Consider the following 113,062-nt stretch of genomic DNA (forward strand, 5'->3'; position numbering starts at 1 on the left):
TTAGTGGTACCAAAAATCTTAAAGAGTAAAAAATATAGGTTTTGATTTTCTGAATATTTCAGATTTTCGTTTTTTTGGAAGATAAAAATTGGTTAAGATATGACTGTTCAAAATTTGCTTACCCTGGGTAGAGAATTTTTCATTTATTAAAAATTAATAAATGAAAATAGTTTTTATCCTTGGGGGATCGGTACTCACAGGAGGGACCGCAGACGTTCGGATACAATTAGCGTCTCTTTGCAAAAACAATGACGACTTTGCTAAGTAACAAGACATTTACTCAAACCACCCACACCCGCTACACTCGGTACATGATTGGAAAAATCCACTGTATCATGCCAATGGCCATTAGTTGTCGAGGCATTAAGCCAAATAAAAAAAATTGCACACACTCGTGATTAGTGACTTGTTCAAGCCCTTTCTACTACAGCCCTTTTATAAATAAGCACCTTATACCGATAAAACTTACAGAACATATAATACATAAGTAAAGTAGCTTGTGAAGGGGTAAGGATCATTTTCATTTGGGATGCTAATTAGGGGGTTATTTTCACCAGCTTTTTTCACCCAAAAATGGGATCAACTTTATTCTGAGCGTACCTTGCTTATTTTTTATGATAGAATTTAAAAAAACAAGAATATTGCTTTTTTAAAACATTTAAACAAGTTATGATAAGTTTTCCATGAAAAGTGCTTCATTTTTTGATTATTTCACGTTGAATTGTTCGATTTGGAATTTGACGAATAAGAACCTACTTTTCATTAGCTACAACTCTGCTTCTACTGGGTCTACAGACTGCACACATACACCATTTTTTCAATTTTTTAAAAGCTATATTTTTGCTAACAATATTTTTTCGATAAAATACTTACTTTTTGAGTTATTTGCGAAAAACCGTCTAAAAACGTGATATTTTTTTTGTTGAAAAATGAAGATATTCACTTGCAAATAACTCCAAATTTATTGACTTAATGAAAAAACTCTACTGAACAAAAGTTGCTTAGAATTAGTCCGTTTATCCACTTCCGGACGTATTTTGACGGTATATTTTTTCACACCCGAGAAGGGGTTGACTGTACCATGGGGTGGACTCAACCGCAGAGCAAAAACACACATTGGCACAACATCACTTTTTTATTTGACATGTTAAAGCTATGATTATACCAAATATTATGTCAATCCAAGCTCTTGTTTCAAATCCAAAGGTTCTTTCAAATCCGGAGGTTTTGCAATATGTTACCGTGAGTGAATGGATATAAGGCCCCTTCGGTGGGTAGAAATTGAAAAAAAAAACGTACCATACCAAATTAATTACTAGCTTTTATCAAAATTTGCTTGCAAAATTGATTACCAAATTGAGAGAATGATTAGAACATGGAATATAAAAATGCCTTTGAAGATAACTGCTTAATTTGTCTTGAAGTCGGTTGTATTTTTCTGATATTTGACAAAAGACAAAGCAAAAAACTGAGTTTGATTGGAAATTATAAATTAACCATTTCCTTTTTGTTGTCTCAGTTAGCCCTATTTGATTTTTTTAACATTTTAAATTTTTTTTAAACAACTGCTTAAATAATTAAATATTAATTAATGCATTTGTGTGGGATGCGGGCCCCATCAAGTGCCCGGGCCCTAGGCGGCCACCTAGTCCGCCTAATGGTTAATCCGGCACTGCCCTGGTGCGTAATTTGCAACTTCTTATTGGTTAGGGTTTGATTGATTGAGTGTTTTGGATCTGATGTTGGTAGAATGGGAGGTAACTTCTTTTTTTTTGAAAGAGGGAACCCAAGTTTGAGGAGATCTAGCAAGTCAGTTCCATTAGGGCAGCCATCAAGTTACGTTTTGTCTGGCAGAGAGAAAAGTTGCCAGTGCCTCAGGGCTGCGATATGCGGCTACCGGCAAAAGTTAGCAAGGCAGTTCCAGCTAAGTTTTGCAAGTGTATTGCAGAAGTTTTTTGTGATTAGTTGGTGTTGGTCCCATCATGGTCTAAGCAAGTCGTGGACCACCGCGTTTTCGCCGTTTTAAGCGAACGCGATATCCTTGTACCACTGTTGGTACTATCGATCTTTACAAGCAAGTAGAAGTTAAGAAGTTTTCTTTTTGTGTCTTCAACACCCCACTTAAAGCACGGAGTTGCTTTCATTTTAGTATTTTTGATCTAGTTTAATGAACTAGATAACAAGATTTTTTTTAATATTTTTGTTCGAGTACCTAAGTGCTAATTGATTTAGACAATGCTGAATTTTTCTATATAAATTTTCTTATGAACTATGGTTTCATCAAATATGTACTGTTGCTGTATCAATCATTTATAAAGTGACTTTAAAGTGAAGTGAAATCGCGCCTTGGACTTAACCACCAAGAACAACCAGGACAATGATTGTAACACAAGGTATATTTTTTTTATGTAGAACTTTTCTTTCATTTATTTGTTTAGTAATCTCGATCTCAATTTGTAACACCGTGAGATCACCGATTCGTAAATTCATTTTTTGTTTTAATAAATAATGTTTTATTTGCTAATTACCATCTTATTTTTTCTCTTTTTCCTTCTCTCTTGAATCGTAAGAATAACAAAGAATTTGCTGAGTATAGTATAGAGTAGACAAGGTAAGTCATACCATATTTGCTGTAAATTTAAAGTATTTTATATATTTTTTATTTGACTATGTTTTTTTGTTTTATTTTGATTTAATATTATCTTTCTTTGCTTTATTTCTATTTTTTGTATAATTTTTGGTTCCCTTTAGGTAACCAGTGACGCCCAATATTTTATTTTATTTTTTTATTTGACATCCCCATTTCGATTTTTCTATTTTTGAAGTTATACTTCTTTACCGGCGATAGAGGGTGAATTTTTATATATGTTAAAAACTATCAGCCCGGCGCATGCGCATTATAACTTTGTTCTGATTGGATGTTCAAATGACATGTCAAAAATTATCCGATATGGCAGCTGTAGGACAGCTGTGGTTTGGAGGTAAAGGTAAAGGTAAACAAATGTATAATATATTAGTTTTATTGTTGTGTGGACAGAAACAAAAAAGTTTATAATATTGTAGTGACTTTTAAATAGTTTTTAAAAGCAACAGGTACGTAATAATTGTTAATGTATCATGGGTATAAACCTACCTATTTGATCTGCCAAAATACATAGTATGTAATACTTTTATTTATATAATTTGATTATTATCAAAATTTCTATCAATATTCACCTAATATATTGTTTTCTTACTCTATGTTTTGTTGTATTTTTTCAATTCTAAATCATTTCAATTCAAAATTAAAATAATTTGATCAATTTTCAAAATATCAAAATATCACAAGTTTAATCTGTTTAGTTATAGGTCTGGATCCCGCGTATGAAAAAAAAGTTGATTAATAGCAAGCTGAAAATTTGTTATTAGCTTAAGGGTGTCTAGTCGGACAAACAGTAATATATGGGAACACTGGAACTGGGGAAGTTTTAACTGTGGAACAGGTTAAAAATTTGGAACGGTCAGACCACGAAAACGGCACATGTATTTTGTCCGACAGAACAGACTTAAACTCTCCGAACAGAGATTAAACTCTCATGCAAAAATCAGACTGCTATTTATCACCAAATTGGCGTTTTAATGAGTGGAACATGTAGAATATGTCAATTGACAGGAATTATGACAGGTGATAAATAGCAGTCTGATTTTTGCATGAGAGTTTAATCTCTGTTCGGAGAGTTTATGTCTGTTCTGTCGGACAAAATAAATGTGCCATTTTCGTGTTCTGGCCGTTCCAAATTTTTAACCTGTTCCACAATTAAAACTGCCCCTGTTACAGTGTTCCCATATATCAAAGTTTATCCGACTAGACACCCTTAAGCTATTAACAAATTTTCAGCTTGCTATTAATCAACTTTTTTTCCATACGCGGGATCCAGACCTATTAGTCGATCTTCGTAAATAATGACACATAGTGTCCATGGCTAAGCGTTAAAGGCGAATGAATTCCAATACCAACCGCGCTTATCAGCGCTGGTTCGAGTCCCAATAGAAGCTTTCTTTTTTGTTTTTTTTTAATACATTTTATTATTGTAAGTATATTTATTATATAATTGTATTTTCAGAAAATACGTATTTAGTTAAAAAAATTTTCGACAATTAATGTTCAGGCATCATTTGTGGCTTGTTTGATGTGTTTGTGTGTGTTTTATTCTTTTATTATTTTAATTTTTGGCACTGTTCTAATAAAAATGTTTGAGAAGTAGTAAGTATAAATTAGTTTAATATTTAAACAAAATATAAATAAAAAGTATATTAATTTCGTTTAAATCATATAATAGAAGTATAACTTCTTACGTGCGTACAAAGTACACACACATTCTTTTTTTTTTCTAAGCTAATAAGAGTATACTATTAACATCTATTAAAGATCCATCCCCACATCTCTTCCGATTCTGAGCGACCGTGGCCATGTCCTTCATTGTGTAACATTCCCTTATATGACATCAACATCTTTTCAAAATTCTATTCCCTTTTCATGTTTCAATACTTAGAAAATGGCTTTCTAGAATAATATTTTTAGTAAGTGTATAAAAATTTCGGACATCTTGGATTTTTAAAGCACCCTATGTAACGCACAGCCGGCACAGCTAAATGTGGCTGAATTTTTTATGTTTGTGCATCACAGTGTTGCCATGCTGTTTTCTATATATTTCTTTCATAATTTCAATCAATGTTAAATGTACCTACAAGAATAATAGAATAATAACATTTACTTCTCCGTCAATATACTAGGTATAATGACAAATGAGGTGTCAAATTAAAGCTTATAATCCAAGGATAGTATTAGAGGTAAGAAATTAGACCTAGGTTGTCTGTCCGTCTGTCTGTCTGACCGCGAATATAACTCCTCCGTTACTATACCAGGTAGAATGACAAATGAGGTGTCAAATGAAAGCTTATAATCCAAGGATGGTACTGAAGGTGAGAAATTTGACATAGGTTGTCTGTCCGCCTGTCCGTCCGACCGCGAATATAACTCATCCGTCACTATAGCAGGTAGAATGACAAATGAGGTGTCAAATGAAAGCTTATAATACAAGGATCGTACTAAAGGTGAGAAATTAGACCTAGGTTGTCTGTCCGTCTGTCTGTCTGTCCGCGAATATAACTCTTCCGTCACTATACCAGGTCGGACGGACAGGCGGACAGACAACCTATGTCAAAGTTCTCATCTTTAGTACCATCCTTGGATTATAAGCTTTCATTTGACACCTCATTTGTCATTCTACCTGGTACAGTGACGAAGGAATCATATACGCCGTCGGACAGACAGACGGACAGACAGCTTAGGTTAAATTTCTCACCTTTAGTACCATCCTTCGATTATAAGCTTTCATTTTACACCTCATTTGTCATTCTATCTGGTATAATGACGGAGGAGTTGAGTTTGCAAACAGACAGACAAGACGGACGGACGGACAGACGGACGTGGACACTTCAATGTTTTCACATTTTTTCAAAATTGGTGAAAACAACAACATAATAAACTTTACTTAATTGGTGTTTCAAAACTACTTACTTTAAACACATTAGGTACACAATATTACAAGGTTTCTAGCAAGTTAAACATCACAATGATTTAAAATAATCAAGTAAAAACCTATATATACATAACATATTAGAACATACCTAAAATACACAAAAATGATACATTTCACACACAAATAGAATATCACAAAAAATTGTAACGTGATAGTATGAAAAAATAGAGGATACGGCAACGGTGTTACATGTGACGGTCGGACCGGGTCGGATTCAAAGCCAATATCTACACAGACATATTAGGGTGCTTTAATATCCAAGATGTCCAAAATTTCAAAGTGGTTTTTCTCAAAACCCACTTTTGTCGTATGTGCCCTTCTCACGTAGTCCGCCTCAATTTAGGCACTTGGCAACCTCAAACATCATAATTTACATGTTAGTTTTCAAGCCTCCAAAATGCTTATTTTCGCATTTTTCAAATTTTAAATCTCTTATAACTCAAAAACTATCAACTTTTGAGAAAAATGTCAGAAAATTTTTCATACGGGAGCTGTGTCACAACATCGAATAAAAAAAGAATTTGGAAAATACGTTTTATTATGAAATAATGTGCAATTTGGTGACAGACCTTATCAAATGCTTGCTGAATATTTACAAATACTTACTACAAACAAAAAAATGTATAAACCATATATTTAATTATTGTATTATTACAATTTTATAGATTATAATTTGTTTTAAAACTTATTTGGGAAATACATTTTAAAAGGTCTTTAATGAAGTTTCTATCTTTAAATTTAAATATAACAATATATGTGTTTATTTATTTGAGTTTGTTTATAGTCGAAATTGTTTATTCGTTTGAAAGGTCTCTCGCAAACCATTGAATATAGAATGTAACAATTCAAATATCCGCGGCGGTTCTACCTGTTGCGTGCATCCGAAATGTCTAATGTTCCATGACTCTGGCGTATAAATCAGACTGAGTTTGACCGATGTCATGGTCAAACCATCAAACCAAAAGAAGTTAGTAATCATGGACTTACAACGCTCGCCGTTGCTAGTGATGGCTTGGTCATCGTCGTTCCTAGAGAAATCCTCCTCCCCTATTTTTTCTCCTTCGTAAGGTTGTAGTGACGTCATGTAATTTGTTTGACTATTTCTGTCCAATTATCTCTATCCTGTACGTGTTGTTTTGCTTCGGAGAATAAGTAACCAGTCATGTACTTTATTTGATCCTACCATCGTACTGGAGATCGTCCTCTGGATCTTTTGCCCGCTACCTTGCCTTCAACTATCATTCGTTCCATACCTTCTTTTCTTCTAGCTATATCTCCAAAATATCTCAGTATATTTTGGTTGATAGTTGTGGTGAGTCTAGTTTTTATGTTACGTTTTGCTATAATTGAATTATTTGTGCGAAGTGCAGTGCGCAACATTTTACGGTAGACCCACATTTCAAATGCCATTATACGCTGCGAATCGGCTTTTTTGATCGTCCAAGTTTCTGAAGCGTAGGTGGCGATAGGAAATATCAATGCTCGAACAAGGCGTAATTTTGTGTTTTTTGTAACGTCCGCTTTTTTCCATATTTTTGTGAGTTTGGCTGTTGCCGATCTGGCCATTGTGATGCGTCGACGGATTTCGTCTTCGCATCCTCCATTGTTAGTAATAACGGAGCCTAAGTAATTAAAATGTTGAACACTTCGTAACCTGCCATGTTTGTTATCTCTGCTTGGTTGTTTCTGATTCTGTTGATGATCATTCCATTGGTTTTCTGTATATTTATTTTCAAACTCAATAATTTTAAGCTCAATATGGACATAGTGGTGTTAACAGAAACCAAGAAAAAACGTACAGGGTCAGAAAACTTAGGACATTACGACCATTTCTATAGCGGCATATCAAAAGAAAAAAGAGCACAACAAGGAGTCTCAATAATTATTCGTAAAAGCTTAAGAAGATTTATCACCACTTGGGAAGCCATAGATGAAAGACTAATTAAAATAAACCTGAATATACATGGTCATAAACTAACAATAATAGGTGTATATGCAGTTAACGACGATGCACTGGTTAACAAGAAAGAAGAATTCTACGAGAAACTAAACCGAGAAATAACATCGATGGGATATACGAGGGAATTAATCTTGCTTGGAGATTTTAATGGCAGGGTCGGAAACAAACAACACTGTAAAATAGTTGGTCCTTACGGAGAAAACATAACAAATGACAATGGGACCAGACTCATCACAATATGCGAACAGAACCAGCTCCGTATTACAAATGGATTCTATCAACATCGAGAAGTACATAAATACACCTGGGGACAGAGAACAAGGAATCTAAAATCTATAATAGATTACTTGATTGTACGCCAAAGATCAAATCTTAAAATCTACGACGTAAGAGCTTATAGAGGTGCAGTTTGTGGAAGCGATCACCATTTCTTAAAAGCAAAAATAATGTTTTTAAGAAGATGCCAGAAGGAACAACCAGTAGTTCGCTCAGAGATGGCAGAAGATGTAAGATATAATCGTATAAGCCTCTAACAAGACAGTGTAAAAATATTGTATCAAAACAGACTGAACGAGAAGCTTGAAAACATAAATTTCAATAACATCGAAGACCACTACAATTACATTAAAGAAAGTATTCACTCTACAGCAAAAGAAGCCCTTGGATATTACGAAAAGAAAAACAAAAATACTCCATACTGGTGGGATGAAGAAATAGACACAGCGATAAAACAAAAGAAACAAAAGTATGAACACTATTTAAGTGCAAAATCAGATACCAATTGGTCTAATTACAAAAACCATCAAGCAAAGGTAAGACAAATGATAAGACAGAAAAAAAAATGAATCCTGGGATCAAAACTGTCAAAAAATAAATACGTATATAGGAGGAACCAGAAGTACAGAAAGCTGGAAACTTATTAAATCTCTTAGGACCAACGACAAGAAAAAAGATTTAATCTCACCAATTTCGTTAGAAATATGGGACATGTACTTCAGTAAACTGTTACAAGAAGATCGAAGGGAATTCAAAATAAAAGAAAATAACCAAAACATACGCGTCGAAGCATCTCCTATAAGAATCACGAAAAAGGAAGTAAAGGATATCTGTACTTCACTAAAAAAGAAAAAAGCACCCGGACCTGGCAATATACCCTCAGAACTAATAAAATATGGAACTGAAAAACTATATGAACACCTGACAATACTCTTTCAAAACTGCATAAACAAAGTAGAGGTTCCAGCTGAATTTAAAACCTCTACCATTTCAACTTTACATAAAAAAGGAAACAAACAAAACTGCGACAATTACCGTGGAATAGCAGTTACTAGTACCATTAGTAAAATCTATGGGAAAATGATCAAAAATAGAATAGAAAGAGAATACACTGATATGGAGGCAGAAGAACAGGCGGGTTTTAGAGCTGGTAGATCGACCATAGACCACCTTTTTTGTATCACTCAACTTATAGAAAAAAAGGTTGCTGTAGATCAAGAAGTCCACTTTTTGTTTGTTGATCTAAAAAAGGCCTACGATAGCATCCCCCAAAACAAGTTATGGAACATTTTAAGAAAAACGAACATCAACTCAAATCTCATAACAGCAGTGGAAAAACTATATGATAACGCCAACGCCAAAGTTAAAATAGGAACGAATGTTTCCAAAGGTTTTGTAGTAGACAAAGGACTGAAGCAGGGATGCTGCCTATCGCCGACACTTTTCAAAATATATCTGGAACAAGCATTAAAACTTTGGAAGCGGAAGTGCAGCGGCATGGGTATACAATTAAATAATAACAACCTGTACACTCTATGTTTTGCTGGTGATCAAATTGTGATTGCCAACGAATATGACGATCTGGAATACATGACTCGGAAATTAATCGAAGAGTACAAAAAATGGGGATTAAAAGTTAACATAGAGAAAACAATGTACATGAACATCGGTGGCAACGAACAGAATCTAGTTTTAAACGACGAACAACACATTAAGTACAACAATAAATATTCTTATTTAGGAGTAGAAATCACGGACGACGGCAAATCAGATCAGGCTATAAAAAAACGAAACACTCAAGGTAGAAGGGCCATATCTCAACTAAATAGTATTATTTGGGATCAACATATATCCAAAAAAAATAAACATCGAATATACAACACTATTATAAAGAGCATAGTAATGTATGGAAGTGACGTGTGGCAGTTAAAGACAACTACTGAAAGAACACTACAAGCCACGGAGATGGACTACTGGAGACGTGCCGCAGGAAAATCAAAACTCCAAAGAATTAATAACGAACGTATACGAGAGATTATGGGAGTCACACATACGATTGTCGAAGATATAAGAGTACAACAACTAAAGTGGTATGGACATGTGCAGAGAATGCCAGAACACCGTCTGCCAAAACATATTCTAGATTGGTCACCACATGGAAAGAGAAAAAGAGGCCGACCCAGAAAGAGCTGGAGAGAAGGAATAGACAGAGAGATCCGAGAGAGGTTTAGACGAAGACCTTTGGGAAGATAGAGATGCGTGGAGATTGGGCATCGGAAGACGTCGGAGGACGTTTTAAACCGATTATATATATATATATATATATATATATATATTCAAACTATATTCCGTACTCACCGTGCCATACCTATTCATAATTTGTTCCAGTTCTTCTGATGAAGACACCAATATAACAGTGTCATCAGTAGAGTCCGGATTTCTAAGCATAATGCTTATGTTAAATAATACAAGCAGGACTATTTTCTTTTTAAATATGAACAAAATAAGCAAAAATAAGTCATTTTGACAGCCCTTGTTTATGCTTATTTGGTGTTTTTTTTATATACTATTATCATTTTTTGCATTTGCGAACAGCAGAAATTTAATTTTGATCTATGTAGTGCAATTGTGGACTCTTATCTCTCATTAAATAAATTGTAAAATAAAAGTTTTAAATCATTTTTGGAAAGTACCTACTATCGAAGGTAGTACTCTGCGATAATATGAAAGTACTCTGCGAAAAAATATGTTATTAATTGCATTTACAATAAAACCACAAAAAAAAAACACTAATGGGAAACAATTACACCTGGTTTGCTGTGGACGAGACTACGTATATTTGTGGAAGATACCTCGCTAATTTAATCATAGGTGTACTTCACGAAGAAATCTTGACGAAGGGTTATTTAGTGTGCTCAAAAGAACTAGAAGCAACAAATAACAATACAGTTCCAAGATTCGTAAATGACGCTTTAACAAATTTTTATCTTCCCGAGGCTGTGCCCACCAACAAAATAGTATTAATGCTTTTCGACGCTGCACCATATAATATGATCAAAACAGCATCAAATATTAAAGTGTTTTATCCAAATCTAATTCATTGTACGTGTCTAGCACACGGCCTGAATCGCGTTGCTGAGACTATACGGCTGAATTTTCCACTTGTTAATGAGTTGATAAAAAATGGAAAAAAAATTCATTAAAGCTCCTTTAAGGGTGCAACTTTTTAAAGACAGATTCCCTAACACTCCATTACCATCGGAACCAGTGTTAACTCGATGGGGGTAGACGGTTAGATGTAGCTTTATACTACGCCGAATATTTCGAATATTTTAAAAGCTTCGTACTTAAAGAGACTGCTAGCAAATCGATAAAATATTATCAGGATGTTTTAGGTGAAACATAATTACAAAACAATCTTGCTTTTATGAAAAGCAACTTTTGTTCTGTGAGTGAAACAATAAAATATTTGGAGAAACAGCAAATGTCATTAGTTGAGTCGATCCAAAAATAAAGAGTTTTGAAAAAAAGATGGAAGGTATCCCTGGAAAAATTGGTCAGATAATATTAACAAAATTCAAAGATGTATTACCAAAAAACGAAGAATTTCAAAAGATGAAGTAAATATTTTCAGTTTTAAATTGAGAACATGTTGAAGATACAAATAATATGAATTCGGCAGTAGTGGCAAAGTATAAGTATTCAACGATAACCAGTGTGGACGTTGAAAGAAGCTTTTAGATATACAAAAATGTTTTGAGTGATAGGTGCCGAAACTTTACGATGGAACATTTAAATGAGTAATTAGTTATTTCATGCTTTAAACAAAAATGATATATTTTCCTTCATCTAAAGCGTGTCGATAAAAATTAGGTTAAAGCATTTTTGTTTCAGTTATCTATTTTTTTTTTGTTTATTCTATTTTATTATTAAATTTATAATAGGTCTTTACTAGTTCTTAAGCTAAGCCTAAAGATAATTATATATATTTTCTTAAAAAAAAACGCTTTGTCAAAATTTATATGCTTATTTTCATGCTTTTTTTGTATAATTAAATGCTTTTTTTCGTAAAATTATTATGCTTTTTAAGCCCTTTTTTGCGTTTCTTTATGCTTTTAAATCCGAACTCTAGTCATCAGCATAACGTAGATTTTTGATTTTTCTTCCTCCTATAGCTGCTCCACCTTGCTGTTCCAAAAAAACTTGACGCACAATGTGTTCACCATACAGGGTCTCCCAGACTAATTTATCCACCCTATATCTCTTAAACGAAAAGAGATTTTCGAATGGGACAAAAACTGATCTATTCCATTTCTAATACACTTTAATATGACGTAAAAAAATCATCCCCTAAATATTCATCCCTTGCTTACAACTCTTAACCCTGGAATCTCACACTTGGGTGTGAGATACCCATCGCGACACTTAACTGCATGTAGCTTGCGCAGCTGCATTTCAATGGTAATGCTGCTTTATGTAAATTCAGTCTCTAGTCTGCCAAGGACGGGTGTGTAGTTGCGGTCTCATTTGAGCAATATTTCCAATCACGAGAATTTATTGAATACAGGCTAGGGTATGTAGCACCCTTGTGTGAGGTTTGCGATCAAGTGTGCGTTCAAGTTAATGACCTAACAACACAACATCCCACAAATTTAGTAAAGAAAACTAGGTGTTATTTCTGCAAAGGCAAAGATGGAAAAGCAAAGCGTGCATGCTCGGCTTGCTATAAAGCATAATGCATGGAGTATAGAGCCACACTGTCTTATGAATGTAGTTACTAAAATGAGTGAAACTGAAATACCTGGCTAAGAATGAATATGAGTTCTATAATCAAAAGGTGTTATATTTTAGTTAGAAAGACCATTTTGTTGTTAAATTAAATTAAAATATTTTGAATTATGTTTCCGGTTTTTTAGAAAATGTTTTTTAATTATTTTTAGGTATTTTTAATATTTTGTTCTTTTGTATTACTACAATTAATAGAGAGAAAATAAAATTATTGATTTAATTATTCGTATGTATTCAATAGTGATTAGAGAGTCTCTGGAAATCATAAAATATTTACTTTTTTTTTTATTTCTTTACAAAAACTCATTGGGTATCTGACACCCATGTGTGCGGTTTATGTAAAAAAAATAGGTGTGATCTTCCAGGGTTAACATTAAATTTTTTAATAGCACATTGTACAATTTTTTATAATTTTTATGTGGTCTTCCATCGCGCATCGTCTAGTCAATAGATTTTTTTAAAAATAAAATGGGTTCGTAAGTAATCAACGAAATACCAGTTTATTTTTTATTTTTGTTAAATTAATTAAGAAAGCCATCGGCCATCGGTACATAATTCGCAAATATTTTACGGCTATCCCTACTTTTTCTGTCTTTACAAGGCAAATTACGTGTAATAAAATTCACACTGGTATGGATATGTAAACATTACTAGAATGTCATTCTACTTGACAATGTCATCATTAACTTTAAAGAGATGGCTTTTGAATGTTCTTGGATAACTGTTATTTGTATAATTGCAAATTATTAATTCAGTTAATAATTGTGATAATTTTTTTACTATGTATTCAGTGATTGTAATAATTTATATGTACAAACAAAAACTAATACTCAATCGAGAAAAGAGGAACAGTGTTAAAGTGATTTTTTAATAATATATTGTTACTATGGAACGCTTACAATTGAAGACACAATCGCATGAAGGGTCTAGACATTTGCAAGTTATTGAAAAAAATGAAGTTAAAGTTTTTATACTAGAAATTTTTTACTATAAGATCTAAATAGACTAAATTTATAGGATAGGTAGCCCTAAAACTAATATATATTTATTAACACTATTAAAAAAAACTTAAAAAAAAATATTTATTATATATTTTTTATATATAAAAAGTGTACATAGATCCTTTATGCACTTACATTTTAAAATTTACTGTGTACATAGATCCTTTATACTCTAGTAACTTAGAAAATATTAATTTTAAAACGTGTTTGGCTTGCTTGAAAGATTTTTAGGTTCGAACATTTTACTTTTAATATAAAAAACATGTTTTGAAAAATTTGTCACATAGACCCTTCATGCACTTGTGTCTTCAATTTTGAACATCTTCAACAACAAAATATTTGGACCACAGAATATATCCTGATGTATTCTCTACTTGGATCTTCCATAAATAATAAACAATAAATAACTTTTTATTAAGTTCACGTCTTAAATCAATTATGTATTTATCAAAAATCACATAAATACACTATCAATATTATTTAATCAACAACTCAAAATATTCTCGATGCCATGTCAAATATTTAAAACTGCCACTGCCTTGTCATCATATTCTATTTGACTCAGTGTGTTGTATGACAAAGATAGCGAATGTTCGATTTGGAAAATATCACCACGGACATGGTGTCCATTTTTTTCGAATCCTGAAAAAACTAATAAATATTTTAAAAAAATTGAAACTCAGAATGAAAGACTAAATTATTATCGAGAGCCGAAAGTCCCTTAGAATATATAAAAAATTTCTTTTGAATGAGATATTTGAAATTAAAATCACACTACATTTTCTCTTAGTTTTTCACCCCTGTAACTTATTAAAACAAACATAGAGTTCTCAGGGACTTTCGGCCCTCGGTACGAACGTAATCTTTCATTCTGCGTTTAAATTTTTCAAAAATACTTATTAGTTTTCTCAGGATTCGGAAAAAATGAATCCCCATTTAAATACCATTGCAGCCGAAAATACGTACCCATCCTCTTAAAGCTTAAAGGAACAATAAAAATAAATAATATAATAGAAATTACATGAAAAAAATAAATCAAAATACAAATTGACTTGAAACGATACAATAAACTACCCCAGACAATTGAAATAATACTGAATAATAATACATACTTCAATCATCCATGATAGCTATCGTTCACCCTAGCCTAGTCTCCCAAGTTGTGTGTTCGTCTTGTCCTAATCAAAAATATGAACTATGAAGATCTGGATTGGAAGCAAACAAAACAATATTTGAACTAATCATATTTATTGTTCAATAAAGATATAATAAAATATGACTTATTAAATGCAATAACAAATATATTCAAATTCATGCCAAAAACTAACAATTCTTGGATTATACTTATGGCTTTTGGTATTGGTTCGATGGTAACTCCTTGATGTCGAATGGTACAGCTGTCGACTTGATGTAGACCTGGGCAGATGTTGTGGCCTTAAGTACGTGCAGTTCTAGATTGATGATGGTCTAGCTGCGGCCACTATGGATGGTGGATAGCTACTGGATGCATCCTATTGTCGGCCTTGTAGTGGCATCATCGGTGATGTAGACGGCTTGAGGCTCCCGAAGGGAGAAGAGTTGATTTTATATCCAAAAACTAGAAGACAAAATGTGTATCAGTGACAATCAAGAAGTTGAAACCAAAATGTACCTTTGCCAAATAGTATTCAAAAACTAGCAGATGGCAAGGGTAAATTAAATGGAATTATTAATTGAATATTACTAGTTAAAATTACTTGATCACTACGTGCATATTAATAGGTGAAATGAAATATTTAAAATTAAAATATCAGGACATGTGGAGAGTTGAGGTTAGGTTAGATAAGAAAAAATAATTATAAAAAAACTATGAATGTAACGGACAATAATGAATACCAGAAAATACATTATTGAATTCTTACCCCAAGAGAATATGTTGGTCTGATGAATAAATGTTTTAATTTCAAGCTCCATTAGCTTCTATAGTCCTATTCTACCATCTTCTCTGTGACTGAAATATGGGGGTTATCACTGTCATCGAAACGACATTTGAAATGACAACCGAAATTGAAACGAAATTTAAAGTAACGAACATGGAACACAAGATTAGATGAGATGCTAGAATGTAAAGAGATTTGCTTATAATAGGAAAGGGAATAACGAAAGAGGGCGCCAAACAGGTTTTTAACGGGAAAACAAGTTAAAACGAATATAGAAGATACTTATTAATGAAATATTAAAGAAAATACAATAGACTAATTATTTAATTAAACATAAAATAGCGAAGATGTGACGTTTGTAACGTTACAAACTAATTAATATTATTTACATTAGATGTTCGAATTGTAGTCCACCTGATGCAACACACATTTCAAATATCAAGACGTAAAATAACCGAAAAAGTTTTTCAAATATAGGGCATTCCAAGACTTTGACGTTTATGGCACTGCTGGGAGACAAATATCATATTTATGTATATTTGTACCACATTGTGTTTCTTACGTTTTTTTACATTTAATAGTTTTTTAGTTGTATTTTCGGAAGCTTTGTGTTGTTGATTTTGTGTAGTTTTTACTTGAAGAACAACTTTATTTAGTTTTAAGCAGTGAATAAATAAACATAAGTGAATATTTTACAAAGTTGTTGGTAGACAATACAGATGTTGCTAATAGTAGGTACAAGCCAAAGATTGGCAAAATAAATAGTATAGATTCATTTTCTCTCAAGGAGTCTGAGTTAACTAGGTCCATGTCACCAGCCCCCCTTTTTCGATTTGAGGGTCAAAAAAAAGCTCATTCGTTTGTATTGCGTTAGTACTGGATTGTATCACCCTTCATTCGTTTGTACTGCCCCCACCCTTTTATATCTGCCTGGAGGGGCTGGTGACATGCCATCCCCCCCTTTTTCGATTTGAGGGTCAAAAAAAATCTCATTCGTTTGTATTGCGTTAGTACTGGATTGTATCACCCTTCATTCGTTTGTACTGCCCCCACCCTTTTAACTCTGCCTGGAGGGGCTGGTGACATGCCATCCCCCCCTTTTTCGATCTGGGGGTCCGGGATGGGTATGTTCGTTTGTACTGCGTTAGTATCGTATTGTATCGCCCTTATTTTGTTTGTACTGCCCCCACCCGTCTAGATTGGCCTGGGGGGCCAGTGACATGCTACCCTCTACTCTGCACTTTTTGCCTTCTGAATGTCGAAAATAGGCTATTTTGTTTGTACTGCGTTAATACTGGATTGTATCACCCTTCATTCGTTTGTACTGCCTCCACCCTTTTAAATCTGCCTGGAGGGGCTGGTGACATGCCATCCCCCCTTTTTCGATAGGGGGTCCGGGATGGGTATGTTCGTTTGTACTACGTTAGTATCGGATTGTATCGCCCTTATTTTGTTTGTACCGTCCCCACCCGTCTAGATTGGCCTGGGGGGTCAGTGACATGCTACCCCTCTACTATGCATTCTTTTCCATCTGAATGTCAAAAATAGGCTATTTCGTTTGTATTGCGTTAGTGCTGGATTGTACCGCCCTTATTTTGTTTGTACTACCCCTACCCTTCTACATTTAAAACAGAGAAGGATTAGTGCTAGGAGTAAGGACACAAAATCAGCCAAACCTTGCACATAGTAACACCGCGGATGTAAAATTTGGTAAATTCGTCAAAAATGAAACGAATTAAATTTTGAAACTGAAAAACAGGCTTGCAAGCCACTCTCCACTCTCCATGGGGAATGGAAATTTACCCCCTCAGATGGATCTCGGAGTAGTAGCGATTTGAAAAATGGTACATGTATTTGTTGGAGATATTTTGAACACCATTTTCAATCAGAAATCAGAGCAGCGACCTTGTCTTTTCCTACTAGGAAGAAATTTATCCATCCCCTCAATAAATTTTACAGTTTCAGACGCTATCGATATGAAAATCAAAGATCTTATGCGGCGCATTCCGAAATGCACTCTTCGTTGTACAATTTCAACCTCTCTGGATAACTGATTAACTGAAACATACATACGGCAGAATTCATTGGAATAGAAAATTATTAAAAGTATTTGGAACATTAAATGAAAAATTCCCACAATCAATATCTTTCTTACCATCTAATGTCAGAGACCAGATAACAATAATTGCCGCTGCTATGTTATGGTAATTTGTTTTCTAAAAAGGTTTGTATTGTTCGTTTATGACTGCAATAAGATTTAGAATTTCCGTATTTCATTTGTAAAATAAATATAGTGTCAAAAACTTGCTTATACATTTGACGCACTGTCCGTCAACGTGTTAATTGACTCTACAGATTCAGTGCCAAAACGAGACATTTTTATAGAAAAATATTTGCAAGTATATTAAATGCCAAACTGACCTATTAAATAAACAATGACATTGCAATTTTCGATTTCTACTATGGAATTATCGCTGTATTGACCGGGGCGGATCTGTTTTGAGGTGGATGTGAGTGGTGGCATTCCGATTTTTGCAGATAAAATTAGGTGACAACTTCAGTAATTATAATTGACTTATGCCCCTTCTCAAATATGTTTGGAACATTATTAAAAAAATTTAAATACTTAAAAATTTCGAAAAACATCGATTTTTTTCAACTTTCATTGCTTGTAACTTAAAAACGATTCATTTTGGAACAAAGTCATAGGGAAATAATATAAAGATAATTGAATTTTGTATGATATACGACACGACTGGTATAAAATATCTTAAATGATTATGCTTTCTGCAAAATAGCAATAAATACAAAATAAGATTGCAAAATAAGCCTCTTTTTATTCAATGGTTTTCAACAACTTTGGTTGCACTTAGAACCTTCGTATTTTACTTAGAAAATTCTTACAGCATACTCAATCCGTCCACCAAATTTCATTAAAATCGACATAATAGATTTTGCATAACAATTTTGCAATCTAAATTTTTTTGGAAAAAGTTCAAATTTTTTAAAAATTTCTGAACAAAAAGTAGACCTGTTAGAAGTTTGCTAATTTTTTTTACATATCGAGAGGTACTTTACCAATCCAATACACTTTACAAAATTAAAATCGGATTATTTAAGAGGCCTCAGTACTGTTTTAAGGATATAAACAATTTTTTTGCTTATAAACAAATATAGTGAGGACGTTTGAATTGGAATAAATTCATTTTCTCGAGAATGGGCAACTCTGGAGATAAATCCCTAAACAGGTCGATTTTTATATTTAAATTATAATTTTTGGGATATCTATCATACTACTAACGTCATCCATCTGGGTGTGATGACGTAATCGATGATTTTTTTAAACGAAAATGTGGGTCGTGTGCTAGCTTATTTGAAAGATTACTCGATTCTCTATTTATTACATAATTATTTATACAGGGTGCCCAATTTTTTTTTTAATTAATTGAGACAAACAGAAGAAAGTATTTAATTTAGTTAATTCGAGATACATTTTACTGTTGTCCTAAAACAGAAAAAAATGTTCATTTGATAAATAACAGAAAAATGAATTTATTCGTATTTATTCCCTCAAACGTCCTCACTGTATTTGTTTATAAGCCAAAAAATTGTGTATAACTTTAAAACATTGCTGAGGCCGATTAAATAAACCAACTTAGTTCTGTAAAGTGCATTAGATAGGTAGGGCGTATCTTGATATGCAAAAAAATTAGCAAACTTCTAAATAATGGTCTACTTTTTGTTCAGAAATTTTATAAAAAATTTTAACTTTTTTGAAAAAATTTAGATTGCAAAATTATTATGCAAAATCTATTAAGTGTATTTTATTGTCGTATATCATAAAAAATTCAATTATCTTTATTTTATTTCCCTACGACTTTGTTCCAAAATGAATCGTTTTAAAAACGATTGAAAAGTTGAAAAAAATCGATGTCTTTCGAAATTTTTAAATATTTGAATGTTTTTATTAATGTTCCGGACATATTTGAGAAAAAGCATAAGCCAATTATAATTACTGAAGTTGTCACCTAATTTTATCTGCAAAAATCGGAATGCCACCTCTCAATCCACTTCAAAACAGATCCGCCCTTGTCTATACAGCGATAATTCCATAGTAAAAAAATCGAAAATTGCACTGTCATTGTTTATTTAATAGGTCAGTTTGGCATTTTCATATATTTGCAAATATTTTTCTATAAAAATGTCTCGTTTTGGCACTGAATCTGTAGAGTCAATTAACACGTTGACGGACAGTGCGTCAAATGTATAAGCAAGTTTTTGACACTATATTTATTTTGCAAATGGAATACGGAAATTCTGAATCTCATTGCAGTCATAAATGAACAATACAAACCATTCTAGAAAACAAATTACCATAACATAGCAACGGCAATTATTGTTATCTGATCTCTCGCATTAGATGGTAGGAAAGACATTGATTGTGGGAATTTTTCATTTAATGTTCCAAATACTTTTAATAATTTTCGATTCCAATGAATTCTGCCGTATGTATGTTTCAGTTAATCAGTTATCCAGAGAGGTTGAAATTGTACAACGAAGAGTGCATTTCGGAATGCGCCTCATGAGATCTTTGATTTTCATATCGATAGCGTGTAAAACTGTAAAATTTATTGAGGGGATGGATAAATTTCTTCCTAGTAGGAAAAGGCAAGGTCACTCCTCTGATTTCTGATCGAAAATTGTGTTATCTCCAACAAATACATGTACCATTTTTCAAATCGGTAGCGTATAACTACTCCGAGATCCATCTGAGGGTGTAACTTTCCATTCCCCATGGAGAGTGGCTTGCAAGCCTGTTTTTCAGTTTCAAAATGTAATTCGTTACATTTTTGACGAATTTACCAAATTTTACACCCGCGGTGTTACTATAATAGTTTTGGCTAATTTTGTGTCCTTACTCCTAGCATTAATCCTCCCCTGTTTTAAATGTAGAAGGGTAGCATGTCATTGGCCCCCAGGCCAATCTAGATGGGTAGGGGCGGTACAAACAAAATAAGGGCGATACAATCCGATACTAACGCAGTACAAACGAACATACCCATCCCGGACCACCATATCGAAAAGGGGGGGATGGCATGTCACCAGCCCCTCCAGGCAGATTTAAAAGGGTGGAGGCAGTACAAACGAATGAAGAGTGATACAATCCAGTACTAACACAGTACAAACGAAATAGCCTACTTTCGACGCCAGATGGCAAAAAGTGCAGATTAGAGGGGTAGCATGTCACTGACCCCCCCAGGCCAATCAAGACGGGTGGGGGCGGTCAAACAAAATAAGGGCGATACGATCCGATACTAACGTATTAAAAACGAACATACCCATCCCGGACCCCCATGTCGAAAAAGGGGGGATGGCATGTCACCAGCCCCTCCAGGCAGAATTAAAAGGGTGGAGGCAGTACAAAAGGATGATAGGTGATACAATCCAGTACTAACGCAGTACAAACGAAATAGCCTATTTTCGACATTCAGAAGGCAAAAAGTGCAGAGTAGAGGGTAGCATGTCACTGCCCCCCCCCCCAGGCCAATCTAGACGGGTGGGGGCAGTACAAACAAAATAAGGACGATATAATCCGATACTAACGCAGTACAAACGAACATACCCATCCCGGACCTTCAGATCGAAAAAGGGGGGGATGGCATGTCACCAGCCCCTCCAGGCAGATTTAAAAGGGTGGGGGCAGTACAAACGAATGAAGGGTGATACAATCCAGTACTAACGCAATACAAACGAATGATCTTTTTTTTGACCCTCAAATCGAAAAAGGGGGGGATGGCATGTCACCAGCCCCTCCAGGCAGATTTAAAAGGGTGGGGGCAGTACAAACGAATGAAGGGTGATACAATCCAGTACTAACGCAATACAAACGAATGAGCTTTTTTTTGACCCTCAAATCGAAAAAGGGGGGATGGCATGTCACCAGCCCCTCCAGGCAGATTTAAAAGGGTGGGGGCAGTACAAACGAATGAAGGGTGATACAATCCAGTACTAACGCAATACAAACGAATGAGCTTTTTTTTGACCCTCAAATCGAAAAAGGGGGGGCTGGTGACATGGACCTGAGTTAACTTACAGTGGAGACAATTTTCCAAGCGTAAGTAACATGTAATATCATTTTATCAGGTTATATTCATTATAGGAAAGCACTGATAATGATTGGTCAACCAATCGAAAACTAGTTCTGTGATGTAGCCCTTTTTAGGGATTTTAAACATATACCTTTTATAAAGGACTTTATTCGTTTTTTTTTGTATTATATGGTATACAGCCAACTACAGGAAAACCTTTTTCCTTGTGGATCTTTAATAATACATTAACAATAATTTTTCTATTCTCATACTATAATATATCAATTATGATGTCACTACCTGTATTATAATGAACTTCATTATGATAGAGATTTTCATTAAGATACAGATTTTTAACGAATAGAATCGCGATATGAAATTCGCGATAAAGGTGGTACACGCGCAGTGATTAATGGCGAGTCAAATACATACGCTTTAACAGTTCTCAATATGTAAACAAACTGTCAGACTGACAAACTACTTAATTTGTTTGCGTTACAAAATTAATACATTTGAATATATTTTTCTTGTGAATGATCATAGAAAAAATCGTATATACAACTTGCATTTATTTATCATTATGACTCTCGTACTCTATACGAAACTCGCCGCTATGCGGCTCGGTTCGTACCCCTTATACTCGCTTCATAACGACCCCATCATTAAATGCTCGTTACATAATATACTACAGTAGAAAAAATGAAAGAATACCCATGAACGAACATATAAAACACGCTGTATTTTCCTGTCACCGTGTCACACAAAAAATTGGCTAGCGCAAGTACATGTAATAATTATTGTTACATGTACTTGAACTAGACAATTTTCTTTGTGACACGATGACAGGAAAATACAGCGTGTTTTATATGTTCGTTCATGGGTATTCTTTCATTTTTCCGACTGTATTTAAAACCAGTCTCATTTTAACTGGCTTTATTAAAAATCGTCTTTTTTTTCTACGAATATTTAACATACCGTATATAAATTTCGCACCAAATAACATTCCAAATACTATAATTGTTTTATTTTTATTTAATAATACAGTAACAAGTATTTTAAAATCAATCCTCTTTTAACAGACTCCAATAAAAACGTATCTTTTTCAGTGTACGAGTATTTAATATTCCGTATATGAATTTGGGACCGAATAACATTCCGTATATGCGTTTGGAACCTCGCCGCCTATTGGTTAAAATATTACCGCGTGCTGCAACGAACCAATAGAAAACTCCTAGGTTCCAAATACATATACGGAATTTTTCGATGCTGACGGTAACCGATAAAATTAAACTTTATCACAGTTACTTCGCATTCCACATTTCCATACACAACAGACATGAGGCATATTATCTTTCTAAATTAATTCTTCCAGTGAAAATGTTAAATTAATCCTTGTACAAAACAAAATTACAAATAAACGTAACTAAAATGATCTAGAGCACATTAAGAACTAACAGAATAACATTTTTGTTTGCCTCCCTGTAATATTGATTTAATTTTGACAACATGTTGGAATGCCCTATAGGCCATTTCAAGACTTTGAGGTTTATGTCACCGCCGGGAGGCAATTAATAAGTGTATTCACGTTTGTCTCACTGCAGTTTGCTCATAGTGAAATTTGGGACATCTTGGATATTAATGCACCCTAATATGTCTGTGTAGATTTTGGCATTGGATCCGACCATCACATGTAACACCGTTGCCGTATCCTCTATTTTTTCATACTATTACATTACAATTTTTTGTGATATTATATAGCAGTATTACCTACCTGCTGTCACGACCTCCCTATTCGGCTGTTCGTAGCAACTGAGTACTGAGTGAAAGTGGAAATCAAGATTCGTTAAACGATTCATGTGGACGTTCGTGTGACGTCCACACTGTTGATGCTAAATTACACGTAATCTTACATTATGTCCACTTTACATCAACAATAAATTGAACAAGAAATTGACAAAGTTATTCAAGGCCAAATTTGACGAGTACAAAATGTATGGTTTGTAAAAGAAAATGAAGGAATTTGATGAAATAGAACAATTGGATATGTTTTATTTTGTCAAATTTCTTTCTTTTCTTTTTATTCACGGCAAAATTGGATGTAGAATTGTTTTTTTATAAGTCAAATTTGACCTTGAATAACTTGTTGTCAATTTCTTATTCAATTATTGTTGATGTAAAGTGGACTTTACACGTTACACGTGTCTGGACCCGGCTTAAGGATGCAACTAAACTAGAGATGCACCAGGTCAAACTACACTGCGCGTCAATCTCGAATTTTCCAAACCTGTTTGTTGTCCGATTTAAGTGACCTTTTTAATATGTTAGCCTTATTCTTTAACAATACATATTGGTCTGATAATATTGTTGCTAAACAGGTAAATTTTTATTGTATACCGGGTGGACCAATCAAACTGTGTTTTTTTTCTTTAAGTTCGCAACACCCTGTGGAACATTCTAGCATATATAAAATACTGAATTTAAAACCCAACTATAGCCTCAGGTTTTCTTAACATTCTGTATTTTGATTAAATTGCTTATGTTGGATAGTAAAAATGTCAGGTACTTTAACAACTAGCCATGTTCTTCATCAGTACAGGGTATTTCTAAAGAAGTGCGATAAACTTTAAGGGGTAATTTTGCATAAAAAATAATGACCGTTTACTTTATAAATATATGTCCGTCAATGCTTCGTTTCCGAGATACGGGATGTTGAATTTTTTCTTACAAACTGACGATTTATTTATTGCTCTAAAACCGTTTGAGATATGCAAATGGAAGTTGGTGGGTTTTACGAGATAGTTATTACGCATTTTTTGGCATGCAATTCAGAATTTTATATTCATCATAGGCGTGCATATGGGTAATTACCGTAAAAGGTAATTTTCCAACACGAATAATTCAAAAAGAATTAAGTTTAAAAAAAATTATAGAGCAGTTTTTGCTCAGAATTAGGTTCTCTAGCCACTTCCGTATTTATTTTGACCAAACAATTTTTCTCCCCCGAGAAGGGGTGTGCACCACACCCAAGATAAAAGCGGCATAGGTTATAGAGTAGACTTCGTTTCTTGAGATGATAAACTGATGCATTAGGACGGAATTCGGAGCCAAATACCCTCATTGACTGCACTATAAATAGAATTAAATAAGATTAAATAAAATTAAATAAAATTAGATAAAATTAAATAAAATATTAAATAAAATTAAATAAAAGTAAATAAAATTAAATAAAATTAGATAAATATAAATCGAATTAACCCTTCAACGGCGGATTTTTTTTTCCTAGAAATATGCTGTGCCAGGTTATAATTCCTAATTATTATGATTAAGTTAGGCTCTTTCAATAACTTTTTAACATTTTTTTTTTATTTTTTTGCGATATAAGTGCCGTTACCATATGGTAACACTAGCCGCTAGTGATGTACAAAATAACAGACATTCAAATATCTGTTGCAAACTGTCAAAAATGTTTATTTAGTGTGAAAAATATAGTTACAGTCTATACATATATCAACATTACATTTACAACACATTGTTCGGATGCTTGAGGAGCAACCTTCACCGGCACAACGTTTTCTTTTTTTATCCCTAGTTGGAACTAATAAATGGTCAACCTGGTCATATCTAATATCATCAGACACCCGGTTTAGAGTAACGCTGTTTTTAGATGTAGATGGCCTTCCTGATCCTTTTGAAACTGTTTTGTATTTCTCAAGATAATGCAAAACGATTTGTCTTCTGTAATTTAGCTGACTTATTGGTGGTTTGCTTCTGCATTTTCGCCTAACAGACCATGCATTTACTACACTTGTGTCCAGCAACCAAGTAAAAATGGGTCACCACCACTTTTTCCTTCTGAAGGATATACGATATCTTGAAATATTTTCATCCATCAGGTCGGTTCCTCCCATAAAGCGGTTGTATTCGGTTATAAGCGTTGGACGCGATACCTTTATAATTTTTTTTTTCCTTCTGAGAGAATCTTTTTACTAAACAAGTGGGATTTACTCCATGACAGGTAGAGGCTACGCTAACAACATTATTATCCAGCCACTTCACAACAATGATTCCATCTTCTTTATCAATAGCTGATACGTAATCACCCCTTATCTGAGAATTAGATTTAGATAACATATTTTTCGCGGGTAAAGGACAGCTTTTCGGGATACGGTTGTCACGGATTGTTCCCGTTCCATCAAAGCCGCGTTGTTTCAGGTAATGTAAAATATTGAAACCAGTAAAAAGGTTATCAAAATAAAATCGAAATGGAAGTTTGGACATATTAGGGGAAAAGTCGTCAATCATGTTGATAAGAGGTGCTGCACATTTCCCGAATCCATTTTCATAGAAAGTATTTCCCCTAGGATTGTTCCCTTGGTATACATCGAAATTTACAAGATATCCCGACACAGCATTCAAAAATCATACCTTGTAGCCGAATCGGATTGGTTTTCCTCGTATGAATTGTTTGCTGGGATGTCTTCCAAAATATTTTACCATGGATTCATCAAGATTTAGGTGTTGTTCAGGAACAAAATTTTTAATAAAATTTGCTCGTAGTTTATCCATGAGAGGTCGTAATTTCCACATTTTGTCATTATTATTAGGTTTCGTGTTATCAGCACAGTGTAGATATTTTAGAATCTGCCTAAACCGATCTCTTCGCATGGCATCTGACACAATGGATACGTTCAAGTCCTTTTCTGTACTCCAGTACATGTCTTTTCCAGGCAATTCATGATAACCACTTAGAATCATGATGGCGATGGCGCATTTCATTTCCCCAGAAGTGATTTTAGGATCTGAATGATTTAAAAAGATAGCATATTTTATAGACTGCTCAACAAGTAAGTCAACAGTTTCTTGATCAATAAACTGCTCAAAAATCAGGCTCGAGAAAAGCTTTTTTATTTGGAATTATATCGCCCTTCTTTATCCAAGTGATTTTTTCCTGTCCTGGTCTGGTATTCGGACCTTCATTATCTTGAACAGGCTCGTCTGGCTCTTCATTTATAGCTTGGTTCACTCTTAGTTCTGCTCCAGCTAATAATTGTTGACCACTAAGATTATCGACTAAACCCCCCTCCTCTTCGTCGTCTGAATCTTCATCGGTCAAAACGTTTGCCTCTGGAGGTTCTATAAATATATCTTGAACATCTAAGTCATCTTCATACACCATTTGCAGAGCTTCTTGTAAGGTAAAACCTCTCCTGGAAAAAAATCACGCAATCTTTTAATTGACTCCCATAAACAGATAGCGTTACCATATGGTAACAGGCGAAAAAAACGAACCTAACTAATTATTTGAAAATTAATTATTATTGGCCAGCACACATTATTATTGGCCATCCTATAAAGTACACTTTTACCTATAATTTGTACGTATTATAAACAAATAAAAGTAAACGGAGCAGTTTGAAAGTTACTTACTGTAATCGAAGGTCGCCATAATCCATGATTTGCAAACAAAGTCGTTTTTAACGATCGCTCGATACGCACAACAAGCCGCTGCGAACGTTGAATTAGTACTAACGAGTAGCGATAGCGATACGTATGTAGTAAGGATCCCCTTTCGCCGAGTTCAAATTTCTAACTTCAAAAATATATGGCGGCGCTTGATGTACAACCTTGTAAGCGTTACCATATGGTAACGCTAGCTGTTGAAGGGTTAAAAAAAATGAAATAAAAATTAATTAAATTAAATAAAAAAGGAAATAAAATGAAATAAAACTAAAAAAAAATAAAATAAAATAAATCGAATCGGATCGGATTGAATCGAATATAATCGAATACTTATATAAGTAGTATTCACTTATGTCGGCACTCAGCAAGTGCCACGCTCTTTTTGTTTTGTTCTTTCAGGATCCTGCCAAATATCAAGAAACGCATTATAATTCATAAAATTTATTAATGATTAATATACAAAATATACTAATAGATTTATAATATGTATATATTACATACTTCTATTCAATTGGTAAATTTAAATGGTATAATATGTCAGATATAAGGTATAAGCACCAACACGGGTCCATCACCAGAGCAGATGAAAAAGCAACTAATTTGTTATCGTACTGAATATTATATTATATGTATTATATTATCGTCGTCCTGAAAAATAAACATTCCAATTAATCCTAAATTTAATTACTACAAGTCGAAGAAGCTTTATTAAGAATATTATAGTGAAGTTGAAAGATCACAGGTCAACAAAAAAAATTTTGAGTCTGTTATTTAGTAAACATTTTCTATTTGTATACATCGAATGTATCGAATACATTAGACAATGGGCAGGTCGAACAGTCGAGGAATTTCATCATCAGCATGATGATCGAGAAACTTTTCATCAGCTTGTTAATATGACGATAGCCAACGCTTGAAAACAAGCACGGCACACAAAGAAGAAGATACATCGAAAAGTAAGTATACGGTAGTCCGATAAGTAGACTCGGACAAACATAAGTTTGGGATTGCGATTTGGGATTTCTGCCAGTGGCGGACGGAAACAGGCAGATTTGAAATAAATTTTTATAAGTAAAGCATAATAGTACCTAAATTATATTTAATTAAAGCGAATAATGAATTTGTTTCTTTTTATTTTCATAGTTTGTAATAATTATGAAGCCTATAATCAGTTGCATTTGATAAAATAATGAGCAAAATATTAGGAGTACTTTAATATATGACAAATTCCTCAATACTTACAGTTATGTAATAACATTATCAGGCAGGAAGGAAGGATTACAAGCAAGTGTTTATTTTTACTAATTCTAATATATTTATTTTCTAAACAATAATTCTAAACAAAGTTTTAATTACGATTCTTCGGATGATTCTAAGATATCTATTCTGGAATTTGAATCACTGTCCTCATCCTCAGAAAAGATTTCTTCTGATGAACCAGTATTAATAAAAATTTTTAGGTTTTCCAGCGTAGCGTCTAACAAATGCTCTTTTTCTATTAGGGTGTCTTCATATTTGTTTACGTGTTTACATGTTACCCCATTCTTGTATTAACACTTCTGAAATTTTTTTTTTCGTTATATTTTCAACATCATTTATGTTGATTGTTGTATTATGACTGGCCACCCTACCTTTTACCAAAGCCCATATTTTTTCTATAGGGTTTAACTCCGGATGATAGGGAGGCAAGCAAAGTACTTTGTGTCCGTGCTGTTCAAGCTCATGATCTAATGCATAAACAGGTAGAAAATGTGGTTTATGGACTTGTATAATTTTGTACAATTCTGGCTTGGTTAAGTTTACTGGAAAAGGGATGCTTTTTCTGTAACCACTTTACCATAATATCCTTACGGCTGGCAGATGTCACATTTTTTTCCATTGTTACGTTATGGTAGGATGCATTGTCAACTACCAGAACCGAGTTTTTGGGTAAGTTGGGTAAGAGCTGACTTCTGACCCACTTCATAAAATTAAGGTGGTTCATATCGCCATGATAGTCACCACTCTTGGATCCTGAAAGCAAAAATATGAAATTATTGTACAAATTTTTTTAGATGATTTCTCGGCGAATTACAATAATAATTTTATATTATTATCTTTACTTAATGTTCCGTTATCAAAAGCTTTTTGCCGAACGACCTTTGCCTTGTTATTAGTTTCATAGACAGCCTTTTGTGAAATTTTTTTAACAGTAGAATTTGGTTTAGTGTGAAACTTAATTATAAAAGTAATTATGGCTTACATCATTGTTACTGTTATTAAAATTAACTTTTTAATTAAAAACATGTACCTGATTTAGAAATTAACAGAGCGTTAGGTACAAATCCAGTCTCTCCTCCAGCATGAACAATAATCAGGCTTTTGCCCTTAGAAATTGGTTTCTTGAACGTTTTTCCACTTTGATCTCCCCAGTAATATGGTGGAGTACGGCTGCTATGTATACAGGGTGTTTGGTAAAGAATGGGCCATAGCTTAACCTCAGGTTCCTGAGGTTAAAATAGGCCGATTTAAGCTAACTTACCTTAGTACAAAGTTTATAATAACCGAGATACAGGGTGTCAAAATTAAACTTTTTTTTTTTATTTATTATTGAGTATTTCCTGACAGGTATGAAATAACAACATGAAATTTGGTACGTTGGGGTTTTTTGGGTCGAGAAAACTAAATTCCCTACCAAAAATTATGTATTGCCCAGAGGGCGCCACATACGCCTTTCAGCACTCATTTATTACGTTCAATTTTTTTTATCCCTCACTCTGTATAATTCTGACATTAAAATTTTTATTCTCCTGTTAGTTTTACTTAAAATAGGTATACTTCTTTCATCTCCCTAAACTCAACCGTTTTCGAGATAAACGCATTTTAAATCTGCGATACACCATCATTTTTAGCATAATATCATTGTAGTTACACCCGAAAAATAACTTAAAACCATAAAATTATCCAAAAATGTATCGCAAATTTCTTCAAATGGAATTTGCGATGCAATGACACAAATTTGAGAACTGGCAAAATTATTATGGTTTTAAGTTATTTTTCGGGTGGAACTACAATGATATTATGCTAAAAATGATGGTGTATCGCAGATTTAAAATGCGTTTATCTCGAAAACGGTTGAGTTTAGGGAGATGAAAGAAGTATACCTTTTTTAAGTAAAACTAATAGGAGAATAAAAATTTTAATGTCAAAATTATACAGAATGAGGGATAAAAAAAATTGAACGTAATAAATGAGTGCTGAAAGGCGTATGTGACGCCCTCTGGGAAATCCATCATTTTTGGTAGGGAATTTAGTTTTCTCGACCCAAAAAACCCCACATACCAAATTTCATGTTGTTATCTCATACCTGTCAGGAAATATTCAATAATAAATAAAAAAAAAAGTTTAAATTTGACACCCTGTATCTCGGTTATTATAAACTTTGTACTAAGGTAAGTTAGCTTAAATCGGCCTATTTTAACCTCAAGAACCTGGGGTTAAGCTATGGCCCATTCTTTACCAAACACCCTGTATAAGTTTCATCAGTATAAATTATGTTTCTACCCTCAGATCGAAATTTAATCAGCTGCTTTAAATACTCTGTTCGTTTTAAACAAATGTCATAACTTTCCATTAGGACACTCCTATTGTATTCGGTTTTTCTCCCCCTGTAATTTGTTCGAGATAATTTGTTAACTTTAACAATACTTACGTCGATTTACTTAAAGGTATTAACAGGTTTTCGGTTGTTTTGAAATGTGCTGCCTCTTGTTCCATAAATGTAGTAACATTATAAATGATTGCCTTTGCTTGGCTATTCAATCCCAGCCCTTTGATTCCTATCTTTTTATGAGGCATATTGTTAAATAACTAATCACTAAACTTACCACACTAGAGATACACTAAATGTCTTAATAATACACTAATTACTACTATTAATATACCAAACACTAAGCTAAAAACTATTAATAAAATATCCAACACGATCAAATCGTTAAACACTCTCTGCGATATGTAATGCACTTCTAACTACGACACTGGCGACCAGCAAACTGGCCGTTTCCATGGTAACGCTAGTAAACAAGAACCACTGCGCATCATCGAGTTATGAATCATATTCCCAAACTTATGTTTGTCCGAGTCTACTTAGCCTCTCCACCCGAGGGCGCCACTATTGCAAGAGAAATCTACTATCGTGTAATACTACATTCCTGTAGACGGCGTATGTCAAAATCTCAGCCAAATCGCACTATGTAGTAGTTTTGTTTTGACTGCGTGTATAAGACAGAGACATGTAAAGAGGATAGACTTGGCTAGGGATATGCCACTCAATGCATCGAAGTGTAAAAAACGCCGACATGGGATTAAGCGGTCTAGCCATCTTTGTCGGTCACATGCGCAGGGTCGCTTGATTAAAAGAGATAGATAGACCACCGATCGACTGTTTCCATGCTGTTTCCGTTTTTTTGGTGAGTATGCCGAGTCTAGGCTTAATATGTCAATGGTATAAGAGGGTGTGTCTGGGGATTTTAGAAAAATGAGAAAAGAGCAATATTGACCAGTAATTCAATTCTTGTTTTTAGAAGGGAAATACGGCAGCAAAATCAAAAAGCACGTGGTTGCTGTGTATAGTGACTCTTCTTCTTCGATGGCGATCGACAAAAATTGGTTAACGAGTTTCAACGTGGTCGCACGTCGGCATTTGATAAGTCACTCCTAGGTGCCCCGAAAATGGCTACCACGGAGGATAACGTGAAAGAAATCCACGATCTCGTTCTGGCAGACCGCCAACTGAAGGCGCGCGAGGTAGCAAACACAGTTGGCATCTCAAAAAATTGCGTGGGTCATATCTTGCATAACATTTTAGGCATAAGAAAGTTGTCGTCGTGATGAGTGCCGCATTTGCTCAATACGGACAATAAGCGCAACGATGAGACCACTTCAGAGCAGTGTCTGAGGCTGCTTAAGCGTAATTCAAAGAAGTTTCTACGTTGTTTCATAACCGTCGACGAAACATGGTTCCACTGGTACACATCAAAGACCAACGAACAGTCGATAAAGTGGACGTCACCCCACGAACGTGCTCTGAAAAGGGAGAAGATTGGGTGCGTTCGGACGACCACAGCGGCTGGACAGCTGAGCCAGCGGTAACGTTTAGACGACACAGCTGGAAGTCAGCTGCTGAGAGATTTACTAAGCTTTTACTATCCGCGCTGAATACAACCACTTAGCCGATTTCTGCTGGCAGTCAGCCGCTGTGGTCGTCCCAACGCAACCATTGTCTCATCGACCAGAGAGGTGATAACCACGATTTTCTGGGATTCACAAGGTGTGATCTATATCATCTATATCATCTATATCATCTATATCATCTATATCAAGGGCAAAACGGTCACAGGGCTTACTGTGTCACATTATTGGGCCGATTCGACATCGAATTTAAAAAACAGCTCCAATTGGGGAAGCAAAAAGTACTCTTCCACCATGACAACCCACCAGCTTACACCTCCGCCGTCGTTATGGCCAAATTGGTTGAATTGAGCTACAAACTGCTGTCCTATCCACTGTATTCTCTAGATTTGCCACTGTACGACTTCTTTTTCTTTCCAAACTTGAAAAAGTCACTTGGCGGGCGTAAATTTATGTCGAAGAAGGAGTTCATCACCGCCACGGAAGCCTACTTTGCAGACCTAGAGAAGACGTATTTTTCAGACGGGTTAAAGAAGGTGGGGCATCGCTGGGTAAAGTGTATCGAACTTAAAAGAGATTAAGTTCAGAAATAAATTACAACTTTTCCAAAATTTTCATTAACAATGACCTCTTCATTATCACCTTCCATTGTTAACTATACAAATTTTATTTTTGTTTCTTTTATTAGTATATAACATTAAACGTTTTCGTTTTTCATAATTTATTTGTTTCATGTTTCACGTTTCATGTTTTATGTTTCACGTTTCTTTGACGTGCGGCCTCCCTTAGGCAAGCCGCACATCACATCATGAAACGTAAAACATGAAACGTAAAACACGTTTCATGAAAATTAAACACAGGTAAACAAATCTTGAAGTCCGCCTACCAATTAAACGAGTGTGATTCATGCTCATAACACATTTTTATTTTCGGAAAGTTTCATAAATGGCCGGACGTCTATTTGTTTAGCAGTGTTTTATTTCCATGAAACGTGATTTACGTAAATCACATATTATAAAGTTTGATATACTCATTTATTGTTAATATAATTACGAAAAAAGGTCGGAATTGCAAAAAAAATTATTTTCGCAATAACTATAGTAAAAATTAATGTACACGTTTGAAATTTTTGTCAAATGAGGGTTCTTTGGTGCTTAATATGTGATAAAAAGTTTAAAGCGATTCATTCAGATGTTTAAATTTTATTCGAATTGTTTATCTCAGAGAGCATTTTTTTGCAATAACATAAGTCAGAAAATAATTACGTTAGAACCATTCCACAGGTGTCAAATGGAAGAGCATGAGCTATATTTTCAACTTGGTTTAAAGAAAACGAATAAAAAATGCATTTATTAGTAATAAATAATTATGCAAAATGTTCTGAAGCTATTTCCTTGTGGCATTTTTACAATCAACTATTTTTAATGGGAATAAGCCACAATTTTACCAAAAAAATGATTTTATTAACGTTTTTCGTTAAAAAATGATTTTATTAACGAAACGTTAATAAAATCATTTTTTTGGTAAAATTGTGGCTTATTCCCATTAAAAATAGTTAATTATGCAAAAGTATCGTAAATTTTTCCTTATAAACTTTTTGAATAACTTTTTCCAAAAAAATTAACTTTTTTACCCTGTTTTAAGTGCACAACTACCAAGTAATGTTATTTATATCATAATTGATAAAAAATTGTAATAAATATTATATAATTTCTTATATAACAAAATAAAAAGTTTATAAGGCAATATTTACGATACTTTGCATAATTATTTATTACTAATAAATGCATTTTTTATTCGCTTTTTTAAACTAAGTTGAAAATATAGCTCATGCTCTTTCATTTGACACCTACTGTGGAATGGAAAAACCTCTAACGTCATTTTTTTCTGACTTATGTTATTGCAAAAAAAATGCTCTCTGGGATAAACAATTTGAATAAAATTTAAACAATTGAATGAATCGCTTTGAAATTTTTATTACATATTAAGCACCAAAGAACCCTTATGTGACAAAAATTTCAAAGCTGTACACTATTTTTACAATAGATATTGCGAAATTAATTTTTTTTGCAATTCCGACCTATTTTCGCAATTATATTAACAATAAAAAATGAGTATATCAAACTTTTGTAATACGTCATTTTAAAGCTTTTTCCATAATCTCAAAGATATTTGTACATGAAAAAACCATAAGTTTCACTGCTTTCCATTGATTTGAAAAAAGGGAAAAATACCATTTTTTGACTTTGACACTTAATTGTTTATAAATAAAAATGGCCGCCAGATCCTACGCAGGAAATAGTTACAATTTGCTCTTATAGGTATAACCTGTCGAAAAACGCTTCAGTACCCTGGCTGCGGGAGTGTCATGGAAAAAACCTTATTACCCTGGACTATTACCCATGTACAAGTGTTATTTACAAATTTGTATAATTTACCCCCATATTTTCACCGAAACCACCTAAAAAAAGGAAAATAGTAAAGAAAATATGCAAAAATTGAATCTGGGCCAGCACTGTGGCTTTAGGGTGCAAAGAAAGTAAAATATGTATAGGTCATCATGTGTTGCAGACAGTGTGTTATTTTATTTGTTATAAGTACGTTATCAATAAAATGAATAGGTGACGAAAAAAAAACAAAAACTTTAGCGCGCCAAAGCATTTCTGAGGTTTACGGCGCATTGTGCCGTAACGGTTGCTTATTATACGAAAAAATGCGTACGACCTTATTTGTAAAGTAATTAGTGGTCTTTAATTCTGTATAATCTTTGTTTCAAAAAAATATATAGGTAATGAGAAAATCGTAACAAAATGCCCGCCAAACTTATTTTCAGGGATAGGGGTAGTTTCCGCAGGGATGTTGCAATAACCATAATATATATTTATAAAAAACCCTACTGATAAAGTAGGATTTCTCCCTACCCCCTTTAAAGGGATGAACATGGGTGTTCCGGGGCGAAATCTTTTAAGAAAAAGCACCCCTTGATATAGCAGAAAAAAAATAAAACCGGACCTATAGTAAATAATGGAAAGTGATGACGACCGAGGTCGTTGCTGTTGTGGCAACTCTTTTATTACTGTGCAAAAATCATAACTATAGTTAACCATAGTACATAATATTTGATTGCAAACGAATTAAATAATCATCTTTCTAAATTTCAATCATTTTATAGAATAAGAATTTAAACATTTACATTGTTTTATTGTGCGTCATATTAAAAAAAACGATATTTTCTTGTTATTGTCTATTCGAGTACCACTCGGTCACAGTATCCCAGGTTATAATTGTACAACTCTTCGTTCTGCTCCACCTTACCTATTCAAAACAATGAAACTGAAATCGAAAAATAGAACACGTCCTATTTCATGAAACACGTTTCAAGAAGATAAACATGTTTCACGGGCATGAATCACACTCGTTTCATAGATGGGCGGGCGTCTATTTGTTTAGCAGTGTTTTATTTCCATGAAACGTGTTTCACGTTTTATGTTTCATGTTTCACGTTTCATGCGCTTGGTGTGCGCATTCTGAAGATAAAAATGTTTCACACGCATGAATCACACTCGTTTCATTGGTATGCGGTCTTCTATTTGTTTAGCATTGTTTTATTTTCATGAGACGTGTTTCACGTTTCATGTTTTATGTTTTACATTTCATTGTTCTTTGGTGTACGGCTTCCCTTAGACATTAATGAAAGAGTTGCCCCGACAGGAATGACCTCGACATCACTTTCCATTGTCAACTATACACATTTTATTTTTGTTATTAGATACTCTTAGGCCCGGTACTTTATGTCTCGATTAACAGCCGGTTAGTTAACCGGGGTTTAATCGGGACCTCTTTAGGGTCTCCTGCGTTGTAATAAATGCAATTACAAGTATTATTATAATTATAAATAAGTATAATAATAATTACAATTGCATTTATTGTAACGCAAGAGACCCTAAAGAGGTCCCGATTAAACCTCGGTTAACTAACCGGCTGTTAATCGAGACATAAAGTACCGGGCCTTAGTATATCACATGAAAGGGCTACTTTTTTCACAATTTATTTGTTTCATGTTTTAAGTTTCATATTTCATGTTTCTGGTTTCATGTTTCAAGTTTCATGTTCCTTTGATGTGCCTCAGAAAGACGAAGACGAATTATTGATACCAGTATTGCTGGATACGGTATTAAACTGAGAGTCAGTAACATATTAATTTTGGTTCTTTGGAAACGTTCAAGATCACATAGTACTTACCTTATAGAAGAACTTTAGTCAACAGCCGTAAAATGTACCACTGTTTCTTGCATGAATGCATTTTTTGTAAAACGGCACGAAAATACTCTTTCTTCATCGAAGTTTGTATCATTAGTAGATATGCCGTAATACTTTTCATACCAGTACATGGTGTTTGTTTCTTCCAAAAGCACATTTAGTGGAACCTTAAAGAAAATAAAAAGGCAAGTTGTAAATATACAAATCGAAAAATTCGTGACACGTTTTACGTTATACAGTGTTAATTGGTCATATTTTGAAGTTTTAATTAAATAAAAAGGACGAAAACAAAACATTTGTCGACGAATCATGTCTATTCGTCAACCAAATAATAGATGATAAAACTCGCCATATTCTCTTCTTTTTTAAATATTTCGTGCACCCAAAGCCGATGTTTCCGTCGTAATTTTGCATTTTCGTCTGTTTCAATCTCAGCACAAATTGCACTTACTATTTTATAACCTCTTCTCCGACGAGCTCTCCATGGCAAATGATTATTTTTCCAAAGCCGTGCCGTGCTGGGCTGTGCTGAGCCGAGCGTTCATAATGGGTTTCCGGCTCAGGAGCTTGATCTTAACAAAGTATATCATGTGGGGTCTATTATAAATATTACAGGGTGAAATTTGGAAATTATACAATGTGAAAACTACTTATGAACTAAAACTGTTTGAGTCTTTCTTTGAGAAAATTATAAAAACGCTGGTACACGGCAACTTACAAATTTCAATGTACGCTTTTTAAATATAAATTTAAATGTACAGGGTGATTCACGCAAGTCTGGTATAGCCCATCACCTTTATTTTGAATTGAACACTATGTATGTTTCTCTATTTTTAAAAGCTTCTTAATAACTTGCTCTTAACAAACTATACCTATTATGAATAATACAAAATGATGAAATACGGGTGTAACAAAAAGGAAGGTCATAAACTAAATCACATAATTCTAGGACCAAAAATAGTTCAATTGAATCTAATTTACCTTAGTACAAAGGAGCACATAAAAAAAGTTACGGCCATTTGGATTAACAAAACGAAAATCGATTTTTTCCAATACATAATATATCGAAAACTATTAGAGATTTTTTATTGAAAATGAACATGTGGCATTATTACGGCAGGAAAATCTTAAAAAAAGAACAATAAAATTTGTGCACCTCATAAAAATTTTATTGGGGTTTTGTTCCCTTAAGCCAAGCGTCCACAGACCCGCATCGTACGCAACGGATTTTAGTTTGCCTTACAATGATTGCCGATAATGCGATCCGTACGATGCGGATCAGTGGACGCGGCTACATAAGTTTCTGTACAAAGCAAACTAAAATCCGTTGCGTACGATGCGTCCGATGCGTACGATGCGGGTCTATGTACGCTTGCCTTTAGAACCCCCAAATTTTTGTGTGCGTTCCTATTAAATTATTATTGTGGTACCATTATTGGCCTGGATCCCGCGTACCAAAAAAAAGTTTAGCAAACTGAAAATTTGTTAATAGCTTAACGGTGTCTAGTCGGACAAACTTTGATGTATGGGTACACTGGAACAGAGGAAGCTTTAATTGTGGAACGTGATTTTAATTGTGGAACGTGTCATCCTGACAAGTTTATGATTGTGAAAACTAGCAGGTTGTTTTTAGATTTTTGAATAGCAAACTTTATATAATATATGAAAAATGTTTGTCCGACAAATATGTTGGGCATTTTAATAAGTCCGACACGTAGAACATGTCAAACGACAGGAATTATGTTGGTGGTAAGGTAAATAGCAGTCTGATTTTTGCATGAAAGTTTAATGAAGGAGTAATAATCAATTGGAAGTTCTTTCCGACAAAATACATGGGACGTTTTCATAGTCTGATGTTCTAAACCTATAACTTGTTTCACAATTAAAACTTCCCCTGTGTAACACATCAAAGGTTTGTCTGACTAGACACCATTAAGCTATTAACAAATTTTCAGCTTGCTATTAATAAACTTTTTTTTGGTAAACGGGATCCAGGCCTATTAGTTAAACACAACTTTTTGCCTGTCAGTACTTTTTCTTTAAGCCCGTTTTTTGCAGATATTTTGAACAATTTGAACTTCCACCACATATTTATTTTATAAATGGCTAAGTAAAATTATAGACTAGAATATTATCTACATAATATTATTATTACCAGGTCTCTATACTCTTACTTAAGGAGGTAGACGCAAAATCTTGGTACAATGCTATTTTCCGAGGGCTGGAAGTCCATGAAAACTTTTATGATGTTTATTTTAATAAGTTACAGGGGTAAAAAAAAGGGAAAATATAGTGTGATTTTTAATTTCAAATATTTCATTCAAACGAAACTTTTTATTTATTCTAATGGTAGGGGAGCCCAAACTGGGATTTTTGTAGTTACTCGGGCGCGTTAGATTATCACATGGGGAGTACCCTGTAAATGTACCTCTACCATATATTGGCCCTTATTACAGGGGAGTTCGTTAAGGGAGTTCCGAAAAAAATCTATCCTTAAAAAAACTTGAAATCGTTAGATTAAGATAAGGTAAGTTAAGTACATGCAAAATATTGTATATTTCAAAAATCTGACTATTTGAGCGGGGCATAAGGAAATGGGTGAGTCACAAAGCTTCATAAAAAAAAAGCGAAAATTTCGCGAAATAAACGTCAGATCAAAATCCTAAAAAATACGTGTTCAATATTTTTCACTAATCTATCGAATGAAACCAAATACGACCCCACCCGGAGAAGGGGTCCATAATTATTATTGCAGAATTGGATTCTTCACGTAAAAATAAGCAACTTTTATTCGAGACATTTTTTAGAATTATGGATAGATGGCGCTATAATAAATCGGAAAAAACGATTGTTGGAAATGGAAAATTTTATTATAAAATGGAAAGTTCCCCACTTTACGGAAAACTTAACTTAACTTTTTTTGGTTTTAGGACCTACTCTTACACAACCCAATAGGTCCCCATAACGCTCGAGTAACTGCAAATTTAGCATAATTTCCTCCCCTACTATAAGGCTTTCAGCCCTCGGTAATTATGTAATCTTTCATTCTGCGTTTAAATCTTTTAAATTTAATTTATTGGTTTTCTCAGGATCCGAAAAAATGAATGCATCTAAATATCATTGGACCAAGATTTTGCGCCTATCCCCTTAACGATTTACAAAATATGTTGTGGATTTTAGAAATGTTCAAAATATCTTGACAAAAACTGGCTTACCGAAAAAATACTAAGAAGCAAAAAAGTTTTAAAAACATTGTGTTTAACTAATGGTACCACAATAATAATTTAATTGGAACGTACAAAAAAATTTGGGGATCTAATGGAACAAAACCTCCATAAAATTTTATGGGGTGCACAAATTTTACTGTTATTTTTTTAAGATGTTACTGTCATAAGAAAGTCTGGATAATTCGATGTAAATATCAGGATCGAATTGTTTTCTAATGCCGTTTTGTCTGATTCTTCTCGATAGACAATGGTAAATAAATGGTTGAAGTGTGAAGTAAGAACATGGTTTAATTGACAGCTACTGATAATTACACTATAGTTGTTAATTAGGTAACTTTCTATAATAGACTGCCCTTAATGACAGCTGCTGATAATTACACTCTAGTAACGTAACTTCAAACAACGACTTACGCACTTGTTAACGAGGTAACTATTCTAAATAGACTGCGACTCAAAATATTCCCTTTGACTAAGTTATAATTTAATCAAAATATACAAAACATCAATAACTTGCGTAGTAACAAGAACAATGAACTTGCAAACTACAGTTTAATCAAGCTATTCCAAGACTTAGGAAGGTTAAATGGAAATACCACGATTTGGCAATTTATTTAGGTTACAGAAAGTTCACTGGACTGTAATAATTAAAATATTACACGATATGTCTCCCAATGTTTCAAGTATACCAAAATTATTCCCGCCCAAAGGGTGGTAGTCTTCAGGTTCTTTCCAATGTTAAGTAGCTAAGGGAGAATGAGACATCTTTAATCGGCGAACACCAAGTTAATTCTGTCTTTTAATTAAGTATATAATTTTCAACAATCAAACTATGTTCTTGCAATCATCCACATGTTGCTTATTCAGCACCCATGGCTCAATATTTAGAACTCCTAATATTTAAATAAATATATATAATATAAATATAAATAGATATAATAATATAAATATATAATATATTTAATATAAATATACAGCGTGTCTGCGTAACTTGGAACCATATGGTAAACTTTTTTATTATAAATTTTACGAAAAAAAGTTATTCTTGATAAAGTGCTCTGCATAATCTTAAACCTAAGATACAATCATCAGATATCAAATTTTATCAACAGTGTACGAGGTATGTCAAAAAATATTAATTTCGCTCAAGAATAAAGTGCCTTTATAGTTGACAACGGGAAAACGGAAAGGCGATCGGACCAGATGGGATTTACGTAGAAACACTAAAGCTTTTAGGTATCGAGGGCATTAAGATACTTACGAAATTGTTCAACTTAATCTATGAAAGCGGCCAAAAAAACACAGAGCCACAAAATGCAGCGACTATCGCACCATCAGCCTAATGAGTCATGTATTGAAAACGTTTCTTAGAATCATTCATCAAAGAACATATAGAAAAATTGAGGAAAGAATCTCAAGTACTCAATTCGGTTTTCGCTGTGGCCTTGGAACGCGTGATACACTATTCGCAACCCAAGTTTTAATTCAAAGACGCAGAGATGTAAATCATGACGTTTTCATGTGCGCGATTGATTTTGAAAAGGCCTTTGATAAAGTTCGCCATGAAAAAATGCTACATATTCTCAAAACTACCGGTCTGGACGGTAGGGACATTAGAATAATCGCAAATTTGTATTGGGGCCAGGCTGCATGTATTAGGGTTGCGAATCAGTGCTCTGAAGAAGTAAAAATCAAACGCGGAGTTCGACAAGGCTGTATATTGTCACCAATGTTGTTTAATCTTTACGCTGAAACAATCTTAAATGAAGTCTTGGAAAACGCAAAAGAGGGAATACTCATTAATGGTATGCTTATGAACAATATCAGATACGCAGATGACACCTTGTTGCTGACTGGATCAATTGAACATCTTCAAGCGTTATTGAATCGAATGGTGGCATTCTGCGCGATATATGGACTCAAACTCAACGCAAGAAAAACAAAGTTTATGGTTATTAGTAAACAGGCAGCCGTAAATAATAATAACTATAACGTAACAATCGGTAATGACTCAATTGAACGAGTAAGTAATCTTGTATATCTGGGTACTCATATTAATGAAAGCTGGAACCCTAGTACAGAAATAAAAAGTAGAATTGCCAAAGCAAGAACAAGTTTTATGAAATTTAAGAAAATCCTGTGCAGTCATGATCTAAATTTGGAACTTCGCATAAGAATGGTCAGATGCTATATATTCCCAGTACTACTTTACGGGGTTGAAGCATGGACACTGACAGAATCGCTTTTAAAAAACCTAGAAGCATTTGAAATGTGGGTCTACCGCCGTATTCTGAAGATCAGTTGGGTAGAAAGAGTCACAAACGAAAGGGTTTTGCAACGTTTGAATAAAAGTTACGAAGTAGTGAACACGGTTAAAAGGCGCAAATTGGAATACTTTGGTCATATAATGCGTCACCCAGAAAAATATGACATACTTCACCTTGTCATGCAAGGTAAAATAATGGGAAAAAGAAGTGTGGGCCACCGTACAACTTCTTGGCTTAAAAACCTACGCCAATGGTTTGGGAAAACTAGCACTGAACTATTGCGTGCGGCTGTAAATAAGACAATGATTGTTAATATGCTGCGCAACATGAGAGCCAACGATCGACAAGCGGTCTCGGCACCTTAAGAAGAAGATAGTTGACAATATCGACAATTGTTATTAAGAACAGTTGTTTGGAATTAAAAATTATGTTATAATATGCAATTACATTCTTCTCGTTGAAAAAATAAATTTTGAGAATGTTTCTCAAATTACGGACACTCAACATCATTTTATTTATGATAACTCCGTTATTATTAATTTTACGAAAAAAAAGTTATTCTTTATAAAAAGTTCTGCATAGTCTAGCGACCAAGACACAATTATAAAATATTAAATTTTATCAATTTTATACGAGGTATGTCAAAAATATAAATTTTGCCCAAGAATAAAAATACCGTTATAGTTCAAAACATTTTAAGTAGATGGATGTAATTGAATATTGAAACATAGTTTTTAATCCCGAATAACTTTTTATAATAACAATTTTCAATATTGTGAAAAATAAAGGTACTTTACTCCACAGCATAATTCATATTTTTTTATATACCTTGTATAAAATTGCTAAAATTTAATATCAATTGCATCTTGATTGTTGGACTATGCAGAACTTTTTATAGAGAATAACTTTTTTTCGTAAAATTAATAATAACGGAGTTATCATAAATAAAATTGATGTTCATTATCCTTAATTTGAGAAAAATTTTCAAAATTTATTTTTTTAATTACAAGAATGTAATTCCATATTATACCATAATTTTAAATTCAGAACAACTTTTCTTAATAAGAATATTCCATATTGTCAAATATAAAGGCACTTTACTCTTGAGCGCAATTCATATTTTTTGACATACCTTGTATAATATTGATAAAATTGAATATCTGATGATTGCGTCTTAGGTTTAAGACAATGCAGAGCACTTTATCAGGAATAACTTTTTTTCGTAAAATTGATATTAAAAAAGTTTTCCATATGGTTCCAAATTACACTGTATATAATATAAATATATGCCAAGACATCATAATAATTTAAAATTAAAAATCGACCAATTTCGAAATTTGTCCTTAAAGTCGTTGGTGTACGAAATAACGAATTTATTGCTTTAATTTGCACCATACTGTTGTATAGGCAAAGGCAATACACTTTACATAACCACAGTTCGCACTTTATCCACATTTATTATTACATGTCAATAGATACATTTTAAGTTAGCATGGTATGCTCACCAAAGCCAGGTTTTTGAAATGCCATGGAAATGGAAATTGCTGTAATGTGTATTCAATACTTAATAGTACATATTTAATAAAATTACTGAAGTTAGTATACAACAAAGTCTTTATTAATAAATAATACAATATAATTACATACATATTACTGTATTTATATATTCAGTTAAACACAAAACTGATACAATACAATATATTGATACATAGTTTAAAAATTGATTTGTATTTAGCTAATTTAAAAAATACCATTACTTAAATTTCGATAAATTATTAATTTCAAGATTTTATGTATTTAACGTCTCGACGGAAATTATATACAGGGTGTTTGGTAAAGAATGGGACATAGCTTAACCGTAGATTACTGAGCTTAAAATAGGTCGATTTAAGCTAACTTACCTTAGTACGAAAGTTGATAATAACCGAAATACAGGGTGTCAAAGTTAAACTTTTATTTTATGTATTCTTGAATATTTCCTGACAGGCATAGGGTAACAACACGAAATTAGGTAAGCGGGCCTACCGGGCTTTGGACGAGAACTCTAAATTCGCCATTAAAAATGATTTATTACCCAGAGGGCGCCACATCCGTATTTCAGCGCTCATTTAATTAGTTCAATTTTTTTTATTACCCACTCTATATTGGGACCGTGCAAGTTGCGCAAAGCGACACCTATTTCTACGCTCTGCACTTTTATTCACAGTTTTAATTGTATTGACCAATTACGTTAGTCCTGGTTGCTGGATAATTGTCAAGGCCATAGCCCAAAAAAATAATAAGGAGAAAAAATAAGATTCAGGTTATGTGATGAAAACGTAAACAATTGTATGTAGTAAATAAAATGAGTTATTAAAATGCAGTACTGCAAGCAAAATACAATTAATTAAATTTACCTTTATATAATAATTGCATATCATATGAATATTTTGGAGCAACATATAATTTTTCTCCTTCAATGACAGTAGATATGAAATGTACGTCAATTTGACAATTTCAATTGACAATATGAATTATTTAAGAAAGTTGCAATAGTTCTCCGCTATTCGCGCACGATCGTTTCACGTCTCCCTTCCAAGTACTTGCACACCGCGAATACTTTTTGAATCAAAACTTTTATTCTCTTAATATTTTTACTTAAAAAAGATATACTACATTTATATCGCTAAACTTAAATGTTTTCGAGATTTTAAACGCATTTTAAGTCTGCGATACAACATAATTTTTTGCATAATACCATTGTAGTTACACCCGAAAAATAACTTAAAACCATTATAATTGTGGCAGTTCTCATATTTATGTCATTGCATCGCAAATTCCATTTGAAGAAATTTGCAACACATTTTTGTAAATTTTTATGGTTTTAAGTTATTTTTTGGGTATAACTACAATGATATTATGCAAAAAATTATGTTGCCTCGCAGATTTAAAATGCGTTTATCTCGAAAACAGTTGAGTTTAGCGAGATGAATGTAGTATATCTTTTTTAAGTAAAAATATTAAGAGAATAAAAGTTTTGATTCAAAAAGTATATAGAGTGGGTAATAAAAAAAATTGAACATATTAAATGAGCGATGAAAGGCGTATATGGCCCAAAAAACACCCATTTACCAAATTCCGTATTATTATCCCATGCCCGTTAGGAAATATTCAAGAATAAACAAAATAAAAGTTTAATTTTGACACCCTGTATTTCGGTTATTATCAACTTTCGTACTAAAGTAAGTTAGCTTACATCGACCTATTTTAACCTCAGGAATCTAAGGTTAAGCTATGGCCCATTCTTTACCAAACACCCTGTATAATTTCAGAATTTCACCATGTACTACCTATTAGACTATTAGGATATTATTATTATTATTCATAATAGGCGCTAAATAATATTATTGTTTATTAAGATCAGCTTATTAAGGAGATTTTAAAACCAAATATATATAGAGTGTTTCATCATTAAAAATGAAGATAATGAACTATCCAAATTTGCGTGAATCACTCTGCGCATTAAAATTTATGTTTATATACCTACATTTGAATTTAAAAGTTGACGTGTCCCATCGTTTTATTTAGTTCTCTAAAATAAGAACACAAACAATCCTATTCCATCAGTGGTTTCCATACTTTAAAATTTCAAAATTTCACCCTGTAATATTCATAATAGACCCTAAATTATACAGTTCTTGGAAATGAGGTTGTTAAAGAACTTTTAAAAAGATAAAAATATACAGGGTATTCCATTAAAAATAACGCTTCTGGACTATTCTACCCTTACGTGAATCACCCTGTACATTGAAATTTATGTTTAAAAAGCGCAAATTTACATATACATAAAAACCAAGGGGTTTTTTAAAACAACGACAGAAATAATTTTATTCCATAAGTGAGTTCCACCCTCTATATACGTAGGTGGCTAATGCCTTAAATTATTTAATATCCGACTGGTATATTATTTAACAAATAATGACATGATTTCGAAGTCAGTTAAGTAGTATAATATAATGCCCAAGGACGTTATTTTGAAAAATAACGCCCTAGGACATTAAATTTAAATAACTAGTTAAATATTGTCAAGTTGACAAATATCAACCTAAGTAAAACTACGGTTACCACAATTACGTTAACGACTATTGCTGGTAAATGTACCTACTTATTTGAAAACTAATTAATTCAAAATTCATTCAATTTTTTTGCATATAAAGTATAATTTAGTCAGACATTAAACGTTTAAGGTACCACGGGTATTATAGATAATAATGCTTTCGGTAAACGTATACCTCTCGGGCCAAAGGCCCTCGATATATACACCATTAACCTCAAGAGCTATAATACCCTTTGTACCTTAATAACTATCATGTCATACCTGTTTAATATTGCGTATTTATAACTTAGTTACGAACCACGTAATGGTATACTTTAGGGCCGCACGGGCATAAAGAAATTATTGCCATGCTCATAGAAAGCAACAAAAATCAAACATTTACGCATTCAGTATTATTTTCTGCCATCCATTGTTGAAATTTAGCGTATTCCTTGTCGTACGTTTCTTTGGATTTTTTTCGGTAACAGATTCTCAGTCGCTTTTTTGTCTTTTTTAACCCTAGAAGCTCACACTTGGGTGTGAGATACCCACCGCGACACTTAACTGCATGTAGCTTGCGCAGCTGCATTTCAATGGTAAAGGCCCATTTATACATATCAGGGCCGTGTCCGTTCCGTGTTAAGACAGGGCCCGGTCTAAAAAAACAATACGTACTCTCATGAGCATGTTTATACATTGGCGTTTCCCGGACGGAGCCCGTTCGGGCCCGGTCTGAAATTAATCCCAGCCGATATTTTTGCTGTCGGCACTGGCGATGCACGAAAATGACACGGATCGCAGGGACTTGTATAAACACGATTTTATTGTTTTGTGAACGCGACTGCTGGAAAACAGACAAGCAATAGATATTGTGAGGTGAGATCTTCTATCCAAGCCGAAATATTTTCAACTATCTTTTACACAGATATATGTAATAACATTTTCCTCTCTTATTCAGCCCGGTACGCACACTGCCACAACCCGGTTGTATGTGAATATCGCAATAAAAATACCCGGACTCGGCACTGACCCGGAACAGACACGGCCCGGGTATGTATAAATGGGCCTATGCTGCTTTATGTAAATTCAGCCTCCAGTCTGCCAAGGACAGGTGTGTAGTTGCGGTCTCATTTGAGCAATATTTCCAATCACGAGAATTTATTGAATACAGACTAGGGTATGTAGCACCCATGTGTGAGGTTTGCGTTCAAGTGTCCGTTTAACTTAATGACCTAACAACACAACATCCCACAAATTTAGTAAAAGAAACTAGGTGTTATTTCTGCAAAGGCAAAGATGGAAAAGCAAAGCGTGCATGCTCGGCTTGCTATAAAGCATAATGCATGGAGCTTAGAGCCACACTGTCTTATAAATGTAGTTACTAAAATGAGTGAAACTGAAATACCTGGCTAAGAATGAATATGAGTTCTATAATCAAAAGGTGTTATATTTTAGTTAGAAAGACCATTTTGTTGTTAAATTAAATTAAAATATTTTGAATTATGTTTCCCGTTTTTTAGAAAATGTTTTTTAACTATTTTTAGGTATTTTTAATATTTTTTTCTTTTGTGTTACTACAATTAAGAGAGAGAAAATAAAATTATTGATTTAATTATTCTTATGTATTCAATAGTGATTAGAGAGTCTCTGGAAATCATAAAATATTTACTTTTTTTTTATTTCTTCACAAAAAATCATTGGGTATCTGACACCCATGTGTTCGGTTTATTTAAAAAAAAAATAGGTGTGATCTTCCACGGTTAAATATTTCTTCAGAAATATCGAATTTCTCTTGCATTCTGCCTTTTTTTTGACGATGTCACATATAAAAACTTTGTTTACGATAATAAAAAATTGCTAACCAACATCACTTTCCTAGCAACGGTACTAAATACCTGCTGCGATACAATATTGCTTCTAATTAATATAAAATAAAATTAAAACTTTAATTGATGCAATGAACCGGTATGACATAAAGTTTTGTATGCACCACGTGCATTATTAGATGTTTATACCCTCGGGTGACATAGCTTGTCACTTTTAGGGTATAAACGTCTATTTAATGCCCTTGATACATAAATAACTATTAATTAATCTTGTTTCGGTTCGCAACGAAATTATTAATTATTTATTATTTTAGTTCTACTCCTTTTCTGAGAATTGGGAACTAATCTTTGTTGGAATTTTACCGCGCTGGACAGGCGGGCAGTGAGATGCAATTTGATAGATCTCCCTCGTCCTTCTTAGCTCCGGCAATTCGTTGTCTTGCAATTTTTAGAAGCCACGAATGGTGTAACCAAAGGATTAGTTCTAATAAAGTTTTATTTTCAATATTGTTAATATTGAAAGTAAAACTTTCGTTCGTTTTAATTTACTTACTTCAACACTGCCAGTATCGATCCTAAACAGCTTCACATCGACATCAGGCGCTGTTGGACGACAATGTATGTTGGAGTTTTTTGCCCGCTTTTGTATGTAAATGACGTCAGTGTTGTTTTTGCGATAGTCGAGTCCGACGTCAAGATTATCGTTATCTGAGAGAAAAAATGCAGGCAAATAAGTTTTCTTCGGTATTTTGAATTTTATGAGTTATTGCTAAAAGTATGGTAATCTCTAAAGATCCAATAAGGTGCAAGCTGGAAGTGGACAGTAAAATAATCCAGCAAGAAAGAAGTATCAGCTACTTGGGAGTACTCAGGGCCGCCGAGAGGGATGAGCGGGCCGCGGCAAGAAGCTACGAACGGGTTCCCGACAAAAAGTGAAGAGCGAAAAAAGTTGTTCAACTTTTATAGAAATAAAATTATCAATAGTAAAAATATAAGAAACATTTCAAATATAAATTTTATTAAATTTTGATTTTATTTATAATAGTGAAAATATTTATAATACAGGTGCTTTTCGAGTTTTCTGATTGGAAAAGATGTCTATAACTTTCGAAAAATCGCATGATTTTACCAAATCATTCTCAATGCACAAAGTTGATAGGTGAGTTAACCAATCCTGTTTCATTGTAGATATCACAGCATTCTTTATGCGGGAAAGAAAACTAAAGGATCTTTTCGCTTCTGCGATTGTCACCGGCAATGTGCAAAATATTCTTAACGCAATAACAACATTAGGAAATAATGAATCTAATTTAAGATGTTTAATTTTATTAAGTAAATCTATTGGATAAACTGCAGGGAAAGATTCAAGGAAGGCGCAGCATAGGTAGAAGAAAAATGTCCTGGCAGAGAAATCTCAGAAAATGGTTTGAATCCAGCTCAACTAAACTCTTTCGGGCTGTAGTGTCAAAAGTTAGAATAGCAATGATGATTGCCAACCTTCGTCGCGATGATGGCACGTAAAGAAGAAGATCGGAAAAAGTTGAGATTTACCAATATTATCCTTGTATATGGCTCTCAAATGAAAAATTTCATCTATCAATTCTTTACTGATGTCTTCTTTATAAAACTCGCGCAATATATCAATTTTTTCTTAATATTCTCGTCATCGTCATCTCGGAATGTCCGAATGTCCACAAAATGTTAAATATAGTCGATTCGCTAATCTGAGACACAACTGTCTACACTACAATCACAATAAAGATGTACTATATAGAAATAAACAAACCAAGATACGTTGAATGTTCGAGGAGCACTCCCAAATCATGATTTGGAAGTGCTCCTCGTGCTTGTTTATTTCTAGTGCGTCTTTATTGTGATTGTAATGTAGACAGTTGTGTCTCAGATTAGCAAATCGACTATAGCGAATGAATTTCATTTGCCGCATTAAATATTCTGGTTAAATTGCTTATTATTTGACAATATTAAATAGTTCACAGCGAAATATTGCGTCGGGCTCAAAATTATTAGTCGCATCACTACTAGGCCCAGGCAAGCATCAAAAAATCTCACAGGTTGCTTGCGCCGTGCGCCGTTTTTCTTTATTTGATGTAAATTCTGGATTTATTCCATAATTGCTGGTAACTAATTTAGATTCTTCAACAATGAAAGACCTGATCCCTCTAGATTCTGACCCTTTATATTCTTCAATCAATTTCTGATTTTTTGTAAATCTTCTAGAAGCCCTGAAATATTTTTAATCTCCATATCCATTATCCATAGTTACCTGACTGCACTGCAGCATTTGACTTCTGTGATTTATTGCTGTTAACATTTTACACCAAATTAACTAAAGGTCATGTTAAATATAGCCAAGTAAAAATCAAACGTATTATGGACATAAAGTGAAGAGCAAAAAAAAAACAGGAAAAATTACGTCTTTGATCAGGTCGACGCCGGGCCCCTTACATCGCCGGGCCCCGGTAAAATGTACCGGCTGTACCGCCCTCTCGGCGGCCATGGGAGTACTAATGCGCAGTTATTGAGATACAGAAGCGGAAGTTGCCCAACAAATAAACAAAGCCAACAGAATAGCAGGATGTCTTAAACACACTATCTGGCGCAACACACATCTACGGACAGAAACAAAGGCCAAGATTTATAGTACAGTAGTTAGGCCAATTATGACTTACACTGCGGAAAGAAGACCTGACACCACAAGGACAAAAATACTGATGGAAACGTATAAAATGAAAATAGTCCGAGATATCACAGAAAAATCATTAAGGGACAAACAACGTAGCACAGACCTCAGGCAAAGCTGTAATATAGAGAACATAAAATGACAGGACACTGAAAAGAAAAAAATAAAGGTATAGCCATATAAGCACAATGGGAGAAGGAAGACTGGTAAAGATAGCAAGAGACAGATCACCAAATGGCCGAAGGAGTATAGGAAGGCCAAGGAGGAGGTGGAGTGGCAACCTGGATATCTAATGGGGAGGTATCCGAAGATGGAACAGGCGCGAGCCTATTAAGGAAGCAGGAAGAAGAAAAAGAAAAGTTATTGCTATTTGACAATTATTGAAGACTCGAGTGGCTATAGATATAGAAGGTAACTAACATTGGAAAATAGATTTTTATTCACGGTTAAAAGGGGCAACTGACAATCTAACATACATATAGCACAACTTCAAAGCAAAAACATAATAGTCGGAGGGATAGAAGCGGATTTTGTGCGTGATAAGTAATATGGAAAAACTATACGTGGATATGTTGAATTAGTTGTGTACATGACTTTCACCAATGGCCGGAAACCAGAGTGGGGGCCGAGGGTAGTTATACGGGGTCAAAGTCGCGGTTTTTATAATTTTTTTTGTGACGCTCATGATCGAGATAGTGCACCAAAATTTGGGAATAAGTAGGTCATGACGTAACTAAGTAAAATCTCTAGAAGCGGAACGCTGCGTGGCCGACAAAGGGGTGGGGGTAGGGGTGAATATAAAAAATATAAAGGGTTTTTTGCGACGTTCGTGATTGAGATAGTGGACCAAAATTTGGGAATAAGTAGACCATGACATTACTAAGTAAAATCCCCAGAGTCGGAAACCAGAGTGGGGGACGAGGGTAGTTATAAGGGTCAAAGTCGCCGTTTTTATTATTTTTTTTTTGTGACGTTCGTGATCGAGATAGTGCACCAAAATTTGGGAATAAGTAGGTCATGACGTAACTAAGTAAAATCTCCAGGGGTGGCACGCTGCGTATCCGACAAAGGGGTGGGGCATGGGTGAATACAAAAAATATAAGGGGTTTTTGCGACGTTCAGGATAGAGACCGATGGAAGGAGTTGGGAGAGGCCTATGTCCAAACGTGGACGATAGAAGGCTAAAGAAAAAAAAAAGAAGATGTAACTAAGCAAAATCTCCAGGGGCGAAACGCTGGGTGGTGGACAAAGGGGTGGGGGCTAGGGTGAATATAAAACTTATAAGGGTTTTTTGTGACGTTTGTGATCGAGATAGTGCACCAAAATTTGGGAATAAGTAGATCATGACATAATTAAGTAAAATCCTCAGAGCCGGTAACCCGAGGTGGGGGACGAGGGTAGTTATAAGGGGTCAAAGTTTCCGTTTTTATTATTTTTTTTGTGACGCTCATGATCGAGATAGTGCACCAAAATTTGGAAATAGGTCATGAGGTAACTAAGTACAATCTCCAGGGGTGGAACGCTGCGTGGCCGATAAAGGCGTGGGGGTAGGTGTGAATATAAAAAATATAAGGGGTTTTTTGAGACGTGCTAGATTGATATAGTGCACCAAAATTTGGGAATAAGTAGACCATGACTTAGCTAAGTAAAATCCCCAGAGCCGGAAACCAGAATTTGGGATGAGGGTTGTTTTAAGGGGTCAAAATCGCAGTGTGTATTATTTTTTTTGTGGCCCGGCGCAACATTTGTCCCCCACGCAGCGTTCCGCCCCTGGAGATTTTACTTAGTAATGTCATGATCTACTTATTCCCAAATTTTGGTGCACTCTCTCGATCACGAACGGCAAAAAATCCCCCATATATTTTTATACTCACCCCTGCCTATCACCCCTTTGTACCCCAAGCAGCGTTCCGCCCCTGGAGATTTTACTTAGTTACCTCATGACCTACTTACTCCCAAATTTTGGTACACTATCTCCATCATGAGCGTCACAGAAAAAAATAATAAAAACCGCGACTTTTACCCCTTATAACTACCCTCCTCCGCCACTCTGGTTTCCGCCTCTGGGGATATTACTTAGTTATGTCATGGTCTACTTATTCCCAAATTTTGGTGCACTATCCCACCCCTTTGTCGGCCACGCAGCGTTCCACTCCTAGAGATTTTACTTAGTTACGTCATGACCTACTTATTCCCAAATTTTGGTGCACTATCTCGATCATGAGCATCACAAAAAAAATAATAAAAAACGGGATTTTGACCCCTTATAACTACCTTCCTCCCCCATTCTGGTTTCCGGCTCCGGGGATTTTACTTATTTATGTCATGATCTACTTATACCCAAATTTTGGTGCACTATCTCAATCACGAACGTCGCAAAAAACCCCTTATATTTTTTATATTCACCCCTGCCTACCACCCCTTTGTACCCTAAGCAGCGTTCCGCCCCTGGAGATTTTACTTAGTTACGTCATGACCTACTTACTCCCAAATTTTGGTACACTATCTCCATCATGAGCGTCACAGAAAAAAATAATAAAAACCGCGACTTTTACCCCTTATAACTACCCTCCTCCGCCACTCTGGTTTCCGCCTCTGGGGATATTACTTAGTTATGTCATGGTCTACTTATTCCCAAATTTTGGTGCACTATCCCACCCCTTTGTCGGCCACGCAGCGTTCCACTCCTAGAGATTTTACTTAGTTACGTCATGACCTACTTATTCCCAAATTTTGGTGCACTATCTCGACCATGAGCATCACGAAAAAAATAATAAAAAACGGGACTTTGACCCCTTATAACTACCTTCCTCCCCCACTCTGGTTTCCGGCTCCGGGGACTTTACTTATTTATGTCATGGTCTACTTATACCCAAATTTTGGTGCACCATCTCAATCACGAACGTCGCAAAAAACCCCTTATATTTTTTATATTCACCCCTACCCCAACCCCTTTGTCGGCCACGCAGCGTTGCGCCCCTAGAGATTTTACTTAGGTACGTCATGACCTACTTATTCCCAAATTTTGGTGCACATAACTACCCTCGGCCCCTACTCTGGTTTCCGGCCGTTGGTGAAAGTCATGTACACAACTAATTCAACATATCCCCGTTTAATTTTTCCATATTACTTATCACGCACAAAATCCGCTCCCAGCTCTTAGACTATAAAGAAACAGAACACTTTCCAAGTCATAAAAGGGGTAAGAGACAGTATTTTAGGAAACAAATAAAAAAAGTGATTGTATTAGTTGCTTCCTTTATATTCACTTTTTGTAGATATAGTCCAAGAGCTGGAAGCGGACTTTGCTCGTGATGAGTAATATGGACAAACTATACGGGGATGTGTTGAGTTAGTCGTGTACATGACTTTCCCACACGGACGGACACCTGAGCGGTGGACGAGGGTAGTTAAAAGGAGTCAAAATCGGAGTTTTTTTTATTTTTTTGTAACGCTCATAATCGACATACTGCATCAAAATTTGGGAATAAGTAGGTCATGACGTAATTAAGCAAAATCTCCAGGGGCAGAATGCTGCGTGGAGGACAAAGGGGTCGGGGCATGAGTGAATATAAAAATTATAAGGGCTTTTTGTGGCGTTCGTGATCGAGACATTGCACCAACATTTGAGAATATGTAGATCATGACTATGGAGACCTGTAAGAAGGAGTGGAAACGCAATGCATCGTTTGTGGGCTAACTTTTCAACCTCTAATTCAACTTTCAGCAATCGCCGCTAGAGGCGCAAGTGTTCGAATAGGTGCTACAAATACATTAGCTCTTATGGACTTATTTAATATTTAACTCATTTTATTTTTGTTTTTAGCGTAATTAGACATTAATTTATTGGTGGATTGTAGCTGAATATGTTTTATGCCAAAAATAAATTATTTTAACCTTATAACATATCGACGTGTGGTAAAAAGTGTATTCATTGTAGATGGAGATGTGACATCAAATTTAAATTTGTCATTACTTTAATATGTAGGACAGCTTATTTTGAAGCGGAAATATTTTGTCACATTATCTAACTGCCACATTTATATACCAATGGTATTTCAACTGCAAATTAATTTTTTAATATCTGTAACTGATATCAAAAAGTTTGTTAGTTGAAAAAATTGACTTAACTGTACGTAATTGTTTTTAAAAAGTTTAAAAAGTTATTTAAATAATTTGAAGTTTATTGATCAATTTTTTTTTAATTATTCTTTTTATCAAAATTTAAACTGCTTTTTCTTTTGAATACTATCATTTATCTATATTCTGAAAGTTTACCTATCAGATGTTTAAATTTAGTTAATAAAAATATATGTCTATAAACTACGCAGACGATAGTCTGACTTTTATAAAATTAATGTTAATTTTTGTGAAATATTTTGTCTCAAAAAATGCATTGTTTCGACAGAAAAACTTTCCAAGATCCTCCTACTATTATCACTATAATTTTCAGGTTAAAATAAAAACCAATAATAGGCACAAATTTTATTTACACCGAAGGAAATAACATACAAACGAATAGGTATAATCCATGAACGTTATAAATAACATAAAGACAAATATTTATAAAAAGTCTTTATTAACTTCATTAAGTTCCCTTTTGAATTTTTTATCGGAACAATAACTCGATATAAATCCCGGTACGAAGCAAGTTCTTTTAGTGTAAGCTTTCTTGGCACTCATATTTAAATAATATTAACCACCAAAACCAATAATCTTATATTAACTACGAATAATTAATTATTTTCGAAATTTTCACATTCACTCCAATGCAAAAGTAGCATCTATCTCTACGCCACCGCCGCCCTAGCGAGAAACCAAGCAAACAGGCAAAATCGTGTACAAAAATTTCAAGGTCGTCCTATCTCGATTCCTCTCCTCTGTGTAGGTCTCCATAATCATGACGTAGCTATGTAAAATCTCCAGGGACGCAACGCTACGTGGGGGACAAAGGGTTGGTGGGCAGGGGTGAATATAAAAATTATGAGGGGTTTTTGTTCGTTCGTGATCGAGAGCACCAAAATTTGGGAATAAGTAGATCATGACGTACTAAGTAAAATCTCCAGGGGCGGACAAGGCTGAATACCCAAAATTTTTGGGTGATGCTCGTCATGAAGGCAATGTCCGCAACTTGCCCAATTGATTCATTTAGATGTGTAGAATTAAAATCCAATAGGGCGGACAGCTAGGTGGGGCCATTTTTCTTAAAAATGGGGTCAATATTTTTATAAAAAATGTAGAGAAAAAATGAAATTTTCTTATTATTTATCAAATATTTTTTTAAAAAATTGATTTATGCAAATAATTAATTTTATTAAATTATTACAATTGTTCTCGAAATTTTTATTATTAATTGATAGAAAGTGATGAAATTAGAAAAAAATTAATCGTTTTTCATTTAAATATATATATTTTTTTAAATTTTAGCTGTCTGCCCCTGGAGATTTTAAATCTCGATCATGAACGTTCACAAAAAACCCCTTCAAATTTTTATATTCTCCCCTGCCTACCACCCCATTTTCTCCCACGCAGATCTTTCTGCCCCTGGAGATTTTACTTAGTTAGGTCATGATCTACTTATTCCCAAATTTTTGTGAACTATCTCGATCACAAACGTCACAAAAAACCCTTATAAGTTTTATATTCACCCTAGCCCCCACCCCTTTGTCCACCACCCAGCGTTTCGCCCCTGGAGATTTTGCTTAGTTACATCTTCTTTTTCTTTAGCCTTCTATCGTCCACGTTTGGACATAGGCCTCTCCCAACTCCTTCCATCGGTCTCTATCCTGAGCAACATATTTCCAATTTGTTCCGGCTACTCTTTTAATATCATGTGTGGTCTTCCTCTCGGTCATTTATTTTCGTGTGATCTCCAGTGCTGTAATGTTGCATTCCAACGTTGGTCTTTTTGTCTAGCAGTGTGGCCTGCATAGCTCCAATTTAAGTTTGGCAACTTTTGTTGTTATATCATCGACTTTTGTTTTTGATCTTACCCAATCATTCCTCTTTTTATCTGACAGTCGTATACGCTCTGAGCTTCGCTGGTGTCGCTCCTAGCGGATTACTAATCAACTTTCACCGGTAATTTTTAAATTTATTATTTAATTGTTATCGCTTAATATTTACAACGCTAAAAAGTAATTAAATTGTAATAGATTTTTTTAAGATTTTGCTAATCATTTTGACGTTCTATTGATGAAATATTAATTTCTTACTTCGGATACTTTCACAATTATCGTGTAGATGGCGCCAAGATTAATAGATTAATTTATAATTACATATTATGGAACATTAAAAAAAACGTAAATTCAGTATTTAAAACGTAAGTATATTTAATGTAAAAATATATACCACAGCTTTGACCAACTAATATTTTTTATAATTAATGTTTTTAATTTTAATTTTAAATTAATCACTTTGACATTTATGTCAAATTTCCGGTAAACGTTTACAGACTTATCACTACTGGCGCTCGTGAATTTATAAATATCCCCTCTACGTACGAGCTCACAGCGTATACCTAACATTGCTCTTTCTGTTGTGGCTGGTTTATTCATATTTGCCTTGATTAGAGACCAGGTTTGACATCCATATGTCATGATAGGAAGGATGCACTGGTTGAACACTTTGCTCCTCAGGTATTGAGGTATTTTGCGGTTCTTAAGTATCCAACTAAGTTTTCCAAATCCTGCCCATGCTAGTCTCGCTCTCCTAGTAATTTTCGCACTTTGGTTCTTTTTGCCAAGTTTCGTCATGACAGTTAAATCATGACCTACTTATTCCCAAATTTTGGTGCACTATCTCGATCATGAGCGTCACAAAAAATAATAAAAACCGCGACTTTGGTCTCTTATAACTAATCTCGACCCCCGCTCAGGCGTCCGCCCGTATGAAAAAGTCATGTAGACGACTAATTCAACATATTCCCGTATAGTTTGTCCATATTACTTATCACGAGCAAAATTCGGTTTTATTTTTCTGACTAATACCTTTCTTGTTCACTAGATAACACTATTTTAGCTTCAGTTGTCTCCTTTATCCATAAAAAAATGTGTTAAAACAAAACGTTAATAATTTAATAGCGTGTAAAATTTATAGTGATAATGTCTAATGTGATAATGAAAGAAAACTATTCTTTATAAAATTCTCTGAATAGTCTAAAACCTAAGATGCAATCATCAGATATAAAATTTTATTAATAGTGTACGAGATATGTTAAAAATATGAATTTCGCTCAAGATCGTAAAATATCGTACCTTCATATCTCACAATATCGAAAAGTGTTATTAAGAAAAGTTATTTGGAATTAAAAATTATGTTATAATATGCAATTATATTTTTCTAATTGAAAAAAAAATTTAAAAAAAATTAAATTTTTTCTCAAATTACGGATACCCTTGGACTTGGATATCCTACGGATATCTTGTTTAAAAATAGTCCTAGAATTTTTTGGAATACACCATTTTAAAGTAAAGAAAATAAGCTTTTTTATTCCACAATGTATATACCTAAATGTCCAAGAAAAAAGTCATAATGAGGAATTTAAAAAATAATCCTAAAAAATATCAACATATCATTAAAAGTATATAGAACCTTGAAAAAGCATAACTTGCTTAAAAATAGTCGTATAAACCTATAAAATAGACCATTTTAAAGATAATTGACTTCTCTTTCTTCTAAATGTACAATGTACCATTATGTATACCTAGAAATGCGTAGAAAAAAGTTACAGAACAATGTTTGCGAAATAATGGAGAAAATTGCCCAGTAATGCTGTGAGCGACGAACTTTGAAAAATCCTGTTTCAAAAACTGTAAATCCTAGAGACTTCTACTAAACGTTATTTTAAAGAAAAAGAATGGAAATTATTTTTCGCTGAAACAATGCCTATACCTATATCCCTGTGAAAAAAAGTTATGGGGCAAAAACAAAATTGCTTTCATTCGTGTTTTTTTCTTGCTTTCCTTCTGAATATATTTTTTTTTGTAAAAAAAAATTTTTTTGACTATAGAATGTGATATTTCGATAGTAAATTTAACCTGAAACAATTTTCCTGTAGACGTGTTTGTACCAAAAGTTCATAGAACTCACCCTAATTCACCCTGTGCCTATGGACTAATTCACCCCTTTCTCAAAAACGCACCCATTTAAATGGTATCACTCCACGGTTTTTTCAAATTTAGAGGTCCATTGACCATATAAGACCATAAAATCCCGTTAACCTTGTAGTTCCTTTTAGCTCTCTTATGTTGAACATAATCAATAGCCTATCAAACAGACAATAAAAAAAATTCAGAACTGGTCAATTATAGGCGAAAATGAGTTCAATTTTGTTACTCGTGAGGTTTTGAGGTCGCTGAAAACAAATATGACGTCGAAAGTGATCTCCGGTATACCTGTGCCCAGGGTACCTACTGTTTACCTCGTCTTGGGAATTTTCGGCAAATTTATTAAAAAATTAGTCAAAAATCATTACTTGGGGGGTTTTTGGGGTCGCTAACAACGGATATGACATCGGAAGTGATTTCAGGAGTACCTGGTGCCCAGGGTACCTACTGTTTACCTCGTTTTGTGGAGTTTTCGGCAAAGAATTTATTAAAAAATTAGTCAAAAATAATTGCTCGGGGTTTTTTGAGGTATGGGGTACGAATATGACATCGGAAGTAATCTACGGAGTACCTGGTGCCCAGGGTACCTAATTTTTACCTCGCCTTCTGGAGTTTTAGGCAAATTCAATAAAAAATTAGTCAAAAATCATTAGTCACGAGGCTAATTTTTGGCTAATTTTTTAATGAATTTTCCGAAAACTCCAGAAGAAGTAGGTACCCTGGGCACCAGGTATTCCGTAGAACACTCCGATGTCATATTCGTCATTAGCGACCTCAAAAACCCCCGAGTAATTATTTTTGACTAATTTTTTAATAAATTCTTTGCCGAAAACTCCACAAGACGAGGTAAACAGTAGGTACCCTGGGCACCAGGTACTCCGGAAATCTCTTCCGATGTCATAATCCGTCGTTAGCGACCCCAAAAACCCCCCGAGTAATGATTTTTGACTAATTTTTTAATGAATTTGCCGAAAATTCCCAAGACGAGGTAAACAGTAGGTACCCTGGGAACCAGGTACACCGGAGATCACTTTCGAGGTCATGTTCGTTTTCAGCGACCTCAAAAACCCACCGAATAACAAAATTGAACTCATTTCCGCCGATAATTGACGAGTTCTGAATTTTTTTTATTGTCTGTTTGAAATGCACTTTAAAAATGCATTTTTTGTATGCAGTTTTTCAATATTATATCATGGCTCTGGGTCACAAAGTTTCCTGGCGCCTTCACGAATCGAATGTAAAAAGAATTATTAAGATCCCTGTTGTCGTTTTTTTTTTTCGGAGGTTCAGTGCTTTATTGCTTTTACTATTAAATGTGTGTGAAACCGTAGCCGCTGAAACACACAATACAATCCACTGGACAACGTAGAACTCAAAACAAATTTTTTTGGTCCAAATAACCTGAAGCTAGTCTGTGCCTTTATACATAGTTATACTCCATCCACCAATAGACAGTGAAATACTTAGTTTTAAAAAATAATGTTAAATATGGTACTCACCATTTACAAATAAGTACACTTTATCAGTCTCGTTCACCATATAAACATTCCCAAAATGACAGTAGTAGAACCCTACAAATGGGTACGACATATTGGTTATTTGAAGACGAGACCCATATTTGTACTGAGTGTTGTTCGTTTTTTCCGAGTTAATTCTAAATGTTGTCCATGTTTTCTTAATTGGATCCTAAAAAGAAACAATAAAAATAAACGTTAAATAAAGTCAGTCAAGTTACAGAAAACAAAATAAAATATCTTCTGTGATGCCATTTTTTCTGCCGTATCTTTAGTCCAGAGAAATAAGGTTTTTGTCGAGACACTTGACCAGCCAGGTTGGAAATGGATTTTTGGGTACCACCCTGAGAGATACAGGATACAGGGGAGGACACGGTTATTCGAGAGATGAAAGGAACCGAATAACGAATAACGGAAGGCGAGAACATACTCAAGAAAACAATGGGTACAGAAACGGCAACGTTCAGCAGCGAGGACAGAACTCTGTAAACTCTGCAAGAGTACAAGCCATAAGGAAGAAGAAGCATTAATGGCCACAGCGATTGTGCGCATAAAAGATGCCAAAGGAGACTCTCACATAATGAGAGCAATAATAGACCAACGGTCACAATGTTCGTTTATCACAGAAAAAGCTGCGACAACATTAAGAACACATTAGTTTAAAAGATATTTGATTTATTTATAAGCAAAAAAATTAATGTTCATTTAAAAAAATTCCTGACGCCGCCGCCGTGTTAATTAACCTATTTTAATTTTTCAAATTGAAAATGAAAGTCTTTTATATGTCAAAAAAATTTCAACTTGCTATCTGCTTTATTTTCAGTCTTGCAAAATTTTGAAAAATTACATTTTTTTTGCAAAAGCTGGATTGCAAAGTTTTTTTTGCAAAATATATTCAATCGATCTTAATGAAATTTATAGTATTGTTTTATTATGGTAGGGGAGCCCAAGCGGGGATTTTGCAGTTACTCGAGCGTGTCAGATTATCATATGGGGAGAAACCTGGTAAATATGCTTCTTTTCATGAGCATTTTTCAGTGCGTCACAAATGATAGAAAAAAAGGTAAGTCCGTGATAATATACATTTTAGTGACATGACATTTTAGTTAAATCTGACAATTGTCATATTTTATTTGCAATTTGGCATAAAATCAACAATTGACCATTCCAAATCACGTGATATAATATGGCCGGCAGTGGCCAAAAATTTAATAATATAGGGTTTACATCAGTTTTTGTAAAGAATACCCTGTTTGGTGTTGTTTTTTATTGTTAATTGTGCACCGAAATTGTGATAGCAAATAAATATAAACTAGTTTATCGCCTACAGAACTGAATTATCCCATAGTAGTTATTGACACAAACTGGTAACTAATATGGGATAATTCAGTTCTGTAGGCGACAAACCACTTCATATTTAATTTGTTATCACAATTTCGCAGATTTCCCTACACAATTAACATAAAAAAAACAACCAAATAGGATTCTCTTTACAAATTAATGTCGATGTAAGGTTATATTTTGCCCACACCCGGCCTTGTTTGATGTTTCATTGGAATGCCTAATTGTGTTTATTGCATTTATAAAATGGTATTTTCTTTGATTTGTATAGTCTTATAAATTGTACAGATTATATTCGTAGATATATTATATAATTGGTAAATATTTTTTTTCGATTATAGCGCCATCTATTGACAACTAGAATAAATGTTATAAATGTCACCGACGAAATGTAGTCACCGACGAAATGTAATCACCGACGTGCGTTTTTTTCTGTAGATATACCTCTACCATATATTGGCTCTTAACACAGGGGAGTTCGTTAAGGGGGGCCCGAAAAAAAATCTATCTTTAAAAAAACTCGAAATTGTCAGATTAAGATAAGTTAAGTACATGCAAAAGAGTGTATAATTCAAAAATCTGACGATTTGAGCCGGGCGTAAGTAAATGGGTGAGTCTCAAAGTTTCACAAAAAAAAGCGAATATTTCGCGAAATGAATGACAGATCGAAAAACTAAAAAATATGTGCTCAATATTTTTTAAAAATTTATCGAATGATACTAAATACGACTTCCCACGAAGAGGGGTGGGGGGTAAATTTAATATTTTAAATAGGAATCCCGCGATATATCAGATCGAAAAATTGTAAAATACACTTATTCAATATTTTTGAAAAATCTATCGAATGCCACCAAACACGACCCCCCACGGAGGTAGGGTGGGGGGTTACTTTAAAATCTTAAATAGGAGCCCTCATTTTTTATTGCAGATTTAGATTCCTTACCTAAAAGTAAGTAAGTAACTTTTATTCGAAACATTTTTTTGAATTATGAATAGATGGCGTTATAATGGGAAAAAACGATTGTTGGAAATGGAAAATTAAATTAAAAAATTTCAAGCGCCCACTAAAATGGAAAACTTTACTTAACTTTTTTTGGTTTTAGGACCTACTCTTCACCACCCAATAGGTCCCCATTACGCTCGAGTGACTGCACATTTAGCATACTTTGCTCCCCTACTATTATATCATAAGGTTTTTCTGGGTGAAATATGAAGGTCCTAAGTGTAGCATAAATGGTTGAAAAAAGTAAAATGCGAAGACCTGTTTTTTATGGTTTTTTCGCAATTATTGCTATTTTGCAACAAGGGTGACAATTTTTAAAATTTTTAACTAATCCTATCTTATAGTAAATTTAATTACGCAAATTTTAAAACGAACACAAAAATTGAATTTTTTCTCCATTTTTTGACATTTTCATTATTTAAATAATGTTTCGGACCTTTTTGAATGGGAGTATAACTCAATTATTATTATTATATGAGTTATTTCCAAGCAATTTCTGCAAAAAAATATGAGTCACCTCTCAACATCCAAATGTACTCCTATTTTTACAGATGCGTCCTGGACTACAAGTGTTACATGTAGTTGAACTCATACGGAAGTTAGGATTACAATAATAATACAATATACAGATTGTTGTATTTAAAAAACCAAAGTGACTAATGATTAGGCCGAGCCGAAAAGGAGCAAACATTTTTTTGGGGAAATTTTAAACAGGCTAGTAAAAAAAGTTGTATATGGTCGTCCTAATACTCCATACCAAACATAGATCAGATTAAATTATTTTTGACCGTACCCCTGGGACTCAAAAAAATTATTTTTTTGCTTTATTTTTGGGGCGGGCTAGTGTCTAAAATATTAATATCGATGCTATTATCTGGTTACAAAAATTTTCATCATGATCTAAACAAATTTAGTTGGCCCCAGGACTAAAAATTTAAAAGAGGGGGAAAACAATGCATTTACTATTGAAACGCTATGAACTTTGCTCAAAATTTTGACTTACTCGCTTCTTGAAGCGTAGTATTGATATTTACTTTAAAATATCGGCAAATTCTTTCTGGCATCAAGTTTAGCTCGGAATGTAATCATCTCTAGATTCTTCATCACACAGATTTATTGACGCATCAGTAATTATCTTAACACATCTCTCCACCGCTTGAGTATGGCAAGGAAATTGTCAAACTTTGGAACTTGTTTCACCATATCCCACAATTCCGGCTCGGCCAAATGCTGTGTTAGAGGAGGCTCTGTTATAGTACTATTCTACCAATCTACGAGATCTACGTAATCTTCTGCATGGAAATTGATTGGAATACTTAGAAAATGCGACTTTTTATACCAGCTTTCCTACATTTTAAAATTCTTCAAACAGAAGACAGTTAACATCTCTAATATGTTAACGCAAATCTGTTAACATAAAAATCTGAATGATGTCCGGGTGCGCAAAATAAGCATTGCTTAGAATAACTGCATTGATAATTGATGACACATTATTGGGAAAATCTCTCGAGACCTGCATTAATTTCCATAGATGCCTGGCACTATATTTTAATCTTGGCTGTGTTTTTATTTCAAACCACATACGAGAATATATTTTTATTACAAACTCAGCTAAAATCTTTAAGCTTTCACAAGGATCAGTTGTAGCTACATAAACCAATGAACTGTCAACACTGATGGAATGGCCCAGTCCCATTCCAACAGTGAAGCGAAGATAGGCGCCAACATACAAGAGAGAGGTTCTAGCACTTCTAGAGAGACATGAGAGAGACAGAGAATTTTCAGGTAAAATTTGCTACAACTACAAGGTACCTGACTAGCACTGTCCGATTATCTTCCCTCCTTTACCTGTTTATCTTCTATCTCATCCTGGCGCCATTAACTTCGTTTTATGGCGATTCCATCAGTGTTGACAGTTCGTTGACATAAACTCAAAGAATGCAGTTAGCTGTCGTAAACCAACGTGAGTGTGCCACCTTCCCTGGACTTTTCTCTGCCAAACTTTGAGCAAATTTTCCATCTTCAATTGTTTTAGATAGTTTGTAAAAATACTGTTGATCTGTACTTAGATCATTTTCATTTACAAGGGGCAAGGCAGCTTCTATGGGTTTAAATTTAGTAACAGGCATTTTTTCGTAATCGGCTCAGAATACGACTAGGGACCTTTTGTGTGGCCATCTAGTTTTTGCAGCAAATACTATCCATCCTAGTTTTTGCATACACTCCACTGTAATGGCACAGTATATAGAGGTTACACAGTAAAATCACTCTTCTGTCGGCGCTTTGATCTCAGGGAGTAATACCTGCAGTACGCAATTGGTAATTCACCAGTGGTGGATGCGGGATTTCCCTGTTAAAAGCCGTACGTTTCTATGCGAATAGCAATGCGAGAGTGGGGCAAAAGCGACTGCCAACATTGCGCGGTCGCCATGCGCGACTACAGATATTACTTCCAATTTTTCGGAGAGTGGTTCTACTGTCCCTCTTTATACTGTGGTGTAGTATTTTTACTACAAAAGCGATATTACGTAGGTCAAAATTTTTGACGTAAGGGAACTGTCAAAACATTAGAATGTGACTTTTCATTATTGTCATGTTTATTATAAACAGGGGGGGCCGTGGCCCCCCTAGCTTTTCAGGAAAGAACAAAAATTAAATTTATATTACATAAACGTATTTTTGTCAAAAAATTATTGGATAATTTTGAGAGATAAATTGGAAACAACTTATTTATTAATAAAAAAAAAATCACATATTGGGTAATTAATAGTTTAACAGAAAATCTGTGTGTGCGACAGCGGTCTATATGGAATGTGCATAATACACATTTCGCACAGTCACGGTATGCTATTAACGAAAACATTGAAAGAGATTAGAAACGTGGGAACATAATATATACTGTAATCGACACCCAAAATTACAAATTAAATGAATCATTTATAATACTGCAAAGAAAATCATATCAGCAAGAAATCCGATCTCTGACCGATAATCACTAGGAGCATGCCATTTGTCTTTGAGAACTGGCACTATAAAGTGTAAAATCTGTGAAGTGATTATATTAAGTTTTGTGTATACCGAATAGAACCATCTTCATAAGCACCATAGGTATTTAAGTAATTATATTTTATATTTTAAAATAAATTCATATTGAAAAATAATTTTTTAAATTTATTGAACATAGTTAGTCAAATTTTAGTTTGTAAAAGTATTTTTTAGTAAGTAGATTATTTTTAAACAGTACATTATGATGAACAGAACAATTTTATTTAAATAAAAAAGAGGTGATCTTGCATGATGAATGAGTTATATACAGGGTGTCCCAAAAATAGCGGAAAGGTCTAATAATTCGCGAAATGAACATCGGATCCAAAAACTGAAAAATATGTGTTAAATATTTCTCAAAAATCTATGCAATGACACTAAACTACTAAACAAGTCCCCCATTCCAACCCCTGGGTGTGGAGGGGGGGGGGTAACTTTAAAATCTTAAATGGAACCCCTAATTTTTGTTGCAGATTTGGATTTTCCTTGTAAAAATAAGTCTATTTTATTCGAGCCATTTTGCGAATTGTGGATAGATGGCGCTATAATCGGAAAAAACGATATATCGTGATACCATAGCAAAATTATAGAAACGGTCTAATATATCGAGAAATATACTTCCAAATGAAAAACTAAAAAACACGTGTTTAATATTTTTCAAAAATCTATAGAATGACACCAAACACGATTTTTCATTCCACACTCTGGAGATGGGGTGGGAGTTAACTTTAAAATATTAAATAGGAACCCCCGTTTTTTTTGCAGATTGAGTTTCCTCCTCAAAAAATAAGTAACATTTATTCTAAACTTTTTTTAGAATTGTTGACGGATGGCGGATGGCGCTATAATCGGAAAATGCGATTTATTTGCGCCATCTATCAACGATTCTAAAAATGTTTGGAATATATGTGACTTATTTTTCATAAGGATTCTAAATCTGCAAAAATAAAGGGGGCTCAGCTTTTTAAGATTTTAAAGTAAAACTTGGTTCGACACATACTCATGGTTAGTCTACTCGCCAAAGTTGAAGGCAGGGCTTTGCAAGCAATGCAAGCATTGTATTCTTTTCAAACCGGTTTTAAAGAGAGGCGCATTTGGTTCTTTTATAATAAAAGCTCATCAAGACTACAAACATTTTTACGAAGATGCCCGATCACATGAAAAGAGTAGTTGGCATGTAGAATCTACAAGCAAGGCCAACAGTTTTTGTAATTCGATTTTTATGTACAGGGAGTTGGGGCATTTATTTATTTATGACCATTACAACACTAAAAACAGGTAAAGACACGTATTTTTCGATTTCAATTTTCCTCGTTATAACCAAATATGCCTCGTTATAGAGCGTTATAGATCAATAGGAATTTCATGGGATACCTAATGTACCTCGTTATAATCGAAATCTCGTTATATCCGTGTTCGTTATAGAGAGTCTACTGTATGTATTGTCATCCAAAATAATACAAAATGTAATGTGCAACATCTTCACGTTTGGCCCACCCCCCTAAAAATTTTTATATGGGCGCCCTTGTTTGTAAGATCTATATTATGGCTTTGTAACTAGTCTAATATTCCTTCGGCAATATCTATGGCACCAGATTCGCTAAGAGCTAAATACAGAAAATATAAACTGCCTGGTCCTTCGATTATTAAGACCCACCGGATACATACAACTTTTAGTCGAACAACTATTTAGTTGTGTATCATAAGTCTGTAGGAATATATTGTGTGCATACTCTCAACTCGATAGTCGCTCGACAAAAAAAAAATCAAAAGACCAGGGAGTCAATTCTCGAGAATGATCGTTCCCTGAGCGTACACGCTCATGAACGAATGAAATTGAACGTATAGTTCCCGCAATGTTAATTCTCGAGAATATTTTTAACTACTCGCTCCGATGAACGCATTCGCTCATTTTAACAGATCTATAGATTTGGCAACGTGGTAAATATTATTGAAAAGTTTGTGTTCCATGTGATAAAACTGTTTCGGTGTTTATTTAAAACCTGATTTGTCATTGTCACATTCATTCACCAATATTGAAATGCATTAGGTACATTATGAAAATGGAAAATGATCTCAGTTTAATAATTAGTAAAAGTCAGTAAATTTTCAATTTATTTCTTTAATTGTGAAAATAATTCATAATAATATAACAGTACTAATTAAATCTTATTCTACTAATTCAGTGTCAATTCTCAAGTCATACCTTGTGGTATATTATAAATAAATTCTGACCTAATAGGTAAAATGACCTTGATCTTAAAAAAAAATTTCGTGGCACATTTTGTTAGTTGTATTGATTCCAAATAAGTTCATCATGTGTAGCGCCTGGATAACGTGTATTTACATTCATTATCTTATAATTACTACATATATCTAAAAATAACTTATTTACTGTACCAATCAATTTTTGAAAGAATGTAAAATTACCAGGAATCTAACCTAAATCTATCATAAAAATGTGTTTCGCGGCCATCTTCCACTAAAATTTCAGCTTCCCTCACAACACTCATCATATTTTCTAATATCAAATCTTCCACATTCATTTTCCCAAAATCTTATTTACAACAAAAAACAGAGTTGAGGTTAAGAAGAACGCCGTTACTATTATCGAACGTATGATGAAGACCACTCGTTGTCGAACGATCACTTTGAGCGATGATTTCGAACGAATCGTTCAAGATTCATTCCTCCAGAATTGCATTTTTTAGAAACGTTCGCTCATTAGGTCACGAAGGTATACGTTCAGCGAACGATCGTTCTCGAGAATTGACTCCCAGCTCGATCGCCTTTTGACCGAAAAGTTGCATAACTATCGATAAGCAGGTCAATTCGTACGGCTAGATGACTGTACGCATACATTCGACTCAACTGACGCGATCGTTCAGTTGGGAGTAGAGACGGGCAAAATCAGTAACGGTTGTTTTTACGGGAAGCATTAATTATTACTATTCGAAATACAAAATAATTTTAGTAAAAACTATAAAAATGTAAATTATTGTAAATTGACAATACGTCTGATCAACTCGGAGGCTGGCTAGTAACTAACTGAGATAACTAAAAGACTGAAAATGTGTGAGAAAAAAATAACTCAGAACAGGGATTATGACCTTGTTTGCATAGTATAAAAATTTCCAAGTCAAAGATATTTGCGACAGTCAACGGAAATATGGTATTTATTAATTTAATAGCCTTTTCTCATATTCGAGTTACTACAATGGACAGATGGCCCAATATGTATGTTCATTTAAGAAATAGTCAAAATACGACAAATTATACATCCTGGACCCTTCACTTGTTGCAATGTTTATTATTATGTCAAGTGACATTTAGAACGTCAGAAAATGTATAGACATTGAACATTGAACACATTACCATAGAAAGTTGACAAACAATAGATCAGCTGTATTAAATCCAGCTGATCTAATTTTAACGTTTATAGTTGTCATTTTGTTAAAGTTGTAAAAGTTTTAATGTATTGTACTATTCTTGGTCTTTGAATAAAGTTATTTTAAAACAAAGTAATAATACTATTGACTAATGCATTTTTTGTATCGAAAAACAATTATTTTGAATAGTTTCTTGTTAGTAACATGACAGGGATGGAAGTCACATCTGAGAACGGACCGGATTAGCCCATAAGCATATCAATTAGGTGCCTACCCATGTGTCTAGTACGGTGGCTCTTACTGTACATATTGAGATCGTATATAGTATATAGTATGGTGTAGTTAGACCCAAACCCAGACATCCAAAGTGAAAGTTATCCTCCAAAAACAAATTGTTCTATATGGTCCACATAATGTTCAGAAAAAAGTCACACCATTTTGAGCGTCGGGTTTTGGGGGCAGAGGGGGGAGAAATCTGCAAATTCGTAGTTTTTTACGTTTTTCGTCAATATTTCTAAAACTAAGCGGTTTAGCATGAACAACCCTCTACACAAAATTGTTCTACATTAAATTTGAAATAAAAAAGGCCCTATGCATAACCCTTCTAAAATGAACGGTTCCAAAGTTACGGAGGTAGTATAGTATAATTGGTCCAAAAAAAGGCCTAACCCAGACATCCAAAGTAAAAGTTTTCCTTCAACACCAAATTGTTCTATATGGTCCACATATTGTTCAGTAAAAAGTCACACCATTTTGAGCGTCCAGTTTGGGGGGGGGGGGAGAGATGTGGGAGAAGTCGGTAAATTAGTAGTTTTTTTACGTTTTTCGTCAATATTTCTAAAACTATGCTTTAGCGTAAGGAATGTTCAATAGAAAAATGTTCTACATAAAATTTAAAACAAAATAGGTTCTATACATAATTGTTATAAAAGCAACGGTTCCAGAGTTACGGAGGGTGAAAGTGGAGGTTTTCGATACTTTTTATATTTACCAGTTTCTCCCCCCTGTCCCCCCAAACCCGACGCTCAAAATGGTGTGACTTTTTTCTGAACATTATGTGGACCATATAGAACAATTTGGTGTTGGAGGATAACTTACTTTCACTTTGGATGTCTGGGTTTTTGGTATCGTTATATCATAAATATTTCCCAAAAAATATAAAAAGTATCGAAAACCTCGACTTTTCACCCTCCGTAACTCTGGAACCGTTGATTTTATAACAATTATGTATACAACATTTTTTGTTTTAAATTTCATGTAGAACATTCTTGTATATAACGTTGTTTACGCTAAAGCATAGTTTTAGAAATATTGACGAAAAACGTAAAAAAACTACTAATTTACCGGCCTCCCTCCTATCTCCCTCCCAAACCGGACGCTCAAAATGGTGTAACTTTTTACTGAACAATATGTGAACCATATAGAACATTTTGGTGTTGGAGGAAAACTTTTACTTTGGATGTTTCGGTTAGGCCTTTTTTTGGACCAGTTATACTATACTACCTCCGTAACTTTGGAACCATTCATTTTAGAAAGATTATGCATAGGGCCTTTTTTATTTCAAATTTAATGTAGAACAATTTTGTATAGAATGTTGTTTATGCTAAACCGCATAGTTTTAGAAATATTGGCGAAAAACTTCAAAAACTACACGAATTTACCGATTTCTCCCCCCTCTCCCCCCAAACCCGACGCTCAAAATGGTGTGACTTTTTTCTGGACATTGTGTGGACCATATAGAACAATTTGGTGTTGAAGGATAACTTTCACTTTGGATGTCTGGGTTATGCCATTTTTTGGATCAACTATACTATAACTAATAAGTAAGAATTATAATTATCGATATGTTACAAGGTTTGTAACATAACTCTCGCCGACCGAGATGGGGAAAAATAATTGTTATGTGTAAGCGCGAAATGAGAGGGTGCGTCTATTCGTTCTGCGGCAAGGGATATGGGCGGTCAATGAGTTCTTCTGTTTATTTTTTTCAAATATATTGTCAAAACAGATTACAGAGTGACAAATTAGGTTGCATTCAAAGAGTGACTTGTGAATAATATTGTGAGAATGGAGATCCATGGAGTGCATTTGTGGTATCAGGGTTGATATCGAATTGTGGTAGCTGACAAGATATCTTTGGAATGATTGCATAGTTCAATTTGAGATTACGTTGGAAACCAGGTGTGTAAAGCATGATCTTTGCCATTGATTCGGAAGTAAGAGAGCTTTGGGAAATGCCATAAACTTGTAATTCATTGCGAGAGATTTTGGGATTAATTTTATTAGCGAGATCTTTTGTTGTAAAAGAATTTTGACTTCCAGGGTCAAGTATTGCCTTAACAAATATGGCATTTCCAGATTTATCAATTAAAATGACTTGAACGGTGGCTAAAAGAGTCGAAGAGTGTGTAAAATATTTATTTCAACGCTTAGAGCTACATTAGAGTTACTTTCATCTTCCAGAGTGTCATTGGAAGAAGATGGTTGGGCAGTATTTGCATGGAGTGAGTTAGTGGAGGTTGTGGCATTTGTAGTGTGGTAGAGAGACCGCGAAATTCAGCAACTTGTGCTTGCAAATTTGCATCATTATGTAGACGAGAAGAATTATAACTTTTATTTCTGTTATTACTCTGTGGAGAGGATTGTGCATAGGATGTAAATCAAGCAGAATTTACATTTGTGCTTGCTTAGCGATTATCTTATTGCAGTAATCGCATTTTATATAAGTGCGTGATGAGAGAGAAGTAGAGATATTTGAGTGGAGAGAGGTGTGCGAGAATATTACAGCGTTCGAGGATCTCATTCGACAATTGAGGGAGTACAATTTCGATCTCTTCATTTCCGATAATACCGCTTGGTGGCAAAATCGAGCTTTCTGGTTTATAGCGAGATCAAAGTTTTCGTACGTAACTTCAAGCGAATCGATTAAGTTCAAAGGTTCTCCGTGAAGGGAAGATTTTAAATAAATTAGTTTTTGATCTTTGGTGAGAGTTTGATTTTCCCTTATAAGGGAGGAAAATAATTGATAAAATGAGACCCACTTACTGTATTTGCCATTAAAATTTGGAACGGAAATGGAAGGGAGCCTTACGTTAGAGTTATAATGATTACCTTGTTAGTATTGAGAGGGTACCGGGGAAGAAGAATTAATGTTCGAAAATTGCACCAATTTACTGTCAATTCGAGACATAGCAGAGAAGTATTTATTTTCAATTTCATCTCTATTTTCTGTGTAAGAATCAGGATTCTCGTCAGTGTCTAGTTTATTGCAAGTATCAGTATAGTTATTAAAAGCATTAATTAAGTGCGTTCTTCTGCGATTTAATGCAAATGTATCAGTTTAAGTTCACATTTCTTGTAATTGATGATTTGCACGTGCCACGATATCTTTCTTCAAGGCATCCATAAATGAAATATATGAAAATTTTAAAAATTAGAATATTAGTTGTCCAGTGACAATCCGTAAATATTATGATTTTATTAATTTAATAGCGTTTTCTCACATTCGAGTTACTGCAAGGTACAGATGGCCCCACATGTTTGTTCATTTAAGAAATAGTCAAAAATACGATAAATTATATATTGAGATCGTATAAACATGAATTGTAGTTATCGATATGTTACAAGGTTTGTAACAATATAAAAGTATAAAACGTCTAATTATTTCAAATAACGAAAAATATAAACTTTGTGGTTTAAATTATAATAAAAAATACACTCAAACATACAGAGTGATTAATTAGTAGGGTAAAGCTCAATAGCTCCGCTATAGTAATAGATAGCAATAAAAGTTAATAACAAAAATTTTAGCCACCTTTGAGCTTCACATTACAAAATTAGTTAGAATGTTACAGGGTGTTCGATAACACAGTGGCAGACCTAACTTATGTTTTTTTAAATGGAACACCCTATATTTTATTTTATATTCGAAATCCTGTTAAATTCTCCATCACAAAAATATAAAGGTTTGTAATGTTATACAGGGTATTTACAAAGTTATAACCAATTTTGTATGAAAATCGTAACAAGTTCAACTCCCTGTATAAATAAAGATAAGCACAACAGCAATAGTTTATTAATGCCATATTTTTTTATTTATTGTTAAAATTTTTAAGAATTATTGATATTGCTAATTTTCTTTATATCAAATACAGGGTGAGTCAAAACGCAAGTACATTATTTTCTCAGTAATATTAAATGGGACACTTATAATAAAACTAATAACTCTGTATTTTATATCATTATTGAAAAGTAACATTAACGTACTTTAATTTTTATATGATATTCCCTATGCCCAAATTTATTAGTTTTCGAGATATTTTCATTTTTCAGAGCAAATTATTTTAGGTGTTTAAATTTATCTAAATTTTAAGTAAGCCATGACTGAATTGACAATTGAAGATTACCGATTATCAATCCGGTAATCAATGTAACACTATAGCAAATAAAGAAATAAAAATAATTTATTAGTAATACATTTTACAAACAAAAACACAACCACTACATGCAACATTTTTGAAACAATTAAAAACTATCTTTTTATGTAAATGCAACAAATAAGCAAAGAAAATTAGTAACAAATTTTACAAAAAAACACACAAACACAAAATACAATATTTTGTGAAGACAATTAAACACTACTTTTGTATGTAAATGTAACAATGTAACAAATAAAGAACGAAACATAATTTATCAGTAATACATTTTGCAAAAAAATATGTTTGAAAAAATTAGAAGCTATAATAAAATAAATATTTTTAATATTTAATTATATAAGGTTTTCAAAATTATCTCCTATTGAATGAGCTACTTACTCTACGGAGCATTTGTAAATTACCACATCGAAATACACTTTGTATTCTATTTTTCATCTCATCCCTTGTTGTTGGAGGTATTTTATAAACTTCATTATTAACGTAACCCCAAAAAAATCAGTCCAGTTTATTAAATTCTGGTGATTTGGGTGGCCACGCTACCGGTCCATTGAAAAATGAAAATATCTCGAAAACTAATAAATTTAGACATAGGGAATATTAGTCCTGTCGCCAGGGGGGGTACAACGGCCTCCTTAATTCAGATGGACTTACCCAAGTTTTTTTATATATTTTGACCCGCAGAATACGAATTTTTTGGGTAACAGTTGATCCGGATGTCGATAAGATTGTTATAGACAAAGAACTTGAGGAATTACATAACAGCGATTTCTCGCAAAACTAAATATCTTTTTGTATTTTTTGGGTCATTTTAAGCAAAAAATATTCCTACAAGTTTTTTCGTAGAATGCATAGTTTTCGAGATAACCGCGGTTGAACTTTCAAAAAATCGAAAAATTGTAATTTTTGAACCCGAATAACTTTTGATTAAAAAATAAAGTAGCAATTCTGCTTACCGCATTTGAAAGTTTAAGTCAAATTATATCGGTTTTGATTATTTGCATTGCTACAAATTTATTATTTTATTGTTAAACAAAGTTATAAACACCTAGTATGTGAGTGATGTTTTCAATGATTTCTCATTTAAAATCGAACGAGTAGGTAGAGTAGCTATAAGTGCAAGCGAGGCAATTTCTACGTAGCATGCGTTAAAACGCATGTATTAGGTACGGGAAACACTATGTATTTATAGATTTGTTTAACAATAAAAAAATTAAATTTTAGCAATTCAAATAATCAAAACCGATATAATTTGACTTAAACTTTCAAATGCGGTAAGCAGAATTGCTACTTTATTTTTTAATCAAAAGTTATTCGGGTTCAAAAATTGCAATTTTTCGATTTTTTTAAAGTTCAACCGCGGTTATCTCGAAAACTATGCATTCTACGAAAAAACTTGTAGGAATATTTTTTGCTTAAAATAACCCAAAAAATACAAAAATATGTTTTGTTTTGCGAGAAATCGCTGTTATGTAATTCCTCAAGTTCTTTGTCTATAACAATCTTATCGACATCCGGATCAACTGTTACCCAAAAAATTCGTATTCTACGGGTCAAAATATATAAAAAAAACTTGGGTAAGTCCATCTGAATTAAAGAGGCCGTTGTACCCCCCTGGCGACAGGACTAATATTATCTAAAAATTAAAGTACGGTAATGGTACTTTTCAATAGTGATATAAAATACAGGGTATTACATTTAAAATTACTGAGAAAATAATGTACTTGCGTTTTGACTATTTGATATAAAGAAAATTAGCAATATCATTCTTGAAAATTTTGACAATACGTTAAAAATATGGCATTAATAAACCATTGTTGTTTTGCTTATTTTTATTTATACAGGGAGTTGAACTTGTTACGATTTTCATATAAAATTGGTTATAACTTTGTAAATACCCTGTATAATATAACAAACCTTTATATTTTTGTGATGGAGAAGTTAACAGGATTTCGAATTTAAAATAAAATATAGGGTGTTCCATTTAAAAAAAAACATAAGTTTGGTCTGCCACTGTGTTATCGAACACCCTGTAACATTCTAACTAATTTTGTAATGTGAAGCTCAAAGGTATCTAACATTTTTGTTATTAACTTTTATTGCTATCTATTACGATAGCGGAGCTACTGAGCTTTACCCTACTAATCAATCACCCTGTATATTGTTTTTAAATATGTTACAGACATTTATAAAAATTAATTGTTTTAATTGAACAATAGAAAGTTACTTATTTCATATTCATATTTAAAAATGTGATTTGTTTGTTTCATTTTTGTCTTGTTCGTCAGTCAACTTAACAACTAATTTTGCAGTTCATTTGTTTTAATAAAAAATTAAGCACCTACTTTATAACTTTTTAAGTTATAGAAATAGTAGGGAATTAAATAAAATAGAAACACCTCGATTGGCTAAGCAAACTATTAATCGAAAAAGAATGGCAAATGCAAATGAAACATTTCAACAATCTTTGTTGAATATCTTAAAGGAAGATGTAGATGAGTACAAAAATTTTGTCAATATTTTCTTCATTACACTCTTCACAGACAACGAAAAACTTGATGCAAAAATCAAATTTTACAAGTGATTAAAACAATAAAAAATAAAAGAGTTAAAGACTTTACAACTACTACTAGCTACTTAATTAAACAACCTTCCGGATATTCGCACAATCAATTGTCCAACGTGCCGCGCCCAACTCAAGTATCAACAAAAATTCCACAACTAATCATCTCAACTAATGAAATCTCCAAATAGACAAGGCGGAAACGGCGGGTTCGTTGGGAAAAATATTCCCATGAGATATTTTTGCATAATCACATTCGTGAGATATCCCAGAATAAGGTTCAAGAAGTCGCCCACGAGAAAAGTGAGCCAATTTAAAAAAAAAAAAAAATTGTTTAATCAAATTGCAAAAATCAATATTTTTGGCCCGTACTAATTTTTTTTTAGGTTTTTTGGAGCATCCTGGACAAAAAAGGTCTCTTATAATTTTTCTCTAAAGTTGATCTTTTTCGAGTTATAAGCAATTTAAAATTTGAAAAACGCGAAAATAGCCATTTTTAAGACTTAATAACTCGGTCAAAAATTATTATTTTGAAAGTCAGAAAGTGACTAAATCAAAGTTTAAAGTCGCCGTTACATGATCCTGAAGAAATCTGTGTCATTAATTTACTACTAAGCTGTTATTTTTAATTAATCAAAATGAGTGGTTAGATCGTATTGACGCTGCTGTAAATGTGAGTGCGAGTAAGATGCACAATTGGACTGCTGGAATGGCTTCTCTCTCGCACTCAGTATTTACAGCCCCGCACACGTGCATGGCGCTTATTAATTTGACTTAAAAAAAATTAAAAATTAAAAAAAAAACGTAAAAAAACTACTAATTTACCGACTTCTCCCACATCTCTCCCCACCCCCCAAACTGGACGCTCAAAATGGTGTGACTTTTTACTGAACAATATGTGGACCATATAGAACAATTTGGTGTTGAAGGAAAACTTTTACTTTGGATGTCTGGGTTAGGCCTTTTTTTGGACCAATTATACTATACTACCTCCGTAACTTTGGAACCGTTCATTTTAGAAGGGTTATGCATAGGGCCTTTTTTATTTCAAATTTAATGTAGAACAATTTTGTATAGAATGTTGTTTATGCTAAACCGCATAGTTTTAGAAATATTGGCGAAAAACTTCAAAAACTACACGAATTTACCGATTTCTCCCCCCTCTCCCCCCAAACCCGACGCTCAAAATGGTGTGACTTTTTTCTGGACATTGTGTGGACCATATAGAACAATTTGGTGTTGAAGGATAACTTTCACTTTGGATGTCTGGGTTATGCCATTTTTTGGATCAACTATACTATAACTAATAAGTAAGAATTATAATTATCGATATGTTACAAGGTTTGTAACATAACTCTCGCCGACCGAGATGGGGAAAAATAATTGTTATGTGTAAGCGCGAAATGAGAGGGTGCGTCTATTCGTTCTGCGGCAAGGGATATGGGCGGTCAATGAGTTCTTCTGTTTATTTTTTTCAAATATATTGTCAAAACAGATTACAGAGTGACAAATTAGGTTGCATTCAAAGAGTGACTTGTGAATAATATTGTGAGAATGGAGATCCATGGAGTGCATTTGTGGTATCAGGGTTGATATCGAATTGTGGTAGCTGACAAGATATCTTTGGAATGATTGCACAGTTCAATTTGAGATTACGTTGGAAACCAGGTGTGTAAAGCATGATCTTTGCCATTGATTCGGAAGTAAGAGAGCTTTGGGAAATGCCATAAACTTGTAATTCATTGCGAGAGATTTTGGGATTAATTTTATTAGCGAGATCTTTTGTTGTAAAAGAATTTTGACTTCCAGGGTCAAGTATTGCCTTAACAAATATGGCATTTCCAGATTTATCAATTAAAATGACTTGAACGGTGGCTAAAAGAGTCGAAGAGTGTGTAAAATATTTATTTCAACGCTTAGAGCTACATTAGAGTTACTTTCATCTTCCAGAGTGTCATTGGAAGAAGATGGTTGGGCAGTATTTGCATGGAGTGAGTTAGTGGAGGTTGTGGCATTTGTAGTGTGGTAGAGAGACCGCGAAATTCAGCAACTTGTGCTTGCAAATTTGCATCATTATGTAGACGAGAAGAATTATAACTTTTATTTCTGTTATTACTCTGTGGAGAGGATTGTGCATAGGATGTAAATCAAGCAGAATTTACATTTGTGCTTGCTTAGCGATTATCTTATTGCAGTAATCGCATTTTATATAAGTGCGTGATGAGAGAGAAGTAGAGATATTTGAGTGGAGAGAGGTGTGCGAGAATATTACAGCGTTCGAGGATCTCATTCGACAATTGAGGGAGTACAATTTCGATCTCTTCATTTCCGATAATACCGCTTGGTGGCAAAATCGAGCTTTCTGGTTTATAGCGAGATCAAAGTTTTCGTACGTAACTTCAAGCGAATCGATTAAGTTCAAAGGTTCTCCGTGAAGGGAAGATTTTAAATAAATTAGTTTTTGATCTTTGGTGAGAGTTTGATTTTCCCTTATAAGGGAGGAAAATAATTGATAAAATGAGACCCACTTACTGTATTTGCCATTAAAATTTGGAACGGAAATGGAAGGGAGCCTTACGTTAGAGTTATAATGATTACCTTGTTAGTATTGAGAGGGTACCGGGGAAGAAGAATTAATGTTCGAAAATTGCACCAATTTACTGTCAATTCGAGACATAGCAGAGAAGTATTTATTTTCAATTTCATCTCTATTTTCTGTGTAAGAATCAGGATTCTCGTCAGTGTCTAGTTTATTGCAAGTATCAGTATAGTTATTAAAAGCATTAATTAAGTGCGTTCTTCTGCGATTTAATGCAAATGTATCAGTTTAAGTTCACATTTCTTGTAATTGATGATTTGCACGTGCCACGATATCTTTCTTCAAGGCATCCATAAATGAAATATATGAAAATTTTAAAAATTAGAATATTAGTTGTCCAGTGACAATCCGTAAATATTATGATTTTATTAATTTAATAGCGTTTTCTCACATTCGAGTTACTGCAAGGTACAGATGGCCCCACATGTTTGTTCATTTAAGAAATAGTCAAAAATACGATAAATTATATATTGAGATCGTATAAACATGAATTGTAGTTATCGATATGTTACAAGGTTTGTAACAATATAAAAGTATAAAACGTCTAATTATTTCAAATAACGAAAAATATAAACTTTGTGGTTTAAATTATAATAAAAAATACACTCAAACATACAGAGTGATTAATTAGTAGGGTAAAGCTCAATAGCTCCGCTATAGTAATAGATAGCAATAAAAGTTAATAACAAAAATTTTAGCCACCTTTGAGCTTCACATTACAAAATTAGTTAGAATGTTACAGGGTGTTCGATAACACAGTGGCAGACCTAACTTATGTTTTTTTAAATGGAACACCCTATATTTTATTTTATATTCGAAATCCTGTTAAATTCTCCATCACAAAAATATAAAGGTTTGTAATGTTATACAGGGTATTTACAAAGTTATAACCAATTTTGTATGAAAATCGTAACAAGTTCAACTCCCTGTATAAATAAAGATAAGCACAACAGCAATAGTTTATTAATGCCATATTTTTTATTTATTGTTAAAATTTTTAAGAATTATTGATATTGCTAATTTTCTTTATATCAAATACAGGGTGAGTCAAAACGCAAGTACATTATTTTCTCAGTAATATTAAATGGGACACTTATAATAAAACTAATAACTCTGTATTTTATATCATTATTGAAAAGTAACATTAACGTACTTTAATTTTTATATGATATTCCCTATGCCCAAATTTATTAGTTTTCGAGATATTTTCATTTTTCAGAGCAAATTATTTTAGGTGTTTAAATTTATCTAAATTTTAAGTAAGCCATGACTGAATTGACAATTGAAGATTACCGATTATCAATCCGGTAATCAATGTAACACTATAGCAAATAAAGAAATAAAAATAATTTATTAGTAATACATTTTACAAACAAAAACACAACCACTACATGCAACATTTTTGAAACAATTAAAAACTATCTTTTTATGTAAATGCAACAAATAAGCAAAGAAAATTAGTAACAAATTTTACAAAAAAACACACAAACACAAAATACAATATTTTGTGAAGACAATTAAACACTACTTTTGTATGTAAATGTAACAATGTAACAAATAAAGAACGAAACATAATTTATCAGTAATACATTTTGCAAAAAAATATGTTTGAAAAAATTAGAAGCTATAATAAAATAAATATTTTTAATATTTAATTATATAAGGTTTTCAAAATTATCTCCTATTGAATGAGCTACTTACTCTACGGAGCATTTGTAAATTACCACATCGAAATACACTTTGTATTCTATTTTTCATCTCATCCCTTGTTGTTGGAGGTATTTTATAAACTTCATTATTAACGTAACCCCAAAAAAATCAGTCCAGTTTATTAAATTCTGGTGATTTGGGTGGCCACGCTACCGGTCCATTGAAAAATGAAAATATCTCGAAAACTAATAAATTTAGACATAGGGAATATTAGTCCTGTCGCCAGGGGGGGGTACAACGGCCTCCTTAATTCAGATGGACTTACCCAAGTTTTTTTATATATTTTGACCCGCAGAATACGAATTTTTTGGGTAACAGTTGATCCGGATGTCGATAAGATTGTTATAGACAAAGAACTTGAGGAATTACATAACAGCGATTTCTCGCAAAACTAAATATCTTTTTGTATTTTTTGGGTCATTTTAAGCAAAAAATATTCCTACAAGTTTTTTCGTAGAATGCATAGTTTTCGAGATAACCGCGGTTGAACTTTCAAAAAATCGAAAAATTGTAATTTTTGAACCCGAATAACTTTTGATTAAAAAATAAAGTAGCAATTCTGCTTACCGCATTTGAAAGTTTAAGTCAAATTATATCGGTTTTGATTATTTGCATTGCTACAAATTTATTATTTTATTGTTAAACAAAGTTATAAACACCTAGTATGTGAGTGATGTTTTCAATGATTTCTCATTTAAAATCGAACGAGTAGGTAGAGTAGCTATAAGTGCAAGCGAGGCAATTTCTACGTAGCATGCGTTAAAACGCATGTATTAGGTACGGGAAACACTATGTATTTATAGATTTGTTTAACAATAAAAAAATTAAATTTTAGCAATTCAAATAATCAAAACCGATATAATTTGACTTAAACTTTCAAATGCGGTAAGCAGAATTGCTACTTTATTTTTTAATCAAAAGTTATTCGGGTTCAAAAATTGCAATTTTTCGATTTTTTTAAAGTTCAACCGCGGTTATCTCGAAAACTATGCATTCTACGAAAAAACTTGTAGGAATATTTTTTGCTTAAAATAACCCAAAAAATACAAAAATATGTTTTGTTTTGCGAGAAATCGCTGTTATGTAATTCCTCAAGTTCTTTGTCTATAACAATCTTATCGACATCCGGATCAACTGTTACCCAAAAAATTCGTATTCTACGGGTCAAAATATATAAAAAAAACTTGGGTAAGTCCATCTGAATTAAAGAGGCCGTTGTACCCCCCTGGCGACAGGACTAATATTATCTAAAAATTAAAGTACGGTAATGGTACTTTTCAATAGTGATATAAAATACAGGGTATTACATTTAAAATTACTGAGAAAATAATGTACTTGCGTTTTGACTATTTGATATAAAGAAAATTAGCAATATCATTCTTGAAAATTTTGACAATACGTTAAAAATATGGCATTAATAAACCATTGTTGTTTTGCTTATTTTTATTTATACAGGGAGTTGAACTTGTTACGATTTTCATATAAAATTGGTTATAACTTTGTAAATACCCTGTATAATATAACAAACCTTTATATTTTTGTGATGGAGAAGTTAACAGGATTTCGAATTTAAAATAAAATATAGGGTGTTCCATTTAAAAAAAAACATAAGTTTGGTCTGCCACTGTGTTATCGAACACCCTGTAACATTCTAACTAATTTTGTAATGTGAAGCTCAAAGGTATCTAACATTTTTGTTATTAACTTTTATTGCTATCTATTACGATAGCGGAGCTACTGAGCTTTACCCTACTAATCAATCACCCTGTATATTGTTTTTAAATATGTTACAGACATTTATAAAAATTAATTGTTTTAATTGAACAATAGAAAGTTACTTATTTCATATTCATATTTAAAAATGTGATTTGTTTGTTTCATTTTTGTCTTGTTCGTCAGTCAACTTAACAACTAATTTTGCAGTTCATTTGTTTTAATAAAAAATTAAGCACCTACTTTATAACTTTTTAAGTTATAGAAATAGTAGGGAATTAAATAAAATAGAAACACCTCGATTGGCTAAGCAAACTATTAATCGAAAAAGAATGGCAAATGCAAATGAAACATTTCAACAATCTTTGTTGAATATCTTAAAGGAAGATGTAGATGAGTACAAAAATTTTGTCAATATTTTCTTCATTACACTCTTCACAGACAACGAAAAACTTGATGCAAAAATCAAATTTTACAAGTGATTAAAACAATAAAAAATAAAAGAGTTAAAGACTTTACAACTACTACTAGCTACTTAATTAAACAACCTTCCGGATATTCGCACAATCAATTGTCCAACGTGCCGCGCCCAACTCAAGTATCAACAAAAATTCCACAACTAATCATCTCAACTAATGAAATCTCCAAATAGACAAGGCGGAAACGGCGGGTTCGTTGGGAAAAATATTCCCATGAGATATTTTTGCATAATCACATTCGTGAGATATCCCAGAATAAGGTTCAAGAAGTCGCCCACGAGAAAAGTGAGCCAATTTAAAAAAAAAAAAAAAAATTGTTTAATCAAATTGCAAAAATCAATATTTTTGGCCCGTACTAATTTTTTTTTAGGTTTTTTGGAGCATCCTGGACAAAAAAGGTCTCTTATAATTTTTCTCTAAAGTTGATCTTTTTCGAGTTATAAGCAATTTAAAATTTGAAAAACGCGAAAATAGCCATTTTTAAGACTTAATAACTCGGTCAAAAATTATTATTTTGAAAGTCAGAAAGTGACTAAATCAAAGTTTAAAGTCGCCGTTACATGATCCTGAAGAAATCTGTGTCATTAATTTACTACTAAGCTGTTATTTTTAATTAATAAAAATGAGTGGTTAGATCGTATTGACGCTGCTGTAAATGTGAGTGCGAGTAAGATGCACAATTGGACTGCTGGAATGGCTTCTCTCTCGCACTCAGTATTTACAGCCCCGCACACGTGCATGGCGCTTATTAATTTGACTTAAAAATAACAGCTTAGTAAGAAAATAATGACAAAAATTTCTTCAGGATCTTGTAGGCGGGGCTTTAAACTTTAATTTAGTCATATATTGACTTTCATAATAATAACTTTTAACCGAGTTATTAAGCCTTGAAAATCGCCATTTTTCGTTTTTTTCAATTTTAAATTGCTTATAAGTCGAAAGCGATCAACTTTATAGAAAAATTATAAGAGATGTTTTTTGTCCAGAATGGTCCAAAAAATTAAAGAAAAAATTGTTCGGGCCAAAAACATTGATTCTTGCAATTTGATTAAAAAAAAATTGTTAAAAAAAAATTGGCCCACTTTTCACGTGGGCGACTTCTTGAACCTTATTCTGGGATGTCTCACGAATGTGATTATGCAAAAAAATCTCATGGGAATATTTTTCCCTTCGAACCCGCCGTTTTCGCCTTGTCTAAAAGCAACTATCGACTGTATGCGCACCCTACACAACTAAATAGTTTAGTCGAGAACAAATCGCAATACCCTCACGATTCGACTAAACAGATGTTCGACTAAAAAGTTGTATGTATGCGGTGGCCCTAAAACTATTTACTCCAGGGAAATAAGGCAAAAATATACCATGTTCGGGACACTTGAGCAGCCAGGTTGCAAATGGGTTTTTTGGGTACTATATGTATATACCTAATACATTATAAATACAAAAATGGCCGTCACAGTTCGGACGATAAATTTAGTTATTAACAAATAAGTGTCAAAAATGGCAGTTTTTTCGTTTAAATCGCTACGGGTAAAAATAGGGTAATTAAATATCTTATTTAGACTGTTATTCTTTTAGTAGATGAACCAAGGTTTAAAATGGCAGTTCTTGAATTTCGGTTCGATCATTTGTTGCTTCAGAAATTGCAAAATAAAACTAAAATTTCGAAAATAAAAAAATTGCTATAACTTTTGTGAAAATAACCTTAAGACTTTCATATTGCAAAAAAGTTGAGACAAACAGTCCATATAATGCACAAAAATTTTTAAGACGATTCGTCAATTAGTTTAAATTTTATTCAATTTGTTTATCTCAATGAGCTTTTCCTTCGCAATATTGTTGTTCAGAAAATAGTAATGTAATAGCAATTCTGTGAAAACTATATGAAAGAAGAAAAGTCATGCTTTCAAAGTGTTTTAAAAAAATCATTAAAAAGTCATTTTTATCATTCCGAAAACATTTTACTAAAGTAGGGTCATTTTTAATTCATAAACAATTTGAATATCTTTGTTAATATTGACTGTAGATTAAAACTATTTTAGGATTTGAAGAGCTGGTATTTTTATACGAATTTTCAAAAAAAAAACACACACTTTTTGCCTAGGTTAATTACAGTCAAAATTAGCCACTTTTTTTTTAATTGACAGCTACTTTATTTATAACAATTAATCAACCCAACTAGCGCCATTTCGAAGATGAAGGTATATAGTTTATGTGTAAAAGTTTGAGTAAACTTTAAACTTCAACAGAGTTGTTAATAAAGCTTTAAAAATAACGTTCTAACGAAATCGATTTGTGGTCGGTGGAAATGAATATTAGAATCCGTGCACTCAAAAAATGAAACTGATTCTTCAAACATATGCTGCGATTAATATCTCCAGAGCTTGTTGATGGATTTTGATCATATTTTTTTTAAATTGTATGTACTCTTAGTCTTGTAGAGTACGTTATGTACGTAAATCCCCACCTAACATTTCAAAATGTTAGGGGTTTTCCCCTTATCACTCAGGGATATGAAAAATAGATTACGACCGATTCTTAGACCTACCGAATATACATATATATTTTCATAAAAATCGGTCAAGCGGTCTCGGAGGAGTATGACAACTAACACTGTGACAGGAGAATTTTATAGATGTAAATATATAGATGGGTATATTAACAAATAGGAGTTGGTGATGGAAAAGTGTAAATTAAGGGTTGTATGTATTTTTTAAGCCTACATCATATAAAATTAAGATAGACAATTTTGTCAAAAAAAATTAAAAAATGTCAGGGGGCAACCCCCTTATAACTTATGGGTATGAAAAATAGATTTAAACCTATTCTCAGTCCCATAGGATATACTTGTAAAATTTCATAAAAATCGCCAAGCCGTTTCGGAGTAGTATGGTAACTAACACTGTTACAGGAGAATTTAATGTATATTGAAGTAACTGTAAATTAAATAATAAAAGTGGCTAACTTTGACCGTAATTAACATAGGCGAAAAGTTTTTTTTGAAAATTTGTGTAAAAATACCAGCTTTTGAAATTCGAAGGTAAATTTACTCTACAGTCAATATTAACAAAGCTATTCAAATTGTTTCCAAGCCAAAAATGACTCTACTTTAGTAAAATGTTTTCGTAGTGACAAAAATGACTTTTTAATGATTTTCTTTAATAATTTGAAAACAAGACTATTGTTCTTTCATGTGGTTTTCACAGAATTTGCATATAATTATTATTTTCTGAACAATAACATTACAAAAAAAAAGCTCTTTGGGATAAACAAATTGAATAAAATTTAAACTAATTGACGAATTGTCTTAAAATTTTTTGTGCAGTATATGGACTCTTTGACTCAACTTTTTGTGAAATATAAAAGTCGTAAGGTCACTTTCGCGAAAGTTATAGCAAATTTTTTATTTTCGAAATTTTAGTTTTATTTTGCAATTTTCGAAGCAACAAATGATCGGACCAAAATTAATAAACTGCCGTTTTAAACATTGGCCCATCTGCTAAACGAAGAATACTATAAATAAGATATTTAATTATCCTATTTTTACCTGTAGCGATTTAAACCAAAAAACTGCCCATTTTTGACCCTTATTTGTTAATAACTAAAATTCTCGTCCGAACTGTGATGGGCATTTTTGTATGTATAATGTATTAGGTATATAGTACCCAAAAAACCCATTTGCAACCTGGCTGCTCAAGTGTCCCGACAAAAGCCTTATTTCCCTGGAGTAATATGCTCTTTTGCTTTCATGATTCACCTCGCGTTTTCGAAGATCATTGTTTGATCTTTTCTTCCATCGAAGAATAGCCCTTCAATTTACTAGTTTAAATGTTGGTTCTTATGCTGGAGTTGACGTCTATTTTCCTTAACTCCTCTCCGAATTTTATTTTGGTCGATGACCAGCGCTGTATTATCTTTGACAATTAAGTTTAGATCTTCTAAAACAGCATTTACAATTTTTGTAGCAGCTCTATTAGATACACCTGTCAAATCGGCAGCTTTAGAAGTCTGAGACAGCTCAAGTCTTTTTTCCTGTCGACTGTATTACCTTTCTTTCGCTTAACAATAGAATACGACAACACAAGCTTTTTTACTGGCCTCAAACATTTCTTTAACAAAAAAAAATTCTTTAAAGGGCCGGGGCCCGTTTAATTATTTTTTAAACCGGCCCAAATTTGGTATAGGATTATATCAATACTAGTTCCAACTTCCATTTTTTGGCAACTAGCCTTGTAGTAAAATTTAAAAAAAAATTCGGCCCAGCCTACTAATGGTATCAGAAATATGGTAAATGGTTGCAGCATTCACCATATTGCAGAATAGGCATATTCCGGGTTTTGTACAATTCGGACCATCCATTTAAGAGAAAATTAGGCATTTCCAGACGTTTGGTCAACTATACATATAATATATTACACATCACACACAATTATAAACTTTGAGAAAAGAAACTAAACAAGAAAAAATGCAGAAACAACATTTTTTATAGTGCTAACAAAATAATAAAAAATAATAAAATGCTATTAATAAAAAGAAAACTTACCTTAACTTTGGGCACAGTCCACGAAACCGGTTTATTTCCTTGGCAGAGAATACTGAAATTTTCATGTTTTTCCAGAACGTATTCTTTTTCTGAAAGAAGAATCTCAGGCATCAAAAACGATTGTCCAACTGAAACAAAATTAGTGATTACAGAATTTATTAATATATTAAAATTTACCCGGTATTATTAGAATACCGATTATAGGAATATCCCGGTTTAAGAAATAGAAATTTGAGGTCCCGAAACGTTTCCATTCACTCCTTAATAAAGGACCCCGCACAAACCTTATGGAAAATAGGTCCCAGTGGATTTCGTTCATACTTTGGGAAAATACTCTTTGAAGCATCCTGATAAAAAGTTCTCATGGGCACAACTCAATCGTATGAAGGATTTTCAAGATGTAGAGGTCCAAACTCGGAAAATTATAAGATTTACGGGGACGGGGTATTCCAATTCCGTGAGTTACTGGGTATTTGGCAACATGTAGAAGTTTAGAATATCCTGGCTATCCAATGGCGCCCTGTACTTTGACCTTGACCTTCAACGGACGTCATCTTCTAGAGTTTCGAGGGTTTTAGGCATTAAATTAATATAAACATATTACTCATGGGTTTTTGGGATCGCAAAACACGAATATGCCATCAGAATTGCCCTCCGGATGACGTGGTGGCCAGGGGCACTGCAAGGGACGTCATCTTCTAGAGTTTCGATGGTTTTCGGCATTTAATTGATGCAAATGAATTACTGGAGGGTTTTTTGAGGTCGCTAAACACGAATCTTCCACCAGAACCGACTCCCGGAGCATCTGGTTTCCAAGGTCAATGAAAGGGGCTCCTGGAGTTTCGAGGGTCTTTGGTACTACATTGATGCAATCGGATTAATTATAGGTTTTTGGGGTTGTTGAACACGAATACGTGATCACATTGTGCCTGCGGCACAATGTGATTCGTGGGTCGGATCTAATAGTGTATGCATGTTCAGCAACCCCAAAAACCTAAGAGTAATCCATTTGATTCCTCCGAAACTAAACTCCAGAAGATAACCTGTCTTAGTTACCAGGTGCTCCTGTGTCTGTGCTGATCACGTATTCGTGTTCAGCAATCCCAAAAACCTATAACTAATCCGTTTGCATTAATTTAGTACCAAAGACCCTCGAAATTCCAGGAGCCCCTTTCATTGACCTTGGAAATCAGGTGCTCCGGGAGTCGGTTCTGGTGGCATATTCGTGTATACCGACCTCAAAGAACCCTCCAGTTTATTTGCATCAATTAAATGCCGAAAACCATCAAAACTCTAGAAGATGATACGTCCCTTGCAGAGGCCCTGGCCACCACCTCATCCGGAGGGCACTTCTGATGGCATATTCGTGTTTAGCGATCACAAAAACACATGAGTAATCTGTTTATATCAATTGAATGCCGAAAACCCTCGAAACTCTAGAAGATGACGTCCGTTGAAGGTCAAGGTCAAAGTAAAGGTGGCCATTGGATAGCCAGGAAAAAATCATAGACTACTAGTACTTTTCCTTGATCCAACTTCTACATGTTGCCAAATAACCAGTAACTCACGGAATTGGAATACCTCGTAACTCTTATAATTTTCCGAGTTTGGGCGTCTATATCTTGAAAATCCTTCATACAATTGAGTTGTGCCCATGAGAACTTTTTATCAGGATGCTTCAAAGAGTATTTTCCCTAAGTATGAACGAAATCCACTGGGACCTATTTTCCATAAGGTTTGTGCGGGGTCCTTTATACGTTTATAGGAATACGTTTTAGAAAAATAATACCGCTTAATATTATAGGTCTCGATCCCGCGTATGAAAAAAAAGTTGATTAATAGCAAGCTGAAAATTTGTTAATAGCTTAAGGGTGTCTAGTCGGATAAACTTTGATATATGGGAACACTGTAACAGGGGCAGTTTTAATTGTGGAACAGGTTAAAAATTTGGAACGGTCACACCACGAAAACGGCACATTTATTTTGTCCGACAGAACAGACTTAAACTCTCCGAACAGAGATTAAACTCTCATGCAAAAATCAGACTGATATTTATCACCTTTCATAATACCTGTCATTTGACATATTCTACATGTTCCACTCATTAAAACGCCCATTTGGTGATAAATAACAGTCTGATTTTTGCATGAGAGTTTAATCTCTGTTCGAAGAGTTTAAGTCTGTTCTGTCGGACAAAATAAATGTGCCGTTTTTGTGGTGTGACCGTTCCAAATTTTTAACCTGTTCCAAAATTAAAACTTCCCCTGTTCCAGTGTTCCCATATATAAAAGTTTGTCCGACTAGACACCCGTAAGCTATTAACAAATTTTCAGCTTGCTATTAATCAACTTTTTTTTCATACGCGGGATCCAGACCTATTACTGCTATAATACCGGAATATTTTTCAGGTAAACGAATAACTTTTTATGTACAATTTGCTAAAAATTTAAATGATATCTAGTTTATTAGCGTCTTTCGGGGAATAAATACTGTATTACTTTGTTATGAGCACCAATTCGACCTTTCTACGAAACATCCACTGGTCATAAAGCACTTTTTCATTTGTCTAAAAATTTCTATTGTCCAATTACTTCGTTACTTGTTAACACATTTTTAGAAACAGTTCATGTAAAGAAAGAAACAGTTCAGTTAAATTCGAAGAGAAATGAGACCCAGTAGAACCAGCAGACCCAGTAGAAGCAGAGTTGTAGCTAATTAAAAGTAGGTTCTTCTTCGTCAAATTCCAAATAAAATATTTCAATGTGAAATAACCAAAAAACAGAGCACTTTTCGGGGAAAATTCATTACAACTTTTTTAAAGTGTTTTTAAAAAAGGTTTACATTTTTTTTTAAAACTTGTAGCATTAAAAATAAGTGAGTTACTCTCAAAATATTTTTGCTCCCTTTTATTTTTTGGTACAAAAATCGCGAAAATCACCCTCTAATTAGCTTCCCAAATAAAATTAATCATTACCGCTTCGCAAGTTACTTTATGAAGAAGAACCTACTTTTCATTAGCTACAACTCTGCTTCTACTGAGTCTACAGACCTAAAACATACAACGTTGTTTTCAGTTTTTTATAAGCTATATTTTTGCTGAAATACTTACTTTTTGAGTTATCTCCGAAAAACCGTCCAAAAACATGTTTTTTTCTGTTAAAAATTAATATATTCACTTAAAAATAACTCCAAAAATATTGACTTAGGGAAAAAACTCTATAGAACCAAAGTTGCTTAGAATTAGTCATTTTATCCAATTCCGTACTTATTTTGAATGTATATTTTTTACCTTCGGGAGGGGGTATTCCCCTCCATTTTTGTAAAATGGAGGGGATGTAGAATTGTAAATTTTTCTTATATAATAATAGACAATTTCAACTACTTATTCCCAAATTTTCATCCTTCCTTTATTTTTTTTGGGTCAGATTGTTCTTTGATCGGGCTAAGTGTACTCTCACTTGGGGTGATCCCCATTTTATTGCATGAAATTTCTCGATAAAAGATTTTTAATGTGTGAAAGACACAAATAATAAGGTTTGTATTAGAAAATTAATTAATCTAATTAATCTAATTATGTACATACTTCCTTTTCATATAAATCCTTGTCTGTCATTACACATTTCACATTGATCAATGATGGATTTTCGCGTTTAAATGATTCTAAAAACCAGGTGAAACTGTCCTTATCTTCTGATGCTAGCATGCAAACCCCCACTATTTCAGTTCAACAATTACCGTCTTCTACAATAATAAGGAAAACAGGTAATCCTATTTTTAGTAATTTATATGTAGCGTCCACTGCAAGAAATTCTGGAAATGCAGTCATTGTATTTTTCATGGTTGGAGTTTGATTCATAACCCTACCAAAAAAACAACGTCCGAAAAACTGTAGCGATTATAGAACGATAAGCTTTATGAGCCACACTTTGAAAATCTTTCTACGTATCATCCACAGTAGAATCAGAGGTAAATGTGAAGAAGACCAGGATGAAACACAATTTAGCTTTAGAAATGGACTGGGAACCCGGGACACACTCTTTGCACTAAATGTATTATTGCAGAAATGCCAGGATCAAAGGAAAGACGTCTTTGGTGTATTTATTGACTATGGGAAGGCCTTTGATCGAGTACAATATCACAAATTAATTAAAATATTAAAGGATAAAGGAGTTGATAGTCAAGATGTACGAATCATAGAAAAATTATACTGGCGTCAAACGGCTACAGCTTGCATAAATGGAAAATCAACAGAAGTATGCAAAATACAAAAAGGTCTCAGACAGGGTGGTATACTGTCCCCACTGTTATTCAATTAATATTCAGATAGAATATTTAAGGAAGCGCTGCATAATTTGGAACGGGGTGTGAAAGTTAATGGAATTCTGATACATACAATCAGATATGCAGACGATACAGTTATTTTAAGTGATGATATGAATGGATTACAACACCTTTTAAATGCCATTGACACCGTGGGAAGAGAAATTGGCTTAAACATGAACTGTTCAAAAACAAAATACATAGTATTTAGCCGTTTGGCCCATCAAGATTCACGGTTATATGTTGATGGTCATATAATTCAAAGAGTACCCAGTTTTAAATATCTTGGTTGCCATATTACTGAACAACTAGATCCAGATAAAGAGATAAAATGCAGAACCGAGATAGCCCGCACAACATTTTTAAAAATGAGGTCATTCTTCTGTAATGATAACTTGCAACTTCAACTTCGAAAGCGCATGATTAAATGTTACATTTGGTCAGTCCTCTTGTATGGTGCCGAAGCATGGACATTAAAAATATCCACCATTAATCGTTTGGAGGCCTTTGAAATGTGTCTACACAGACGTACACTGAAAATACCATGGACGGCTATGCTGACAAATGTGGCAGTCCTTAAGAGAGCAAATGCTGCTCGCGAGCTGCTTGATAACATCAAATATAGAAAGATGGCCTATTTTGGACACGTAGTAAGGAGAGACCGGTATAATATTCTTCAACTTATTATGATGGGTAAAATCGAAGGACGCAAAGGAATTGCTAGAAAGCAGGTCTCTTGGTTGAAGAATATCCGGGAGTGGACAGGAATAAAGAAAGCCGAACAACTATTTAGAATAGCTCGAGACAGAGACAGTTTCGCCATGTTAATCGTCAACGTCAAGGAGACTTGATAGGGCACATTAAGAAGAGAAGGAGTTTGAATAAAAAGGCCTCTAAAATTATTTTCTTCGTCCTGCAAAACAGCTGAATGGGCACCTGAAAATAATAGTACATAGCTAATTAGTTTTTATCAATTTGACGATAATAGAATAGTTCAGGTTACCATATTTTGCTTTGAGCACATTTAAGCAGTTATCCAGACATTCTGTTTTTGTTGGATTATTTCTTCTCAAATTGATTAAATCTTGCAAAGCAATAATTTTTCCAGTTCCTTCTTGCAATTTTTGTTGTAACATCTTTCTGTTTGCTTTCATATTTAAAAACTCCTTTACACTTTCCTTCATGTTGCTGGAAAGTTTTCTTTGGCTGGGGGTATGTGCATGTAAAGCCTTAAAATTAGATATAAAATGAAAATATAAAATGTTATAAAAAAATTTGTACCAATTTCAAAAAATGAAATAAAAAGTGAAATATAATCAAAAGCCATGATAAAACCATTAAGCATTATTTAAAAGGTCATAATTTATTAATAATTTTTTGTCCAATATTGTTAAAATTAATAAATTAAATTTATTCAAATGCCGAAACCCAAATAAACTCCAATTTGGTTAACAGTGCCGACGTTGTACCTATTGATAATCATTATATGCTTACTTTTGAGGTATCATGATTGTGCTGAGTTTGAATTGACGTTATTTCTAACGCATTTCCATCTAACGATGCCTTGAATCGTACATGTACTGGGCAATCTTCTTTGAATGTCCAAGACTGCAGAATTTTTTTCCGACCGCTCTTGAACTCCCTTTCACCATGATTGCATATGATTTCATGCATAAACAAGTTGATAATAGATTAAAGAGCTTTCTATCGGCCTCTTAATTTTATTGCTTGAAATAGTACGTGCATCTCATTTCTAAAACGTGGTAAATGTACTTTTTCCAAGTTCCGAGATTGGCTTTTTTGCATCGGCAAATGAGGAAAATGTATCGCCAACTTTTAACATCATTAACATACCAATACAGTCTTATTCGTACCTTCGAATCGATCGCAGGCTATCATTTACAGTGAGAACCGGATTTATCAATTTTTGTTGAATTATTAAAAACTCGTTAAAAATTTAATACTCGTTAAAAATAAAATTTTATAGTCCAGTGAATTTTTAAATAAACAAATTAAATTGGTTCCCCCATTATGGGGGAACAAAGTTCATTAGGGACGTCCTCTCAGACGAAAGACATAGATAGTGTAATGGAAAATAATAGTTTTCAACCTAGTGCTACTTTGCCGATAGAAAAACAAAAGGATATCAAATATTTCAACTTGGTTTCAGATAAGTACAATTTAGATAATATTTGGGTTTATATTGAAAAAATTGGGAATGAAAGTGGTCTGTCCAGATTGCATCCTATGTCGATAGGTCACCTACTATTTAAGACCCTGAAACTTACACATATTAAAGAGATAAAAAGCATTGGCCGTAATCGTATAAAAGTTTTGCTGTCATCACGTTTAGAAGCTAATAATCTTGTCAAAAATAAATTATTAGACGCTCAAAATTTAAGAGCTTACATTCCAAATCACTTGTTGAAGGTTAAAGGGCTTGTAAGGGATGTAGACACCCAATTTGACATTAATTATCTTATGGAAAACATTGAATCTACCTCCAAAGTTTTAAATATTTATAGGACAAAGCGTAGAATCCAAAAAGAAGAAAAAATTGAATACGTAGATAAAAAAACTATAGTTGTCACCTTTGAGGGTAATATTTTACCCAACTATATAGGTTTTAATAGAGTCTATTTTCCGGTAGAACAATTTATTGGTAGGGTCGTTCAATGCTATCGATGTTTGAAATTTGGTCACGTGTCAAAGCAGTGTAAAAGTTCCCAGGAATGTTGTATTCAATGTGGGCAAACTAAAACTACTAACCATACTTGCGATAAAGCTATGTATTGTATACATTGTAAAAGTAATGAGCATGTTACGATATCAAAAAGGTGTCCCTTTTATGAAAAACAAAAAAAGATTAAAAGTATAATGATCGAACAAAAGACTACTTTTTTAGAGGCAAAACATTTGTGTGAACAATCATTTTCTGGTGTTATGAATCAAAATTATTTTTCTTTGCTTGAAAATAATGAACAAGAATTTCCTTCGCTTCCAAAAATTAATAAAAATTCTGTCTCCACTCAGCTAGGCCCACAAACCAATAAAGCGCGCTCTCTAATATCTCCTCAATTGAACATGAATAATTCACATGCATCTGTAGGAAAGAAAAGGAAACCAAATTCTCCTATCATACAATCTCCTATTCATAAACCTATCTTTCCCTTAACATTTGGACCTGCCCAGCCTTTACCGGCTAATCCACATAAACCCAATTATAACAAAGTTGAAAATAAAAATCAGTTGACAAAACCTATAACAAATTTTATAATGAACCTCTTAGAACATATTCGTTCAATTGAAGATATAAAAACGTTAGACGATAAGACTATAATTAATGAATTAGAACAGGTTTTAAATACTGTAAACAATAATAGCTTCTAATGGCTGTACAAAATATTTTAAAAATTGGTCAATGGAATGCTAGATCTATTATGTCAAACAAAAACAGTTTAATGCAATACGTAAACAATAAAAAAATTGATATTTTGCTAATTAGCGAAACATGGTTTAAAAAAGATTCCCATTACAGTTTTAATGGTTATAACCTAATAAGAAGAGATAGGAAGGAAGACCGGTTTGGTGGCGTTGCGATTCTTATCCGTAACACAGTAACCTTCAGTGAACTAAAACTAAATTATACCTTTAATTCTGATATTGAAGTTTGTGGCATCAAAACAAACTTTAAAAATATTGAACTCAATATATTATCTATATACAAACCTCCTAAATGTAAAAGTACAGTATCTGATTGGGCAAATATATTTTCACAGGTCATTGGTTCAGTAGTTATAGGTGGAGATTTCAATGCACATCATACGATTTGGGGATCTAATTATAATGATGCAACTGGAATACAACTTATTAAAACTGCAGATGACTTAAATTTTACAGTAATTAATAATGGAGAACCTACCATTTTAACTAAATCAGATCAAAATAAATCAGCTATTGATGTTACTTTCGTTACAGCTGATCTAGTCAATAAAATTAATTGGTCTATACATACAGACACCTTGGGATCGAATCATTTTATGATCTATATGGAAATTACCGACATTCATTTACCTGAAGAAATTATTCCTAAAAGTAAATGGAATACAAGAAAGGCTAATTGGTCCATGTACGAAATTTCAGCAGAGCAATTTTTCAATAACTATTACCAAATGGAAAATACGTCGGACAAATATAATTTTTTAATTGATTGTATAAATTATGCAGCTCAACTATCAATTCCACAATATAAAGCTTATAAAAACAAAATCAGAAATTCTCCGCCGTGGTGGAATACAAATTGTGATAACATTATCAAGGAAAGAAAAGAAGCACTTTCAAATTATAAGCAAAACCGTAACTTTGAAAATTACTTAAAATGCCAAGAGAGCATGGCTAAAAGTAAAAAAAAAATAAAGGAAATAGCTAAAGAAAGTTGGAAAAACTTTGTCTCAAACTTAAACAAAAACACTCCTTCCTCAACATTATGGAATCAAGCTAGAAAGATCAATAGAAAACCAATTACTAATCCAACATGTCTTAATGATACATTAGTCGATGAAATTTTTGATCAAGTTGCTCCTCCATCAGTCCAATTACTAAAAAGCTGCAGCTATGCTTCAAATGAACAAAACCATTTTTTGCTAGAACCGTTCAACATTACAGAATTAGAATATGCTCTCAAAAATCGGAATAACACAAGTCCAGGTTTGGATAATATTAAATATCCCATGATACAACACCTTCCAAAAATAGCTAAACTCTTGCTGCTGGAAATATTCAATGAGATGGTCAAAAATGGGAGTTTAGTTCCTCAATTTCAAGATGTCATTATAATACCAATACTGAAACCAGGTAAAAATCGCAACGTGGCACAATCATATAGACCTATATCTCTTATGTCATGCCTTCTTAAAACAGTCGAACGAATGATAAAACAGAGATTGGAATGGTGGTTAGAAAAAAAGAAATTACTTCCCAACCTTCAATTTGGGTACAGAAAAGAAGTACTTTAGACGGCCTTTCAACATTAGTGGTAGATATACAAGATACATTTACAGACAACAATTATTTACCTGCAATATGTATGGACATAGAGGGTGCATATGATAGAGTCTGTCTAGATATTTTAGTTGAAAAATTAGTCAAAAATTTCCAAATACCAGCTCAACTAGCAGGAACAATATATAATTTTTACTCATGTAGAAAGATATATCTCAGAGCACATAACAGTAGTCTCATAGGTCCACGATACAATAACTTGGGGCTGCCCCAAGGATCAGTATTGAGCCCTTTGTTGTTTAATTTGTACACTGCTGATCTACATAATAGCCAAATTGAAAACTGCACTTTGAAGATTATACAATATGCTGACGATTTCCTTGTATACTCTTTTTCAAAAAAATTTGATAATTGTATACAAACATTAGGTAAAATGCACAACTTGTCAAACAATTGGTTCCAACAAAATGGATTTGAAATTTCCACAAACAAATCTAGTGTTTGCATTTTCACACGACACAACTTACCAAATATTGATAAATTACAATTAAGCAATCATGAGTATAGTTTTCAAACTTCTATCAAATATTTGGGGATGATACTTGACCGAAAACTAACATGGAAATCACATATTGAGTTTATGCTAAACAAATGTAATCAAGGAATAAATTTTTTAAAAGCAATTTCAAAAACGTGGTGGGAAGCAGATGTTGAAACATCATTACTTTTCTACAAAGCTTATATACGATCAATCATAGATTATGGTTGTGTACTCTATGGCTCTGCATCTGATCGGGTCCTAAGCAGAATCGACGTAACACAAAATACAGTTCTGAGGATTTGTTTAGGTGCTATGAAATCAACTCCAATTAATGCGTTACATGTCGAAGCTTTAGAGATGCCACTGAAATATAGAAGAGAATATCTAAGTAAAAAATGTATTATGAAATTACAACATAAAGATCCTTCCCTTCATATAAAAATAAGCAAATTGAATGAAAGTGATTTGACAAATCAATATTGGACACACAAGAATTCACCTCCACTTTGTGAAGCTTTTCGCAGTATGTCAAACTTTGATGTTACTTCTAATCCAGACGAAATCTTAGACTTTGAAGATTTTCCTTCTTTATTACATTTGCTAAAAGTAATTAAGCCAAGTTATCATGAAAAGGCAGCTATCAGTCATAACATCTTAAGAAGTATCTTGGACGTTTTTTCGGAGTCTATAATTATCTACACAGATGCGTCGAAGTCAACGTTTGGCACTGGATGTGCCTTTTATGTCCCATCAAACAATACAGAAAAAATGTATAAAATAAATAATGCTTTCTCAATATTCAGCGCTGAAGCAATTGCAATTTATCAAGCTTTATTATATTTTATGAATACAGAAAATAAGTCTACAGTAATTGTTTCTGACTCACTTTCCGTACTGACAGCTATTCAGACAATAAAATTTCCAAGTCATAATTTAAACAACTATATCTTCCAAATTAAAAAAATACTTTATGAAATCTATAAAAAACGAAGAGAAGTGCATTTCCTATGGGTTAAAGCACACATAGGTATCACCTGCAATGAACATGTTGATTTATTAGCAAAAAAAGCCATCACACATGGATCGTTAACCGGACATAAACCTTCTAATCCAGATATATGTGCAATCATAGGCGTAACCAGGGGGGGGGGTTTGGGGGTTATAACCCCCCCCCCATTCGGATGTACTTTGAGCTCTATACGCTTAACACCATAGGCCTCAGAGACCTTCCAGTAGTTGTAACCCCCCTTTCAGGTACTTGTAACCCCCCCTTAGGATCATCCTGGTTACGCCTATGTGTGCAATTGTTAAAAATGAAGTTAACGAACAATGGAGACGAACATGGAACGAATCTAGCAAACATAGTTCCTCACAATATGCGATGATTCAACCTAAAGTGCCTACTGAGTACTGGTTTAAAAATTATTCGGTTCCCCGCAGATATATAACTTCCATTATTAGAATAAAATTTGGGCACGCCTGTTATCCTTTTCATTTGGCGAAAATTAACATTTTATCTTCAAATCTATGTCTAGACTGTCAAAAAGAGGGAGACTTAAATCATATATTTTTTGAGTGCTCAAAGTATACTCAACAAACTAATAAACTAATTGAAAATTTATTAAAATATAATATATTTCCACCTCATAATTTATGTTACCTACTTTCTCTAAATAAGAAAAAAATATATGACTGTTTAATGGAATTTATTTGTAAAAGTAAAATCAACCTTTAAGCATTATCCACACATGATTATTTACCTTTGTTTTATCCCATATGTATTTACCTCCTATCCGCGACCTAGTCTAGTTATGTCTAAACGAAATGTCTTGAAGGGTCCCTAGACGAGAAGAAGCAAGTGACCCTGTCTTATTCCTACCTTAACTCCTGAATACAATAATTACAATATTAACAACCACCTTTACGGTAACGTTTCTTTATCTTTCTTATTTTTGTGTTGTTTTATATTTTTGAAATGTTTTTAGTTTTTAAAATATACTTATTGTGACTGGCTGAGTGGCGACAGCCCATGCCAAAAAAGAAAAAAAAAACATACCAATACTTAACCTAACTAAAAGTACCTACCAATATTTAGAAAACGAACGGCCGCCCAATAATGACACTTACCTAAGTCATTCAAGTTTTCCAAATTCAAACTTATTATTCCCACAACACAATAATTAACAATTAGGTGCAAATATAACGCATGTAACTATATACTAAGACGGGCACTATAATAAAATAAGATAAGAGAATCGTCAACTCGTGCATTAACTCACCACGTGTATATGCTGAACTGCAAGTGAAAGCGAACGGCAGCCGAAGAAAATGCCGTCAAACGCATCATACGAATGACTTCATAGCTGTTAACGGCATTATAGTGCAAGACCGTTTGACGGCAGCTTAAGTACAGCGTATAGGTTATTAATTTAGATATCCATGCTACTCAAAAAATTTGGTTTCGGCCTGGAGGGGATGTGTCACAAGAAAAATCTTATTTCCCTGGACTATATATGGGGGACACCAGGCCCAAAGGTACTGATTAATTGTTCCAATTTAATTGGGGGGGATTATAGTACTCACAACTGGTAAAACCTGTCTAACGGGGCGATCATGAGGAAAACGTTGGGAACCACTGCCTCATCTATCAGGGCAACAGCCAAAAAAATTTTTAATAATGAACTGAAATTAATATCAAAATAATCAACAAATATTATTCATTAGTTCATGTTTTATGTAAACTAAAAAATAACAGAATAATAGGGAAAATTAAAAATTTTCGGTAGAAAAAAAAAACTTTTCCATAGATCGGTAGATTTGATAGAAATTCGGTATATCTACCGAAAAATCGGTAGCTGTGGCATCACGCCCCCCCCCCAAAACTGAGGCTAGCTACGCCCAGGGCCGCCGCTACCATGTGTGCAAAGTGTGCATCGCACACGGGCGGCCAATTATAGGGGCGGCCAGTGATAATAATACTTTTTTTAAAACGAAAATAAATTCAAAAAATAAATAGTAATGATTCAGATAATTCTATAATAATCCAAACAATTTAAACAAAAATAACAGAAAATGTTATTTATTATATGAACTGCCCTTTTGCAGCTGTAGCCATAAAGTAGTTCCGGGAATGCTTTTTAATTCAAAGTGGCTGTCGGCTTTCGGACTTTTATTTACGTGGTCCATATGCGATTTTTTCAAATTCTGAACATTTATGATTTGTTAAGAGAGTACGATACGAGAATAGGTTACTTTTCGAGAATTTAGATAAGTGCTTGTTAAGTTGCTCTCATTGAGTAATAAAAAAGCATTTTTTATTACTCGATGGTTTAAAAAAATCTTTTTTATTACTCGATGGTTGCTCTGTTACAATATTGTTCCTTTGTATGGTTAAAGATGGGTTATAGTTCACTCAAGTTGAGAATTTATAGTTCACTCAAGATGATTTTAGACACGCTTTTGATAAACGATTTTGTTTATAATATATAGTAGTGTGCCCGTTTCTTTTGAATACTACCTACTGTATTTCAAAGTAACGTCGAGATCTGAGCAATAATTATTCATATACGCGTTACGGTTACGAATTATTTGGATAAATTATGTGAAGTGTCTTTGGTTTTATTTTGTTAAATTCGGTCGGCCTTGTTCTTAAGTGGTACCAAAGAATATTATACTCTCCATAATATAGACCTAAGGTCTATATTCTTTGGTGATACTTTTAAAATGCCCGAAAGGAAAAAGAAAACGACTTTCAGGCTTTCAATATAACTAGACAAATAAAAGAGGCAAGACTGAGGAGAACAAAAACTTAGCGGCGCACTGGAATCATTTTTGATAAAAAACATACGCGAAAATAAAGCACAGTCGCATATAAATTTAGGACCTTCAAATTCAAACGAAGTTCAAACTATCGAAGAAAGTACCAAATAATTGAATTTTACTGCGGATAAAGACGGGGATTTGATGACAATAATAGCGATAGAGTGAGAGCTGATACTGAAACGCTTGAACCTGAAACCACCAACCAAGATAGAACAGCTAATGTTCCAGTTATTCTGGATTGAAGTGCAGAAAGCTCAAGCTTATACTTTGTTTCAGATGATCCCGGAAAATGGCCTGCAAAAATGAATCCAAGTGAAGTTCAATTTGTTGTTAAAAATTTTCCTCAACAAATTAAAAAAATTAACTTTTACAGAGATACAAATAATAGATAATTTTCAGAGATTTACTATTATCGCACATTACCAAATTCATCGCCCTTTGCGTAAACTCATTCATGTGTTTATGTTATCTATTCATAGTTTATTTTAATTAAATGGACGTCTAAATTAGGATATTCGATATTAGGATGTACATAGAATGGACTTTGGATCATGGATACTAGTCTAAATGTTCAAGTAAGTATCTAGGTATTTACAAATTAGGTGTTGGAAGGGGGCGGCAAATATTAAGTTGCGCACGGGCGGCCAACACTTTAGCGGCGGCCCTGGTACGCCGATGTCAATAGACGAGAACCCCATTACAAGACTTTTGAAAATATTTACGACCGTTAGCGGAAACTGGTCAATGTTGTCAATTCCATCCAAAGCGGGATGTAGAACGTCCAAAAATAGTCACAATGAATCAGAAGGATGATGTGTTAGTTAGAATCACTAATAAACCTTAATTAAGTAAGTACCAGACGTCCATCAACAATAATTGGAATGAGCCATGCTTCCGTTTTCAGAATATTAAGAAAAGAAAACTTAAAATCTTACCATTTTACTGCAGTGCCGGACTTTCTACCCAAAGATCTTTCTCGAAGAATGGAATTTGTTATGAATACTGGCTACAAAACATCAGAGATTGGAACCAACCATCACGAAATTACTTAATTCATCAAGCCCAAAACAGAGAGAAATTTGTCATATTGATCGCCAATCTCAATAGAGAAGGCATTTAGGAGGTTATGAATAGGACAAAATAGAAAAAAACAATTTCGTTAACAATATTCTTTTTACTGATGAAGCCACTTTCACACGTAGAGGCGTTTATAACTGGAGAAATTGTCACATTGGGAAATAACAACGAAAATCCACATGCCGTCAGACAAGCACACTTTCAACATGAACTGAGAATAAATTAAAAATAAAAACAGCTAAATTTTTCCACTGCTGTTTTCTTGCATCTACCTTTACCTTTTACTCCTGGCAATTTAGATACTAAATTGTCAACACTTGTTCGCTCGTTTTTCGTTAATATAAATATTTTTTTCATCGAATATGTCACGTCGTCACGTCCAACATCGGTCTCTGAGACAAAATATTCCGATAAATGCATGATCACTTGACACCGAAGACTCAAACTTCAACACTAAAAACAGGCACCTGAATCAGACAGCTACTGATGGCGGCGAAGATATATAACGGACAATTTGGATATAATCGTAAAAACTCTAAGTGGTCCGTCTCACAGACCGAATGTTAGTCCCGGAAGGTTTTAAAGATAATTTAATGGGTCCATTTGAACTGCCTGCAAATTGCAACGGCAATTCGTATTTGGAATTTCTTCAAAATACCCTTTTTGATGAGCTGGAAGAGGTACCATGAAACTAAGAAGAGCTATGTGGTTTATGCAAGATGGCGTCCCACCACAGTTTCCGTTGGTGGTACAAAATTATTTAAACATTTATTCCTCACAGATCGGTAGTTTCCTCATAGATCGATAGGGCGAGGAAGAGAGTTTCTATGGCTTGCTCGGAGTCCTGGTTTTAATCACTTAAATTTTTATTTTTGGGGACATAGAATACACTTGAGCAGTGGTCGGCGATGTGTGGCTCCGGAGTCGCATGTGGCTCTTTGGCTCCTCAGGTGCGGCTCTGACACAAATTTCCACGGAAAGCGCAATAATATTTTCATTTAAAACAAACTTGGTGGGAAAAACACTACCTACATACGTCTGATGCTGATAAATTAGCTTTTATCAAACTTACAAATTTTAGCATTTCTCAAAATTCCTCTTAATGCTACGATAACCGAGTTGAAATTTTCTCCTTTTAACATTTGCATTAATAGCTTTGAAATATGTATTTAAGAACAAGAAGGTATGACGCTCTAAATTCGAACGTCTTCGTGTTGAATTGGAAATATTGGAGCAGAAAAAAATGTTCACAACACAAGTGGTCTGCTTTGAATGACCTGGAGAAGGAAGACATGATCATTTTCAGCGCTTGGAATAGTATTCCTGATTCTTATGATCAGCTGAAAAAGCTCACGTTTGCTGTTCTTTCCCTTTTTGGTGCTACATATCAACATTTAAAAAAAATGGATTTTGCGCCAAAATTTTTGTAAAAAATACAGTAGGAAATAAAACCTTACAAAACGAAAGAAAACAGAAGTTTCTGTGATGATTATAAACGATAATATCGCCAAAAAACGAAAAAAAACACGTTTTAATTTTTTGGGGGTTATGGATGGGGCTAGGTAGTAGGGCTTTAGTTTTATTTTGTGTAATAAAAGTTTGCTGAACAAGCAGATTTGGCTCCCAATTTTGTTTTAATTGTTGTAATGTTCATATTTGGCTCTTTGGCTAAAAAGTTTGCCGACCACTGCTTGCGTATGCTCAAGGAATTAATATCCGACAAGAATTATGGCAACAAACAGCGAATGGAGCAAATTTTATTAGAAATTAACCGAACGTATTTCTGAAGGTTAGGAAATATTTTTCTGATATAATTAAAAAATGTATTGACGTTAATGGAGGCCACTTTAAAAATTTATTAAATTGATTTGTTGTTACAGCAGTCTTAGTACGGGATCCGAATCTAGGTCGACCTTCACCCATCGGCTTTACGGATGAAACTTTTTTTTTTATTAAATCTCACACATAGACAAATATATTACTTGCATGAGTTGCCTATCAAAATCTTGTCATAGCTATCCGTAAGTGGGGTAGGGGTGTAGGGTTTGAAATCAATATTTCAAGCACATTTTTTTAAGTATGGTAGAATTATTTTATTTTTAAATTAAATAAGCATATTCTGTACAATTCATAGCTTATTCAAAAAAAATTCAAGGAAAAATATTGAGAAATAAGACAAGGGCGGAAAATTCTTAGAAACACCTCAAAAAACAATGAATTTGGCGGTGGACATCAGACCTCATCATTGGATCATGGTAAACAACAAATTCAAAAAGATTTTATTAGCTTATAAGTTTCCTGAGGTAACGCTGTTGTTTTAGTTTTATCGACTTTTGTCTTTTTGATTTCACTCAGAAGACAAAACAACGAATTTTTTTGCAAAAAAAGGTGAAAATCAACATATTGTTAAACAAAAAATAAGCATAAAACACAAAATCTCGACAGCTTTACCACAAGGAATGTCTCAAGGAAATATATACAAAATTCCAGGTGGGTCGGTCAAACAGTTTTTTGAAAAAGGAGTTTTGAGGAAAACGCGTTTAAAGTGTTGCCAACTTTTATTTTCAATTTCTTTCTTGTCTATCAAATCGTAAAGTGATACACACCTCAATATGTTTTTTAATCGTGGAGTAATTTACAAAAGAGAATGAGAACAGCTGTGGATCGTTGTTAGTGCAGCCGATATGTGAAACAATTGTGCATTTAATGATAGAATCATATAATTTTTACCACATATACTACACATATAAAGGTTCAAATTTAGATATGAGGCCATCTCAGATTTTCCCTGTTACAAAAATGGCGGGCATTCAAAATGGCGACGATACATATGTGACTAATAGCACGATAACTTTTGAACGAGACGTCCGATTTCAACCAAATTTGGTATATAGGTTCTCTTTTTTTTGGATGTATAAGATCGAGGTCTTGAACGGGAAGAATCGGTTTACCAAAAGTTGTGCTTTTCCTGGTTTTTATGTAAAAATATGTTGTTTTTTTTTCAATTCTTTCACCCTGTATATATTAATTTTTCAAAAAGTTAATACCGCCATTGAAACGTCCGAAAAAATAGTTTTTTGGAAATATTTTTAATTTTTTAATTATGTTAATTATCATTTAATAAATTCATAACATATCTTCACATGTACCTATGTGCGGCAAATTCGTGCAAATATTATAAGAATTATTGTGCATTTAATGGTAGAAGCATATAACCTGGACCACATATACTACATATAAAAAGGTTCACATTTAAATATAAGGCTATCTCAGATTTTGTCTTTTACAAAAATTGAGGGCATTCAAAATGACGACTAAACTTATATGTGACTAATAGCACGATAACTTTTGAACGAAAAGTCCGAGTTCAGCCAAATTTGGCATCAATGTTCTTTTTTGATGACTAAGATCGAGATCTTGAACCGGAAGAATAGGTTTACCAGAAGTTGTGTTTTTACTGTTTTTTATGTAAAAATATGTTGCTGTTTTTTCACTTCTTTCACCTTGTATATATTAATTTTTCAAAAAGGTAATACCGGCATTGAAAAGAGCGTAAACATATTTTTTAGGAAATATTTTGAACTTTTTAGTTATGTTAATTGCCATTTAATAAAAAGAGTGTAGGTACTTAATCCATTTTTAACAGTTTTTTTTTAATAATATAATTAATGATTAGGGCTGTGTAGCAATCCTCCCTAAGTCTCTAATGCCAAAAAATGTAGTAGCTTCGTGTGCAGTAGCGTACTGTTTTCTAATAAAAAATCCAACTGTATAATAAATAAATTACACTGCATATTATTATTTTTACTACAAGAAGAAATAATGACATAATTGTGTTTCTTATAAAACTGCTAATAACATTTAACAGACTTTTTATTTCCAGAACATTATTTAGTCTTGTGAAATGTTGTAGGTGTACAATCAATTTGTTGAAAACTTTGATTAGAGCACTAACTAATTTAAAAACAGTTTTCTGAATTGATTTACCAACAAAGTAAAACTTACCGACAGTCACACTAAACAATTCACACACAAACACCAAAAAGATCACAATATTGTTTTTAAACGCCATTTTTATGATTTAAAATTTTGAACGGGGTAAAGAACTGGATTTCCGTTATATATAAAATTTTTAGTGGACTGCGCGTGCGTGCTATTTGAGAGAATCTATCGAGTCCATAGCTCATAGCTATGAGAGGTAAGCATACCATTTATCAAATTTTACAGTGCGCTGGAATAAGTGTTACCCCTCCCTATTAACTTATTTATTTTTAACACGTAAGCAAAACGCTCGAACAGGTCGATTTTTAAAATAATAATAGTAGATAGATTATAGCATGAACGTTTCGAACTTTACACGATCCCTCTTCAGGTGACAGGCATAACTTTGATTTTTTTAAATGGAAAAGTACATCATGTGACACCTCATTTAAAAGCTTTTAAAATACTGATTACAAAAATGTATAATACTTAAATCGTTTTTGAGAGCGTAGGCGCAAAATTTCGGTCGAATTAATTTTAAATCCATTCATTTTTTTCGAATCCTGAGAAAACTAATGAAAGAGTAGATTATTAGGTACCGAGGGCTGAAGTCCATTAAAATAAATAAAAATTTGCTTTTGAATGCTATAATACCTATTTGAAATTAAAAATCACACTCAATTTTCTCTTTTTTTCACCCTGTAACTCATTAAAATAAACATTATAGAAGTTCTTACGGACTTTCGACCCTCGGTAATATTGTAATATTTCATTCTGTGTTTAATTTTTTCAACAATACTTAAGAGTTTTCTCAGGTTTCGAAAAAAATGCATTTAAAAAAAATTCTACCGAAATGTTGCGCCTACAGTCTCAAAAAGGATAAAAGTATTATACATTTTTGTAATCAATACTTCAAAAGCTTTGAAATGAGGTGTCACATGATGTACTTTCCCATTTAAAAAAATCAAAGTTATGCCTGTCACCTGAAGAGGGATCGCGTTAAGTTCGAAATATTGATGCTATAATATACATACCTACTATGATTATTTTAAAAATCTACCTGTCCGAGCATTTTGTTTATGTGCTAAAAATAAATAAGTTAATATGGGGGGTTACACTTATTCCAGTGCAATATATAAAATAATAATTATAGTCCATTCACTAACGGTAAAATATTGCAAAACCTCTAAATGTTAAAGAACCTCTTGGATCGACATGAAATTTGGCATACACATAGCTAACATGTCTAGGAAAAAAATTGATATTGTGCCGATGTGTGCTTTTGCCCTGGGGGTGAGTTACTTTCCGAGTTATTTGTGAGTGAATATGTTCATTTTTCAACAAAAAAACACGTTTTTAAACGGTTTTTCGCAAATAACCCAAAAAGTAGGTAAGTATTTTATCGAAAAATATTCTTAGCAAAAAAAATATAGATTACAGAGTGGAAAAAAATAATGTGGGTGCGTATGAGGTCTCTAGACCTAGTAGAAGCAGAGTGGTAGCTAATGAAAAATAGGTTCATATTCGTCAAATTCCAAATCGAATATTTCAAAATGAAATAACCAAAAAATGAAGCACTTTTTCTTCATCAAAAGTAACCTCAAAAGTTACGCTCAAAATAAAGTTGGTCCCTTTTTTGGCAAAAAAAGTGACAATCACCCCTAATTAGCATCCTAAATGAAATTGATCATTACCACTTCACAAAATACTTTACTTATGTATTGTTTATACGATCTATAAGTTTCATGGGACCAAAGTGCTAATTTTTGAAAGGGCTGTAGTTGAAAAGGCTTGAACGAGTCAGTAATCACGAGTGTATGCAAATTTTGAACAGCCATATCTTAACCAATAATTTTTGTCTTACAGAAAAACAAACAATCTAAAATATTTAGAAAAGCAAAACCTATACCTATTATTTTACTGTTTGAAATTTTTAGTATCACTAATGGATTTTAAGATATTTTGAGAAACCCATTTTTTCAAAATTAAAAAAATCTACTTTAAAACCAACCTACCAACGCAATAAGCACCTAGAACTGATGAAAGTTACAGATCATATAAGGCGGTGGTCTCCAATAATAGGCTGTAAGCAGCCTACGGCGTCTATTGGATACCACCGGCTAAATCGGTGGTCACTTCAATTCACCCCGTAATTTGAATTTCTTTTAGAATTACTCTTTTTTAAGTATTTTCGGTTGTAAGATAGTTTATGTCCGTCAAAATTTATTAAAAGTTACGAAAATGAACAATTTTCCTACGGCGTGACGTTGTACGCAGTCTACGGCTTCTATTGGAGACCATAGCCTAAATAAGACATAAGTAGTAGTAGCAACTTGTGAAGCGGTAACGATTAATTTCCTTTGAGCTGCTAATTAGGGGTACTACATTCTTTCACGGTTTCTGCTCTAAATTTTAAAGAACCGCTTGGTTTGACATGAAATTTGGCATACGGATAGCTTACATGTCAAAGAAAAGAAGTGATACTGTGCCGATGTGTGTTTTTGCCCTGGGGGTGACTTTCACCCCCATTTGGGGGTGAAAAAATATATGTCCAAAATAAGTCCGGAAATGGGTAAACTGACTAATTTTAAGTAACTTTTGTTCTATAGAGCTCTTTCGCCAAGTCAACACTTTTCCAGTTATTTGCTAGTGAATATGTTCATTTTTCAACAAAATAACCACATTTTTAGACGGTTTTTCGCAAATAACTCAAGAAGTAAGTATTTTGTCGAAAAAAACGTGCTTAGCAAAAATATAGCCTGTAAAAAAGTGAAAGAAATGGTGTACGCGTTAGGTCTCGGGACCTTGTAGAACCAGAGTTATAGCCAATGAAAAATAGATTCATATTCCTCAAATTTCAAATAGAATATTTTGACGTGAAATAATAAAAAAATTAAGCACTTTTTGTAGAAAACCCATTATAACTTTTTAAAAGCCTTAAAAAAAGCTTTATTTTTGTTTGTATAATAAGTTTCTAGCATTAAATTTAAGCAAGTTACGCTCAAAATAAAGTTGGTCCCTTTTGTTTTGGCAAAAAAATATCGGGAAGACCACCCCCTAATTAGCAACTTAAATAAAATTAATCGTTACCGCTCCACAAATTATTTTATTTATGTTGTGTTTATATGATCTGTAAGTTTCATTGATTCAAAGTGCTTATTTTTTAAAAAATTTGGTTTTAACGTAAAATTTTTAAAAATTTTAATTTTGAAAAATATGCTTTTTTTCAAGATAACTTAAAAATTGTTAGAGATGCCAAAAATCTCGAAAAACAAAAAAAAGTCAGCATTGCTTTTCTGAATATCATGTATTTTTTTGCTTTTCTGTTAGACAAAAATTGATTAAGATTTGGTGTTTCTAAATTTGCATACATTCGTGATCAGTGACTCGTTCAACCCCTTTTAACTACAGCCCTTTCAAAAATAATGACTTTGAACCGAAGAAACTTATAGATTATATAAACAATACATACACGAGTCAAAAAACTTGTGAAGTCGTAACAATTAAGTACATTTGAGGTACTAATTAGGGGGTGATTTTCCCGATCTTTTTGCCAAAAAAAAGGGATTAACTTTATTTTGAGCGTAACTTGTTTACTTTTGATATTAGAATTTGTTTTTATAAGACAAAAATGACGCTTTTTTTAAAGAATTTAAATAAGTTGTAATAAGTTTTCCCCCAAACGTGCTGCATTTTTGGTTATTTCACGTTAAAGTATTCTATTTGGAATTTGACGAATATGAACCTACTTTTCATTAGTTACAACTCTTCTTCTACTAGGTATAGAGACGTGATACATACACCATTTTTATAAATTTTTTACAGGCTATATTTTTGCTGCTAATGTTTTTTCGACAAAATACTTACTAATATTTGAGTTATTTTCGAAAAACCGTCTAAAATCGTGGTTACTAGTAGAAGAACAAAACAGATTCTGCTATCAAGATAGGGAAATCAATGTGTTAGAGAGAGAAGTACCTTTCCAATGAGTAAGAGTGAGATAGATGCTGACGTCACAAGGAATCTTCCATAATGGAATCTACCATAGTTATTTTCCGCTAGATGACACCAATCCGCCATTTTTATTCCATTTCAGTATTTTTAGATGGCGGCATAGCCAAAACGGCACTAAAGCATATCTCCGTTGTTATTGGTCCGATCGTGACATGTGAGGTATCATAGGAAAGGGGAGGGGCTAACGAATACGTTAACATAAAAACAAAGATGGCGGCATAGCTAAAACGGCACTAAAGCATATCTCCGTTGTTATTGGTCCGACGTGTGAGGTATTGGAAAGGGGTGTGTTGGATCGTGACGTACAAATGGATCGGTGGAAAGGGGCACGTTGCATATACTATATTTTATCTACGACCATAACATAATATGTTATTTAAACCAATCACGTGCAGAAATCTAAGCATTACGAGTTGTATACTATATTTTATCTACGACCGTAACATATTCGGCATTTTTATTCAAATTCGCCATTTTTATTCAAATTCACCATTTTTAACCCAATTTTCCTTGACATTACATCGAAGAAATCTACCATAGTTTACCTATTAGCCGCTGAATGACGCCATTTTTAGTCAATTTTTATTCAAATTCGCCATTTTTATCCAATTTTCCTTGACATTACGTCGAAGAAATCTACCATAATTCAGCTATTATCCGATAGTTGGCGCTATACATCTCGTTAGCATTGGTCTGATTGGAGATTGTGGTACGTTAAAGGTGTGGGTAGTAACGAATATATTCATCGATATGAAAAAGAACTTCGACTGAGTTGACAAAGACAAAAAAAATCTAGAAGGAAGATATTTAATAGAAAAAGATTGCAAATTTTCAAAGCAAAAGTCTTTTAGAGTAATTCGATTGAGAAAATTATATATACACAAGTAAAAAGAGAGGCATAGACAATAAAAGTTGTAGGTATGTAGTACCTAATGACAAAGACAAAAAAAAAATCTAGAAGGAAGATATGTAATAGAAAAAGATTGCAATTTTTCAAAGCAAAAGTCTTTTAGAGTAATTCGATTGAGAAAATTATATATACACAAGTAAAAAGAGAGGCATAGACAATAAAAGTTGTAGGTATGTAGTACCTAAACGGCTTAACGTAGAGAGGCATATATTTTATCTACGACCGTAACATAATTTATGTGTAAGCGATGGTGACATCTCATTAGCATTGGTCTGATTGGAGATTGTGGTACGTTAAAGGTGTGGGGAGTATCGAATATGTTATTTAATCCATAAACTAACCGTTACGAGCTGCATACTATATTTTATCTACGGCCATAACATTTGGTGCCACCAATTCGCCATTTTTATTCCAATTCACCATTTTTATTCCATTTCAGTATTTTTAGTTAAACTCGCTATTTTTATTCCAATTTGTCCTGATACAGATATTACGTTGAAGGAATCTACCATAATTCGTTCTAAATGTGATCTCAAAATCCCATACATAAAACAAATTGAATTCATCGATATGAAAAAGAACTTCGACTGAGTGCATTATAAATGACAAAGACAAAAAAAATCTAGAAGGAAGATATTTAATAGAAAAAGATAGCAAATTTTCAAAGCAAAAGTCTTTTAGAGTAATTCGATTGAGAAAATTATATATACACAAGTAAAAAGAGAGGTATAGACAATAAAAGTTGTAGGCATGTAGTACCTAAACGGATTAACGTAGAGAGGCATAGACGTAAGGAGAGACGTGGACAATAAAAGTTGTAGACATGCCTAAATGGCGTAACGTAGAGAGGCATAGACAATAAAAGTTGTAGGTATGTAGTGCCCAACGGTATGGGCGCACAAAAAAATTTCCTAGATCTACTGACAAACTGGGCATTTCGCAACATCTAGCAACAGCGCCTCCCATAAGAGTCTGTGTATTAGAGTTAGATAGAAAATCAATTTTTCCCCAGATGCTGGGGGAAATTAAAAAAAAATTTAAGGTCCATTCTGCTCATTTTTGTCTCGTTTTGTGGTGGAGGCCCGACTTTTACGTCACGATTGGACCAATAAAACAGAAGATATAACTAATGCCCTTTTGGCTGTATCCTGAAAATACGTAACTAATGCCCCTGATAACGTATAAGATATAATAGAAGCAGTATTTTGATATGTCCAATCCATCCCTCTCTGAGAGATATGCGAGGTATCATGTGATTTAACAAATTGAATAATATAGAAAAAATAAACATAACATCATGCCATAAAGACATTAGATACAAATGATTTAACCACCAGACACAGAAAAATCAAATAGAGCAGAATGTTAAAAAGGAGTTCTGTATCTTCGGTCCTCTTGGTGCAATAGGGACATACGAATTCTCAAATGATACGATTTAACCAATAGAGTTCAGTGACAGAAAAATAAAATACATCATGTCAAAAGGGTCTTAGATACGTATTTTCCGTCCAATCGTAACTTACAGTACCTCAACCAATAAAATACAATGGCATAAAAATCAAATACATCAGCATGTCAAAAAGGCTTTAGTATTTTCTTTTCTACTGAGAAACATCCAAATCTTTCGTAAAATATTATACACGGGCGTTCTTTCTATATGTCCAAACTAGTAAACCTCTTATTTTTAACATGCAACTCTCAATATTTACATTATTTCTTCCTAGAAAATATCAGTGTATCAAAATGGAATACAAATATATGCAAACCACCAATTGCTAAATCTATCATTATATCGCTAATACCTAAAATACATATCAGATAAATTCTTTCGCTAAGTCCAAACCACCGATATTTCTCACATTATTTTCAAACCAGATTTAGAGTTCTAGTCAAGCATAAAAATCAAATACATCAGCATGTCAAAAGGGTTTTAGTATTTTCGTTTCTATTAAGAAACATCCAAACTTTTCGTATACTATCGTGTTGTATACTTTTGTACACTATTGGTTTTTATAATTTGTTTAAATTTTTTTAATAAATGTAGCAATAACTTCGAAATTATGGCATTTAGTTGTAGGGAAAATAACATGAAAAATAATCAGTATTTCTTTAGGACTTCAAAACTCAAATAACGACTTCTTGTCCTATTAGAAATACGGAATTGGATTTCCAGAAAAACGGAAAATCTGACAACAATGTAATTGTCACTATAATATAGACCGCCTCAGAAAATTAATACCCATCAAAATCTATAAAAATCTTGCAAGCCGTTTCCGAGATAATTGAGTGTTTCCATACATAAAACTCACTCTGTATGCAAACCAGATTTAGAGTTCTAGTCAGACATAAAAATCAAATA

At 33.4% G+C, this 113,062-nt stretch overlaps 1 protein-coding gene across 1 annotated transcript; it reads right to left on the reverse strand.

Moving 5' to 3' along the window:
* Positions 1 to 27,500: 27,500 nt before the first annotated feature.
* Positions 27,501 to 106,002, reverse strand: LOC126883138 (platelet-derived growth factor receptor alpha-like). The gene is made up of 6 exons (XM_050648392.1): positions 105,804 to 106,002; positions 87,038 to 87,165; positions 60,205 to 60,391; positions 48,450 to 48,604; positions 36,487 to 36,671; positions 27,501 to 27,723 (listed from the first exon to the last, which is right to left on the reverse strand). The coding sequence occupies exons 1-5, from the start codon at positions 105,868 to 105,870 to the stop codon at positions 36,501 to 36,503; spliced, it is 708 nt and encodes a 235-aa protein (XP_050504349.1). The 5' UTR covers positions 105,871 to 106,002; the 3' UTR covers positions 27,501 to 27,723; positions 36,487 to 36,500.
* Positions 106,003 to 113,062: the final 7,060 nt, after the last annotated feature.

Source organism: Diabrotica virgifera, chromosome 4 (genome assembly GCF_917563875.1).
Source record: "Diabrotica virgifera virgifera chromosome 4, PGI_DIABVI_V3a".
NCBI classification, from domain to species: Eukaryota; Metazoa; Arthropoda; class Insecta; order Coleoptera; family Chrysomelidae; genus Diabrotica; species Diabrotica virgifera.

Coding starts and splice junctions, on each gene's coding strand:
- LOC126883138 (XM_050648392.1), bottom strand. CDS start 105,870: ATGGCGTTTAAAAACAATATTGTGATCTTTTTGGTGTTTGTGTGTGAA. Junction 60,392..87,037: donor GGACTGTGCCCAAAGTTAAG/GTAAGTTTTCTT, acceptor GTTTCTTTTTAG/GATCCAATTAAGAAAACATG. Junction 36,672..48,449: donor TCGATACTGGCAGTGTTGAA/GTAAGTAAATTA, acceptor ATTTTCTTTAAG/GTTCCACTAAATGTGCTTTT.